The sequence below is a fragment of the Bidens hawaiensis genome, unplaced genomic scaffold, assembly GCF_021521415.1.
Source record: "Bidens hawaiensis isolate Kalapana, Puna unplaced genomic scaffold, B.hawaiensis_p1.1 tig00008946_1, whole genome shotgun sequence".
Classification (NCBI taxonomy): Eukaryota; Viridiplantae; Streptophyta; class Magnoliopsida; order Asterales; family Asteraceae; genus Bidens; species Bidens hawaiensis.
The window spans coordinates 321995-466173 of NW_027491650.1; the positions used below are offsets into that span (position 1 = coordinate 321995).

At 38.3% G+C, this 144179-nt stretch overlaps 7 protein-coding genes across 7 annotated transcripts in view; 3 read left to right on the forward strand and 4 right to left on the reverse strand.

Moving 5' to 3' along the window:
- LOC143530463 (F-box only protein 6-like) overlaps positions 1 to 4495 on the reverse strand; it is a 4824-nt gene extending 329 nt beyond the window's left edge. Inside the window, exons 1-2 of the mRNA XM_077025994.1 lie at positions 4386 to 4495; positions 1 to 918 (exon numbers count right to left, since the gene is read on the reverse strand). The exon at positions 1 to 918 is cut by the window's left edge and continues 329 nt beyond it. Coding sequence (XP_076882109.1) covers positions 1 to 918; positions 4386 to 4495 — 1028 coding nt within the window. The remainder of the gene's footprint in view (positions 919 to 4385) is intronic.
- A 14252-nt stretch (positions 4496 to 18747) lies between these two features.
- LOC143530445 (4-coumarate--CoA ligase-like 1) lies at positions 18748 to 24338 on the forward strand. Its single transcript, XM_077025982.1, has 6 exons — positions 18748 to 19173; positions 20359 to 20934; positions 21843 to 22026; positions 22829 to 22974; positions 23091 to 23158; positions 24083 to 24338. Exons 1-6 carry the CDS (start codon positions 18748 to 18750, stop codon positions 24336 to 24338), a joined length of 1656 nt encoding a protein of 551 aa, XP_076882097.1.
- Positions 24339 to 50266: 25928 nt separating this feature from the next.
- Positions 50267 to 52748, forward strand: LOC143530446 (squamosa promoter-binding-like protein 12). The gene is made up of 3 exons (XM_077025983.1): positions 50267 to 50832; positions 51440 to 51708; positions 52460 to 52748. The coding sequence occupies exons 1-3, from the start codon at positions 50267 to 50269 to the stop codon at positions 52699 to 52701; spliced, it is 1077 nt and encodes a 358-aa protein (XP_076882098.1). The 3' UTR covers positions 52702 to 52748.
- Positions 52749 to 58874: 6126 nt separating this feature from the next.
- On the reverse strand, positions 58875 to 60914 carry LOC143530464 (non-specific lipid transfer protein GPI-anchored 1-like). Its single transcript, XM_077025995.1, has 2 exons — positions 60578 to 60914; positions 58875 to 59098 (listed from the first exon to the last, which is right to left on the reverse strand). Exons 1-2 carry the CDS (start codon positions 60912 to 60914, stop codon positions 58875 to 58877), a joined length of 561 nt encoding a protein of 186 aa, XP_076882110.1.
- Positions 60915 to 67180: 6266 nt separating this feature from the next.
- LOC143530465 (arabinogalactan O-methyltransferase 1-like) lies at positions 67181 to 69384 on the reverse strand. Its single transcript, XM_077025996.1, has 2 exons — positions 68855 to 69384; positions 67181 to 67553 (listed from the first exon to the last, which is right to left on the reverse strand). Exons 1-2 carry the CDS (start codon positions 69382 to 69384, stop codon positions 67232 to 67234), a joined length of 852 nt encoding a protein of 283 aa, XP_076882111.1. The 3' UTR covers positions 67181 to 67231.
- A 6001-nt stretch (positions 69385 to 75385) lies between these two features.
- LOC143530447 (uncharacterized) lies at positions 75386 to 76969 on the reverse strand. Its single transcript, XM_077025984.1, has 5 exons — positions 76741 to 76969; positions 76579 to 76649; positions 75721 to 75834; positions 75540 to 75623; positions 75386 to 75400 (listed from the first exon to the last, which is right to left on the reverse strand). Exons 1-5 carry the CDS (start codon positions 76967 to 76969, stop codon positions 75386 to 75388), a joined length of 513 nt encoding a protein of 170 aa, XP_076882099.1.
- Positions 76970 to 78561: 1592 nt separating this feature from the next.
- On the forward strand, positions 78562 to 81859 carry LOC143530466 (DNA N(6)-methyladenine demethylase ALKBH1A-like). The gene is made up of 7 exons (XM_077025997.1): positions 78562 to 78656; positions 78753 to 78913; positions 79730 to 80061; positions 80631 to 80769; positions 80856 to 80922; positions 81028 to 81149; positions 81676 to 81859. The coding sequence occupies exons 1-7, from the start codon at positions 78562 to 78564 to the stop codon at positions 81813 to 81815; spliced, it is 1056 nt and encodes a 351-aa protein (XP_076882112.1). The 3' UTR covers positions 81816 to 81859.
- Positions 81860 to 144179: the final 62320 nt, after the last annotated feature.

Sequence of the window (144179 nt, forward strand, 5' to 3'; positions counted from 1 at the left end):
ACCAACATTATCCTGCCGCCACACTCTGCCAGCGCGTGATCGCTGAGGTGGACAGGGGCTGGAACCGTAAACTGCTTCCAAGTTCCCGTTTCCATATTATACGACACGATACCATCCGGATCGGACCGCAAAAAATACATACACCCGTCTACGGTCACAGGCTGTGACTTAAAGTTTAACGATAGTGGTAGTTTGATACATGCTGGCATGCCACCAGGGCATGTCCACTTGTCGGTTCTAGAATCGTAAACCTCGTACTCACCGTCAGACCGGACCCACATGATCTGGTACCCCATTTTACCAGATTTGTGATTTACTGTCATCCCGACAACCACCCTTGACCAAACTTTGACCGATCGAGCCTGTAACTCACGGAAAGATTGGGTTAACGGGTTACAGACATAGAAGCTTCTATTACAGATTTCTAGAAAACATATCAACCCGCCAGCAGAAGCCACGGGTAATATTATCATTTTTGTGGGGACCGCGGGTGCTGTCGGGTGGTGCCATTTTCGTGAAACCGGGTCGTACATGGCACCCGTGTTGACGTTTTCATGGGTTCGCGTGTAGAACCATGGCTGAGTTCGAACCACTTGGCCACATTCAATTGAAAAGCTGTTGGAGGTTAGCAATGAGTTCCATTTCTGGCAAACCGACCTGAACCGGAAAAATGTAGCAACTGGAAGTCGAGCGATTACAGCTTCATGTAAATCTTCTGGGAATCTTTTCCAGATTTCTGATTCCATGGTTTCGGTTGGGTTAGAGGTTCCGGGTAGTTTCTCTCGGGTTCGGTCCTTTCGAGTGCGTTTTGAGGGTGGGCCTTTCCCCGGCTCTAGCATTTTAAACTTCCCGGCCTGCATTACGAGATTATAATATTCATCTTCTGATGGATTATCTTCAATGTTTAAAAGACACCATCTGCAAATAAATAAATAAATAAACAAATAAAATTATACTACGAATAATTTTAAAGTCATGTAACCTGTTAAAACAAATTAAATGGTATTTCATAAGATCTACTTGATAAATAGATAGTTTGGTAATTTGTCATATATAAGCTGTGGAAAGGAACAGGGAAGACCCTAAATCTCACAAGACCATATATTATAATAACGAAAAAAAGTTAAAAGAATCAAATAATCACTTATTTCACATGATCACAGCATTGTCCCTGTTATGAATACTACAAAATCAGTATACACATATAAGTTCAAGATAGTCCTGACTCCTGAGTGTGCCATTCCTGCCCAGAAGTGACGTTCGTTTGGCACTCGGAAGTCGGAACAAAATGCAGGATTACTGAAGGAATGCCATTACATAAATTCAGTCAAAATGTGTGTTTTAGTTTTTATTCCTTGGGGGGGGGGGGGGTGGAGATATTTTTATTGATCGCCAAGACTTTGATTTAAATCCATCAAAAGTCTAAAATCATCTAACCAATACAAATCTTGACTAACCAATCGAGTTAAAAGTTTCTTTTCTCAAACAGGCATAAACTCAAAGGTATGTACCGATTATTGAAGTCTGATTCATCATCAGTCCCAAACTGGTTTTGATTCAAAGGTTTGTATTGTTTTCTTCTCATTTTTTCACACTCAGTTTCTGTTATTCGAATATGCACGATTCACGTAAACAAGTATGTACTTATCTATGCATTTTAAGTGTGAATAAAATGCTTGAATAAAATTGTTTTTGAATTGAACGCCATATGTGTAGTACATTTGTTTAAAACGCATTTTTCTTTGTGATTTCATCCCACCCTCTACAAGTTAGATACCATATCATAAGTACTTTGGAATAAGATCATAATAGTTTGATTGAAATTCTTTCAACCATAAGTATGAGTGTCTCATGAAACCTGCTCTAAAAAAATTAGCTTTCTGTTAGCAATTTAAACCATCTTTTACTGAAAAAGGTAAAAGTCAGGACTGTTTGGTTCAATCAGAACTGAATCGGTCAGATCTGCCCGAATCAGACATCCTCCTCTTTCCCACTCAGCATCAATCACATGCTGACCGATTCAGACCCAATTTTCCCCATTCATATGTTTTTCGTTTTGGACCCAAGCAGCATGAACTCTGACCGAATCAGATGTTCACCTCTTAATGGTTCCATTCAAATGTAAACAAACAGCCCCAACAAGAGACAGAAGCTACTATTAATATAATTTAAAGAATCTTTGTGGCTTTGCAGGGACACACCTATTTTAATGCTTTAATTTAGGTTTTCTTTGCCTTATTCAAGTGTTTAAATTTTCCATCAAATTTTCATCAACCTTTATAGATTTATCTTTGTGACTTGTGAAGTGTAAACACAATCTGCAGACAATCAAATCTTTGCTTTTGCCTAAGCACAAAGCCACAAAGATGTCTGTACTGTCAGCTGTCACTGCAGAAATGAAGCAGATAGTGGCATCTGAGGTAGCAACAAAAACCACTACTGCAGTCTCAAAGGATGTGTTCAAACTTCATAAGATCCTTAATGAAGAGATGAAATTTTGCTGGTTTGAGTGATCATGAATGTATGAAAGACTAAAGTTTGCTTAAATATTCACGCATTTGAGAATTTGATGATGGTATACTTATGATTGAAGAGAAAAAGTTGGAAAGAATGAAAGATCTACTTGAAAATAAGGAGTGTAGATTTTTATGATGCGCGATTGTAAAAAGTTTGTTTATTCTGTAATGATTATTCAAGTTCATGCTCAATAACACTATTATTCCTGAAGTTTTATTTTGTTCAATGATGTACTAGTACCGTGTTTTCGGAATTGTGTCGGTTATGTACACATAAATATGTTTTTAGTTTTATGTTCATTTGTCTAGTCACAAATGTTGCATTGCACAAGAACCTATTACATAGATCTCTTAGCGTATATGTATTTTAATCATTTATTCTCATTTATAAAGCTTGAACTGTTTATTCCATTAACGCAGATAAACCAGCATTCTAACGAGAAATGGATCAATCCATTACCACTCTGATCTCATTCCTTCCACTTTCCATTCCATTCCATCATACCAAACAGACAACAATCGGAACAAATTACTTCAAAATTCTCAGTTTACTAGAAGCACCTAAAATGCTAAGCCTGATTACTATGAATTCGCTAGTTTGAACAACTAATTCAGATAATATCATGTTTCAATTGAAGTGATCGAATCTGAATTGAAGGCAACAATTAGAGAAGTATACGAACAAGTTCCACACTCAAATTCAACCTAAAAAACACAGCAGAGAACAATCTATACAATACATGATGTATAACACTAGATCTGAAGAGCTATAAACCGATTAAACCTAAAAACACAACAGATACCAATCAATTACACCTCAAATCATACGCATATGTGAAGTATAACAATTAATAAACAAATTCAACCTAAAAAGACAACAGATAACAATCAATATATGTAAAGTATAGCAATCAACAAATTTAACCTAAAAACAAAACAGAAAACAATCAATTACGCCTCAAATTATACGGGTATATGAAGTATAACAATCAGTAAACAAATTCAACCTAAAAACAATCAATTACACCTCAACTTATACGCATATATGAAGTATAACAATCAGTAAACAAATTCAACCTAAAAACAATCAGTTACACCTCAATTTATATGCATATGTGAAGTATAACAATCGGTAAACAAATTCAACCTAAAAACAATCAGTTACACCTCAAACTATACGCATCCGTGGACTAAATAACAATCAATCACACCTCAAATTACACGCATATGTGGGCTATAACAATCAATCACACCTCAAATTACACGCATATGTAAAACTACAACAATCAATCACACCTCACTTCTGCGCATATTTGAACTATAACAATCAATCGCACCTCAAATTACACATATGTGAGCTATAACAATCAATCACACCTCAAATTACACGCATATGTAAAACTATAACAGTCAATCACACCTCACTTCTACACATATGTGAACTACAATAATCAATCACACCTCAATTATACGCTTATGTGAACTATAACAATCAATTATACCTCAAATTACATGCATATGTGAACTATAGCAATCAGTAAACAAATTCATTCAACCTAAATACAGAACAAATAACAATCGGTTACACCTCAAATTATACGCATAAGTGAACTATAACATCCAATAAAGAAATTCAACCTAAAAACACAACAAATAACAATCAATTACACCTCAAATTATACACATAAGTAATCTATAACAATCAGTACACAAATTCAACCTACAAAACACAACAATTAACGCTCAAAGGCTCAATTACACCTCAAATTATACGCATATATCAAGTATAACAATCAATTCCACCTCAAATTACACGCATAAGTGAAGTGTAACACTCGATCTAAATAGCTAGGGCACAAAACGAACCACCTGTCACTGCGACGTAGCGGCGGCGGTTGAATCACCGGCGGCGGCGGAGGAAGATGAGTGCCGTAGAGGTCAATAAGCTCCTGAACTTGACCGATGAGTTGCCTCAACATATGGCCAGTTAGAGCCTTAACATTTACATATTATTATTATTAACAGCAACAGCAACTCCTTCTTCATCATCATAATTATCAATGATGATTCATCCATCCTCAATAATCACCATCTATTATGATACACCGGCTCCACATACACTTTCTCTCTCTCTAGAATACACACGCTTTCTTCTCTCTCTCTCTGTATCTGTATCTATATGTTGTGTGTGTGTGTGTGTGTGTGTGTGTGTGTGTGTTTGAGGGTTTTGTTTTCTGTTTTTGTTTGGAGTAAAAAAGGAAGAAGAGGGGAAAATGAAATTGGCTTAAATTTTATTATGGGTAGGGTGCAACGAGCTATTTGAAATTGGCTCGTTAAAAAACTCGATCGAGTCAAACTTAATCGAGTCTGAGCCTGAGCTCGAGTCTAAAAGTAAGATCTAAGCTTTACTTGTCGAGCTCTAGCCGGCTCGCGCGCCTAAACAAGCCTACTGTTGTAAAAGTAGGTTTACAAGGCCGAGTACTCTCCGAGTACTCGCTACAAGGTATGCCGCAGAGGGGAGTTTCTATCACTCCGCCTAGTTATTAAGAATTGATCAAAGGTGGTCAACCTCAATCAGAATCACTTATAGTCGATGAACTTGTGCTGATTTTGACTTAAATAATAAAACATAATTCGTATTTCTATTATATTAAATAACAAATATATTTTTTTTTTAATTAATGATTAGCAATTTTTAAAATAATTTATTATTTAAAAATGCATTTCTCTTATTTATATTAATATTCACATATTTTGTTATAAATATTAGCAAACTAATGATATTTGACATGAATATAATATTAAAAAATTAATTTTCATTATATTTACCATGTCCGAGTATTCTCCGAGTACTCCCCGAGTACACCCAACTCTCCTGTCGGCCGTCTAGGGTCCGCCTAGCAATTTTTGCAACCATGAGCCTACCTTTTATATAATTTTTTAAAATATATATTTAATATGAATTAATTAATATATATTGTTATGAAAAAATAACTAAATAATATATATATATATATATAATTATAATAGAAAAGCATATATAAAAATAATTACATAAAAAATAATTGATAAATAGTAAACGAGCCGAGCTCTCGCTCGAGCTCTGTTGTGAGTTAAACGAGTCAAGCTCGAGCCTAGTCGAGCTCGGGCTCGGCTCGGCTCGTTTACACCCCTAATTATGGGGGGTAGAAAGGATGAGATTTTACAGAGCACTACTATCGAATTCGGTATTAATTTGATACTAAGTTTTGAGTTTTTGGTATTGATATGGTAACTTTGCACGAAATATTGGTACCGTATCGGTACTGAACCGAACATTTTGACGTCGGTACCAAATTTTTTTAAATTCCAGGATCGGTCGGTACCATCCTGAGCTCATCACTAAACTAAACTGACTCGAAAATTGAACCGAAACCGAACCTGTTTGAAACCGATTATGTAGAAACCGATTTGAAACCGACTGAAACCGTAGGTTCGGAACGGGTTTTTAGATTTCTCCACCAAAACCGGTACCAAACTGGTTAACCAAACCAAAATCGATTGTAAATGGTCATGAAACTGGTTTCAACTCGAACCAAAACCAATCATAACTTATAATATTTTTTTATTTAATTCTGGCGACGTAAAAACAATAAGATAATAAGAAAAGATTTGCGGGGCTCGTCGCCCCAAAAGGAAGAAATTCGTCCTGCAACACGGGCGGAGAAATCACCAATTTTCTTTAGAACGACGACTTTCTTTTTTGTATTTAGGTCGCCGCACTCTCCAATTTGGAGAGTCTCGTTGCCCCACTCTAGCCAGACTATATTGTCTTAACCTAACCCGCACTAGCTTCGGAACTTGGTTTGGCATTTCCTGGGAAACCATACTGCCTTGTTAATATTAAGCTTGTTGATATAATAATATTTTCTATTATTGGATTTCAAGTTTGTGATATTTTAATTTCCACGTCAGCAAGCCCATAAAAGAGATCCTGATTCCTGTGTACGTAGCAGTATTGACCAATACGCTTCTTTTGGCCCCCTTCTGTTTCCCACAAACTTGATTCTACAAATATTAGTATTTACTTAGATCATGTTTGAGTTCGGTTCGTATCCAGCTATTTTTCTAAAGTTCGAGTTTGACTCGTTTATTATTTATTGATTAGTTTATATGCATTTGTAATTACTTTTATACAATTTTAAAATTCTTAAACAAGACTAAGCTCGGATATAACTCATTTGTAGTAACTTAAACGAGCCAAAGTTTGGCTCGAGCTCGGCCGTGCAGTGTGAAGTTAAGCATAGTAGTCTAAATAAAAAAGGTAAAATTTTAAAATATACAAGGTAGGCTAAGGCTTGACTAAAAGATTTCCACATACAAGGCTTGAGCTTAGACTCGATAACTAAACTAGCTTTATTTTATGCTCGGGCTCGGCTCATATTTTAAGTATTTTCACACTATACCTACTGTAAAATTATAAAACATTACTAAAAACTCTAAATTATTTAAATTTAACATAGACACAATGTATAATATTAATGAATCATTTAGATTTAACATTTTCAAGGAGAAAAGGTGATTTAAGGCATATTAGCTTTAATCATGTAATTGCTTGATCCAAAAAATAATGAGCAAGTGAGACCCACAAGGCCAAACCTATGACCAAATGTCAAGTGAAAGAGACCCACAACTTATTGAACACATCATGAATGATTGAATTCAACAAACAATTATCCAAAAGCATTCCACTTGTATACATATTTCATAACCTTGAATTGTAAATTTAATAGTAACATTTCTTGTTTGTCTTTTATTTATATTTTCTAGCCTAATCACATTTACAATTTGGCACTGTAATGCAACAATTCATGGAAAGTTAAAAAAAAATGAGATGAAGTATATAATGTATGTTCTTGAGGATGATGACGACAACAACGAATACGATGACAAGTATACGGTCAAAAATCTGTAATGTTGTGGGACATACTTTGAAGATCTTTCGTTGATGGGATTTTAGGGTTTAAATGTTTAAACCCTATTGCCCGAAATCCTTTTTTATCATACACGTTTGAACCCCCTAAAAATTCTCATCCATAACGTTTAAACGTCGATGGAAATTTGGGGTTTAATCATGTCCAATGAAAAGTGTGAAGAAAATGACAATATTGCCCTCACATACTGACAAGATGTTTAAACTTAACCAGAAAATGTTAACTATGCTAGAGCAAAAGGATTCGGTCAGTTTAGCAATCGAAACATAAGACATTTTATAATGTTAATATATGCTTACTTTAAAAAGGTATTCTAGCATTGCCACTCAAGCAAAGAATGGTTTGGTGAAGTTGGTAACATAGTGGAATGAAATTGTCAAATTTCTTCGTTAAATATATTTTATTATTTTCATGATGGAACACACCTACAATAGCTAATTATAACGAATTACAAATGTTGACATTAAAGATCAAACCGTAAAATACCAGCTAATAACATTATAAACTAAGCAATGTTTTCTTCAACTGGTCAAGAATTGGTTTATACCCGCATTCCGCTTCGTATGTCCTTATATTCAGGCTATGCATAGTGGAAGAGTGATGGACGCACAGAGGTGGCCACATCAGCCAGATGGGTGCCAAACCTTACATTGCCAAAGCTTTAACGAGCGTGAAGGGGAAGAAAAGACGTCATGTTAGGGGTGGGGGGTTTTAACAATCCCAAGTTAAAAGCCACTGTATCATTTTTAAACCAAGGGAGGTTAGTTAATCAATGTACAGGTAGTCAGCCACGTCACTGCCACATAGGCATGAGGCATTCACCAACCTTTCACTCAAAAACACGTAATGGTTTAACAAAAAACATTATTGTTAAATAACCATTTATATAAAAAAAAATGAATGGGTAGTTTGATTGGTTTGAGAAAGCCTTGGCCCCACCAATTTTGCCCCTCTGGGCTTTTGGGTTGGCACTCTAAAAGGCTGGTTTGGCCGTTATTTCTTGGTGATTCAGTGAACACATGGGCTTTGGCGTCCCATGTGTGGCGCCTGTAACACTAACCCTTCAAAAGTGAGCTATTTAAAATTACATTTGACACATGACACTCTAACATGTCCATTTAACATAGCACATAATTTCTCATGTCTACCATTCTTGTTAGATTATTCTAGGTCCATTTCTTATCGTATATTCATATATCATATAATTACAATAAAAATCATCGTATTTTTTCTCTTATGTTTAATTAAATAATATTTTTTATATCTTTATTATTATATATTTTTTCTCTCCCTCATTTTCAAAAAATATTCAAAAATTATACGGCATGAACAGTGAAACCATGAATTTAACTTTCGCATATAAGATTTTCTCTGTTCTCTACTCACAACCACTAATAACTATAAAATATAATTTGCAAATTTCTCTCGCATATATTAAAAAACATGTCGAGAATGATGTTAGTTGTTAGTAGTTACATTTTTAAGAATTATTTTATTACTACCCTAAATGATTAATAATTATTCAAAGGGTGTTGTGGGGCCTAGTTATGATACTAAAGAGGGGTTGGGTTTTGAGGTAACAATGATTAAGGGGTGGGTAAAATAGTAATCATGAGTCATGATGACCATCATTATGTTGAATGGAATTGAATGCACAACACAATCTCTCTTTCACGTGTGCAGTCAAACTCATTTTCCTTAGTTTCACATAATTCACACGTACTTTAAAGTTGTTTTTAAAACAATTAAAACCAAATTCTACTAAGCAAAGTTTTAAATTTAAACGAACCACGAAAATAATTAGATTTTGTGTTGACATATCAAGTTAGTTTAATAAGTCGGTTATAAACGGAATGATCTAAACAATAAAACGTGTTGTGTTATGTTACACATGTTTAACTCGTTTAATAAAATAGGTTGGCATGTCAACCAATTTAATTAAAGATCTCTTTTGGTCAACTCATTTAACACATTTACAACTTCATTATATTTATCTCTCACTCAAAACGCTTTCAATAATAACATATCTTTTCATTAAAAAAAGGTTGATTATAATAAAGTGGCAGGTAAACGGGCAACAAGTTGCGTCACAACCCCCTTTTGGATAGCTTTCAATTAGAGATGGCAAATAAATCGGTTAACTGACCCGAAAATTGAATCGAAACCAATTATATAGAAACTGGTTTGGAACCCATTGAAACTGTAGGTTCGGAACAGGTTTGTAATTTTCTCCACCAGAACCGATTCCAAGCCGGTTAACCGAACAGAAACCGGGCAAAACCGGTCAAAACCATATTCGAAACCTATCAAAATCCAACCGAAACCGACAGTAGCCTGGTCAATAAACCAGTTTTAACTCGAACCGAAATCGATCATAAACCGGTTTAGACTTTCTTAACCCAATCAAACCAGTTTCAACCCAAACCGATTTTAAGTATTAAACCTGTTTATACACCTCTACTAGTTTCAATTCATCATTTTGTCACTTCCATTAGTTAAGTGAACCAAACATGTCATGTCATGTCATGTCATGTCATGTCATGTTTGGATTACACATATTTAAGTTTGTCTAAGTTAGTGTTGATGTGACATAACCTATTTAATTTTTTATTTTTTTTTTGTTTGAAAATTGACTTTCATTAAAAACAAACACAACCAACGACTCTCCCCAAGACGGAGAAAGACGTCGAAATCCAAAAACCAAAAACAACAATCACTTTACATCAAATAAACACCATCTTTTCCAATCCACTACCCCTATCTTAGATCTATTTTTGTACCAAAGAAAACCCAAAGATTTTATATCCGCAACCATTTCTACCACCTTAGTGTTCTTGCCCGAAAAAATCTTTTCATTCCTAGCCCGCCAAATCCTCCAACAAGTAATGATGACAATGCCATGAATAATCAATCTCTTGTTCCCCGTCGCACCACAAACCTTATGCACTTCCACCAAATCATTGACATGGAAAACAAAAGATCTAGGGATGTTGCACCATGAACCAATCGCATTCCAAACGGCCATAGAAATGAAACACCCGGTTAACAAGTGCTCGAGCGATTCCTCATTACTCTCACATAAAGCGCAACTATGATCATCACAATGCAAATGACGTCTAGCTAAAGCCTCCTTGGTTGGAAGACTATCCAGAACGGCCCTCCACATAAAAATATTACATTTTTTTGGAACCCAATCGCTCCATTGAAAACCGAAACTCCCAGCATCCACAACGGACCGCACCATCCATCTTTTAATCGACGAAACCTCGAACTCTTTGCAGCTACCAACCGCCCAAGACCATGAATCTTCATGGTCAACCATCACCACCCCTTGAAGGAGATCTTCCAACTCTTGCTTCTCGATCACCTCCTGTTGGGAGCAAGGAGCTCTAAGCCAATCCCACACAATGCGACGAGAGGATCCAGTGACCACCAACCGATCTGCTAACAAGACATTTTTATGTTTTTCTACCGCATATAAGGACGGATACTTGTCCATAATCGGCGCCGAACCCAACCACAAATCCATCCAAAACCGAACTTGGCGACCATTCCCAACTGTGGCCCGGATCACTCTATTAAAACCCACACCATCAACCTTAAATTTGTTCCAAAACATAACACAATTCTTCCAAACCCCAGAAACCCCATTATTAACCGGAGCAAGCCCCCAACAGCGCGAGGACCCGTGAATAGACAACACTACTCTTCTCCACATCGCGTGATGATCATTAAGAAATCTCCCAAGCCATTTAGTAATCAGCGCTTGATTATTAACCTCTAAACGAGCGATACCTAAACCCCCTTCTTTTATAGGTTTGGTGACTACCTCCCAAGCCACCCATGATATCTTCCTCACTTCATCCGAACCACCCCATAAGAACCTTCTCATCAAAGCTTCTAAATCATTGGTAACCTTCTTGGGTGCCTTAAAAAGCGAAAAATAATAAGTGGGAAGACTATCCAGCACCGATTTAATAAGGGTTAACCGACCGGCAATAGATAACGAATTAACTTTCCATTTAGAAAGCCTCTTCTTGAACTTGGACACAACCGGTTCCCAATTAACCACCCTATTCATGTTAGCGCCAACCATAATCCCTAGATAAGAAAACGGGATTCTACCCGGCTTACAACCCATGAAACCAGCTTGGATATCGATCCCACCATCTTCTACACCTACTCCAAATAACACTGATTTATGGAGATTAATCTTTAGCCCCGAACACAAGTAAAAAATGCGAAGAATACGTTTCAAGTTATCAAAATTAAAAGAAGACCACTCTCCCATAATCATAGCATCATCCGCATAAAAAAGATGGGATAAAGTAGGACCTTCATTAGGAAGAGTAATACCATGAAACGCACCTATATCACAGGCTTGTTTCAACATACCTGAAAAAGCCTCCATCAGAATAATAAAAAGAAAATGCGATAGCGGGTCACCTTGACGAATGCCTTTATGACACCCAAATTCGAATGTAGGAGATCCATTAACAAGAACAGATGATCTGGTCGCCAACAAAATACCACTAATCCAATCGCACCAGACCGAAGGAAAACCCATCTGAGAAAGAACCGACAACAAGAACTCCCAATTCACATTATCATAGGCTTTCTCGAAGTCAATCTTGAACATAAAAATTCTTCTCTCCCTCTTCTTAGCCCAAGCAATAACCTCATTAGCCACCAAAGGGCCATCAAGAATATATCTCCTGGATAAGAAAGCCGACTGATGCTCTGAGACAATCTTATTCATAACCGTTTTGAGTCGATTCACTAACACCTTCGACATAGTCTTTAAAATACAACCAATGAGACTTATCGGTCTAAAATCCCCCAAAGATGACGGATTGTTTACCTTAGGAATTAAGGTGATAAAAGACGAACCAACCCCCGAGCAAAAACTTTTAACACTATGAAAATGATCAAGAATATTCTCAAAATCCTTACCGAACAACTCCCAAAAAAACCGAATGAACCTAAAATTAAAACCATCCGGCCCAGGAGCTTTGTCACCACCGCATTCAAAAACCGCCTTCTTGATCTCATGCACGGAAAAATCACTTATCAAAAAATCCGCCTCCACCGAAGACAAGACCGAAAACCCATACCCACTCAACCGAGGCCGATGTGTAATAGATTCTTTAAACTTCCCAGCAAAGAAACGCAAAACTTCCTTTTTAATGAGAACCGGGTTTGTTTCTCACGCCCCATTCACTTCCAAACCCGGAAAATAATTTGAAGCCTTACGTTTATTAATAAAACCGTGAAAAAATCGAGAATTTTCGTCTCCATGAATCGCCCAATTACAACCAGCCTTTTGCTTCAAATCCCGGTAATAATGATTATCCAACTCGCCTAGCCGTCTTTTAATTTCGCTTAAAGACCATGTCTCTTCTTCCAACAAATCCCGAACCTCCATGGTTTGGTCCAAATCACGCAACTCTTGCTCCAATAAAACCCTTTCCTCCTTTTCTTTGGCTTTACAATCGATCGCCCATCTAGAGATAGCATCACGCAAAGCTTTAAATTTATACAACAATCTCGCGTCCGGATAACCATGAAACGAGCCATCAACAAGCGTCTTCTTAACCAACGTCCCAAAATCCTCTCTACCAAGCCAAGAATTGAAAAACCTAAACGGTTTGGGACCATAGTTCTTGGAAGAACCAATTTTCAAAACCAACGGACTATGATCCGGCTTATTCCTTTCGAGAGCAATATACTCCGCACACGGCCATTCCATAAAGAAATCCCAATTAACGAAGATTCTGTCAATACGGCTTAATTTATTTCCTGCAACAAAAGTAAAACGCTTCCCTTTCAAGGAGTACTCGTGAAGATTCGAATCATCAATGAAATCATTAAACTCATTGGCCTCACCCACATTAAACAAAGAATTCCGCCTATCCTCGGCACACCGAACCGAGTTAAAATCTCCTGCCACAATCCACCTCCCATTACCCTCCCCGATCAAATCACGAATTTCCCCCCAAAGTGCTCGTTTAGTAACTAGATTTTGAGAAGAATAAACATTGAGAATATGAAACAAGCTACTCTTTCCTTTCACAGTGCCCGAAACTAAAAGCCAATTATTATTCTTGACCACCCTTTCCATACGAAAGACTTGGGAATCCCAGATCGATAATAACCCACCCGACCTTCCAGACGAAGGAACCCAATCAAATGAATACTCACCATAACCCCAAAACCGTCCCACATCCACAAAATCCAAGGAAACAAATTGCGACTCTTGTAAAACAATAAAACTAACCTCATGATGGACTCGAAGACCTCGAATCCAATCGGCTTTGCTAGAACTCCCTAACCCACGAATGTTCAGAGAAAAAACATTCATTGAACACCTTCTTGATAGCCTTTCGAAACAAGAACCTCTTTAACATTAGAAACAAAATCTTGCAAATTCTCAACACCTAACGCCTTACTCAACTCAATGGTCTTCTCCAACTCCACCTCAATCGGACCTTGGTGTTGCACCGGATCAATACCTCTACCAATCATCGAGGGCTCCGCAGTCTCTCCCTCGATGTCTCGAACCACCTCCGTATTAGTAGACATCCCTTTGTTAAGATCCGGTGTTAAGAACATTCCTTCAACACCTGTCTCGATACCCCTAGTAACATCCGAAGGCACGTGCATAATACCGATAAACCTATCAAGATCAAACATATCTTTATCCTCCCTTGGTCTCTTCTTAGGACGCTCCCTAGAACCACTACCCCCACTCCGATTAGAAAATAAAGACTTCCGTCTGAACTTCTTATGTCCCTTGCCTTTCAACACAGAAACATTTGTACTATCAACGTTACCATTGTCGACCACCTCCTCATTAGAATGATCATAAAAGTTCGAACACTCACCGACCATCACGTTAGAATTATCGTTCACACAACCATCCAAACCATTAACAACATGTTCCCTAACAGAAAACTCATTAGCTTGAGAACATTCGCCCTCTTCACGATGCACATTATGAAACTCATCCTGCACAATATTATCATCACACTTATCCTCCTCCGGTAAAACGGAACCAACATCCTCTTCATACTCTACTACACATTCCGGTATCCATTCCCCAACATCTTCATCCACCCACACTTTAAAAATTTTTCCCCTCCAATAAATGTCCACCCAATCCACAATCCGTTTGCACTCTTTACTCAACACACCGATGAGAGTATACGATAAGTTGTTCTCTTCACCTGATAATGAAGCCGATTGAACCACCTTGCCAAATCTGCTTCCAATCAAATCGCATACCTCGTCTAACACCAACTGAGCCGGAACCCCATGAACTTGGAGCTAGGCGATCCGACCCTCCTCCACACTAGATCTATCAGACCCAGGTTCTAAAAACTCAAACCAGTCTGACCATTTGCCTTTGTCATTCAGGAAGGCATCCCTATCCCCACTAACGTAGAATACCAACACCACTGAAAGCCCTCCCAGATACTTAATATCTAATGATCTCCAACCATGCTTCCGAACCAACTTTTTCAAAGAAGTTAACGTGTGAAGATTCACCACCCTCCCCGTAAGAGCACATCCCTTCCAATGAGAAAACCGTTCCACCGAATCATCCACCTTAATCTCATCTACTTTGTTCCGATTTAACAAAGAATCAACAAAAGAACGCCCATTACCAACTGATGCATAAGGAACCCCATTCCTATCGGATCCTTCGGAACTAGGGTTTGCTTGACCACTAAGTTTTGCATGGCTATTAACAGGAACCGAAGCCGTCTTCCTCCTATTACCAGAATCGGGTCTATCTAGATTCTCACCATCCACAAACCGAGCAATCGCAATAAACAACTTATACGAACCGATCCATACATCTGATAACTCATCTCCCAACCGTTTGACATCTTTCACCTCGGAAAACGATACGAAAGCAAACCTCTTGCCCCATTTATCCAGCTTCCTAGCTATATAGGAACCTTTGTAACGACCAAAGCTACCCATAACATCTTTTAATTCTTGCGAAGAACACTTTGGGGGAAGATTTGAGACAAAAAACTTCGAAAAAACCTTGTTATTACCTTGAGCCTGATGATCATTCCGTTTCCCTTTCCGATTACGTGGTTGTTCCCATTCTTCTAAATCCATGCCGCCGTGGATCGCCCGAGATTTTCGGAGATTAATATTTCGATCAGATCGTTTGACAAGCTGCTTAGTCTGTGCTACATCTTCCGAGCGCCTGAAAAATAAGAAATCATGAGACTTGCAGCCGGAGATGGAGGGTCAGGGCCGGAGGTGCTGGGTGGCTGCCGGAGGTGGAGGTGGACGGGCGGCGGTCGGAGGTGGCGGTGGGTGGGGGGAGGGGGTGACGGGAAGGGTGGGTTGAAGAGAGGGGTCTAGGGTTTTAGTACTCTGGTCTAGGTGACGGAGGTGACGGGTGACGGGTGACGAAGGTGCTGGGTGACGGAGGTGCTGGTAGAGTTGACGGGTGACGGAGGTGCTGGGTGGCGGGTGACGGAGATGCTGGATGGCTGGTCTAGGTGGAGGTGGACGGGCGGCGGTCGGAGGAGGCGGTGGGGGGGGGGAAGGGGGTGACGGGATTTAGGGTTTTTTTTCACATACCATAACCTATTTAATGATGGAAAACAACTACAATTACCCATTGACACAACCTAAATATAGAAACATAGCATTAACTTATGTGTGCTATTTATTAAACTCTATAAAACTTTTCTTTTCTAACTAATTTCCATTTTTATAAATCATAAAAGTAGTATTTACATCGAGATAAAAGGCAAACAGGTAAAATTTGTGCCGCTAGCCTTTTTTTAATAGCAAACCTAAGTCAACTAGGTTTATAACATTATTATTCATGACCCGTTAGGCACAATCAAGTAACTCCGCTAGTAACATGCTAACCGATTCCTAACTGGTTTCAAACTGGAAACTTAACCAGTTAGCAACCGGTCCACCACTAACCAATTTATACCCGGTTCTACCCGCTGGCTAGAAACCGGATTATATTATTTATCTTCGAAACTGGTTATTTGTTTTTTTTCAAACCGGTTTTTTTCCAGTTAACCGGTTCGGTTATACCCGAAACTGGTTATACTGGGTAGGGGTTTCTTGTCTCAAAACCGGTTAGTACCCAACCCGATTAACCGGCCTAACCAGTCATTTGAGTTTTGAAAATAACCGGTTAACCAGTTCATGCACCACTTAGTTGCATATGCTGTTTGTCTATATGCGTATTGTCGTCTTTAATCGCTTTGTGTGAAACAACTTTTAATACAAACTGACCCATCATAAATCATTTTGAAAGCTCATGAACCAAAATTCAACAATGTTTAAATTGATAGCATATTAAAACTATATTTGTCAATTAATTTACCGTACTTTTTTCCAGAATAACACTGTTTGTCATATAGTCTTTTAATGTGATTTCTATTGAAAAATGCAAAAAAGTGAATTACTTTTGAATCTTTCTCTCAACTTGGCATTTCCATCTTGAACATGCATTATTGCTACCCACTTGAGCTTCATCATTCCTTCCCTCATTCTCATAGAATTTGCCTTCCTACTCATTTTAAGACAAAATTCTTTTTATTTGATTATTAATTATTAAATATATTATATAGATAGCGGTATGAAACGTGTCGGGTTGACTCATTGAAATTATACGTGAAGGAACTGACCTACGAGTTATAGCAAACTCTCATGGATTAGCTTGATAAGAGAAAACATAACATAAATGACTCAAACTTAGAGTGGAATTGCAAGGCTCGTAACTCAGGCTATGAGTGAAATTTCGAGACCCAACTGTCAGACACAAAATCCATCACTTCAAACTCTTCATTTTTAAAAATTTACAGCATATTACACGTTTGTCTAAAAACTGCTAGCTTGTTTACAAAATATATTATTTACAACATTTAAACTTGTTTCTCATTGAAAATTTTAGAATGAAAAAGAAAAAAATAATGCTCGTAAATCGCTCGACACTCGATCGAAAAATGCTCGATTCGATTTTGGCTCATTTCGATTTTCGCTCATTTCGAATTTCAGCCGTTCGGTTCGGTTGTAAACGAGCCAAGCAACGAGCAAACCTTCACTATGTTTGACTCGGCTCGTGAACAGCCCTAACTGTTAAAGTGTCATATATGGTTAAAGTTGGTTGGTCACTATGCTTGCTTACAAGTTACAACCCAAAATGATCTGATTATTAACTTGGTTAGATGGATTGGCCCATTTTTTGTGCGAACTCATTCAAACATAACTAATTATTAACCGGTTTCATGGGCCAGCCCATTTATGTGAGAACTCATTTGAACTCTAGTACTCAACTCAAAACCCAATTACTTCATTTATACATATGTTTGCCCATCTTATAATAAATAAAAAGAGTTGTTAAAAAAGATGATAAATAAAAATTGATATCAACTTTTTAATAACAAGATGGAACTGTCTGTAAACGTTTTCTGACTTTAAATTTATCCTGACCAATAAATGAAAGTTTAATATTAAAATTCAACGACCTTTTATAAAAATATAAATTTTATTTAAGTTGGAGACTGAATTTTGTTTTAATTTTGTTAAAATCTTTATTTTCCTAACTATCCTAAAGTATTAATTTATTTTTACACTGAGTTTCTTAAATATTTATTTTATAATTCTTATCTTGCATGCAATATAATGATATATGCATTTAGCCTACACTATATGAACATGGGCCAGTTGGCTCATCCATCTAAATGATTTATTATAGTAAATCATTTAGCTTTTCTAACATGTAAATATAATGAAACAAAGTTTAAATATTACATAATTAAAAATAAAGAATATAACAAACTATAAAGTTTATAAACATATCTTTTTTTACTTAAAAGTTTCCAAATTATGCTATTTATACAAGGTTATATAATTTGTAAAAATTCATAAAGAAGTAAACATAAGTTAAAATTTTATTAAAAACATGAAATAAAAAATAATATATTAAAAAAAGTAATAAAATGCTCAAATGCTCTAAGCCTTTATTATTTATAACATTTTAAACATTCTACAAATATATTCAAAACTTAAGTTAAGATGCAGATGATAATAAAACATTTTGTGTGACTCAACAATCTCCAACCTATGAAATTGATCATGACAATCCTACCTTATTCCTAACCTCATCCTAAAACATTATTATTGTACATTCAAAACTTGCCAAACCCTTATACAAATATGCCCATATTCTTCCATGTTTCTTTCACACTATTATTAACATAAAAATGGAAAACACCACAAAAGATTTGACAAAGGATGATGAGGAAATCGTTTTCCGAAGCCGTTATCCGGCCGTTCCCATTCCCGACAACCTCACATTGCCAGAGTTTGTGCTTAAGGACGTGGAACTGTATGCCAACCACGTGGCATTTGTGGACGCGGTCACCAAAAGGTCGTGCACTCATGGTGAAGTCGCTAGGGACGTTAAAAGATTTTCTAAGGCATTGAGGTCACTTGGACTGAGAACCGGTCACGTTGTGGTTGTCATACTTCCTAATGTTATTGAGTACGGAATTGTGGCTTTAGGCATTATGGCAGCCGGTGGGGTCTTTTCAGGCGCGAATCCATCCAGCCATTCGTCAGAGATCAAAAAACAAGTTGATTTAGCTGAAGCCAGACTTATTGTAACCGATGAACACACTTACGATAAGGTAATTTTAATTAGATGCCCATCGGTTCGGTTTACAGATTTTTCAGTCGAAACTAAAAACCAAATTGGACCGAATTTAGTTAATTCAAAAGGGAACCAAAAGCCAAATAACTTTTTTCTTATACTCTTTAAAAAATACTTTAATTTATTTTTTCACCTTTGTTATTGGATTGTGTTGTAATAAATAAGAGAGTTAAAACTTAAAATTGACTAAATTACAAAACTTAAATAATCATTATATATTATTTGGTTTATTTTTTTAATTAGGTATATTGGTTTGTAATGCTCATGACTATTGTCTTTTGGTCACTACTGGTTCCAACTAAACTCTTTAAAAAATACTTTAATTTATTTTTTCACCACTATTTGTTATTGGATTGTGTTGTAATAAATAAGAGAGTTAAAACTTAAAATTGACTAAATTACAAAACTTAAATAATCATTATATATTATTTGGTTTATTTTTTTAATTAGGTATATTTGTTTGTAATGCTCATAACTATTGCCTTTTGCTCACTACTGGTTCCAACTAATGAATTGGCTAGTAATGGTCCCAACCTTTAAAGTATTTGTTCCTAAACGGTCCGCAACTAACAGAATCCAAACGTCGTTAGTTTCAGGTTGCCGGAAAAACGGTTTTGGCCGGAAAACTTAATTTTTTCCCGAAAACTCAACATTTTCGTCCCAAACATCTTGGTAACTTCGTATCGGACCTTTAGGAACCTTTTTCTAGTTGCCCAAATTATTGAGGTCGCCGAAAACCCTAGAACCATCGTCGGAATCGGTTGATGGTGCTCAAGTGGTGGTAGTTGGTTAGCGGTGAGTCAATTGGCGGTGGCTGCGGTGTTCAGGTGGTGTTTTCCGGCAACAATTTTGAATTTTCCGGCCAAAAAACGTTTTCCCGACGACCTGAAACTAACGGCGTCAGGATTCTGCTAGTTGCGAACCATTCGGAACAAATATTTTAAAAGTTGGGACCATGAGTAGCCAATTCATTAGTTGGGACCAGCATTGACCAAAAGACAATAGTTGGGATCTTTAGAAACCATTATACCTATTAATTAGTTTGAACCAAATTCAAATTTTATGAAATTGAAAATCAAATTAATATTTCGGTCTCGATTATGTTGGTTTTTCATTTTTAATCAGTTTCAAACAGAATAATAAACACTCCTTAACATAACAGGTAAAAGAGCTAGAACTCCCAGTGATCCTCGTCGGTGAAGAATGCGTCGAGGGTACCATCTTCTGGAACGAACTACTCGACGCGGCCGAGCGCGCTAGCGACGCCGGGATCGAACCCGCCATAAGCCAAAATGACCTTTGTGCCCTCCCATTCTCATCAGGCACAACAGGACTATCCAAAGGTGTCATGTTAACTCATAGGAACATAGTTGCCAACTTATGCTCAACACTCTTTAGTGTCAACCCTGAGTTTATAGGCAAAGTCACCATTTTGGGGCTAATACCTTACTTTCACATCTACGGGCTCGCGGGCATTTTATGCGCAACGTTGCGAAACAAAGGAAAAGTTGTCGTGATCGGGCGGTATGATTTATCGACCGTTTTGAAAGCGTTGATTGAACATGAAGTGCATTTCGCGCCCATTGTGCCACCAATATTGCTTGGGTTGGTTAAGCATCCTATCGAGGAGGATCTCGCTAAGTTGCAACTTAGATCGGTCATGACTGCGGCTGCGCCACTTGCACCAGAGATTTACGATGAGTTTCGAAGGAAGTTTCCGCAGATTGAAATTCAAGAGGTGAGATTAATATCGGTAAATGAGCATAATGTCTATTTGGCCAGTTAATGTCAACAAAATGTCCATTTAACCAACCAACTTTCATAATGTCTAATTGTCCATCCTAAAAAAACGAGCCTAGCTTTTGATCGAGCCTGAGCTTAAACCTGTTTATTTTTAAGTTTTACCTCTTTTATATTTCTATGTATTAATTTCACGAGCCTGAGACGAGCTTTGTGTTGTTTAAGGTACTATGCAAGCTCAGCTCGAGCGTAGGCTCCTTTAAGGTTTTTACTAAAAAAAATAATTAAGAACGTATATAAATTAATTATAAAATAATTAACGAGCCGAGTCCAAGCTTAAAAAAAATCACGAGCCAAGCTCAAGCTTTGGAAAATAGGTCAAAGCAAGTTGAGCTCGAGCTCCCGTAAGTCAAAAGGAGCCGAGATCAAGGCTAACCGACTCGGGGCTCGGCTCGTTTGCACCCCTACCTAAAAATCGTCGACCTTGTCACTTTTTAATCATTACCTGACTAGATTTTTAACTAACCAGATTCTGAGACTTGTCCAAAAAATCTACGTCGGAAGCCAAATTAAATCTCATAGGACGCGTAAATAACCCCGTTGGCTCCGATGATTTAAAAAAAACTAGCGACCCAACGGTTTATAACACGTGCCAAAATCTGGTTGGTTAAAAACCCCTTCAAGTAAAGATTTAAAAATGATCGGGTCAACAAATTTTAGGTTGGATGTTATAAGAATTAGTTGGTCAAATGGACATTTTGTCGACATTTACAGATTAAATATACATTTGTTCATTATCCCAATTAACAACTGTGATAGGAATGTATAGTTTTAAAATGATTAGATTATTGATATTATAAGATCTGATATTGTGAATTAAGTAATTGCTTGAATTAATATTTGTAGGCTTATGGGATGACTGAACATAGTTGTATAACCCTAACACATGGTCATCATATTGCTAAAAAAAGATCAGTTGGTTGCATATTACCCAACTTGGAAGTGAAGTTTATTGATCCTGATACTGGTTGTTCTTTGCCTGCCAGTACACATGGGGAAGTATGTGTTAGGAGTCAATGTGTGATGAAAGGTATAAGTAAATGATTATTGTGTTTCAGGGGGTTTATCAGTTCGGTTTTCGGTTATGATTTTAGGGTTTGGGTTTTATTCGGTAGTAAAAACCGAACCAAATTGACCTAAATATTAATTTGATTCGGTTCGGTTCCAATTTACAATAAGTAAATTTTCTTTTATTTTTATATTTGCTTTAGAGTTTTTAAAATATTTAAGTTGTTTTACAATGGACGAGTTTCATTATAGAACTCTTAAATTATTTAAGAACTTTAACAACTATTAACAACCAATTTTTTTTGTATATTAATATTATTTTAGTGCGGTCTTATCACTTTTTATATTTATATCTACGATTACAGTTATGCAAATTAGTTTTTGCATGTATACACACACACAATGTTTACAATTATGTAAAATTTCTTATCACACAAATTTACACGTATGTATACTTGTGTGTGTGTGTATATATATATATAAAATAAAAAAATTGTATAAAAAATATGATAAAACTACTCTCAAATAATGTTAATATATATTAAAAAAATTAAAAATATTTGGTTGTCAAAAGTTCCTAAAAGTTATTAACTTTTTTGAAATTCTTAAAAACCAACCCGCTTTTCTATTATTTGTTATTGAATGGGGTTATTGATAAAATTTAAATCCTATTATTTGTTATTGAGTTTATTTGTGTTATTCAGTCTGGTTTCATTTTTAGTTTAATCAATTTTAATCCGAATAATGAACGTCCTTAATTGTACCGGATTTAGTGAAGATATATTGTTTTTTGATTCATTTTTTTATTGTGGCGATTGGACAAGGCTACTACAAGAATGAAGTTGAAACGGCTCAGACAATTGACGAACATGGTTGGCTTCACACCGGCGACATTGGGTACATTGATGATGAAGGTGACGTGTTCATTGTCGACCGTTTGAAAGAGCTGATTAAGTACAAAGGATTTCAAGTACGATTTTTTATACAACTTAGATATTATTCAAATTAAATTATGTCACAAACTGGTTTTATTATTATTATTATTATTATTATTATTATTATTATTATTATTATTATATGGTAAAGGTGGCACCAGCTGAATTGGAAGGAATACTTCTAGGACATCCTTCAGTAGAAGATGCTGCAGTTGTGGGGTAACTAACTCATATTTTGTTGGACATAAGTGTCAAAACAATTTGATCACAATTAGTTTTGACTCGAGCCCATGAACCATGTTGTCATGTTACCAACAGAGGTGTTTAAAGTCGGATATCTGAACTTTTGGATATCCGGTCCTTCGGATAGTAAGTTTCACTATCCGAATCCAAAATTCTGGATATCTGATCAGATAGTGAAACGGATATCCGAAAATCTGGAAAAATTAATTAATATAAAAACTTTAAAGGACTACTTTTAAAAATATTCCAGATATCTGAAAAATTATCCAAAATATCCAACAAAAAACTATCCGAAGTATCCAAAAATTATCCGAAGTATCCAAAATATCCGAAAAATTCGAAAATTATCCAACAAATTATCCGAAATATCCAAAACTATACGAAATTTATAAATAATATTTCTTATTTAATAATTAAAAAAAATATTTTTGATATCCAAAAATTTTCAAAATCACTATCTGAATCCGAAAATTTAGATATCTGCATTTTCAGATAATTCGTATTTTCGGATATTTCAGACACGGATTTGAATTTTCTTTTACACCTCTAGTTACCAAGCCCGGCCCAACCGGTCAATAAATCTAATAATAAAAGTTCTAGTACCAAACTAATGAAAAACCCAACCTTATATGTGTCCGGCTTTAACCAAAATAATGATAAAGTATAAAATGTGGATATCTGAGATTTAGATAATTTGAATTTTCGGATATTTTAAATACGGATTCGTATTTTTCTTTGTTTTTTTTACATCCCTAGTACCAAACCAAACCCAATTAGCCAAATTTTAATAATGAAATTTCAAGTAACAAACTAAAGAAAAAACTTAACCTTATATATGTCAGACTTTAACCAAAAAAATGATAAACTATTATTAAATTTAGAAACTATTAATTTATGTAGGTTGCCTGATAAAGAGGCAGGTGAAATACCAGGGGCAAATGTGGTAATGAGCAAAGATGCACAAGAGAGTGAAGAAGACATGATGAAGTATGTAGCTGATAATGTCGCACATTACAAGAAGGTGAGAGTGCTTCATTTTGTAGATGAAATACCTAAATCACCCTCAGGCAAGATTATGAGAAGACTCATTAAGCAAAAGATGTTGGAGAAGATTGAGAAATGGAATGATAGGAAGAATAGGAGAATCATAATATAATTTAATGTTACTTGTTATGTCTTTTTTAACTTGTTGGCACAAAACAAATAATAACTTCTTTATATTTCATCCTTTAATTATTATTATTATTAAGTAATTTTTGGTGGATTACGACAATGAAGGGTTTGAGTTAGGCCTTATGCAAGGTTGTCATTCGAATCCCGAATCCCGAGCCCACCTGAATTTTCGTCCCACCGTGTGCTACGTCAGATAGTTATGCTTTTGTGGTGGCACAACGACTGTCAAATAGCAGCCGACGGTATGGTTTCTCGGGTGGAACGTCCAAGTCAAACTTTGAAGCAAGCGCGGGCCCGGTTAAAACAACATAGTCTAGCCAGAGTGAGGCAGCGGGACTCTCTGAATTAAGGAGTGTGATAGACTAAACACAAAAAAGTCGTCGTTTAAAAAAAACAGATGAATTACCCAAACTACCCTCCGACACGATCATGAGAACTAAACTAAGCATAAAAGTATCTAATTAATCATTTTAATTTACCTAACTGAAAGTGACAACAGAAGTACCTTTTCATACCAACTAAATTATGTAACAATTTCTTAGGCTGCTTGTTGTAGGGTTGCAAAGCATACGTCAAAGCTAACGTTAAACCACAACATACAAGTTGACGGGTGAGTTAGTTATAGTTTATTGTCTACGTGGCAGTTGTTGGATCCTATTCCGGCTGAACCGGGAAGGCTCCTAACGTATCACAAGAATGGGATCAAGTGATTAAAAGTGAAAGTGAGAGTGTATATTATTGATGATCTTTCTTCTATTTGTGTATGTATTATACAAACAATCCTTGTTCTTATTTATAGGCGAGTTAGATATACACAAAATCCTAAGGTTTATAGCTTCCGGCTTGGTCCCTTAGTCCGATCTTCTTTCCTTCGGGCATTGTCTTCTTTGGCGATCTTTACCTCTTGGTCGCTGTCTCATATCCCGGGTCACACGCTCCTCGGGCCACCCACCGGATGGGTCATGTTGCACGAGTTTCCCTCGCAATCTCTTTCCCTCCACTTTGCCTTCTAGAACCCTTTATATCTTTGGGCTCTCCTGAATTGGGCCTTTCTCAGGTTGTTAGGCTTGGTGCATGCCCATGAGCCCGTCTCATGGGTAGGCTCTTCAAGTCCCCCCAGTTTATTGTTCTCGTTATTCATGACAAGGATAATAGACTCATCGTGTATTCTCGTTCTTAGTTAAGCTTGTGTTCTTGTTATTCATCCGTGGACTCTTGTTCTTCCTTTGGCCTGCTTGGTTAGGCCTCTTCTTCCCTTGGGCCCATTGCTTGATCTGGCCCATCTTCTCTTTCTTTTGAATTTTGACGGTTTATCTTCCCTAGGCCATAATTAACCACCCCCATGTCATTTCACCATTATTGACCCTCTCTCTTCTTCCCTTTCCCTCCCAAAGTTCCGGCGATTTCCTTCTTCACTCAGGTTTGTTCTTCTCCTTCCTTTGTTAATTATGAATCGTGATGGCCGATCAACTATTACGTCAGCCATGTCCTGTCAGAATGGCTACCCTGTGTTCGACTTACCAAATCCCCTTGTCGCTATCTCCAACTCTTCCTGGACCGGATGATACAGCCTGCAGTCGTCCTGGGTTTATCGCTCTTTATGCTAAAAACCTCGAGTTTGCCAATATCCGTTACCCTTTGACTGAATTCTAGTTAGCCTTGCTGAAACACCACCGATTATGTTTTTCCCAAGTCCATCCCTTAGGGTTTCTTCGTGTCACTCACTTTGAGGTTGCTTGCCGGGCCTTTGGTGGGGATCCTTCCGTTACTTTGTTCCGTCGGTTTTATCGCTTGAAAGTCGACGGCGATTGGTTTACTTTCGAACGACGGGCAAGTGGTAAGCATCCCCCTTGCACCTCCTACATTCCTTCAGGGTTTTACCCTCGGGAATGGAAAAACGATTTTTTCTTTGTATCTTCTTCTTTCGCCCCCGGCCTTACTTGCCGTCGTCATGTTGGTTCCCACATTGATGATCCCGCTCCCGGTTTTCCTACCGTTCATGATTCACTTTATAAATTGTTGATTAAAAACCCAACTGAAGCTGCCACCTACTCGGAGCCCCTGTTATACATGTATGAACTGAGCAACATTTGGTGGACCCGTTGACACGTCCTGCTATGTTTGACGGGGACCGAGGTTGGTGACCCCTGACTTCTGCCAATTGTATTAAATACTTTGCTCCACTCATGATTTTTCTTTTGTTGTTTTTTGGCAGAGATGGACTTGATAGAGATTCTTCAAAAACGTCATGTGAAAGGCGCGGAGTTTGTTACCTTACCGGTATCTGCACGTGTCCCCTCCCCGGCTACTCGTACCGGCGATGCCTCTTCTGACTCCGATGTTCCTGGCTTCTCATCTGTGGCCGCTTCGGACTCCTTGAAACGCAAGAACGTGGTTTCTGAACTTTTTGACTCATCCCTGAAGAGTCGCCTTCGTAACTCCAAACGCTCTTATTTGGGTTCCACTGGACAGGGCTCTTCTACTGCCCCTGAAATCGTAGATGTTGACGACGATTTTTCCTTCCAAGTGTCTGATGCGGTTCCCGACCCCGTTGTTACTCCTGCTGTTGGTGATGAAAATCCTAGTGCTGCTGACGTTGACCCCAAAGGTAAAGCTCCCCTCGCTCTCGAGGGTTCTTCGAACCCTGCCTCTGGTAATCTTCCCTCTCTTGACCTTTTTGTACCCAAATGGTCTTTGACTGTGGAGTCCTCTGTTAATACTCCCCAACTTGCACATGAGTTCATGACATGTGCTGTTCCCCCCCGTGGACTATGCTCATGTGCAAACTATGGCACCCGATGTCCTGGTTGGAGAGTTTGGTACATACATGTATCATACCTTGGTGTTGGGTTCCTCCCTTCGCCAAGGGTTTGTTGATGTCAATGTTGCTCATGAAAATTGTCGGGAGGAAATTGCTGGTTTGAAGAAGTCTGTTGATGGCTACACTCGACGGGTTGGGGAGATGTGCAAAATAATTAATATTGCTGAGGAGCTGAGTTTGGAGGTCCCTGGTTTAAACTCTGCATTGGAGTCTTCAGAGAAGCGGGTGGCTGACCTTACTGCTGACCTTCAGCTTGCCCAAGAGAAGGTTGCTGACCTTGATGTTGTTCGATCTTCCCTCCTTGAAGCTCAAGCTAAAATTTCTCAGGTTTGTACCTCATTTTATCATTCTTCTTATTTTCTCTATTTTTCTTATTTATATTCTGTGCCTTTGTTGAAACTTGAGGAGAGCCCTGCTCTTGTAAGGATTCATGAGTTGGAGAATCTGCTTGAACGTGAACGTGCTGATCATAAATTGGCTTTGGAACATCTTGAGGCTGCCAACCATCAAAAGGAGTAGAAGGTCGAGGGTTTGTCAAAAGAGATTGAATGGCTGAGGGATGAGTGCTCTCGGTTGCAAGGGGTTGTTTTAAAGCATGAAGAGGATCGGAACTGGTTGGTTTATACGGGTTTCCGGCAGGTGTATGATCGAGCTTTGGGTTGTAGGGAAACGTTGGAGGTTCGGGATAATTTAAGTCGGGCTGTGTTTGCCTCTGGCTTTCAACATGGACTTCGGGCGGGTTATGAGCACTCTTCCCATGGCATTCCCATTCAAGAAGCTCCCTTTTTCTCTCCCACTGCAAAAGCAGATGCTCAAGAGGCATTTGTTGCCTTAACTTCCCACGTTCCTCCCATCATTGCACAGGTTGCCTCAGACCCTGGGATCTCTGTTGAGGACATACGAGCCCTAGCCTCCATTGTTGATCCCCCATCTCCTTTACTGTAATTTGTGGTTTGCTTTAAACGTTTAATGTTGGTTTGTGTGTTTTTGAACAATGGTTTTATTTGCCTGCCCCTACGTGGGCGAATTTTATGTGCCTTAGTGCTTGAACTAGTGTTTGAATCATGTATGACAATGATTAGCGTATGTCTTAACGTATTTAGCTTTTGTGTTTGTCGGTTAACCAGTTAGCCTATCGGCGAGGCTTTCCCTCTACAGGGACATATCGTGGGTATTAACGAGACGAACTCGTGTTTTATACTTGTTGGTTTCAGAATGAGACGGACTCATTGTTTTCACACGAAAACTTTGACAAAATGCTTTCTTGCATTAGGATCATGTGTACATGGTGGTTACAAAAAAAATACAGTTTAGACTTTCTTGTTATCCTCTCGGGGAGGTTGCTTATTTTCTGATCCTTAAACCTTTCTGCTAATGCCCTTAGGCGTAGTACTTTCGGAGTTGCATGGAATTCCATGTCCGGGGAACCTCCTTTCCCCCCAAGTCAGCCAATCTGTAGGCTCCTTTGTCTCCAGCCCATATAACTTGGTAGGGCCCTTCCCATTTAGGGCCCAATTTTCCTTGGTCTTCTTATCTACTCGCCTCATTTCCCTTAACACCAAATCTCCTATTTTAAACTTGACCTCCCTCACCCTTGCGTTGTAGTATTTTTCTATCTTTTTCTTATACTCCACTTCCTTTCTAGCTGCCTCCTCCCTTCTCTCCTCTGCGAGGTTCAAATTCAACCGCAGATCCTCCCCTCCTACATTCTCTTGCTGCAAAGTTTGCCGGGTCGGTACCCCAATCTCAGCAGGTATCATAGCCTCCGTCCCATATGTTAGATTGAAAGGGGTTTCCCCGTTGCTTGTCTTAGGCATTGTTCTATGTGCCCATAGAACGTGAGGTAGTTCATCCACCCATGAACCCTTCTCTCCCAACCTTGCTTTGATTCCCTCTACCACACTTCGGTTTGCTCTTTCTACTTGGCCATTGGCTTGTGGATGGGCTACAGACGTAAATGTTTGCTTGATCTTCAATTGTAGGCACCACTCCCGAAAGGGGTTGCTAGCGAACTGTTTCCCGTTGTCGCTGATGATGGCATACGGTAGCACAAACCGACAAATGATATTTTCCCATACGAACCTTTTAACCTGCTCACCCGTGATGGTTCGGAGTGGTTTGGCTTCCACCCACTTTGTGAAATAGTCGATTGCCACTACCAAGAATTTTTCCCTCCCCGTTCCTTCCGGAAAAGGCCCCACTATATCAATTCCCCACTTTTGGAAGGGCCAAGCGGAGCTTACCGGTATCATCATTGACTTCGGATTTCGTCCCACTAGGGCGTGTATCTGACAACTGTCGCACTTTTGTATTTCTTTAACGGCACAGAGGAACATCGCTGGCCAGTTGTACCCGGCTCTCATTGCTCACGCCACGACCATCTTAGCCCCCATATGCATTCCACAAATTCCCTCATGTATTTCTCCGACCACATATTCTGCTTCCTCCTCATTAATGCATTTTAGGGAAGGTCCTAGATAGGATTTTCTGTACAAACTCCCTTCAATTATCTCATATTGTAACGCTCTTACCCTCAGCTTTCGCTCTTCGTCCTTATCCTCCGGGACTGTCCCTTCCTGGAGGTATCTGATGAGGGGAGTCATCCAATTTTCCCCTTCAGTTTCTACATTGGCTACTACGGACTCCGTCACCGACGGTTGTTGGAGAGTTTCCACCTTGACTTCCTTTGCTAAATGGTTGAAAGCCACTGCGGCTAGCTTGCTCAAAGCATCTGCCTTCTTGTTCGACCCCGGGGAATGTGTATCACTTCTGCTTCTTCAAAATCTTTCATTAATTCTTGGGTTACCCTCAAGTACTCCTTCATTTTCGGGTCTTTGGCGTCGTATGTTCCTCCTACCTGGTTGGCTACCAGTATGGAGTCTACGTGAGCTTGTACCTTCCTTATTCTCAATCCTCTGGCTATTCTGTGGCCGGCCAAAAATGCTTCGTACTATGCCTCATTGTTTGTGCTTTGAAAGCTTAAACGTATTGCGTAAGTAAGCTCTATTCCCTCGGGGCTTACCAAGATTAGCCCCACCCCGCTTCCTTCTTCATTTGAGGCCCTGTCGGTATACAATTTCCACCAAGGTTCATTACTTTTCCCCCCTTTCTCCTCAGGTCCCCCTTCCTCAGGTTCTCCATTTTCATCACCTCCTCCCTCTTCGACTTCGGCCAAAAAATCGGCCATGACTTGCCCTCTGATTGCTGTCCGGGGGCGGTACTCGAGTGTATAATCCCCCAACTCTACTGCCCATTTTGTTAGCCGGCCCGAAACCTCAGGCTTTGATAATACTTGTTGCAGGGGCTGATTCGTGAGCACTTGTACAACGTGTGCCTGAAAGTACCTTCGTAGTTTTCTTGCGGTACAGATCAAGGCCAATACCAGTTTTTCTATGGGTGAATACCTCTCCTCTGGACCCTTCAACGTTCGACTGATGAAGTAAATAGGGACCTGTGCTTCTCCTCTTTCGACCATTAGTACTGAGCTGAGGGTCTTCGACGTCTGGGAGAGGTATAGTATAAGCGTCTCTCCGGGTCGGGGCGTTGCCATCGTAGGGAGGTCGCATAAGTGTTTCTTCAGCTCTTGAAAGGCTTCCTCTGCCTCCTTGTCCCAGCAAAATTTACTTTATTCGTACTTCTTCTTAAAACAGCCATGAAGGATAGGGTCCTTTCTGCTATTTTCGAAAGGAACCTATTTAAAGCCACTAGCATCCCATTAAGCTTCTACAGCTCTTTGAGGCTCCGCGGGGACCTCATTTGTATCAGTGCTTCAACCTTTTCGGGGTTAGCTTGAATTCCTTCCTTCGTGACCAACACTCCCAAAAACTTCCCCTCCTCAACCCCAAAAGAGCACTTACCCGGATTCAACTTCATGTTAGCCCTTCTCAGGGTTTGAAACGTTTCTCTTATATCCCTTAACATCCCTTCTTCATGCTTACTTTTCATGACCAAATCATCTACATAGATTTCTACATTTCTGCCCCTCTGTTCCTCAAAGAGCTGGTCCATAAAACGCTGATATGTGGCCCCTGCGTTTTTTAGACCGAATGTTATCTTTGTGTAACAGAAGGTCCCTTCATCCGTATAAAAAGATGTTTTCTCCTCATCCTTAGAATCCATTTGCACTTGATGGTACCCTTTGTAGGCATCCAGAAAACACCTCAGGGGGTATTCAGCCAACGACTCTATCTTCTTTTCGACCTCAGGGAGTGGGTATGCATCTTTCGGGCAAGCTTTGTTCAGGTCTTTGAAGTCAATACACATTCTCCAGCTATTGTCGGATTTGGCTATCATAACGGGGTTTTATACCCACCGGGGATACTTTACCTTTTTGATGATTCCGGCTTGCCACAACTTTCGGGTTTCCCTCAGTACAACCTGGCTTTTCTCTGGACCGAGGCTCCTCTTCTTTTGCTTGACGGGTTCCATCCAATGGAACTACTGGAGGCTGTGTTGAACTTGGTCCCGGGGAATCCCGGTCATGTCTTCGTGCTTCCAGGCAAATACGTCCACGTTCCTTAACAGTAACTCCTTCAACCCAGCTCTCCCATTGTCTGTTAGGGAGGTCCCTATCTTAACTGTTTGGTCCGGGAACTCCCCGTTCAGAACCCATTCCTCCGTCCCCCTCTGCTTCTTTTTCACTTTGCCCTCCGGCTCCACGTTGGCCAGTATTTCAGCAGACGACCTTATGGTTGCTATTCCCTCAGGGGTCGGGAATTTAATGCATCCGTGCGTCGTGGATGCAATAGCCCTGAGGGCTCGTATGCCAGGGCGTCCTAGTATAACATTATACTTCGAAGGGGCCCTTACTACCGAAAACCGGAGTTGCACGGTCCGAACCTTCTGACCCTCCATTAAGCTGAAAGGCAGGGTTATCGAGCCCAAGGGCTTGACAACCTCTCTCGAGAAACCAACCAAGGGACATACATCTTCTTCCAGGCGCTCCCGCACCTCCTTTTGGAGCCTGGCAAAACAGTGCTCGTACATTACCTCCACCCCACTTTCTCCATCCACGTGGACTCGGGCGACTCGATGCCCAGCTATACTAGCTGATATGTTCAAAGGCATTTCTCTTGCATCTTCGTTTGTGAGCCCTGAGAACGATAAAGGAACGTTCATCCATACAGGATTTTTGGGGAATTCTCCATCCTTCCCCCTCTTGGCTCGCCTTTCTCCGCATTCTTCCTTCTCCCCCCTCCGCCGAATCATGTCAACGAAGTGTTTGTCCTCGTCTTCCTCTTTGACTTTCGAGGTCCCCTCCTTGGTTGGAGGTGGTAAATGTCCAGCCTTGAGGGCAGCCTCCCATAATCTTTTTAACTGAACGCAACTCTCAGTAGAATGTCCGGAACTCTTGTGGTAATTGCAGTACCCCAGGGGGTTGGGCCTGTGGGGCTGCTTCAGTGGAGCGGAAGATTTGGGGGAGTATTTGGGTCGATCAGCCATCATCACATCTCTATGCCCCATCCCCGTTCTTTCTCCCAGAAGAGGTCTCGGACGGAAAACCTCTGACCGGGCAGGGGCGACTAATCGTGGGGGATAGTAGGATGTGCCGACATGGTGTGGAGACTTGTAAGGAGAGAATCTAGCACCTTCCCCTGATGTCTTCCCCCGTCCTGTCGAGCTCCCTATATACCTTCCGGTCGTAGTTCCTCCCTTCTTTCCTTCCCATTCTCTCAGTTTTGACCCCATGTCTTTTCCTCTGACAAAAGCCCGAACCCGGTCCATTAGCTGGTCGAATGTGGAGGGGAAATCTTCTCCCAGTTTTTCTGTGAGTTGGGAGAACCTGACCCCATTAATGAAACCACAAATCTTCATCACCTCCGGTACCCCCTTTATGTTCATACTTTCAGATATGTATCTTTCCATGAACTGTTCGACTTTTTCCTCGTCTCTCTGTCGTATGTGCAGGATTTCGTTGGGGTTTTTCATGACCTTCCTTTGCTGGCTGAAATTCCTTAGGAATTTCTCTCTTAACTCCTCATAGCTATCGATACTTCCCGGCTCTATACTGTCAAACCATACTCGAGCTCCCCCCGTCAATGTCTGGGGGAACATGAGACACCACACTGACATGGACCACCCACTTACCAAACCAGCCCCTCGATAGGCGTGTAGATGGTCTTTCGGGTCTGGCGTGCCGTCATACCTATCCACCGTGGAGGGGTACTTCAGTTTCGGGGACAGTGGTGCCTCAGCTATTCGTTTAGTGAATTTGGAAACATCGGACGTATCCCAGGGCTGGTATGGGCCTTCAAGGGGGTCCCCTGATATCTTCTCCTTCCCCTGGCTGTGGAAAGGAGTGTTACCAAAGAATCTATCAAAGCTTCAGGACTCCCGGTCGGGATGCCGGTGCCTCCTGGTGCTTTTGAACCACCCCCAGGTGTTTCGAAAGAGAGGCGAGTCCGGAGTGTTTCCAGTTTCTCTTTCCTCTCCCCCTCGTCTAAGAAAGTCCTTAAGGCATCCCTGTGGGCACATATGAATTCTGGGGTGACCTTCCACCCTTCCTTCTCGCCTTCATCGTCTCGAGCTTCCTCATCTTCTCCTTCCCGCCCCATGAGGTCTTCTACGAGGACAGGTACTCCATCTTCTGGTCGAACATCGGATTCTTGTTGGACTTCACTTGCTTCTTCGAGGACAGCATGACCTTTCCCTGAATCGGGAGGGAAAGGCGGTGGCATGCTTTTTGAGGTTTGATCGGCCATTCTCTGATGTTATAGTAAGACCCGTGATCAAGAGGTTCCACGGATGGCGCCAATGTTGGATCCTATTCCGGCTGAACCGGGGAAGGCTCCTAACGTATCACGAGAATAGGATCAAGTGATTAAAAGTGAAAGTGAGAGTGTATATTATTGATGATCTTTCTTCTATTTGTGTATGTATTATACAAACAATCCTTGTTCTTATTTATAGGCGAGTTAGATATACACAAAATCCTAAGGTTCATAACTTTCGGCTTGGTCCCTTAGTCTGATCTTCTTTCCTTCGAGCATTGTCTTTTTTGGCGATCTTTACCTCTTGGTCGCTGTCTCATATCCCGGGTCACACGCTCCTCGGGCCACCCACCGGATGGGTCATGTTGCACGAGTTTCCCTCGGAATCTCTTTCCCTCCACTTTGCCCTCTAGAACCCTTTATATCTTTGGGCTCTCCTGAATTGGGCCTTGCTCAGGTTGTTGGGCTTGGTGCATGCCCATGAACCCGTCTCATGGGTAGGCTCTTCAGCAGTGATTTGACACTTTAACTTTAACTAACTCAACCATAACAAATGGCCTTTGCAAAAATGCATTAGACTTCAATAACCTTTTAATGAAAGCATAAACGGATCAAATGAATCTTAAACAGTTATTGTATAACCATAAGCTAATATTTTTAGCATTTCCTTTTTAATTTCATATTCATGTGAATTATTGATGGGAGATAACTTCAGTCTTAACATAACTTAAAACAAAATCAGTTTACTAAATAGATTACACGTTAAACTAAGGGCGAAGGGTGTGTGGCGTCATCGACAAACCCAATCAGGCCACTGGGAAATAAGCGTACAATATCAGCAAAATCGTTACATATGTAAAGGCTATGTTGATGATTTTTTGTTGACCTCAATGCCATATACAGGGCCGGCCCATGGGTGTGGTTGGGTGATCGACGACCACAACACTCTACTAGGCACAATTTTTTTTAAAAAAATTATATGTATTTTTATTAAAAACAATATGTATATTAATATTTAAACACAATTACATAACCACTAGCTTGGTCTATTGGCAAATGGGTATTATTCATAATCAAGAGGTTGTGGGTTCTATCCTCAATTGAGACATGTTTAATCATTTTTTTATACAAAAGATTTTTACACAACCCAAAGTATAACCAAGTAAGCTCATATAAAAATTAGACGGCTTAAACCAACAAAATAGTCCTTTTACTTAAGGCCCAAAAAATTTTTCGTCTTTAGCCTAAAATTTTTTTGGCTTTCTCAGAGCCGGCCCTGGCCATATAGATGTTTTACCAACATGAACCGTTACTAAACTTATTTCATTCACTTTTGTAAAAGTTAATACAAATTTATATCATCTTATAAGATATAAAATATATACTCACCTTAGGCTATGGGGTATACTCTAATCATTCTTAACTCTACAAAAGCATCACATCACTCATTTTTCTTTCTTTCACTTCATCTCACCCAAAGAAAATGGTTTAATCCATAATTAATAGCATATCAATTAGTAATTAATACATATTCTTCCTTTTAACATGTTAAAAACATAATCTATTGACCTTTTTAACAAACTTAACACTAGTGAGGAGTGGTTTAATACATAATTAAAATGCCATGTCATCTTAACCTATGTTAGGGTTTAGTGTATACCCCATAGCCTTAGCATTTTATTTTATTTTTTTTGCTTTGCCACTTTATTAAGTTTTGATTATATATAGTGATTGGTAAATATAAAGGAAAAAAATGTCGATTTAGAAAATGGTATATTCGAGGTCCACAAACCGGTTTCAAACCCTAAACCGGTTCAGTTTGGTCAACAAAAGTTAAAACTGGTTTATGATCGGTTTCGGTTCGGGTTGAAATCGGTTTATTGACTGGTTTACGATCGATTCCGGTTCGGGTTACAATTGGGTTTTGTCTGGTTTTTGATGCGTTCGGTTTGGTTAATCGGTTTGAAACTGATTTCAGTAGTGAAAAGTACAAACCGGTTCAAATGTAGGGTTTCAATCGGTTCCAAACTAGTTACATAATCAGCTTCAACCCTGTTCGATTTCTGTTGAATTTTCAATTTGGTTCAATTTAACAGCTTGTATGCCCACATATATGGTATATCATATACATGTATACGACAAAAACATGGATATACACATGAATACGCCAAAAGATTACAAGACATATATACCATTAATGTCATTTAATATTTATATAAAGATTCCCCTAACAAACATTAGCTTTTTGTACTTCGTTTTTCCTACAATGTTTACCAAAAGGGAAAATCCCCAAAACAAGCACTTGTGAAACCAAAGTTTTAGTTTTAGGCATTATTTGTAAAAAATTTTAAAAATAGGTATTATAAACTAGTCGTGACGAGTAGTTTGTAGAACTAATTAAAAGTTGACACGTGTCCTTAAACTAACCGTAACGAGCAGTTTGTAGAAACCAATTAGAACTTTTCACGTGTAGAAACCAATTTGAATAAAAAATTCCAAAAATAAAACTTGCCACGTATCCCTTACCAAAAACATATAACTAATTCACTCTACGTTCACTTCATAAAACTAAACTTTTTATTCAAATTTCAACACTTAAAAAGGCATACTAAACTTTTTATTCAAATTTCAACACTTAAAAAAGCTAATGCCGAAAATCTTAAATTGATATAGTAATTGTCGAGTCGTCAATAAAGTTAACTTTTCTTTTCTTTTTCTTTCCATTTTTTTCCAAAAATATATATATATATAGTTTTTTCCAACTTACTCATTATTTCTTTTTATTTTTCTTCCATCAATTTTTTTTTTCATTTAGTGAAATTTAAGAACAAAATTTTCTCTTATCTCATTTCTCGCCATTCTTTTAAAAAAACAGCTCAAACACAATAACTTTTTACTTTCCTCCATTCCATTTCTTTTCCATCAATAAATTAATTTAAAAACACAGTGTTAGTGTGAAAGCTGAGACAAATAACACCTATAATCTTATATAGGATTATTACCGACAAATCACAAAACTTTATTAAAATCTGAAGAAACACTAACCGGACCCCGGGCAGATTACGGGTAACCTGGGGGTTAGATAGATGTTTCCCACGAGGGGTTAGACCCAGAGAAGATGGTTCTTCTGATAACCTGCAAAACAGACACCGTGAGCTTGTCAGTGAGAAGGGGGGGGCTCCTCCTTGTGACCACCCTCCGGCGTGAGAATCAGACTAGATTGCTCTTTAAATATAAATGTATATTAAGAGATTGCTAGAGCAGATATCAGGTATAATATGATGAGATATGATAAGATGAGATGGTCATACCATTTGTGGTATTTATAGCCGAAGGTAGGTTTCCAAGAAGGTGTGGCCGGCTGCAACAGTATTCCTGTTCCACCAACAGTGGCCTACGCACGTGCTCTGCTGGTAGTTGGTGGGTAGGAAGCGGCTAATAGTGACCAGGCCTGCTGTGTACTATTCCTTTTCCACCAACTGCCGGCTATGCACGTGGTATGGCAGTAGTTGGTGAGTAGGCAGCGGCTAACAGTGACATACAGTACAGGAGCATGCTACTCGCCATACTGTTGTCAATAAGCTGTCGTATCTTTAGTCAGATCTTTTTCCCATACCTCGTCAGGTACAGTACAGAAGATCTTCCCGTATCGTACGGACTGGCTTATTTGGGCGGGAGTATTCCCCCTCCCGCCCTTGTGCGGGATTGTTCCCGGCTTCGCTCATTCCTTCAGGTGACACTGAATGAGAGCTAAGTACCTTGTGCGTGTAGCCTTGCTACGCGGGTGGCCTTCCCTGATGGCATGTATCCGAGGCTGCGGGGACAGGCGGAGTCCTTCACCATTGGGAGGCATTTCCTGCGGGAACAGCTTGCGTACTGTGCGTAAGGACGTCACGTCTCTGAGCATGGTTGGTCCTGCGGATCCAGTTGGTTTCTGCGCAGACGTCCCTCTTCCAGGTGAGTCTTGCGGGTCCAACTGGGCTCTGCTGGGACCTACCTCTTCAAGTCCCCCCAATCCAATGTTCTTCTCATGAGTGTTTAATAAAGTGAGGTGAACTTTTGGACTTAAGCAAAGGGTTTTGAAAAGGGGTTTTTTAAGGTTTTCCATGGGGATTCTCCCCGCGGAAGTCCTTGTCACTTGCAGAAATTCCCGAGTTTCCTGCTTGATCTTTGGGTATGATGCGGGTAGGTCTGTAACCTCCTCGCAAGTCAGGAGCGTTGAGTCCCACTTGTGTGGATTCTCCATGAGGTTTTGGTAGTTTTGAACATAGTGATCAATTATGTTAAAATCACCAATTCCATCCTGGAGCTTCAAACAACGTAGTTCTCGACGTTCCCGCTATGCGGGGATGTTATTTCCGTTTCCGCAAGCATTGCCCAGAAGATCCTTCTTGGTTTCAATTCCCAGCGGAGCGCTAGGTATGTGAAGGGTTTTGCCTTAACACTGTACCCGCGCTCGTCTTACGGTTACTTTACTTCCAAGGTATTCCTGGCGACAATTCCCTGCGGGTGCTAGGTATGTGAAGGGTTTTGCCTTTACACTGTACCCGCACCCGTCTTATAGTTACTTGGTTGCCGAGGTATACTTGGCTTCAATTCCCTGCGGGTGCTAGGTATGTGAAGGGTTTTGCCTTAACACTGTACCCGCATCCGTCTTACGGTTACTTGTTTGCCAAGGTTTACTTGGCTTCAATTCCCTGCGGGTGCTAGGTATGTGAAGGGTTTTGCCTTAACACTGTACCCGCATCCGTCTTACGGTTACTTGTTTACCAAGGTTTACTTGGCTTCAATTCCCTGCGGGTGCTAGGTATGTGAAGGGTTTTGCCTTAACACTGTACCCGCATCCGTCTTACGGTTACTTGTTTGCCAAGGTTTACTTGGCTTCAATTCCCTGCGGGTGCTAGGTATGTGAAGGGTTTTGCCTTAACACTGTACCCGCATCCGTCTTACGGTTACTTGTTTGCCAAGGTTTACTTGGCTTCAATTCCCTGCGGGTGCTAGGTATGTGAAGGGTTTTGCCTTAACACTGTACCCGCATCCGTCTTACGGTTACTTGTTTGCCAAGGTAAAGGGTATTTTCCCGCTTACTTTTGAATCTTTTTGAATTTTGAATTTTGAAATTCGAAGAGTTGGTGGAAAGATAAGAACAGTCCAAACCTCTGAAACGTCGTGCGACGGTTTCTTCTGACTGTGTCAGGACGTGCAGGAAGTTATGGTGACGTGACAGTACATGGTCATTCCAGACGCTTTCTCAGGCGCGTGGGCGCGATATTTCGGGCGCGTGGCCTCGAAATTAATGGTATGCGTCCTGTCAACAGCTGTTGCCAGCTTGCTTTTTGCCACGTGTCATAGTTTCATTGCACCTTCGTTTTCTCTCTCTTCCGCATTAATTTCATCGCATTAATTGCGATTAGTATATAAAGGGGGAGAGGGTTCTTTGTAATCCACACTTTCACTCTTCTCTTCATTTTCTTAGCGATTTCCGGCGAATACTCACCTTTTCAGGCAAGCATTCTCCCGAAATCGTTTTCTTCTTCATTTACAAGATGTCTCGTGATCTCGAATCTACAGCCGATGACAAGAGTACTGCTGGCGAGTGCCAGTGTGCTCTACCTGGCGATCTGTATCGGTACGTCGTCAGGAAGTTCATGCTCGAGTCTCTCGAGCCTGAGTTTCCTGAACCCCACCAGACGGTGTACGATGCCCCCAGAGGCAAGATCGGGGTTTATGCTGCATTCTTTGTCTATGGGAATCTTAGGTTCCCATTGACAAAGTTTGTTTACCGTGTCCTTGAGAGGCACGGCGTTCATTTGACCGAGTTGCACCCCATGGCGATCGCCAAGATTCGCCACTTCGAGTGGGTGTGCCGGATTTTGGGCATTGTGCCCTATGTTGACCGCCTGATGACCTTCTATACTTGGAGGTGCATCCAGGGGTGGTACACGTTGATAACCCGGGTTAAGGGTTTGAAGATTTGCGCGACCGAGCGCAGTCTTCGCGCGTGGAAGCGGGAGTTCTTCTTCATATCCGCTCGCGCCATCCCCCTTGCCATGAAGTTTAAGAACGGGCAAGCTCTTCCCAGCCTTCACGCCTCCAACTACGAGGAGGCGGAATGGTTTTCGAGGATTTCCCGGGTCCAATCTCCGGTTTACCGGTTTGCGGAGTCCGGGATGGTGATGTTGGGGATGAGCCGGGTGTGGAAGGCGGCGGATGCGCAAAAGGTTCCGATCGTCCTCGAATACGGTTCGAACTCTGTTCCTTACGGTATGCTTTGTTTCCTTTTGTTGATTTTGAATTTCTTCTAACTTCTTTCCTGTTCATTTCAGAGGGGAACGACTTGCAGTCGATCCTGAACCCGCGGGAGGCTGACGGTCCCGCTCGGATGGGTACTCGCGCTCTGGACGAGAACGAGTTGCCCATCCTGGAACAAACGGCGGATCGGTTCGTGGAGGTCTATCCGCAAGGCCATGAGATCCTGAGCGCCAGGCGGCCAGGTAAGGCGCTCTTCAACCCTCGACCCCTCAATGTTGAAACCTCTGCTGGAATTCCTCTAATCGTATGTTCTGATGAGGAATCCGCAGATGGTCCTCCGTTGGTGCGGAAGAAGAAGGCTGCCGGCGGGAAGGGAAAGGAGAAGGTGGCCTCCACTGCCGATCCGGTGCCTCGGTCTGACTCGGAGACCGAGAGCGAAGAGGTGGCGGGGAATCCCGGTGGTGATAAGATCACCATTCCGGAGGCTGTGACAACTGTCACCGAAGAGCCCAGGATGACGACGGTGACAGGCGTGAAGAGGCCGGCTCCATCGGGTTCATCCCCGCCCGTCCGTACTTTCAGGCTCAAGAAAACCCGTAAGTACAACTTCCTTTAGCTTTTATCTTCATAGTTTAATATCGTTAACACTTATCTTCTTTACGCAGGCGTGGATGTTGACGCATTCCAGGGTGGAGCGCAGAGGAGTACCTCCCCGCCAATGACGGTAGGCCCGGTCAGCCTACCTGAGGCGACGACCCAAGCGCCTGCGCCTGCTTCCGCTGGTTCAGTTGCTCACTCCTTTGAGCCGACTGTTCCAGCTGAGATGACGTCACCGCCGGCTGTGAGTGCTATTTTTACAGCATCTTTCACCGAGCCGGCGGTTACTATTGCTGCGGATTCCGCGGCGGCGACCGCGGCGGCTGCTACCATGCCCCCGCCATCGGCAACGACGGCCGATCCATCAGGTACGCATGGGGCTTCTCGCCAATCTCTGCCACCTTCCCATCTGCCTGACCTCTTGGATGGATTTCCGTTGGGTTCAGGTGATGGGTTCGGCGGCTATCGGCCTGTTATTGACCCTACAGGTGCGTAGGGTTCTTTTGGCCTATTTTATATATATTTTTTCTTTATCATCTTTTCCTAACTGCTTTGTGTTTTTTGCAGTGTCGGATTCCAATGAAGTGTATGTTCCACGATGGAACATTCGCCGAGGAACAACCCTTCGCACCCCTGTGGAGTGCGTGGAATGGGCTCGTCACGCTGCTCCCAGTGGTGCGTTGGGGGAAGCCATGGCTAGCTACCAGGAGGGTAGGCTAACCAATGAGCTTCGGGTTCTCCTGGCCCGGATGCAGCCACGCATCGAGCTGCTTTGTCGTGAAAACGACAAGTTAAAAGCAGCTCGCCTTAAAGAAGTGGCTCTGACGCGGGCTGTCCGAGAGGAGAACCAAAGGCTTTCCGCATTGGCTGCGGAAAAGGAGAAGGCCTTCAAGGCCCTCGAGGTTGAAGTTCAAGCTCGACTCGAGGCCCGTTCCAAGGCTGCCCAAGCTGTTAATGAACAGCTTCGGCTGGCTAAGGAGACTGCGAGGAACGCAACCGAGAGGGCCACCAAGGCTGAAGCTGTTGCTGAGCCTCTACGCGTGGAGAATGAAGAGCTTAAAGCCAAATTAGAGGCTCTCCAGCAGGCTCATGATGCCTTGGCGATGGAAGACGCCAAAAAGCTCCAGGAGATCTTGGACCAGAGGGGGGTGCTTGACCATACTGAGCGGAAGCTAAAGGGCGTCGAAGAGGCTGCGGCTAAAGAAGTGTTGCTTGCCAACCTCAACAAGAGTGAAGCCGAACGCGCCCGTAACGAAACTCAAGCTGCCCTCCAAGAAGCTCTGGTTGCCAAGGAATGGCTTCTTCGAGAAGCGTTGTCTCAGGTATGTTTTCATGTCTTTACGCTTTTCTTTGTAAATAGAAAAGGTTTTGACACTTGTATATTTTCTTTTGTAGGTTGTGCATCGGGTCTTCTCAGAGACATCTTACGACGATGCTATGAGCGCTGCCCTCAACGCTTCTCACGAGGATGGGGAAAATGTCGGCTTCCTACTTGGTCTAGGGTTCGTTGAGAAAGGCATCCCGCCTTCCAACTTCCCTTTGTACAATGTTGATACTGAAGCTGTTTACGACCAAGCAGTGAATCAGTACGCCGCCTTCCCGCATCCGGTGGTGGAGAAGGTGAATGAAGTTGCTGCTGCTGATGATGGGCTAGCTATCCTTAAGGCTTTTCTTGAACTGCCACGCTCTACTGACGGTGCTGGTCCAAGTGGAAGTGGCCCTGAAGCCTGATCCTGAAGATCCCTTCCCACTGCTAGGATAGATTTAGCTTGTATAGATTTATTTTCTTGTAGGTGGGTAGTTACCCGGCCATTCTTGTAATGTATATTTATGAAATATAAATCTTTGTGCGGGTAAGACCGTTTCTTTTATTGGATTCCTTGCTTTATAAACGTTATATATGATTTGCATACTTTAGTTTAAATTAGCAATTTTCCAAGTGTAGAATAAGTTAACCTTTGAACGTGGTAGATAATAGGTGTGAAGTTTTGCTTCCTCTTTCGTGATTGTGCGGGTAGGACCGTCACTTGCACTTAGTAGGATGGCTAAACTTTACCGATATCTGACCTGCGTGTAGGTTTTCCTCATCCTTTTTTGAGGATAAGTTAACCTTTGAACGTGGTAGATAATAGGTGTGAAGTTTTGCTTCCTCTTTCGTGATTGTGCGGGTAGGACCGTCACTTGCACTTAGTAGGATGGCTAAACTTTACCCATATCTGACCTGCGTGTAGGTTTTCCTCATCCTTTTGTTAGAAATTCTGTTTTGAACCGTTCGACGCGCGGTTGTCAATAGGTTAGTGTTCAGTTCCCTTTCATGATTCATGCGGATAGACCGGCACTTTCATTTAATGGGATAACTGAACTTTTCCCCTTCAACTGACCTGCGTGAAGGTTTGTCGTTTTTTTGGGTTTATGCGGGTTTTGCCGCCTTCCCCATGCAACGACTTTCCACGTAATTATGCGGTGAAAACCGGCATATTAGTGTTGAATAAATTAACCGTTTGACGCGCGGTTGTTGATAGGTTAGTGTTCAGTTTCCTCTCATGATTCATGCGGATAGACCGGCACTTTCATTTAATAGGATGACTGAACTTTTCCCCTTCAACTGACCTGCGTGAAGGTTTGTCGTTTTTTGGGTTTATGCGGGTTTTGCCGCCTTCCCCATGCAACGACTTTCCACGTAATTATGCGGTGAAAACCGGCATATTAGTGTTGAATAAATTAACCGTTCGACGCGCGGTTGTTGATAGGTTAGTGTTCAGTTTCCTCTCATGATTCATGCGGATAGACCGGCACTTTCATTTAATGGGATGACTGACCTTTTCCCCTTCAACTGACCTGCGTGAAGGTTTGTCGTTTTTTGGGTTTATGCGGGTTTTGCCGCCTTCCCCATGCAACGACTTTCCACGTAATTATGCGGTGAAAACCGGCATATCCGTGTTGATAGTTCATAAAGTATAAATGTAAAATCATCAGCATCGATGTTTTAAGGAGAATCATTTCCATTAGAAGTGGCTCTTGGCCTTTTCTTTACAAATTTGGAATTGATTTACATGCAAACTGTGTAAATGAGCTCCCTTCCATGTTGTTGGGATGGGAGTGCCATCGAGCCGATACGCACCTGGTTCGGGATCTCGTTCTTTACGCAGCATGTAGTCTCCATATCGAAGCTGGAATTTTATTCGTGTTTTCCCCAGCTGGGGTTCTACACGCATCAGCCTGCTCAGCGTTCATTGCGCCACGAGGTGCGCGAGCGTCCCATCTCTGACAAATGCTTCGACCATGTCCTTTACGTCTATGCATTCTTCGGTGTTGTGGCCTTTTGTCCTGTGAAAGTCACAGTATTTACTCCGATCAGCATTGTGACGATGTCGGATTATTTAGGGCTTTGGCCATGGGAGCTCCTCGGTGGCGAATATCTCGGTGACGCTTTTGGTGAGCGGCGTCCATCTGGAGTTCTGGGTCGATCGTACGTTATCCCTTCCGCCTAACTGATGTTGCAAGCCGGATGAGGTGTCAAAGTTTACCCTTGACTGCCAAATGCCTAGCTTTCGCTTTTTGTTTAATCGGGCGGTAAGGACGTTATCTTCCCTTGTCTTCTGGGTGTAGAGGTTTGTGCTCTGTGGGAGATCTCTACCCAGTTGCTTCTCAATTTCCGCAAAGCGTTTTGCTGCTGTCATGATGGCATCCCATGTGGATGGCATGCCATCTTTACCCGTTAAAGTACGGATGAGCTCTGGGTCGTTTGCGGCCTGGATGAAAGCAGCGCGAACAAGATCTACGAAGGGGGGGGGTTCCTCCTTGTGACCACCCTCCGGCGTGAGAATCAGACTAGATTGCTCTTTAAATATAAATGTATATTAAGAGATTGCTAGAGCAGATATCAGGTATAATATGATGAGATATGATAAGATGAGATGGTCATACCATTTATGGTATTTATAGACGAAGGTAGGTTTCCAAGGAGGTGTGGCCGGCTGCAACAGTATTCCTGTTCCACCAACAGTGGCCTACGCACGTGCTCTGCTGGTAGTTGGTGGGTAGGCAGCGGCTAATAGTGACCAGGCCTGCTGTGTACTATTCCTTTTCCACCAACTGCCGGCTATGCACGTGGTATGGCAGTAGTTGGTGAGTAGGCAGCGGCTAATAGTGACATACAGTACAGGAGCATGCTGCTCGCCATACTGTTGTCAATAAGCTGTCGTATCTTTAGTCATATCTTTTTCCCATACCTCGTCAGGTACAGTACAGAAGATCTTCCCGTATCGTACGGACTGGCTTATTTGGGCGGGAGTATTCCCCCTCCCGCCCTTGTGCGGGATTGTTCCCGGCTTCGCTCATTCCTTCAGGTGACACTGAATGAGAGCTAAGTACCTTGTGCGTGTAGCCTTGCTGCGCGGGTGGCCTTCCCTGATGGCTTGTATCCGAGGCTGCGGGGACAGGCGGAGTCCACCATTGGGAGGCATTTCCTGCGGGAACAGCTTGCGTACTGCGCGTAAGGACGTCACGTCTCTGAGCATGGTTGGTCCTGCGGATCCAGTTGGTTTCTGCGCAGACGTCCCTCTTCCAGGTGAGTCTTGCGGGTCCAACTGGGCTCTACTGGAACCTACCTCTTCAAAATCTAATTTGTCTTTCTAAAATTACGCGGTAAAAACATTAATAAACATTTTAGGGACCACACTACAAATTCCAAGTCAGCTTTAACCTTTTCCCTGTCCACACAGATTTACACAGTAAAATAATAATAATAATAATAATAATAATAATAATAATAAAAAGCTACACCATTGTTACTTTCTCTGTGTAGCTTTCTTCATTTGGTAAAGTATAAACCATCACATTTGCCTTCATTTTCATCGAATGTTGCAGACAACTGTTTATACTTAATAATCTGTAAGCTCTCATTTCCATTTATAACTCAATAAATCAATATATTATAAGTTTTTTTTAATGCTGATTTGAAGCTGATTATATTAATATATATTCATGATTACAATTATTATTATTAATGCTTTAGCCGTTGTTTCCTCTTTTGGAAACCCTAATTTTGGAAATATATAGTCTGTGTTTTGATGGTATTTAAATATTATTACTTTTACAGTAATTACAGATATTGCTCACTGTTTATTATTATTATTATTATTATTATTATTATTATTATTATTATTATTATTTCGTGGAATACATTAATTGATTAACGATATTTTAATTATTAATTACTGTCACATAGTTCAGTAATTAGCAACTGTTTATTATAATAATTATTATTATTATTATTATTATTATTATTATTATTATTATTATTATTATTATGTGGAATTACAGATATTACTCACTGTTTATTATTATTATTATTATTAATTTATTATTTTGGAGTATATTAATGGATTAACGATATTTTAATTATTTTTTACTGTTACAATAGTTAGAGTAATTTTTTTAAAACGACGACTTTCTTTTATTTAGACTACCGCACTCTCCAAATTTGGAGAGCCCCAATGCCCTACTCTGGACAGACCTTGTTGTTTTAACCGAGCCCATGCTGGCTTTAGAATTTGCTTGGGCGTTCCCCGTGAAACCATACCGCCGACTGCCACTTGACAGTCGTTGTGCCACCACGATAGCAAATATTTATTATTATTATTAATGGATTAATGATGTTTTGATTATTTATTACGTTTACAATAATTAGTGACTATTTATAATTATAATAAAAGTAATAATAATTATTATTACTACTACCATGTGGAGGAGTATCATAGGAAGTGAAAATTTAAGCCGAAGACAACAACGTCTTAAGTTGGAACCCGATCCCAAGGATTTTACCGCGGTGGGTATTCTAGCGGTGGGTTTGTGTTATATTTATTGGTCATCTTTTAATTATTTATTATGTTTTCAGTAATTAGTGAGTTTTATTATTATTAATATGAATATTAATATTTGGAATATAATAACTGAGTAACTATATGATTACCCTTTTTCATTGTTATATCGCTTTTGTATGAAAACGACGTCACTTCATAACGATAAATACACGTCTATTCAAAACTATGTCGTTTTGTTGCAACTTCAAGTTGTTTGTTTGTTTCTATATATACTTGGGGACCATTATTATTATTATTATTAGAGAAAATTATTGTTTGCGTCCCTGTGGTTTTAGGACGGAGACACATTAAGTCCTCGAAAATTTTTTTGAACTGGTTGAGTCCTCGTGGTTTCAGAAACGAACAATTTGAGTCCCTGTGGTTTTAGAAACGAACACTTTGAGTCCCTGTGGTTTCAGAAACAAACAATTTGAGTCCCTGTGGTTTCAGTAAAATGAAAGTTTTACCCTGAAAGTTAAGTAATGGCAGGGACTCAATTGGTTCGTTTCTGATACCACGGAGACTCAACCAGTTCAAAAATATTTTCAAGGACTCATTGTGCCCTCGCCTTAAAACCATAGGGACTCAAACAATAATTTTCTCTTATTATTATTATTATTATTATTATTATTATTATCTCAACAAGGATAACTATGTTGCTAAATATAGTTAGTAATTAATGAAAATTTAAGAATTACAAAATTATATTTTGAGATATGATATGATGAAATTACCAATAATATGTGTTGTAGAACTCGTTAGTCGGGCGATGGGTACCGACTGGTGATTTGATTAATCAGACTGGATTTCTTATGCAATTTTTAAAAATTATAAACACACATACAAAAAAAATGTTCAAATTTTGTATGTATAATTTTTCGTATATTTTTAAGATTTTGACCCGATTTGAGCGATTAGGGCGGATTTGAACTCGCTTTGACTGACTCGGTTTGTTGGTCGATTAGGTGAAATCGAAACGGTACCATACCCAGGGGCGAATCAAACTGAGGGCTAGAAGCACCGATTAATTATTTTTTACTGTTACAATAGTTAGAGTAATTTTTTTAAAACGACGACTTTCTTTTATTTAGACTACCGCACTCTCCAAATTTGGAGAGCCCCAATGCCCTACTCTGGACAGACCTTGTTGTTTTAACCGAGCCCACGCTGGCTTTAGAATTTGGCTTGGGCGTTCCCCGTGAAACCATACCGCCGACTGCCACTTGACAGTCGTTGTGCCACCACGATAGCAAATATTTATTATTATTATTAATGGATTAATGATGTTTTGATTATTTATTACGTTTACAATAATTAGTGACTATTTATAATTATAATAAAAGTAATAATAATTATTATTACTACTACCATGTGGAGGAGTATCATAGGAAGTGAAAATTTAAGCCGAAGACAACAACGTCTTAAGTTGGAACCCGATCCCAAGGATTTTACCGCGGTGGGTATTCTAGCGGTGGGTTTGTGTTATATTTATTGGTCATCTTTTAATTATTTATTATGTTTTCAGTAATTAGTGAGTTTTATTATTATTAATATGAATATTAATATTTGGAATATAATAACTGAGTAACTATATGATTACCCTTTTTCATTGTTATATCGCTTTTGTATGAAAACGACGTCACTTCATAACGATAAATACACGTCTATTCAAAACTATGTCGTTTTGTTGCAACTTCAAGTTGTTTGTTTGTTTCTATATATACTTGGGGACCATTATTATTATTATTATTATTATTAAAGAAAATTACTGTTTGCGTCCCTGTGGTTTTAGGACGGAGACACAAAAAGTCCTCGAAAATTTTTTTGAACCGGTTGAGTCCTCGTGGTTTCAGAAACGAACAATTTGAGTCCCTGTGGTTTCAGAAACAAACAATTTGAGTCCATGTGGTTTCAGAAACAAACAATTTGAGTCCCTGTGGTTTCAGTAAAATGAAAGTTTTACCCTGAAAGTTAAGTAATGGCAGGGACTCAGTTGGTTCGTTTCTGATACCACGGAGACTCAACCAGTTCAAAAATCTTTTCAAGGACTCATTGTGCCCCCGCCTTAAAACCATAGGGACTCAAACAATAATTTTATCTTATTATTATTATTATTATTATTATTATTATCTCAACAAGGATAACTATGTTGCTAAATATAGTTAGTAATTAATGAAAATTTAAGAATTACAAAATTATATTTTGAGATATGATATGATGAAATTACCAATAATATGTGTTGTAGAACTCGTTAGTCGGGCGATGGGTACCGACTGGTGATTTGATTAATCAGACTGGAATTCTTATGCAATTTTTAAAAATTATAAACACACATACAAAAAAAATGTTCAAATTTTGTATGTATAATTTTTCGTATATTTTTAAGATTTTGACCCGTTTTGAGCGATTAGGGCGGATTTGAACTCGCTTTGACTGACTCGGTTTGTTGGTCGATTAGGTGAAATCGAATCGGTACCATACCCAGGGGCGAATCAAATTGAGGGCTAGAAGCACCGACTCCCCCCCCCCCCCCCCCCCGCGGTTTTATTGAGCAGTAGTGTAAATTAGCTAGTTTTTCGACCGAAAATTTGTATACGTAGTGTAAAATTACCTGTTTTTGACTTAAAATTTGAACCCCCCCCCCCCTCCAACACACACACACACATTTTCGTCCAAGCTTCGCCCACTGATCATACTGATTAGCAATGAATCGGTGACTAATCGCGATTTTTCCTATACTGCATATAAGTAAGTACTTTTAAGGCTTAAGTAATAAAGCAATAATAAAATGAAAATAGATATTTAAAAACTTATAATTCATAAATATCCAATTTTTTTTTATACAACATTTGATCTTCTATTGTAAATTTATACATTACGAAAGAGTGAAATGTGAAATACGAGAAGCAAGAAAAAGTAGGTTGGACTAACTTATCTATTAGCGATTAACCATCGACTAATATGCTTTTTAATAAATCAAAATTTATTCATTTATGCTACATTCTTGGTTAATGAAAATTATGAAACATACTATAGTTATTAACTTACTATAGCAATAAACTTATATTCATTTAATGAATAATGAACAATGTACTGCATTTTGGTGCAATTTGTCATTACCGATAAGTTTCAAAGAGTCCTAAATATGCATAGTTCAATTTGTAATTAGTAGCTTGTTGGTATGATGTGAACCATTATTTGTTTGCTACTGTTTAGTCCTATTCACTCTGTACTTTGCATATGCTGTCCATTTGGAAGAATGGGTAAGAGTCCTTTAAAAAAAAAAAAAACACTTTTTCATGTCTTCCAATTATTGGTGTGAAGGGAATAAAACAAAACAGTTGAAAAAAGTGGTACTTGAGTCACCATATTATTATTATTATTATTATTATGAAGCTATATACTTTGTAAAGGTGTCATTTTGATACAGGAAACAATAAAGTTTACTTGCAGGTGTTTTTGGAATATTTTCCATATTTTACATATTATTGGTATGCATTTCATTGTTTATACTTGTCAGTTATTTAGTTCCATTTGCTGCAGTGTTTCTTGTTTAATAGTATATCAATCATTTTATGTTCAGTTAGTTAATTAACTGTTTTTTTTTTTTGTTTTTTTTTTGTGGTTGTTATAACTGAAAACAGTCTGAGCAAAAAGTCCTTACTAAATGGAGTGGAATACAAAGTTTGACTGGGAAAATCTTGACATTGACCTATTGGAAGTTATGCACGGTGGTGGTGGTGACGGTTCGGTGTTGGATGTGGCGAACAATTCGTCAACGAAAAGCTCGGTTTCGGCTTCACCTGAATCATCACTGAAAGATGGTATAAAAAAATCCACTTCTCCATTAGCTAATGGATTCGGGCTCTTTTCGGATTTTTGTAACGAAAAGAAAGACGGGATTTCACAACTAGACGGTTTGGTGTGCTCTGGTGAACCGTTTATCGGGTTGAACATCAGTAAAAGGACATATTTTGAAGACAGTTATGCGAAAAACCACAAAGTGTCTTCGGTTTTGGGTGTTCCTGAACCGTCCGTTGAATCGAAGAAAGTCAAACTGTCATCCGGTCAAAGTAGTATGCCGGTTTCCAGGTGTCAAGTTGAAGGATGCAACCTTGATCTTTCGTCTGCGAAAGACTATCACCGGAAACATAAAGTTTGTGAAACTCATTCCAAATCGCCTAAAGTTATCGTTGCGGGCTTTGAAAGGCGGTTTTGCCAGAAATGCAGCAGGTTAGTTTATGAAGTTGAATTAATATTGTATCTGCATTATGTTAAAAAAAAATATGTTAAAGCTAGCAACTTTTATGAGTCAAAACGAGTAATCTTTTGACGGTGGAAACGGGTCAGGAGTCAGGACTAGCAACTTCTTTTTATGGGTCGAAACGGGTAATTTTTTTTGTGGTTTGAAACGGGTCAGGTTGGGTTTATGGATCACGGGTACAATTTTTTCCTAAAATAACAAAATTTAAAGAACTAATTGTACAATATAGTCTTTTAAAGATAATTGTGTAATTAGTCATTTAGCTATCAAATATTTAGGAGTAAAAGATGACTTAATTGTCAAAAGGGTAAAATTGTCAAACAGACTAAAATTAATATATGTGAAAGATGTAAACTAATAAACCCTACTAATAACTAGTAATAGTTATTATTAAAAAGTTATTCTTATTGGCAAAAAAGTGTTCTGATCACTGATCAACCCGACCCGTTTCGACCCATTTGACATGAATCTTTTTTAGCATACCCTTTTTAGAATATTATTAAAACAACCTGAATCGACTCGTTTATAAGTAAACGGGCCCAAATTACTGCCAATCATTTCTTGAAACTGTTGCAGGTTTCAGAGCATGTCAGAGTTTGATGATGAGAAAAGAAGCTGCAGAAAAAGACTTTCTGACCATAATGCCCGTCGCAGGAAACCGCAATGCGAGCCAGCCCGTTTGAACTCAACAGGCCCGTATTCGTCATTTCACACCGCTACTGGATCCATTAATGCGATGACTCACTCTCGAGGCGTTCAGCTGTCGAACGCTCTCAACACCTCTACCCTTGCTTGCAGTAGATTAGTGCCATCCAAAGGTACCCGAGCCGAGATTTTTGATCAAGGTCAGTTAATTTAGTTACCTTTATTTGGCAAAATGATTAAGTCACAATATTTACTTATCTAAATATACAAAAAACAAATTTTTACACTTTCTTTAGGCATGCTTATGCAAAAATATGCTTAATGACATTTTTTTAATGAATTTTATTTACAAGTTTGGCAAAATGATTTGTTTAAAAATAATTATTTTTAAAAAATAATTAATAAATTTAATCCGGATTTCATGTGGGATATACATATATATACTAAAACGACAAACGAGATGTCGTGTTATCGATTTTTAAGAAACTCTGCTAAACATTTTGTGCTACTAGTTAAACAGGCATTAACTGGTACAACTGGTAATAAAATGTCATTTCAATGCTAAAATCGGTAAAAGAAAAAAAATGCGCGTTGGTTTCTATTTTGTGCATTTTTAAGTTAGTTGCATAAACTGGAAAACATGTAAAGTTTATTTCTATATTCATGTAGTTGCATAATCAGGGGTGTCAATCGTTTGGGTTGACAGCTTGAGATGTGCAACCCAAACCTGACTCATAATATTATTCGTTTCAGGTTCGGGCCGTGTCAACAGTTGGCGCCCCTATACACAGTTGTATATTATTATATTAATATATTATCCTTGTGACTAGTTAAACACTAATTATATTTTAAATTTTTAAATAAATTAAACACTATTTTTGTAACATTTAGCAACAACTAATGCCATGTCATCATACACAAATTTCACAACTTTTTTTTTTTTAAATTTAGATGCAGCCGACATTCGACGTGCTCTCTCTCTTCTGTCAAACAGCACCTGGAGTCTATGCGAGCTCGGCCATATACACTCAACCGGTCCCACCATGGCTCAACACAGGCTGCAGACCGTTCACCACACTTCACACCTCAATGCTCAAGATTACTTGCAGCCTAACCAACAGGCGACCGACCCCCTCATTCAGCTTTTCAAATCACCATACGAAAACGCGTTTCAGTTCCACCACATTGGGTGAGGTTTTTTTAAGCCCTCACTTGCAGTTTCTATATTATTAATGTTTTAGACTTTTATATGTTTATGTTTTAAGTTTACGTTGCAGTATTAACGACTTTCGGTTAATGTTTTAAGACTGTTTTGGTTGTGACATTTAACTGTTTAATTATTATACAACATGTCTGAATCTGTGAGAATATAAGTACTGAGAACCTGAACCGAACAGTACCGGTTCGGTACGAGTATTTTAAAGTTCTGTCTCAAATCATTCCATAACTCTGGACTGATGTTTTATACCTTATTTTTCACTTAAAACAATGTCATTTAATTAAAAACCAGTTTTCTTTTTCTTTTTTTTTTTTGGATTAAAACACTAACGATTAAACCGAACCGGTTTGATTTTATAGTTTGGTCCGGGTTTTACGCAATCTAGTGGTTAGGAATGTTACATAAACATTTGAAACTGACTAGACTGTCCAAATGCAAGTCAGCTGGTTTTCGTGTTTTGACGCTTTTAATGGTTCGGTCCTGTTTGAAACTTTGATCCGGCTCTTAACCATTATTATTTATACATTCCGCTTTTCATTTTTTGATCTCGAATACTTAGTTATGTGTATATGTATTATACCGGCGAAGCATCTTTTTTCTTTTAAAAATTCATTAAAAAATGGCTGGTTTAAAAAAAATGAAAAATATATTCAAACCGTTAAACTGTCGAGTCAATAAAACCCGTCGTTGGGCTGACTCGTCTAACCTGACCGGTTTGGTTTGTTGTTTGTTGAAACCATAGTTAGACAGTTAGTGTTTCGACCTAGAATTTTCGTCAAAACTCACGGACCTAGAAGCGTACACATCCAATATTGTTGATTATAAATTTATAATAGGAGTTAGTAAACATCCAATAATGGGCTTTAAAGGTAAGATGGTTTAAAATGTTAACGGACTTTAAAATTCTTCACACACACGCACAATATTTTAAGAATTAAATTTACATTAAATTAAGGGAGGTAAAATAATTTCTGATGCTGGAACGGAAGCATTCAAATGGCTCATGATACTTTAGTTAATCAAATACCGATAAATTGAACCATAGGCTCAAAGAACAATGTTCTTTTAATTAAACTTAATCAAAAACCTCCTAAACAATAAACCCTAGCATCCAATTTATACTAAAGACTATCTTACTAAACAAGAAAGATAAATATTAGGAAACTTGAATTTTAAACAAATTATAAAAGATATTAAAAATCTGATATTTAAATGAGATATCCCGTATCAATTTCCTTAAGGTTTTACTGTTGTCTAATCAGAAGAAACATTAAAGAAATCGAGAACCAGTGCCAGCCGTGTTTGTCTGGCTTTACCGTTTCAATTTAGACCGAACCACGTTAAATCCTCATATTTGTTTATTGCTTCCGTATAGCACATGGTCTTAAAATACAAAATCCCCAAACTATACCCCACAAATGCAACATCAAGACTTGTCATTGTGACATTTAGTATAGATATTTAAGGTTTGAGTTATGGACCACATTATTTGTTGTATTAGGTTTGGTGTTGCAACCAAGCATAGAGTCATGATGATATTGTTAATAAATTTCTTCATTAAAATATTTTTGTCTCTGACTTTAGGGAAATGCAATAATTTTATAAGAATTTTGAATAAATACCTACAACCTTTTTGAAATATTATTTATGTTTTGTTCAATTTGGTCCTCCATCTTCTTCTGTTTTGTTTCGTGTGTTTCAAGAGTGTCATTATGTGTGAGTGTGTGACTAGTCGATTTACTTTTTGTGTAGTTGAATACTCTTGGGTTCAGGGTCTGTGTCATTTGTTTTACGGTGCCATGTTTTCTCTTTGTAGTATTCTGGTTAGTTTCTTACTAGTAGCCTAGTAGGTGATTCATTTTAATAAAAATTTGATCGTTAAAATATCATATTCTAATAACTACAATTAGAATCGGTGCAAATCACTGATAGATTCTGATTGGTCCACGTCACCAATCGACGGTTATTTTATTTAACGCCATCTTCAACTGCCTTTTCATATTTGACGATGGCATAAAAATAACTCATCCTCCCGTCTTCATTCAACTGTCAAACAACGGTTACGGTTACGATATATATATATCGTGATTGATTTTGATTGCGTGTGTATGTGTTGAACAACGATTTTTCTCACAGGTGGGGAAAAAACTTTTGATGGTTATATTAACTTAAGTTGATACTCGAATTTTGTACAGAATTACAAATAGTGAAACCTAAATAAGTTGATCTCATTAATCTGATGAACATTGGCATTTCAATCAAAGATGATATTACCAATTGGAACATACGCCAGTGGCACTCGGCCGGACAACGGATGGTTGCCATGTAGTCGTCGGGTGATGAACCAGCACCCAAACATTGTCGTGAACATGTTTGAATGTTTTTTCTTTGCCGGACAACGGATGATCTCCATGTAATGTATGGGATTGCGGGAGCGCTGGTCGGCGTCAGGTGATGAACTGACGCCCAAATGTTGTCGTGATTAAGAACTAAGAAGGATGATATTATGATGATTCAAACATGAAAGCATTGACTAAAAAATTAAAGAAAGAAACAAACAGATGGTAGAGAATCATATTGACATATATATATGTAAAGGGTATATAAGTGAGAAGTTATTCATTTTATTAAATTAGTTACATAAATTTTAATCATCTTTTTAAATATTCTCTTTATTATCTCCTTAAAAGATTTATTTTCCGTTCATAGCATGGGGATTTTGTAGTAATTATATTTATATTTCTGCATAAATAAATATTAGTCATAGCATAGTTATATTTTTGTTTTTGGTTATATGTATTCTCTTATATTCTTATGTGTGAGAAAAAAAACTAAACGGTTTAAACCGATGGCTCAAATTAAGGATATAATGTTATTTTGTTTACCATATAAAGTTGAGCCACATAACAGGTGCGTCTTGAAAACCACCACCAAATGCCAACCAATGAACCATTAAAAAACAACATATGTTTGTTTGTTTTTTTCGAAACTATAAACTGCTAATCAACCAATTACTTTCTTGAAACCGATTAGTTTCTTGAATTTTCTCATAATTATATTCAAATGTAACTAATGTGTGTAATATATAATATTCCTACCTACAATATACTACTTGATTTTAAAGAAGTACCTAGATATCACCAAATAAAATATCAGCAACAAAAATTCAAATAACACCGCTGCAACGCGCAGATAACCTTACTAGTATTATCCATATTCAAATCAAATACTTAATATCTTTAATAATCAAAATATCAAATTTTCCTGTTTAACATATTTTATTAAAATCAAATTATTATACGATTATTTTACCTTTTTTAATTATAAAAACTATAAAATTCATAGTTACTCGTTTTCTTAACTACGTTTTCTAATGATTGTTTTGTTTTTCTATTATTAACTTTTATTTTATCTTTTTACCATTTTTATTTTTCCAATTTATCGGTTTAATCCTTCTACTAAAGAAATTTGATACTTTTATAATTTTAAGCATTTTTTTTATTGTGACTTCTAACAATAATGAACTTTGATGAAGAACTTGAGTGGACCACACACTACATAATATCTAGTAGCAATATATGTAGATTTAGTTAGATTATTTTTGAACTTATTTTTTATTTAGGCCACCGTATTATTTAAATTTGGAGAGTGTTCTTGTCACATTCTGGTCAAATTATGTCGTCTTAACTGGATTCATGCTGGTTTCAGAATTTGATTTGGGCGTTCCCCTAGTAACTATACCGTCGGCTGCCACTTGACAGTCGTTAAGCCGCTACAAGAACTAAACTTTCTGGCGTAATACACAATGGGACGAAAACCCGGTGAACTCGTGATTCAAACTAACAATCTTTCACAAGGCCTAGCTCAAACTCATACCATTAGACCACAAGTGATGGATTAAAAGATTCAGTTACATGAAGAACAGTTCTAAATTTCAAATAAAAAATAGATTATTAATGTAATAAAAGATCAAGGCGTTATCTTTTATTTTGGTAGTTTATTATATTTTTTTATTATTATTTTTTGTTTATCTTTCTTAGAAGATCAAGGCTTTATCACTTCTATGTTTGGTATACTTATAAGTTATGCTTAAAGGTTGTTTACAAATTTTGAGTTTTGATTATTGTAAAGAACACATTTAAAGATTTATTTGAACCATTTGGCCCTTAACCTTAGTCACTCATTGAGTAACCTTTGAGCCATTTGACTTGTGTGTCCAAACCCACATAAAAAAGACTTATTTCAACCATAATCCATTTCACTCGCAGATCTTTAAAAAAGACTCATGAATATAACACGATAGAAACACAATAGCATTGCGTATCAAGGATCCATGAGAGTTGGGTCAGTAAGGGTGGCAACCTAAACCCGAGCTCCATACTTTGTGTCAAATATTTGGTTATTTTGTAATAAAAAAACATTAAGATAGTTCCTGCCATATTTACATATTTCGGTTTATTATAAAGTTTGGTTTTATAAGAAAACAACCCGTTACCCACGAATGGACTATCTGTGTAATATTTTCCCGTATTTAAGAATCAAATCTAAAATATGAACGTACTATAAAAAGTATTAGTGTAACATTTTCATTTTCTTTAAAGTAACTAAAATGATAGAGGATATCTCTGTAACTAAAATTACGCATGTTCGATTTTCACATGGGCGAGTTCGAGGGACATCTGGGTGAAGGTGCGAATCAGGGTTTTAATCTCGAGTTCGAACCCGACAGGGGGCAAGGGTTAACGGATTTCATCCGGTTCCTGCGCATCAAGGAGTACGGTCTCACGGCGGTCAAGGAGTCGACCTTGGATATAGTCCCGAAATGGTATGTCTGCACATGAGAATCCCTGACATTAAAGAAAAAAAGTTAAGCCCAATCAATGGGTTTAGGCCCAACATACGTGGGAGCACTATGTTTGGCCCAGATATATTCTATATTAGGGTCTAGTTAGGTTTTTAAAATACATTTAACATTAAAAAAATGAAATCATAAGTTGAACCTTTTAAATTTTTATAGTGATTTATAGGGGTGTAACCACATAAATGAGCCCAATCGAGCCACTAGACTCGAGTTCAGCTTATTATGATTTACAAGAGCTCGATTTTGGCTCATGAGTTGTTTTTAAGCTCGGGCTTAGCTCGTTTATTATTTATTGATTAATTTATATATACACAACACTCGTTAAGGCTCAACGAGCCTAAACGAACTTCCCATACAAGGCCTGAGCTTGGGCTCGATTACTAAACGAGCTCTATTTGAGGCTCAAGCTCAGGCTTAGCTCGTTTCAAGTTTCTTATTGACCCAAGCTCAAGTAACTCATGAGCGGCTCGGCTCGACCCGTTAAATCTGAACAGTCAAGGTAATTGATTTTGCTACAGGCAAATGAATTGGATATACAAAGAGATGTTTAAATACTTTTTTTTTTCTTTTTTTTTTTGCCTAAAAAACTTAAAAGGACTATTTCAAGCAATTATCAAACTATATTATCCTTAGATTGATTTGTAAGTTATTTACTAATTAATTTCTTGGTGGGTAAACTACAAATTTTTTCACTAACTGTTTTCACTAAATACTAGTTCACTTGTTTCATTAAACTCAAGTAACATTCTAAACGAGGTTAGACCTGTCTCAACTCGACTTATTTAAACTCGTGACATTTTAGAGCATGTTTGGGATTTAGTTTGAAAAATGCTTGTTGGCTTATTGGTGTTTTCAAAAAGCCAATAAGTTAAACAAATGTTAGGCAATCACAAAAATCTTTTTTATTTTAGCTTTTTGAAAGGGTTAAAAAGCAGTTTTCTAAAAGCACCAAATCCTGCTTTTTTAAAATGGGTTTTTGAAAAAGCCGATAAACCAATAAGCATTTTTCAAACTCAATCCCAAACATGCTCTTAGAAAATTACAAACTTAACGACATTCTTGAAATGACATTGATGCTATCATCACATAAAAGAAAGTTGAAAAGTAATGGAATAAAGTGTAATTACTAACCAACAATATAACATAGCAAAACAAATACTACATGATGCTCTTATAAATAAAGCATAGATAAACATTAAACAAGTGTAGTAAAGTCATAACAATCTAGCACACAAAAACACAAATCTAGAGATAATAACACAATCTTTTAGACATCTAAATGATACCTAGACATAGAACACACATGTTGAAGACAATCCTAACAACATTGTCAAAGGAACCCAAATAGATCGTAGAATACTCGGTGCGTTGTACTTGAGAGCATGTGATCCCAACAGAGAAGTAGTTGTAGCTGATGATGGTGATGTTCCTCCAGTTGTTGGAGGAACGATCGTACCATTTTTGGTGAATATGGCAGCATCAGATGAATTCGATGGTAACTTCAACAATTCTGATATGTATTCACGTCAAGACATTATTAATATAAAAGAATAAAGTAAATTGCAATAAGGTAAAGAGTAGAGACATGATGTCAAGTTATTGTTAACGGTCAACAAACAGTCCCTTAACGTATTTAAAAGACTTACAATATAAATGATGATAAAGAACATAGATAAGATTCGACCACATGGGTCGTTTGTAACAAGACATTAGATTAGGATAAAAAGGTTATCTATGTGAATATGATCCCAACAAATGTCACAATTTTGTTATGAACCACAACAACTACACTATTATTGACAAAATAGGTTTTTTTGTTTTTTTTTTTCGTTTTTTTTCAAAATTACGAAGGTGAACTTTAGAGGTTAAAATAATCAAAACACAATTTAATAATTTAATACAATTGACCGTAAAGTTCTCTTATCATTCACGACCAATACATTTAAAATGCGTGATGGTACGTACCATCTTACATTTTAAACAACTCACTATCTCTCGTATAAGTATACGATTTAACTAAAATTTCCCAAGGCATCACAAAAATTGTGTATGCATCTATATAAAATGTTACATATTGCTTTTATTTATCCATTTAAAATTTATGTAGTTTCACTCCACCTTATATGAACAGATTTTATCTCGACCTTTTGTAGGTGGGTCATGCTATCGCTACACCGTCTCATTTGATTTTACACCATCAAATAACCGTCCACAAAACACTTAGACGGTTGTTTTAATTTTTTTAAAGTTATACTTTAAAAACCACTGGTCATAACAGTCATTTGAATAATATCCTGACGGTCGTTTTGAACATAAACGGTCAAACTGTAAACTATTTTTTATCTATAAAAAATGTTGCATATTGCTTTTATTTATCCATGTAAAATTTGATGTAGTTTCACTCCACCAATCCACCTTATATGAACAAATATTATCTTGATAGCTACACCGTTCAATTTGATTTCACATCACCAAACAACCATCTATAAAGCACTCAAACGGTCCTTTTAATAAGGAAAAAAATAGTCAAACTTTGAAAACTATTAGTCGGAACTGTCGTTTGAACAATATTCAGACTACCATTTTGACCACAAATGGTCTAACTTTAAGTTTATGTTTTTGTCAAACGGTAGTCCTACCACTACCTATACAACCGTTTGAAACAATGTGTGGTTAGAGTTCATACAATGTGTTCATTTATTTTTAACCCTTAACTCTAGCTAAATTAATTAATGTTCAAAACAGTCGTCCAATACCTAGATAACCGTTTAAAACTGTGTGAGATTAGAGGCTAGATGGTATGTATATAGTTGGCCTCTAAGTCGATACGTGTTTATTTATTTCAACTCTACTCATACTATACTAATTATTAACCTAACAAAAGCATGATTAATTACTTTGCACAACACTTACAAAAAAACAAGAGTAACATAATAATAATAATAATAATAATAATAATAATAATAATAATAATAATAATAATACTTACTTGGACAATCACTTATGTTAGCATTAGCAATCTGGCAAGCTGAAGACAACTGAAGCAACCTACTCTCTTGAACATTAATCTTCTTCAACATCGGATTCTTCCCGTTATGAATCTGTTGTATCAAGAAACACAAACATGCCGGATTACTGTCTTTCATCTCCTTAACCGAATCACAACACTTCTTATGTGGTGTCTCGTCTTTACCCGTTGCAAAATCCACACATGTCATCATCACCGTTAGTTTCGATGCGCATTGTTGCATTAGCGACGGTTCTACCGACTTAACACCACCGTATGCCACCATCCACTCCACCAAAATAAACCACTTGTTGTACATTTTATTAACTAGTGATTTTTTATTTTTTATTTTTTTGTGTGTAACAAATTTTAGGGTTTGTTGGTATTTTATGTGTACATAAAGAAGTGGTTGATGAGAGGTTGTTGCATGAAGTAATGGTAGAGCCAGTAGGTTGGTGTCCACTATTTATTTGTATTCACTATATAGTATATATGTTGTTAATGACTTTGATGAGTTGTCACTTAATTAGACTTTTCTATGTAAGTTAGTATATAGTGTTTGAGGAGCTAGGGTTGAGTTGCAGAAATCGGTTTAAAAACTTAAATCTGGTTTGGGTTGAAATCGGTTGGTTTGGTCAATAAAAGTCAAAATCAATTTAAGATCAGCTTCGGTTAGGGTTGAAACTGGTTTCTTAATCAGGTTAATATCAATTTTGTTCTGGTTTTCACCGGCTTTTGCCCAATTTTGGCCGGTTTCGGTTCGGTTAGCCGGTTTTGATAGAGAAAATTCCAAACCGGTTTCTATATAATCGGTTTCAAACCTGTTCGGTTTCGGTTCGATTTTCGGGTTTATTCAATTAAGCGGTTTATTTGCCCACCTCTAAGCTAGGGCACATTTTCCGGTCTTTTTTCTCACCTTTAATGCAACAACTCACTTTAATTATTCAAGCATTGTTAAGTCATGATGTTCGAGACACCGCAAGGTCTAGAGTTCGTGTATCTAGAAATCGTTAAGTTGCACATGATTGTTTCGTACAAGATTACTTAGTTGAGGATCCAACATATGGTGATGTGATTTTTGTTAGACGGTTTAGATGTGAAGAGACCTATTGGTTTGAATGATTGGTGATATACATGGAGTAAAATTTTGAATTTTGTTTAACCGATTAAGATGCTGTATTGATTAAGAGTTTTACGTTATTACAGAGGTGCACATTAACTATACATCAACTAGCTACGGAATTCTCCTGACAGTTTGATGAGTATTTGAATATGTCTGAAAGAAACCCTTCTGAAAATCTTCAATACTTATTTAAAATGCAATACATGATCTCGTATTTAATAGCATGTCATGTTAAATATAAAGTCATCTAGTGGTAATGCGGTATGGTGTTTGACCCACTATAAAAGTGGTGTGGCTTTAAATACTTACATATATTTAGTGATAGTTAGATGTAAAAAGTTGTTTTCTAAAAAAAGTAATCTGTATGAATATACAGAAATAGATTAAATTTTCTCCTCTTATTTATTGCTAACTGTATCTTTTTTCTATCACACATATACACATATATATGCCAAAAAACCTAACAAGTGATAATTTGTAACTCATACAAGAAATAATTATTTAATTTAAAACAGCTTGCTAGCTTAGTTATATTTCAATCATCAACATTGTTATTTATCTTTTATGAAATGGTATGGTATATACTTCTATCAATTGAAATATTCTTCAAAGTTTATGTAAAATAAAAATGTTATGTTGTCTAAATAGAGGAAGAAAATTGTATTGTTAAAATATAAAATAGTTTATATGTTATTCAACATCGCTTATTTCTCTTGTAACTTGTTCAACCTTGATGAACAAATACTATATTTTTTCCATCTCATTGTTACAAGGACCGAATTATTCATTCATTGGTCGAGTTATCTATCATCTACCTATGTGTATGTGTCCCCGGTCGATCATTTTTCCATTATAAATTTTATATTTTTCGATACATGTATAATTTTAATTTACTAAAACTAGGAATGCCTTCGTTATTTAATAATATTTTCATAATTAGTATAATTTCAAAAAATAATAATTATGTGTATAAATTAATTTTTATAAATTAATACTTTACAATAATATTAAATATAAACAACTCTTTCTTTAATAGTTTTAATTGTCTGTATACTTTTCATGTGATGAGCGTTCAAATCTCGTTGAGTAGTCGTTGATATCCAAAGTATTATCTAATTTAAGCCGTTTATATTATTATTATTATTATTGAACAACTATTTCTTTTTCATATATCAACCCATGTCATAAGTGAGACTAGAACCTACAACTATTTTGTTGTAAGTTACACACCTTTGCTAACCGAAGCCGTTTAAAAATATATATATTTGATAGCCTGGGAATCTGGGATCCATTTTATGGGCTGGGCCTTATCTTTCCGACCAGTGTTAATTTAGCTTAGCCTAAGCTGATTAGTAAAGCCTAAAAGGTTCTATGATGGGCTCTTATTGGTTATGAATGATTTGACTGTTCACTGTTGGGTCAACTTTGGGCCTAGACTAGTAAAAAAACTTTAAAAAATATATATGATCAATAAAATTTGGGCCTACACAGGTTTGGACCTAGAGGTGCACAAGCCAGGAATTTTTAGGAACCGGAATTGAGTAAGAACCAGTTTTAGCCTTCTAGGTATAGTCAACAAAAATAAAAACCGGTTTAGGTAGGAACCAGTTCTGGATAGTAGAGTATTTGACCGGATTTTTAGGGTTGTTTCCCGGTTTCTGGTAGGGTCGGGTCAGGTCGGGTTTTTTGACCGGGTAAAGGTTGAACCGATTCTGGCGGGTCCGGGTCGGATCCAGTTCTGAGTACATATCTAGGGAGAAACCCAATACGAAGTCGTACTCGTGGGTCGGGTACGGGTAGGAACCGGTTCCGGGTCAGATACACCGTGTTGAGTTCGGAACTGGGCATTTTGTGCACCTTTACTTGGACCAACTCCTATTTTCTAGGTGTACAAAAAAACCGGTTTGGGACCGGTTTTAGGCAAACCGAACCGAACCGGTTTGGGTTTAAAACCGGTTTCACCCAAACCGGTTCCCAACTCGACCCAAACCGCCAGTTTCAGGACCGGTTTCTCTTAAGATCTACCAAACCGGTTTTAAAACCGAACCGGTTTGAGAAAAACCGGTTTAAAACCGGCTAAAACCGGTTAAACCGGTTTATAAACCGAACCGAACCGACGTGACCAGGTCGGCCTATCTTGTGTCTAAACCGGTTTATAAACCGAACCGGTTTGAGTCAAACCGGTTTTGACCAGCCATTGACCAAACCGGTTCGGTTTGAGTTTAAAACCGGTTTTGTACACCTCTACCCTTTTCCCACTTAATTTTTATTGATGGTTTATGTATTTGTTCTTTTAAGGACAAAAAAAAAACATTATTGCATATTTATTTAACTGGAAAAACTAACAATCATCTACACTAGAGACCACCAGTGTCATCCGCTTCAACTACCGGGAGCAAACTTGTAAAAATTTTAGGGCAAACGTGCAATATTCGTAAACCATAAGGAATACGCAATTAATTAACTTTAAATTTACATTATTGTCCACAATATAATCATTACCCTCAACCATTATAGGAAAAATACTTTTCACGGACTCTGATATCGTCGTTACCCTAGAAGTTCTTTGGTTTCCTCATCAACTACGTTTGGATATAGTATTACTAGCTTTTAAACTCGTGTATAACATGAGATTTTTCAAATGATAAAAATAAACAAGGTCCGTTATTTGAAATGAAGGAACAAAGTTAAAGGTAATAAAGAAATGAAACATATAATATAAACAATAAGAAGTATATAATCTTAATTTTATAAATTTGAGAAAATCTCTTTATATAGAACATTTGTTGTTTCTATCACAAGTATATCCATCGTCATCCAATATTAACAATTTTAGACCACGTCTATTAATTACCCTTAATATATAACATATAGTGTTCATGGAAAAAAACTTGATATCGAAAAAATAAACCAATCCTAGAAAAAGATTGTTCATTAGCTATTTTCTATTTGTTTAATTTGCATATTTCTATTTGTTTGATCTTCAATAAATATTTTACTTTTAATTTTCATACTATTTTATAACATAATTATCAAAATGATTTTGAAACATGACCCATGAATAAATATTATTATTATTATTATTATTATTATTATTATTATGAACTAATGAAAGTTAAAACCATAATGAATGCTTTGTATTGCTAGTGAATGATTTTAATATGCAATTACATTGCCATAAATCAATATCTCTTATTGATGATTGTTATTAGGTGTGGACCAAGTATGGTGGTTGTACTCACGCCGCTTTATATTGGGGGTGTTTATCTGTTCGGTTCATTTAATTATCTTTTTGTTTAAAGATTTTTCGATTGAAACAGAAAACCATACCGAACTGAATTCACATAGTTCAAAATTTTTCAGTGTAATTTTTTTCTCTCTCTTTTACTATCATTTGTTATTGAATTTGGTTAAGTTAATCAATACTACAATAAAATTGTAATTGAAATGAATAAATTGCAATATTTCGATAACCATTATTTTTTTTAAGTTTATTAGTGTTTACGGCGTTGGTCTTATGTGAGAGTTTCCCCAGATCAAAAGACGAGTGTATCTTGTTGTGGTGATTTTATCAGTAGCTTATTTAGAAGATTCGTCACCCGTTTAAAAAAATAATAATAATAATAAAAGAAACACAATGGAAGATTCAGGGCAGCAACCTGTTCCTTTCACTCCCCATGTCACGCCCATCAACTATAAATTGATTATTGTATTTAAATAAATGCTTATTTAAGAATAAATAAAGTCAAGTGTGCCATCTTATTGGCTCCTCTTCTTAAAATCAAAAGACACTAGTGTTTGTGTGTGATTTTTATATAAAAGAACAACTTTAAATAAATCATAAATTTGGATTATTATACATTTAGTTATTTATATTCCTTACCCCATGTACACTTAAAGTGAAGAAAATTATAGAATATTATCTATATCCTTAGGAATTTGATTTTAGTATCAACTAGTATTCTCTATACTTTTAGAGTAATTCCTAGATTTGTTTTTTTTTCTTTCTCATGTTATATAGTAAAAATCTCTAAACTTATATTCTATGCAATTTTTTTAATAAAAACTTCTAAACTTATGCTTTCTATATAATATAAGTATGAGATGAAGAAGCATCTAAAACCCAACTTTATTGAAATTTCTATGAAAAAAAAAAGTTAATACTAAACATTTATATTTAGATGGTGACTACTCCATCAATCTATATATTTTTTTGAATGTATAAAATCAAGAAAAATAAATAAATTAAGTTTTTATGAGTAATATATATATATAGAGAGAGAGAGAGAGAGAGTCATGGAGAAATAGAATAGGATGTTTGAAGTTTTTAAAGAATAAACAAATTTTAGAAAGAAAATAAAATGTTTTTTAGAACTCATATGGATGGAGATAGAGTCTTGACATCTCTTCCATTTATGGGGGTGTTTGTACAAGCTTTTATTTTTTAGTTTATGTTTATATTTTAAATGAATTTATAGCTTATTTTTTATTATTTAATAAGTTTTTTTTATTATTTAACAACTTATTATTTAACAAGTTGATAAGCTCTTTTTAAGTATTTGTGTTAGCTTTTTTTATTTAGCGTATGTTACTAAAAGGACCAAAATGAACATGGTTACATATTATCACATAACTTATATTTTATATGCATCTACTTTATTTTTATAAGTTATACAATCAATTTTGGATAAATTTATATCGAGAATGACGTAAAACTTCTACAAAAATACATTAATATTCAATAAACATTCATTGAAAATTCGGGCCTACGCAATGCTTTCATTGAAAATCCCAACTGACTCATAAACAAAAATATTGCGTGTTTGTTTCAACCCGTAATGCGTTGAAAGATCCGAACATAACATTTTTAATACCGGTACGTGAAGCCTAAAAACTTCATAACAACGTCTCGGGTGACCATTAAGTATTTCTTGAATAAAGACATTGACACTTTAAATATGCATTAAACCACTCTCCACTAGTGTTAAGTTTGTTAAAACGACCCATGAATTATGCTTTTCACAGGTTAAAATGAACAACATGCATTAATTACTAACTGATTTGTTAAAAATTAATAGGAGTGAGATGAAGTTAAATGGATTAAACCATTTCATTTGAGAGTAAATTGGTAAGTTACACCCTTACACAAATAATCTTATTTAAATAAGCTAAAAAAACCATATTTCAAATAAGCTTTTTCAAATTAGCTTATATAAGCTTATAAGCATAAGCTTAAAAAGCTAAAACCAAACACCAAACTTAGCTTATTTTGTAGAAAAAAAAAAAGCTATAAGCATGGTTAAGTAAGCTAGGCCAAACACCCCCTGTGACCGATATGGGATTCGTGTGTTACCGTTAAGATTTTTTTAACTGTGACTATAAGAACTCATTTCATGAAATTTAAAAGTAAATTTTATTTTCTAAAATAAGTAACATAGTAAATGGTATAATGATGTGGAAAAAATACATTAAAAATGATAAATAAAATACGAAAAAAAAGAAAAAAAAAACACTTAGCAGAACCAAGCGCCGTTGTTGCCGCTGGTCATATTGCTAGCCGGTGGTATCTCAAAATGCCATAACCGTCCAACTGAATGCTTCAAATATTTTTGACACAAAAACTCATTTGCATAAGCTCTCTCAACCTTCCTATTAACATCGTGCAAAAATACATGGGTCACGCCGGATTTCTTTCTATTCCTAGCCATCACCATGGCGGAATAGATCGCCGCCATTCTCCCAGGCGCCTCGGCAAAGTAACCCCTCGGCGCGTCTACCATTATCATGTCCCATTCCGTCTCGTACACTTCATCGGGTAAACTCGTGAGTGCTAATCTTAAAGATCGAAAAAAATTCGTATAAGTTTCTCAGGCACGCCATTCATGCATCACTAACATATCCTAGGAGCCCGTATAACCTTATACAGACAGTATGATATGTGGTAAAGGGTATACAAGGCCGCATGAAAATAGAAAATGTATAATGTGGCCTTGTTTTAAGATGTTTATAGAAGTTAATACGGGTCGTATAATTTCACAGAAACAATGTTTTATAGAAGGTACAATGTTTTATACGAGCGTTTATAATGGTATGCAAAAATAATACAGCCCATTAAGTTTACTGAAACTATTTGACATATAATTAGCATTTTACACGGGCCGTATGATATGTGAAAAAAGCTATATTGGCTCAAATGAAATCAAATAAATGTTTTATACCGGGCACTTTTAACTTTTAACATGTGGTCCCTAAATTCTACAACTCATATAACTTTACTAAAACTTATGATATGTGAATAAAAGTCTTTATGGGGCTTGTATTTTATATAAACATACATTCTACGTGCCCGTCTTAAAAAAAATATGTGCAAAAATTTATGCGTTTATATAAATTTACTAAAACTGACTGTATACGTTATTGCATTAATATTAAACCTGGTAGTGTGACACTGTGACAAATAAAGGTGCATAAACCAGTTTAAAACTTAAAACCGGTTCAGTTTGGTCAACAAAAGTCAAAACCGGTTTTGATCATTTTCGGTTCGGGTTTTGAACAGTTTCAGTTCGGGTTTTGAACAGCTTCGGTTCGGTTAACCGGTTTGGAACCGATTTTGGTGGAGAAAATTACAAACCGGTTCCAAACCTCCAGTTTCAATCATTTCCAAACCGGTTTCTACGTAATCGGTTTCAAACCGGTTCGGTTTCGGTTCGGTTTTCATAATCGGAAATCAGCAAACCGGAAAACCAAACTTGTTTGAAACCGATTATGTAGAAAACCGGTTTGGAACCAGTTTGTAATTTTATCCACCAAAACCGGTCTCAAACCGGTTAACCGAACCAAAACCGGCCAAAACTGGGCAAAAAACCGATCAAAACCCGAACCAAAACCGATCGTAACATTGTAAGAAACTGATTTCAATCTGAATCGAAACTGATCATAAACCGGTTTTGACTTTTGTTTACCAAACCGAACCGGTTTCAACCCAAACCAGTTTTAAGTTTTAAACCTGATTATGCACCTCTAGTGGCAATTACCAATTTACCATAATAAATTAATAACATACCCATTTGCATTTACACACAATATCATCTAAATATACAGACATTAATATCAAGTAACAGATAATATCTACTCACCTGCACTTGTCATTCCCCTTAATATACCCCTTCGCGGGCCCACACTCCGGTTCGGACTTATACGCCTTCATAAGCTCATCCGCCTCAGACAACTTCGTCCGATACTTAACCACCTCCGCACGAAGCTCAGGCGCGTCCTTCAACACCGTCTGGACCCACGTCGGATCTTCTTCCAGGAACAAAGTTTTCCCATAACTATTAAACGCCGCCCACATCAGCGAATCATGCCCGAGCCCGAACACGAGAAAATTGCACGGGCCGATGGCTTTTAGCACGTCGAATGAGACCGTGATCTCGGAGAATGACTGCTGTGGGACAATGCGGGACGTGGCGTAGTGCAGGATGGATTTGAGTTGGATCGGGTCGGGTATGGGGTGGAATGTGGAGTCGGGTTGGGTGCAGAAGAAGCGGGAGGTGTCGGAGTGTGTGACGGTGAGGAAGAGAAGGCCGCCTGCGAGTAAGGCTATGAAGGAGAGTGCGAGGAAGAGTCTTCGTTCTGGGAGGATGATATTATTATTATTAGCTTTCATGGCTTTGTTCGTGATTGAAGAAGCACAGAATCGAACTGGATAGTCTGAATCTACGTTTCCCCAAGTGTAAGTCTACTGATTGCTTGGGAGTAAAAGTGCATAACTAAGATTTATTTTGGGGTTTATTTGTCCGTGTTGTTATTGTTCCGGTTGGTGGGATTAAAAGTGCAGATCTAAGATTTGGGGTTTATGTTTATGATGGTGGTGGTGTGGGTAGTGGATGTTATATATAGAGGATGGGGAGGCTATTATTATTTGTTTTGTTGCCTTTGTTCGTGTTGTTATTGTTCCGGTTGGTGGGAGTGGAAGTGTAGATCTAAGATTTGGGGTTTATGTTTATGATGGTGGTGGTGTGGGTAGTGGATATTATATATAGAGGATGGGGAGGCTATTATTATTTGTTTTGTTGCCTTTGTTCGTGTTGTTATTGTTCCGGTTGGTGGGAGTGGAAGTGTAGATCTAAGATTTGGGGTTTATGTTTATGATGGTGGTGGTGTGGGTAGTGGATATTATATATAGAGGATGGGGAGGCTATTATTATTTGTTTTGTTGCCTTTGTTCGTGTTGTTATTGTTCCGGTTGGTGGGAGTGGAAGTGTAGATCTAAGATTTGGGGTTTATGTTTATGATGGTGGTGGTGTGGGTAGTGGATATTATATATAGTGGATGGGGAGGCTATTATTATTTGTTTTGTTGCCTTTGTTCGTGTTGTTATTGTTCCGGTTGGTGGGAGTGGAAGTGTAGATCTAAGATTTGGGGTTTATGTTTATGATGGTGGTGGTGTGGGTAGTGGATATTATATATAGTGGATGGGGAGGCTATTATTATTTGTTTTGTTGCCTTTGTTCGTGTTGTTATTGTTCCGGTTGGTGGGAGTGGAAGTGTAGATCTAAGATTTATATTGGGGTTTATGTTTATGATGGTGGTGTGGATACTGGATGCTAGATATAGCCTTTGTTCGTGTATGTTATCGTTCCGGTTGGTGGGAGTAAAAGTGCAGATCCAAGATTTATATTGGGGTTTATGATGGTGTGGGAACTGGATACTAGATATAGAGGATGGGGAGGCTAATATTATTATTATTATTATTATTATTATTAGTTTTGTTGCCTTTGTTCATGTATGTTATTGTTCCAATTGGTGGGAGTGGAGATATAAGATTTAAATTGGGGTTTATGATGGTGGTGAGGATAAGCGGATAGCTAGACATAGACGACGTCAATGAAAGGTAACGGTGTCAATATCATTGGTCAACGACACATTGCCACTTGGATATGACTTACTGCACCCATTTCTGGATATTATTTTTGGAGAAAATTGCACCAATGGTGTATCGGTTTGACCGTAACGCTGTTTGTTATGTAAGCGGTTTTAAAGCCCTTCATAGTGCCATATTACCGACACAGCATCATTACGCAGGCTTGTGCTTTTTTTTATAACGATCTTTTGTGTTTAATGTCTCTTTATCATGCTATATATATTGATATACATATGCATGTGTTTGTGATAGAGAGAGAAAAAAAAACGCATGGCCAACCACTTTCCCCAAGTGCATCGGTCGTCATGAGCCCCCCCCCCCCAATAGCGTCCTTCCAATAGCGTTCCCCTGTAGTGTTCTCCTCCCAAAACCATTTGATACATCGTTTCGAGATAAGTTTTACATCAGTTGACTCGTGTCCTTCTCCCGGTCAAAACCCTACAACATCAGTTTGAAACTCGGAAAATAACGTAACGCCTTTAAGTGTTTTTTAACGAATGATCATTGAAACAAAAATAATTGAAAGGTTGGACTGTTGGTAGTGATTTATAAAAATAGAATTATTATCGATCAATACACGAAATATTAATTTTCATTTTTAAATTATAAGTACCATTATTAAACAGTAATAAAGCAATAGAAAACTAATGTGGTAAACTGTCGAATCCATGACGGACACGAATAAGACACTTATTATTAATAATTATTATAGTTTTGTGACTTTGTCAAAAGAATTATTAACACTTTTGGTTATGGGCCTTCGTGACTGACTACGTGCTACCACGTAGCTCTTTTCGGATTTAATATTTGTGACATAATTATTAAAATTCGTTTATTCCTTAGAAAGAGGTAATTTAATAGTATCAAAATTGCATGACACACTATTCAATATTAATTTCCTTTTGTTTATGTTTTAAACTTTATTATTATAGTATCATGATCTATAAACTTGACTTATAAACTTTAGTATATTAGAAAATGAATCAAGGAGAATATTAACCTCAAGAAAGAACAAAACATGGGGAGGTGAGGGTGGGAAGTTGAGACGAAGTGGGACGTAAAACAAATGTAATGAAATTTAAAATTAGCATATATTATATACTAGCTTTTATAGATCCGTATTATGAGGGTTGTTTTACATTATTTGTTTATAATATGAATATATATTTTTGTATTTTAATTTTATTTATTGTAAAAGAATTAATAATATTATTAAGTTTTGATTATGAAAGGGTTTCACACAAAAAAAAGTGAGATGTTTATAACTTGGTATAAAAGTTATTTGGGTTTAGTGAAACCCATGGCCCGCTTATATTTTTCACTATAAAATTGATTCTTAATTATAAATAATATATTTAAAAAAATTCGGATATTAATTTTTAATATATTCCTATTTTATAGGATTTTTATATTAAATATTTTATGAGATTATTTCTTAATTTAATGAGATGCACCTAATAATAATAAGAGATGTTAGATCATTCTCGTCCCACCCCCTATCACTAAACCAAAAATTACATTAAAACCCATTACATTTTCTCTCTCTATTTTAATTAAATAATATTTTTTATACCTTTTATCATTACATTTTCTCTTTCCTTCACTCACAACTACTTTCAAAATATATTAAAAAATTATAGGGGGTAAACAGTAGCTTTTCAAATATACAGAAAAATCACTACTTTTTCTAAAATATAAAAGCTCTTCACTCACAACACCATAAATCACTCTCTAAATTATAAAAACATCTCTCACATTAAATGATGGGTTGGATAAGAATGCTCTTAGGTGTCATTTGACAAATTAATCCAGGCAAGGAAAAATTCTTAAAATGTCTCTTTTAAGCAGAGAGGTCCTTTAAATGTTCGTACTTATTTTTAAATTCCAGAAATGTCTCTTCTAAATACGTCGCATACGCCGCCTTGGTTTTATGACGACGTCTAGCCAGTAAAAAATTGTCACATGGTCATAACCTGCCTTCTCGGCAGAATTTGAAACAAACTCGTCGACAAAGTCAACTTTTGGGATACCTTAGAAGTCGTTGTATGCGACTATTTTTGGAATGTCATCTCCGGCATCGACGGGTTTCACAATCCCGTCGACAACCTTGTTTTCTTCAAACTTGCCGACGAGCCGACGAAGACGTATTTGTATTCAAATTTGCCAATAAAGACGGTTTTTATTTTAGTTATCTTATATAAATTTTTATGTGAATTTTTTTCAATCACTTGATCTAAGTTGTACTGTAGTTAAACTTTCAAGTCCCATATTTTGGTGCATGTGAACATGTGTTTTTAACCAAATACTTTTGTGACGTGGGTCCCAGTATATTAGAGAGAGTGAAGAACTTGCAATGAAAACAATAAGGGTATGTGCTATGGTGGAGGGCATCGAAGCCTCGCCACCGTGCCACGTCATCGCCACATGGGCATCGGGGGCATCGAAGCCTCAAGGTATAACGCCCCTCTATGGCGAGGGGGCATCGAAGCCCTTTAGCATAATCCCTCCATGAAAACCTACCCTTGCCGGAAGCTTTGCCGCGTTTCCATTCGTCTTCGTACATACAGCCGTCGGACCATAGGTACTTGCCGGATCCGTGAGGTACGTTACTGTAGAAGCTGCCGATGTAGAGGTACTTGCCGGATCCGTGAGGTACGTTACCATAGGTACTTTTGTGACGTGGTCTTATTACAGACATACTGAATTTGATTTTAAATGAACTGCAATAGAACTCAACAATTATCAGGCTGGTGAGCTTTATATTTTACTAAAGTCTCCAATAAATGATAATGACTCGATTTATTTTACCTGCATAACTTCTCTTGTGTAATGTTTTTTGCTTTTGTTGAACTGAAAATGTTTGCTTTTTATTTTTTTTAGGTATGTATGGTTAGACCATCTATGATCTAATGTTGTCTCGGGTATGTTTTGTATGACTAAATGTTATAAATATATGTGAATTGTTAATGTTTGTTGCTTATTTAGAGTATCTACAAGTTATTACTTATTCATTTTATCTGGTTTGGTCGTTCGCAAAATGTTTTGTCAAGACTATAAGTAAATGTAGTTGGTTACATGTTTATTTGATTTTTAAATTTCATGAAATATAATTATTGATATGAAATAATGGTTTCAACCCGTGTGTCACACGTACATATAACCCAGTAATCCTAATAAATCGAGCAACAAATATTAGTTACTAAGTTTTGTAATTTAGCCAACTCAATTACAATTTTACTATAGTATTGTTTAACTCAACTCAGTCCGATAACAAACAATAATAAAAGAAGTCAGAGAAAGAACTTATTAATTCGGATCAGTTTAAACTACCTGAATTAAGTTCATTTTTTTTTGTCCGAAAGAATCTTCAAATAAAATAAAGATAATCGAATAAACCAAATCGATAAACATCCCTCTATGCACTTAGAAGAGTATAAACAGTTAAACACCATGTTGGGTTCACTACCATATTTTTTGGGAACGACCAACTAAGTAACGCCTGGTACTCCGTACGCGGCCCCAATGGCTAAAGGTAGCCCGAGCCGGCCACTAGTCCGGACGGACGGAGCCCCTAGCGGTCCACTAAATGAGAGATTCCCCGGATTAAACCCGACCCCCACGCCCGCCAAACGGCACGAAACGAGGAGCCGGTAAAACCGGGTGAGATCAAAAATCGAACCCTGGCCTCATGTCTCCCATATAAATTGGTGATAACATTCATAATTAAAAGATATTGATTTATGGCAATGTAATTGCATATTAAAAATCATTTCCTTGCAATAAAAATAATTTTATGATGCATCATGGTTTTGACTATAATTTAGAAAAAAAATGCTGAAAGGTTCATTTTCCATCACAAGCATAATAATTAGCAGACCCAGTCATCCATAGACCATAGACTTTTATTATTTATATCTATTTTACTTTTATAACTAATATTATAATTTTCTCAATATTATGAAAATTTAAGAATCTTCCCAGCAGTTTCATTGGTCAACAACTGTTGACACTTATTGTCATATTATAATCCAGTTTCTATACAACTCTAAACATAAAAATGTTTACAAACATAAAAAATAACTGATATATATACACACACACATGGTTTCAAATATAAATGTGTTACAGAAAGAATTTCATCCTATCATCACTCCTCATAGCATTATATACAGCTTGAACCTGTCAAAAAATTAGTGAGTTGAGAAGCATGTAAAAACGGGTTCGGATCAAAATTATCTTTTTTATACCAGATGGTTTGGGTTGACCCAAAATATTTTCTACTTAACCTTTTAAAATTGTAATTTTTTTTAGTGTTTAATATGAATACAAGAAATATATTATTAGCAGTGTAATTTATGACAAAAATCTAACTCGAAATTCATATGTTTAGGTTTAGTCTAATTGGGTTCACGTCAAATTTGGGTATAACCAACACCGTGAACAAGTTTAGCTAAACGGGTCCTCTCTGGGTCTACCTAGCGGTTGACCCGTTTCCCATTTGTTTACTCTTTATTAAAATGTGTTTTTACAATAACTTACTATTTAGATATTTTTTATGCCAAAATTTAAAAGTTTAAAAATAAGTTCGCATAGTTTAAACATAATTGCTTAGAAAAAAATAATAATATGTAAGCTTAGAATTTGAAACCATTAATATGCAATACAAATAGATAATTTCTTTTGGTTTATATTTGTGTCAACTTATGAATACACGTGTCGTGTTTGGGTTCATATGTGTGACACGCTATTTGGATTCGTGCTGTGTCAGGTTCAATTATGATCTTAGTTTACAAACTATACAATTTAGTAGGATGTATGCCTTAAAATTACCGCTTCTAGTCTACGCAATTTATGCGTGTTTTTTACTCGAAAGTAATCAAACAAATAAGAAAAAAAACCTGTTCCCTAGAAATGACTCGAACGGGTCCAATATTCACCGAGACATATTTCCCACTCGAAGACACTCTCTGCTGCACGTAGCCCTGCGGTCAATCATACATTCATGCGTTCATAACCAACCGAGTTATGCAAAATATACGCGGGCTGCACGTACACTGAAATAACTTGGAATGCTCGTACCTGTGGGACCGGATGTTGAATAACCGACTCGACAGCAACTACCATAGACCGAACAAAATCATCGCCTCCGGACCCTATTGCTGTAAACCTTCTAACACTTGGGTAAGTGTTTATCTGTTAAGTTCATAAAATCAGTTATGAAGAAATATGCAAGCTACATTCAACATTGACATAATAATAATAATAATAATAATAATAATAATTATTAGGGGTGTAAACGAATTGTACCAAACCGAACAAGGTCCCATTTATGTTCGTCGTTAAGCTTTTATCAGATAAACGAACGGTTCACGAACAGCTAACCGAATGCAATGAATACGTTCATGTTCGTTCATTAAAGAAATGAACTTGTTTGTGATGGTTCACGAACGCAAATGAACAAACACAAATGAACACAAACAATGCTTTATTGGATTTGTCTAACCGTTAACCTTTAGTGGTCAGTGTCAGCGCTACAGTCCGTCTACCACGTTTGTGTTGCTGTTTTGTTTAACGTTCATATTCATATGTTAACTTTACATATAAATTAATCAAATAATAGTCATATGTGATTTCGTTTTATAGTTAATAAATTTGCTTAAATATATATGATAACACTAGAAAAGTCACTAAAAGTTATTAAAAACCTTTAATGAATAAACATAAACAAACAAAAAAACATAAGCGAACATAAACGCACGTAAACGAACACATTATCTTACGTTAATGCGTTCACGAACACAACTGAACGAACATAACCTAAGTTTGTGCTCGTTCATTTAGTTAATCAGACAAAATTCCTTGTCAATGTCCGTTCATTTATTAAACAAATGAATATAAACAAACTTTTCGCCAAACAGTTCTAGTGACTATCAATACCTGTTCATTAAGAGTGAGCCACTCACCGGTTGAACCATCAATCGCTGTACTTCCAAACTTATTATTTGTGTCTGAAACAAAATGTTTACATAAAATTAAGGCACAACAAAAACAAGCTTTTTATTAATATAAAAAAACATTAAAATATAAAACTATGGTTACATGTCAATATGTCATGACCTGATATAGTCTGCATATTCTCTACATTTTTATCACAAACACGATTATTCGAAAGATCAATTCGTCTTCCCAAACAGAAATATTTGATGTTGTTGATGATTCTATGCCTACATCTCGAATTTGGAACCGGTGTCTTAACATAAGTGCGATTAAGCGAGATTCGACATGCCTTGTTGAGAATTAGAGATTCGATTACCGCCTTACGCGCCATTTTTCAACGGATTTTTTTTAGAAAAGTTATGAAATTTTGATCAAAGGTTTTTTTTTTCTTATAACGGTTTTATGAACATTTTCACGCCAAAGAATGAATGAGAGACTTTGTAGGAGGTTTAATTTTTGAAGAGAATAGTTAAAATGTTTATTTTTTTAATCAAATAAGGTCAAAAGATTGTCTGTTTGATTAAAAAATTCTTAAAATGTCTATCATAAAACCGTAGGACCCCCATGTTTGTGTTATTATACGCCTTTCTTTTTTACAAATTATGACACTTTATGCGTCACATAAATCGTTGATCGGGCGTTATTTGTTGCAAGATGACGTTATTATCTTGTGAAGTCCGACAATATTTACTGTGAAGCGACATCATTATCTGTGGGATCCAGCATTAATATCTGTGAGATTTGACGGTATTATCTTTAAGATTCGACAATATTATTTGTGACTCTGTGAGCTCCGACGATTTTATCTGTGAGACCCAACCGTTTATTAGTGAGATCCCACGGTATTTAGTGAGACACGACGATAGTTAATGAGATCCACAAAAATAATTGTTTTAAAAACTACCGCCCGCCATGCTTAAGCCGTTGGTTCTGATGATTTAAAGATGAACATTTTAAAAACTTTATAGTTTAATAAACCATCTTTTTTTTTAAATGACTAAATGTTTACACTCTATAGGTTTGAACCCATGATCTTTTACTTCACACCGTAACCATCTTATTGAAAAATGATTCATTTTTTCATTAAAACAACGGTAATTATTCACGAATCTCCATTATCTTTTGACTTTAAGACTAAACGCTATGGGGTGCGGAGGGAGGGGGGGGGGAAGGGGCGCGGTGGGCTTCAAACACTACCGAGGGGCGCCGTTAGGCAGGGAGCGGAGGGGAGAGCGGTGGAGGGGACGATGGGCGCGGTGGGCTCTCTCGCTCTCTCTCCTCTCTCACATACACACACACACATATATATATTGGGGGGGGGGGGGGGCGCCCAAGGGGCATTAACCATATCGGGGCGGGCTTCGATGCCCCGTTTTCTACGAGGCGATGACGTGGCACGGTGGAAGGGCTTCGATGTCCCCCACCATAGCGGATAGCCTAAGTGGTAAAATGTATGTTGTCAATGACACGGTGTTTTATGCGACACATGCTCGATTCCTACCCCACCACTTAGTTTCGCGCGACATCCGGTGATGGGAGACTACGCGATTTGTCGGCGATCACTAGTTTGATCCTTGAACTGACCGTGTTTTATCCCACCGTCGTTCCTTTAGACAAATGTTCGCGGGCGTCGACCTCAAGCGAGGGCTTTCCATGATTCAAAAACGAGTGTATCCCAACGTGATGAATTTCACCAGCAACTCATATTAAGGATTTGTTGTCCGTTAAAAAAAATCGTAAAACCTAAAAATGTACATTTCGAAGATTTTCTCTTTATTTTTCTTATGAAAAGACGTTATTACCCTTCTAGTTTCATGGGTACATCAAACAATCCCAAATTCCCAATCCAAGTTTTCCAAATCATAAACCCTAATTCCTAAATCCCCAAATTATTATTATTATTATTAACTCTAACCACTCCAAATGTACGGATCCGACTCCATACCCGACGATCCAGACCGAACCGCCTTCCGTAAAACCGAGAAGTACAAATTATATTACGATTCCACTTCAAAAAGTTAAGCAATTATTTCAAATTATTATTATTATTATTATTATTATTATTATTATTATTATTGTGTAACGATGTTTTAATTGATTAAATGTTAATTAAATGTTAGGAAGAAGAAGCTACCGAGACCGGTAGATCTATTGGAGGTTATCGATTTCAAATCGGTTTCCGAAACGTTTGCGAGAACCGGTGAACTTCGTTGTGGAGTTACGAAGGTTGAGAATCGGTTCGATAAGCCGGTTTTCGGCTTGGATGAGTGTCCTGGTGTGTTGAGATGATTTTATATTTCAGTTATGTTTGTGAACGTCTGTTTATGTTTATGTTAGCTCGGTTATGCGTAATCGAGCCTAAAAGTAAGTTTGTTTAATAAACGAGGCCAAGCTGAAGCTTCATTTATTGAGCTCGAGCCGGCTCGCGAGCCTAAATAAGTCAGTCATTTATATAGTTTTTTAAAATATATGTTTAATAATTATTAATTATTAATACATCTAATGTGATGAAAAAATAAATAAAAATAAGTAAATAATATATATTATTTTGTGCATAGAATTATAAAAGAAAAAAATATATAAAAATGATTGTAATTATATAGAAAATGATTGATGTATAGTAAACGATGAGCGCGAGCTTGAAAATCTACTCACATAGGCCAATAAAGAATTAAAAATATAATGTGTGTATGAAAAATAATACTATTCTTCAAAAAAAAAAAAAAATTAAACGAAAGCTATTATGTGACATTTATTATCATCTAATTAGTACCAAAAGTTCTAAAATAGTCAAGATTACTGGGCAAACGAGCCGAGCCAAGCTTCCTCACCAGTCCCGATACTCATGGAACTCGTCAGAAGATGTATTTAATTGGCGCGGCGTGAAGTGCGATCGTACACACACGTCCATAATACAGCTCCTTGTTCATTCGGTTAAGTTTAAATGAATGGACATGGGCATGCTTCTTTCGTGTTCATGCGGTTTGTTTACAGGCCTAGATGAAATTGTTGTATGCAGTAAACCGACTGGTGACACGTTTGTTATGTGGAGTATTTGTGCTTATTACGTGGTCTCGAATCTCGATTGCAGGTTTTTATTTCATCCCTGCAGCATTGAGAATTGAAGAAGAATGCAGATGGATCAAAGAGAGCTTAGTGAGTTTCCCGCAACCTCCAAACCGAACAAATCACAATGCTGTTTATGGAGGCATACATAATCTCTTCAATGCTGCAAAAAATAAACAAGTGTTGGTTAAAGAAGATTCAGTTGCTGATGATGCCACCTTTCATAATCATAAGTGGGCTAGTTCCGAAGAACTTGATTCATCGGTTAATGGAGATAATTGTAAACCGGTACCAGCAGCTGTCTTGCTAAGGAAATTAAGATGGAGCACTCTCGGTCTGCAGTTTGACTGGTCAAAGGTGGACTTTTGTGTAATATTGCTTCATAACTGTTAAATGGGTCATGTTCGCGGGTTGGGGATTCAACACGGCCCGAACCCAAAAATCATGTTAGAGACGTGAACCCGTACATGACACACATATTCTCAGGATAACCCGAACACGACTCGTTTTACCCGAAATCATTTTATTTTATTTTTCGTTTTCACATCTCAATATTTTAAATTTACATTTTTAATACAAAAAATTACAAATTTATGTAAAAAAAATTACATTCCAATTATAAAATCTTTTGTGAATTTTCTTTTTACTTTTAAATTTTGGCATTAAATACCCAGCCAATTTAATTTTAAACTTAAAACACATTTTAAAAATATAAAAAATAAAAAGGGTTATATGGGTCAACCCACGATCCCTCCGGTTTGCCTGTGGGTTCAACCCAAAACTGACCCGAACCCGTTTATACCAAACCCAAACCCTTGAAATTTTTGTTAGGTTCTTGTTGTGTAAGAAATTCACACCCCGAGTTTATATTTGCTCGTTCTTTGTTTGATTAACTGAAGTTTGCTGTCATTTATATTATTTTATAGAGGAGCTATAATGTTTCTCTCCCACACAACAAGATTCCGGATGCACTTTGTCAACTGGCTAAGAAAATGGCTGCACCTGCAATGGCAGTCGGAGAAGAATTTCAACCAGAAGCTGCAATTGTTAATTACTTCGGGTCAGGTACTATTATTCAGTATCACATAATAACTTTCGGAATGCGTATTCAAACACCTTATAAATACTATATTAATCTTCTAATATCACAGGTGATATGCTCGGTGGTCACCTTGATGACATGGAGGCAGATTGGAGTAAACCTATTGTAAGCATGAGGTCAGTCTCGATGTACATTGTTATTGAATCAAATAATCATTAATGTTGTCGTATAATATATGTTGGATACCGACATTTACACTTGTTTTTTTTGTTTCATTTTAGTTTGGGATGCAAAGCTATTTTTCTTCTTGGAGGGAAATCCAGAAACGATGAACCATTAGCAATGTTCCTCCGCAGTGGCGATATTGTATTAATGTCTGGGGAAGCAAGGGAGCGTTTTCATGGTCGGTACATAATTTTATTTATTACTACTATTATTATTATTATTATTATTTTTTTTTTTTTTTTAATTTTTTTTCCAACATTCTCAGTTCTTGGATTAATTTCATATATACCCTTACAAACTTGAAAATTTTCGTATGTACCCAATCAAAACTAAAAATATCATATATACCCAACTTTAATTCTTTTTCCTTAATGCCCATTCTACCCCTTTACAGTATATATGCTTGAACCCTATATATATTGGAAAAACTATTGTTTATGGGTGGCAAAAATAAATTAAGTTATAGATGAGCATGTATGAAATTTTAAATTTTAGAAAAATAATGGTGAAATGGTCATTTTTATTAAATTGGTTTTATTGAATTCGGTATATTTGATATTTTAATTACTTTATAAGGGCATATATGATGATCTTATTTTTGCATAGGTATATATGATCTGTTTCAAGTTTGTAGATGCATATATGAAATTGCCTCTGAATTGTATTTTGGTTATTATTTTGTTTTGTTTTGTTTTGTTTTGCAGGCGTGCCTAGGATTTTCACGGATACAGAACACGCAGAGATCGGGTATTTAGAAAAGCAGTTGTCAGATGAAGATGATATTTGTTACTTGGAATATATTAAAACTTCAAGAATAAACATCAATATCAGGCAAGTTTTTTGAAATATTATCTTTAGTTGAATCGATTAAAAGTAGTTCAGAGACGTTGCCATTCGTTACCGTTTACGATATACCACCCACATTATTATTTTTGACTCTTTAAATTTAATCATTTTAGTTTTATGTCGTGTTCTTTCGTTTTCGTTCGTAGGGATGAAGTTTGAAAAAATGGTTAATAAAATCTTGTATGATATTTCGTTCGATTTAAATGATATTTTATTTAATTTTAGATGTTTGAATGAAAATTTAATGTATGGGTGAAAAAACTTATTAACGGAACCGAAATCCAAGTAACTTACCCAACCTAATAAATGACGGCTCTTTTCGTTTTTGAGCAACCGAAAATAATGGTTTAGTTTCGGTTGTACCCTTTTCCACAACCGGAACCGATCAAGTTTCTGGTTTTGTGAACAGTTACCCCACCATGAAGGTTGCGAAAACACACGTTCGCGATGATTCAGATTTGCAAATCGAACCACTTTCTAGCGATGGCTTTCATTTGTGGTCGATGTGGGAGAGGGAGAGGGAGAGGGAGAGATTGGTTCTTTTCGACACTACGAAAGGCATTTAAAAAATCTTCGCAACTGAAAAGCATCTTTCAAACATTGAATTTGAACGGGACATAGGCCCGGGATTTTGTTTATGCGTCGATTGTCCCAACAATATCGAACCCGACTTGGTCGCTTACTCGGTCTTCTTCGTTTAACGTCTTAGGTTTTCTTTACTCGTTGATCAAATGTGAATTGTCAATTCACCTTCCAAAAAAAATGTGAAGCTTGTTTGTTGGGTTGGAAATAAATCAATAATCTTAAAAGCTTATAAAGAAATAGAAAGGGTACAAAAAATAATTTAACCAAATTTTTACACAACAGAGGCCCATTAAAGCTAAGTGAGGCCCAATCCTCTCCCCTGAATTGGGCTTCAACCCACTCGTATTTCCCACCATTATAGATGAGCTCGGGACGGCACACTACCGGCACCGATCTCGAAAAACCTGATCCCAAAAGTTGAATATAGGGGTACAAATGAGCCGAGCTACTCGAGATCGACTCGTTGAAAAGCTCGATCCAGTCGAGCTTAATCGTCCGAGCTCGAGCTCGAGCCTAAAAGTAAACTCGTTTAATAAACGAGCCCGAGCCTGAGCTTCACTTATCGAGCTCAAGCCGGCTCGCGAGCCTAAACGAAACTGTCATTTATATAATTTTTTAAAATATATATTTAATAATTATTAATTAATATATATAATGTTATGAAAAAATAAATAAAAATAACTAAATAATGTATACTATTTTATACATAAAATTATAATAGAAAAAAAATATAAAAATAATTATAATTATATAAAAAATAGTTGATATATAGTAAACAAGCTGGACTCGAGCTTGAAAATCTACTTACGATCCGAGCTCGAGCTTTGGAAATAGAGCTCGAAACAAGCCGAGCTTGAGCTATGTGTAAATTAAACGAGCCGAGCTCGAGCCTAGGCGAGCTCGGGCTCGGCTCGGCTCGTTTGCACCCTACTTGAATATATTCTGTACCGGTACCGAAAATCCAAAACTTGGTGCCGATTCGATACCGACTGTACCAAATCAATATCGAAAACGCTCATCCCTACTTAACATATATTATAAGAACATGTTGAGGTGTCAAAAGCACCCAAATAAAAGGAGGAAAATAAAAATAAAAAAAACTTGTAATGGCAACCAAAAGGGTTTGGCCTTTGTTACACTTAGCTAGGTAAATTACCATTCAAGTTATAATTTCATATATCCTCTTTAAAACTTGGTATAACAATACTGTATAACACAAAATCATAAAAGCAAAGGTCTTTACAAAACTTTGGCATTTCGATCACTCTCTTAAAATTTGCAATAATGTATGAAAGTTTATAAAGTTTAAGGAGAAGATGCCAAATTGAATAAACATGGCATTAAAGTTATTTTGAAGAGGATTACTTGATAGTTGATAGTATGCTTTACTCCCATGTATGAAATGGTCCCTTTATTTAGCACGAGTATTCGTCGATACTCAATAGCCTTTTTGTTTAGCGGCCTTAGGTGTTATTCCCACCAAAGTGGTACGGGTTTAACTCCTACAAAGGGAACATCTAATGGATTTTAGGAATAGATTTTTGGGTTTGTGCGTGTTGTTAAAAAAAAGTCAACATGAGTATCTAACTTTGTCGTTTTTTTTTTCTTTTTTTGACGTCTTAATTTATCACCAATATGTTACCTAAAGAAAATTAACAAAAATTGCCAACCTTGGTTAAGAAACTTTAGCTGAGTGACTATGAGTCTATGACTAATGATTTTATCAAATTATTTGAACAAGAGCACTCTATGCATTGGATATTTGTATGCTTTCTTACAACACAAGATTTGAGCTAAAAATAGAAGATGATGAGTGGAATCATTGAGGTATTGAAATGAGTAGTAATGACTACTATATCAACTTTTGATTATGTTTTCTTGACAATTATAAGGTTGGAAATAATAAAAAGGTTAGGGCACCAATAGGTTGCATAGATCTTGTCTCCCCTTTTTGGATATAGGCAACACAATAATTGTATATTGCAATAAATACATGTTTTCACACTTTAGTATATCTTTGTTTTTTACATACAAACAACATAATGTGTTACAAATCAGACTGTAAATAGTTTGTTTGATCTTGAATTAGCAAGTTAAGTAGTTTATAATCGACATGTTAAACGAGTCCTAACAGAATTTCAAGGTTTTTCATGAACTTGTTGAATTGGTGCTAGTTTATTTGTTTAGTTTTAATTATTTATCATGTGTTTCTAGTTATTATACTATATAATTTGTAATCCATCATGAATAGTTTTGGATTGTGATTAATGGAGGTGAACGGCTGACCAACCAGTGAATGTCTCATGGTTTGTAATCGATGGAGGTGAGCGGTTGACTAAACAGTGGATATCACATGGCATCCACTAACTTTACGTTTGTTTTTCCCGTTAGTGATTTGATACATAAACACATTCAATCGAATTTATGTTGATGCCCCTGAACTTTAATAAAGTTACTATATAGCTCATAAACTTTATTTTTCTTGATTTTTTCATTAGTTTTTATGGGGTTTCTTTCTTTATTTTATTTTTTCTCTTGTTGCTCTTGTAGATAATACCGGCATGATTTGCTTATTTTTATCTACGTTTTCAACCACGACAATGTGTGGAGTAAAAAGATCTGGTTTATATAAATAGGAGGTGACAAAAACCTAATATTTTTAGGAAATAATTAATGTTTGAGTTTGTTTAGGTTCGGTTGATTAATATTTTTACTTCTTTTTACATCTTACATGTTTTTTTGTACTTCTTCATATTTTTACAAATCTATGATATCATGCAGGTTGTGAAACTAATTCGACCGGTCTGACTAGTTAATCCGTAGGCTGTTTGGTTCTTCATCAAGTGACCAACTTTACAACATTGCTCTAAGCCAATTCACTTAAGTAAATTCTATATAAAACATAATGGATGTAAACTGTAAAGTTTATATACACACATAAAACTAATCATTTTTAAGTTTGAAATCAAAACACAAAAAGAAATTATTTAAAGTAGAAGAGAGAGCAGGTAAAGGAGTGCCATGATTTGGTAACGTGTTGTTAAGGTTAGATGCCGACCAAACATGAATATGTTGGTTTTATCGTATGTTTAATTTCTATAGATAATAACATAAATCATTAACAATGATTAATGTAGACCTTGCTTAAACTACCTAATGTGTTATCTTGTAGCAAATAACAAGCCAGACATGTCACTCTTTTGGGCGGCCGTAATTCTACTATTTAATTGCTATTTATATTCTATAGTTTATAGCCTATAATCATTTATAGCCTTCAAAAGACCATTGTTACACTTGATTTAACTATTATAAAGTTTTAGTTTATTATGACATAGTTGGTTGTGTAATAAGATGTTGAAACTTGAATACATTTGTCCAAATTTAGGGTGTGCTTGGGATTGCTTATTTAAGTGAAAAAAGACTTTTTGTTAAAATGACTTATTAACTTATGAATTTTTTAAAAGTAGTTTTAAAAAAAAAATGTTTGGATTAGCTTATATGTTGGAGAAAACTAAAATAACTAAAAATGACACTCTTTTTTAAAAGAAGTGTAATAGGTTTTGAGGATTATAGGGATATAATAGGTAAATTAAACCCATTAAGTTAATAAGTTATAGATTCCTAACTTTTCAAAACCCTTTTATTTTGCTTTCACCATAAGTTAAAATCCATAAGGCATTATGGTTTGCCAAACACCTTATACACCTTATTAACTTTTAAAAATTTTTTTTTTCAAGAATTATAATCCTTTCTGATAAAACCAACCAAAAGTTTATAAGTGATGAGTTGATGAAAATAAGAAATCCCAAACACGCCCTTAGTAACGTTACAAATACTTAATTTTTGTTAAATATAACCTTGAATTTACGCATGGACTCTTGATACCACGTGAAAACACGAAAATATATAGCTAAATGAGTTGTGTTAAAGTTAATATGTCGGATATAGGGTTTGATCGATAAAATTTTATATTTTTCTTATATGTTTTATGTAATAGTTTTTTAAGGGTTTGTTATTTTATTCCCAAATGTAAAATACAAAAGAGAATTGAGAATTTAGTTTTTTATTTATTGTTTAAATATATATGTTTTATTTGGATTTATATTTTCCTTTATTGGAAATTTGTTATTTAGAAAATTAAATAGTAAAAAATAAAATTATATAAATTCGGCTTCAGCTTCAACTTCATATGTCTGGCACGATTTCAAGGTCATATCAAAGTTGTAGGTTTCGTGTTGGGTTCACGAATACAACCTAGTTAACACTTAACACCCATAGGTATACCGTATACGATTAAGAAGTAACTTTTTGTTGTTTGTAAGAAATACATTTATTCTTTTAAAATATTTTAGATGGTATGTACCTATAGTACTTAGCAAAAGTGCCAAAAACCCATAGTACTTGGTACATTATTTGTCATTTTTTCAATTGTGAAGTAGGACGTTTACGTATATTCCTGCACTATAATATAAAAATTAGATATCATTTGTCTTTTCAAAATTATATTCATCTCACCTATTAGAAACAAGATAAGATTGAGGTCCTCAACAATCAAAATGTAATTTTATTTAAGTCAATGAACAAGCCCACGTCATGTTATTCTTGCATTTTATAAGAGACTCAACCATCAAGCCATTGACCTTCATGTTTTGAGTACTTACAAGTTACAACAATAGCCCCTTACCTTAGTTTAGTTTCATCTTCACTCTATAGCTCTGTCTAGGAGTGAGCAAGAAATAGTTCGGAACTGTTAGAACCGAGGAACCGGAACTGAAACGGTGCCATAGAACCGCCAATGTGTGTTACCTTACGATTCTCGGTTCTCATTATTTGTCTTAAACGGTTCCCGGTTCGGTTCTGGGTAAAACCGACAGTTCTAGATGTGGAACCGAAGAACCGAAATATTAAAAAACCTTTTTTAAATAATTTACCAATCCCCATTTTTTATAGGATAACTTATTAGCCGGCGCCCATTTAATCATTCTTTAATTCATATCTTCTTTTTTGCGTTCAATACCTAGCAGACAACATCAATTTTGATTCAAGCTCTCAAGGTAATATTATATAAAATGATATGCTCTTCCTTTAGTCTATCCCACTAATGATTTAGGTAACTTCAACGATTAGGTTTTAATAAAATATATAATGAATGTTCAAGTTGTAATCTACATTAATTTTACCGTGAAGAAGACATACAATTATATAAACATGTTTTGCAATTTGAAAAGTTTGCACAGCCCATTTGATAAACAAACGATCAAACCGGTTCTGGCGCATAACCAATTAGCGAGAACCGATTTTACCAGTTCTGGAACCGAACCGGTTTGCTATAATAGCTTCCGGTTCCGCTTATGTTTTTCAACCCTTTTCAGTTCCGGTTCCGATTCAGTTCTCATAGTTCTGAACCGTTGCAGAAACCTAGTTCTGTCCATGTTGCATTGTGGTAACAATTTAAGCCAATGAACAAGCCTATGTCATGTTATTCTTGCATTTTAAAAGAAAGTCAACCATTTAACTACTGACCTTCATGTTTGAGTACTTACAACAATAGCCCCTTACCTTACTTTAGGTTTCATCTTCACTCTATAGCTTTGTCCATGTTGCATTTTGGTAACAATTTAAGCCAATGAACAAGCCTATGTCATGTTATTATTGCATTTAATAAGAAAGTCAACCATTAAACTATTGACCTTCATGCTTTGTGTACTTACAATCATACCCTTTACCTTACTTTTAGTTTCATATTCACCCTTTATAGTTCAAGTTGGCTAAATGGAATGACACCTTAAGAAGTTAACAAATGTCATTCACACAATCACATAAAACAAATGTATCTATTCATGTATAAAGCTAGGGCTAATGGTTTGAAGAAAAAAAAGGCAGACTTTAGACCATACAAGGTCTTCATTTTTTATCTAGGACAAGCTCGAGATCGTTTTATCTCCGAGTTTCCTAAGAATCTATTGCAGGTTCCAAAAAACGTAAACTCCAATAGTCCATCTTGCTTTCTCTCATTCTCTTTCACATATCTGATTTAATCGTTCTATAGTATATGTATTTGAGTATTTCTTGATACAGGTTAGACTATTCTTCACATTTTCTATTGACATGCGTATAAATTGGATTTTCCCATTCTTTTTGTTTGCATTTCCGATGCTTGTACGCCTTCATCATCTCTAAAAGTATCATATAGTACGACTGTGAGCATATACATATGTGCTTGTTACAACTGTGTCGCGGCTTCTTGACTTCTGGTGTCACACCCCGACCAAAGGCGGCGGAACATGCCGAGGTGTAACGATTGTCCATAAGCACATGACACTAATTAAAGTGACAGTATTTAATAAACTCATTTCATTTCACAACATCGAAAATGTCACATAACAATTATCCATAAAATAACCATAAACAAGATATCACAAAATATGGCAAATTGATATTGTTCATTTTTACTAATATCCTAAGGTCTTTGATGTCGTTTTCTTCACAATCATAAATCAACCAAGATGCAAACCTGCAACATTTCATAAAATAAGTTTGTCAACACACAGGTCGGTGAGTAATTCATAAGTTTAATCATATTAGTATATAATAAAGATAGCCACAAAACTTGCATACGAAACGATAAATAAAAGTGGTAATTTGGATAAATAGATATCGCTAAACACATTAGCGACACCTAGCTATAAGGGGATGCCAAATAGTCTAAGATTTTATAGTTATCGTTAATTGCATTACGTTAATGACACCTTGCTATAAGGGGATGCCAAATAGTCTAGGATTTTATAGTTCCACCAACCAAAAGCGATAAACACATAGGCATATAAGCATAGAACACCAAATCGAGCAATTATTTAGGTAAAGTATACAGCTACGTTTGTGGTTTAAGATTCAAATATAAAGCATTTTGTTGAATAAGTATGAAATGTCACCCCCAAAATAAAAGATGGAAAATGGGGTATGAAGTACTCACCTTCAAGTAGTAAACTTGAAAGATGATAATTTGGAGATTTGTCGTAACGACGAGTTTAACGCACAATGCCTAAAAAGAAAAGAAGTCTTGAATTTAGAAAGGTTGTCTTGAAGGTCTTTAAACAAAATAAATGTTGAGAAATGTAAATAATTAAAGTTCAAGGTTTAAAATGTGACTATTTAAGAATTTATAATAATAACCCTTTAAAAATGTAAGTTTGCTCGAAACCGGGTTAAAGTATCTAACCTTAATATTTACTCAACCTATGTTAAGTAATAAGGTGGGTAAAATGCAAGAATGCAAATCCCTTTGGAATAAAGATACTAAAACGGGTTTTTTTTATCGAGTGTTCGGGTTGTCGGTTCGGGTCTTGATAATTGGTCAAACCCAAAGTCAACTTTCCAAAATATTGAATGTTATGAGATAACTCAATAAAATTTAATAAGACTTAACCAAGTATGTAGTTCCATTGTTTTAGAACTAACAACGCACGTTAAGCGAGTGTTCGGTTTTGTCGGTCCAAACTTTGTCATGAGATCAAGTTGGATCCAACATTTCCAAGTACTTAAGAAAATATTTAAAAATCAATTTGTAACTATTTTTAAAGAAATATACAAGTCTTGATGGCTAAAAAAAACACACTTGTGTGTCTTAAGCGAGCAAGAATCGGTTTGGTTCGGTTTCCATCTTACTACAAGTTCATAGATGGTTTCCACATGTCCAAACACTAAATAACTTGTATAATAATGTACAAATAAAAAAATACCAAAAGTTAACAATAAAGTCTTTAAACAAAAGTTCGGTTTTCGGTTCGGATCGTATTTCGGGTTAAGACCGAGGTAAGATTCTACAAACCCATAACCATAGAATTTGTAAAAATGATTTTAGAAACTTAGATCTAACACTAAGTATGGTTAAACAAACAAAACTAGTAACAAAGTTCGGTTTACGGTTTAGAGCTATTTACGATTAAACCGAAGCATAGACTCTTAAAAACCCATAACCATGGAACTTGTAAACATGACCAACAAACTAAAATAAGCAAGATTAATATGTATGAACAAGTTATATAGATGTATATATATCAAGGACACGAAGTCCTCCATGAAGCCTTGCCTTATGGGGTTCGAAACCTCACCGACCGGAATCGGAGAAGTAACTACCAAAGGTAAACAAGGGGTGTATATTATATATATGTTGCACAACCATAAACAAGTATTAATAAGATGAAATACCAATTAAGATGAAATACCAAAATCCTTCAAGAACACTTAAGAAGATAACCTTGAATCTTTGATGTTTGAGAGAGTTTTTTTTTTTTGGAGTTGTAGCAAGGGAAAATGAAGAGGAAAGGTGGTGTATATATAGGGTAATGTTGGTGGTCAAATATGGGTGTGAGACACAAGAGTTTTCATGCAAAATGGATCAAGACAAAAACACAAAACAACAAAAAAATAAATAAATAAATAAATAAATAATAAATAAATAAAAATAAAAATAGGATGTTTTCAAGACCCAACAAGTGTGAAAAAATATTGTAACATAAATCCATCATTTTGATTATAACATAAGCTTCGGTTTACAAATCGGGTCGGTTTACATAATAAACGAATACAAACAAGACCCGAAATTGACGAATGTCACATGATGCTTTTGTAGAGTTAAGAATGATTAGAGTATACCCCATGGCCTAAGGTGAGTATATATTTTATATCTTATAAGATGATATAAATTTGTATTAACTTTTACAAAAGTGAATGAAATAAGTTCAGTAACGGTTCATGTTGGTAAAACATCTATATGGCCAGGACCGGCTCTGAGAAAGCCAAAAAAATTTTAGGCTAAAGACGAAATTTTTTTTGGGCCTTAAGTAAAAGGACTATTTTGTTGGGTTTAAGCCGTCTAATTTTTATATGAGCTTACTTGGTTATACTTTGGGTTGTGTAAAAATCTTTTGTATAAAAAAATGATTAAACATGTCTCAATTGAGGGTAGAACCCACAACCTCTTGATTATGAATAATACCCATTTGCCACTAGACCAAGCTAGTGGTTATGTAATTGTGTTTAAACATTAATATACATATTGTTTTTAATAAAAATACATATAATTTTTTTTTAAAAAAAAATTGTGCCTAGTAGAGTGATGTGGCCGTCGACCACCCAACCACACCCATGGGCCGGCCCTGTATATGGCATTGAGGTCAACAAAAAATCATCAACATAGCCTTTACATATGTAACGATTTTGATGATATTGTACGCTTATTTCCCAGTGGCCTGATTGGGTTTGTTGATGACGCAACACACCCTTCGCCCTTAGTTTAACGTGTAATCTATTTAGTAAACTGATTTTGTTTTAAGTTATGTTAAGACTGAAGTTATCTCCCATCAATAATTCACATGAATATGAAATTAAAAAGGAAATGCTAAAAATATTAGCTTATGGGTTATACAATAACTGTTTATGATTCATTTGATCCGTTTATGCTTTCATTAAAAGGTTATTGAAGTCTAATGCATTTTTGCAAAGACCATTTGTTATGGTTGGGTTAGTTAAAGTTAAAGTGTCAAATCACTGCTGAAGAGCCTACCTATGAGACGGGTTCATGGGCATGCACCAAGCCCAACAACCTGAGCAAGGCCCAATTCAGAAGAGCCCAAAGATATAAAGGGTTCTAGAGGGCAAAGTGGAGGGAAAGAGATTCCGAGGGAAACTCGTGCAACATGACCCATCCGGTGGGTGGCCCGAGGAGCGTGTGACCCGGGATATGAGACAGCGACCAAGAGGTAAAGATCGCCAAAGAAGACAATGCTCGAAGGAAAGAAGATCGGACTAAGGGACCAAGCCGAAAGTTATGAACCTTAGGATTTTGTGTATATCTAACTCGCCTATAAATAAGAACAAGGATTGTTTGTATAATACATACACAAATAGAAGAAAGATCATCAATAATATACACTCTCACTTTCACTTTTAATCACTTGATCCTATTCTCGTGATACGTTAGGAGCCTTCCCCGGTTCAGCCGGAATAGGATCCAACATTGGCGCCATCCGTAGAACCTCTTGATCACGGGTCTTACTATAACATCAGAGAATGGCCGATCAAACCTCAAAAAGCATGCCACCGCCTTTCCCTCCCGATTCAGGGAAAGGTCATGCTGTCCTCGAAGAAGCAAGTGAAGTCCAACAAGAATCCGATGTTCGACCAGAAGATGGAGTACCTGTCCTCGTAGAAGACCTCATGGGGCGGGAAGGAGAAGATGAGGAAGCTCGAGACGATGAAGGCGAGAAGGAAGGGTGGAAGGTCACCCCATAATTCATATGTGCCCACAGGGATGCCTTAAGGACTTTCTTAGACGAGGGGGAGAGGAAAGAGAAACTGGAGACACTCCGGACTCGCCTCTCTTTCGAAACACCTGGGGGTGGTTCAAAAGCACCAGGAGGCGCCGGCATCCCGACCGGGAGTCCTGAAGCTTTGATAGATTCTTTGGTAACACTCCTTTCCACAGCCAGGGGAAGGAGAAGATATCAGGGGACCCCCTTGAAGGCCCATACCAGCCCCGGGATACGTCCGATGTTTCCAAATTCACTAAACGAATAGCTGAGGCACCACTGTCCCCGAAACTGAAGTACCCCTCCACGGTGGATAGGTATGACGGCACACCAGACCCGAAAGACCATCTACACGCCTATCGAGGGGCTGGTTTGGTAAGTGGGTGGTCCATGTCAGTGTGGTGTCTCATGTTCCCCCAGACATTGACGGGGGGAGCTCGAGTATGGTTTGACAGTATAGAGCCGGGAAGTATCGATAACTATGAGGAGTTAAGAGAGAAATTCCTACGGAATTTCAGCCAGCAAAGGAAGGCCATGAAAAACCCCAACGAAATCCTGCACATACGACAGAGAGACGAGGAAAAAGTCGAACAGTTCATGGAAAGATACATATCTGAAAGTATGAACATAAAGGGGGTACCGGAGGTGATGAAGATTTGTGGTTTCATTAATGGGGTCAGGTTCTCCCAACTCACAGAAAAACTGGGAGAAGATTTCCCCTCCACCTTCGACCAGCTAATGGACCGGGTTCGGGCTTTTGTCAGAGGAAAAGACATGGGGTCAAAACTGAGAGAATTGGAAGGAAAGAAGGGAGGAACTACGACCGGAAGGTATATAGGGAGCTCGACAGGACGGGGGAAGAAATCAGGGGAAGGGGCTAGATTCTCTCCTTACAAGTCCCCACACCCTCTCGGCACATCCTACTATCCCCCACGATTAGTCGCCCCTGCCCGGTCAGAGGTTTTCCGTCCAAGACCTCTTCTGGGAGAAAGACCGGGGATGGGGCATAGAGATGTGATGATGGCTGATCGACCCAAATACTCCCCCAGATCTTCCGCTCCACTGAAGCAGCCCTACAGGCCCAACCCCCTGGGGTACTGCAATTACCACAAGAGTTCCGGACATTCTACTGAGAGTTGCGTTCAGTTAAAAAAATTATGGGAGGCTGCCCTCAAGGCTGGACGTTTACCACCTCCAACCAAGGAGGGGACCTCGAAAGTCAAAGAGGAAGACGAAGACAAACACTTCGTTGACATGATTCGGCGGAGGGGGGAGAAGGAAGAATGCGGAGAAAGGCAAGCCAAGAGGGGGAAGGATGGAGAATTCCCCAAAAATCCTGTATGGATGAACGTTCCTTTATCGTTCTCAGGGCTCACAAACGAAGATGCAAGAGAAATGCCTTTGAACATATCAGCTAGTATAGCTGGGCATCGAGTCGCCCGAGTCCACGTGGATGGAGAAAGTGGGGTGGAGGTAATGTACGAGCATTGTTTTGCCAGGCTCCAAAAGGAGGTGCGGGAGCGCCTGGAAGAAGATGTATGTCCCTTGGTTGGTTTCTCGAGAGAGGTTGTCAAGCCCTTGGGCTCGATAACCCTGCCTTTCAGCTTAAAGGAGGGTCAGAAGGTTCGGACCGTGCAACTCCGGTTTTCGGTAGTAAGGGCCCCTTCGAAGTATAATGTTATACTAGGACGCCCTGGCATACGAGCCCTCAGGGCTATTGCATCCACGACGCACGGATGCATTAAATTCCCGACCCCTGAGGGAATAGCAACCATAAGGTCGTCTGCTAAAATACTGGCCAACGTGGAGCCGGAGGGCAAAGTGAAAAAGAAGCAGAGGGGGACGGAGGAATGGGTTCTGAACGGGGAGTTCCCGGACCAAACAGTTAGGATAGGGACCTCCCTAACAGACAATGGGAGAGCTGGGTTGAAGGAGTTACTGTTAAGGAACGTGGACGTATTTGCCTGGAAGCACGAAGACATGACCGGGATTCCCTGGGACCAAGTTCAACACAGCCTCCAGTAGTTCCATTGGATGGAACCCGTCAAGCAAAAGAAGAGGAGCATCGGTCCAGAGAAAAGCCAGGTTGTACTGAAGGAAACCCGAAAGTTGTGGCAAGCCGGAATAATCAAAAAGGTAAAGTATCCCCGGTGGGTATAAAACCCCGTTATGATAGCCAAATCCGACAATAGCTGGAGAATGTGTATTGACTTCAAAGACCTGAACAAGGCTTGCCCGAAAGATGCATACCCACTCCCTGAGGTCGAAAAGAAGATAGAGTCGTTGGCTGAATACCCCCTGAGGTGTTTTCTGGATGCCTACAAGGGGTACCATCAAGTGCAAATGGATCCTAAGGATGAGGAGAAAACAACTTTTTATACGGATGAGGGGACCTTCTGTTACACAAAGATAACATTCGGTCTAAAAAACGCAGGGGCCACATATCAGCGTTTTATGGACCAGCTCTTTGAGGAACAGAGGGGCAGAAATGTAGAAATCTATATAGATGATTTGGTCATGAAAAGTAAGCATGAAGAAGGGATGTTAAGGGATATAAGAGAAACGTTTCAAACCCTGAGAAGGGCTAACATGAAGTTGAATCCGGGTAAGTACTCTTTTGGGGTTGAGGATGGGAAGTTTTTGGGAGTGTTGGTCACGAAGGAAGGAATTCAAGCTAACCCCGAAAAGGTTGAGGCACTGATACAAATGAGGTCCCCGCAGAGCCTCAAAGAGCTGTAGAAGCTTAATGGGATTCTAGTGGCTTTAAATAGGTTCCTTTCGAAAATAGCAGAAAGGACCCTACCCTTCATGGCTTTTTAAGAAGAAGTACGAAGAAAAGTAAATTTTGCTGGGACAAGGAGGTAGAGGAAGCCTTTCAAGAGCTGAAGAAACACTTATGCGACCTCCCTACGATGGCAACGCCCCGACCCGGAGAGACGCTTATACTATACCTCTCCCAGACATCGAAGACCCTCAGCTCAGTACTAATGGTCGAAAGAGGAGAAGCACAGGTCCCTATTTACTTCATCAGTCGAACGTTGAAGGGTACAGAGGAGAGGTATTCACCCATAGAAAAACTGGTATTTGCCTTGATCTGTACTGCAAGAAAACTACGAAGGTACTTTCAAGCACACGTTGTACAAGTGCACACGAATCAGCCCCTGCAACAAGTATTATCAAAGCCTGAGGTTTCGGGCCGGCTAACAAAATGGGCAGTAGAGTTGGGGGATTATACACTCGAGTACCGCCCCCGGACAGCAATCAAAGGGCAAGTCATGGCCGATTTTTTGGCCGAAGTCGAAGAGGGAGGAGGTGATGAAAATGGAGAACCTGAGGAAGGGGGACTTGAGGAGAAAGGGGGGAAAAGTAATGAACCTTGGTGGAAATTGTATACCGACAGGGCCTCAAATGAAGAAGGAAGCGGGGTGGGGCTAATCTTTGTAACACCCCGACCAAAGGCGGATTATACATCGGGGCGCCACATATTGTTTCATTACTCGTGACACTATTGGGTGTCAATATTTAATAAATACATTCATTCGCGCACGCGCAAAGTAGACACAAGATAACATAAATCATCATAAATCAATATATTATAAATCATAATATTCGAACAGCAATAACTTGTCTTGATACATTTTAATCTAGGTCCAAAAGTAAAAACGTCCTACGTGTCCACAAGCTTCAGAACAGCTACAGCAAACCTGAACATGTGTTAAAATAAACGTCAAACACTTGCGTGTTGGTGAGAAATCAAGTTTAATACAATACATAGATAACAATAAATCTGCGCGCAACATGTGTATGTCTGGTTTTCAACAGGGGTGTAATCTGATCGGGACCAACTCTAAGATTCATAGACTGCCAGTGCTCACAATTGAGCTCACAAACAAGACAAACTGTGCATGTGTAAACAAAAGAGAAAATCATAAACGATAGTTCTCCCGTGTTCATCTAATGGTACCATGAGAACTGCGGAATAGACCGACAAGACGGTTAATGATCCACACATACAAATAAACAGCCAAGTCTACGTCCTCAACACATGGGATACTGCGCGACTAAAGTTCATAAACAAGTTTAAGACTCTAAGTTTGTATGAACACATGAACATCCCAAAACATTAAAAGCAAAAAGGGATTAGGTACGAGATTACTCACTTGATAAACGATGCGGTGTAAGATAAAGCAAGAACCAACTTTAAACAAGCACAAGTTAACCTATAAATAAGATTATTGTTTTAATGAATTGATTTAAGTCTTGATTATAAGTTAGCATAATTAATAAGTAAATTATTATATATAATATATATATTACCGGAAAGCAGGGCAGAATAGAAAGGAAGACGGAGGCAGAGAGGAAGGCGGCAGAGAGAGCAAGGAGGAGGTTAAATTAAGTGTTTGTGTGTGATGTGTTAGGAAAAATAATATTATTATTTATAGAGAAACCCTAGGGAACACAATCCCTAGAAAAAGGGGAAAAGATCTCAAAAAGTAAAAGATTCCAAAAGCAAAAGATATCAAAAGATATGGCAGCTGCAGGGGGCAAGATAAAGCTGACAGGGAACAGTAAAAAAGGCATGGGCGGTTCAGATAAAGGTACTGGTCAAGCATGGAAAAAGCAGATCTCAAAAGATAATGTCAGTCACTTTTTCTGTCAACCAATGGGGTTGGTGCGCATGCTGCGCCGAAAGTAACTTTTCAGACATAAAGCAGATTAGGTCAACAGCTCAAAAGATAAGACAACACAAAAGCAAACGGCTAGATTCAACAGAAGAAAACTCAAAGGGTTTAGCGCGAGAAGGCTGACACAGAAGGTCAAGAGAGCGCGAGCGCGAAGGCAGACAGAACTAACCTTAACGCGTCGCGGAAAGAACTACATTTCTAAGCGCGCCGCGGGAAGAATCACATTTCTTAGCGCGCCGCGGGAGGAACTAAAATTCCTAGCGCGCCGCGGGAAGAACTATAATTCTTCGCGCGTCGAGGGATGAACTACGATTCTTAGCGCGCTGCGAGAAGAACTACAAATCCTTAGCGCGTCGCGGGAAGAACTACCGTTCTTAGCGCGCTGCGAGAAGAATTACAATTCTTAGCGCGCTGCGAGAAGAGTTCGTCTCGCGTATCGCTGAAACAGGTGGTCTTCACGCAGGATTCCTTGTAAGGGGTCTGGCGCGTGGAGCTGCGCAGACAACCTTAGGCGGGAAGGAACAAAGGACAAGCAAAGAGTTAGAAGAAAAAGAGGGAAACAAGGCTTAAGGGCGGGACGGCGACAAGAGGGAAAAGAAGGCGGAAAGAGAGAAGGAGAGGGACGGGACGGCGGAAAGAAAGAGAGAGAAAGAGGCGGGAAGGAAAAGTATATTATTATTATTAAAAGTAAAATATAAGTATAAATAAATATTAAATCATAAAAGAAAGAGATCGGGTCAGAGAAACGGGTACCTGGGTCGGGTCGGATCGGGGCAGATGTCACAATCTTGGTAAGCCCCGAGGGAATAGAGCTTACTTACGCAATACGTTTAAGCTTTCAAAGCACAAACAATGAGGCAGATTACGAAGCACTTTTGGCCGGCCTCAGAATAGCCAGAGGATTGAGAATAAGGAAGGTACAAGCTCACGTAGACTTCATACTGGTAGCCAACCAAGTAGGAGGAACATACGACGCCAAAGACCCGAAAATGAAGGAGTACTTGAGGGTAACCCAAGAATTAATGAAAGATTTTGAAGAAGCAGAAGTGATACACATTCCCCGGGGTCGAACAAGAAGGCAGATGCTTTGAGCAAGCTAGCCGCAGTGGCTTTCAACCATTTAGCAAAGGAAGTCAAGGTGGAAACTCTCCAACAACCGTCGGTGACGAAGTCCGACAAGACGGTTAATGATCCACACATACAAATAAACAGCCAAGTCTACGTCCTCAACACATGGGATACTGCGCGACTGAAGTTCATAAACAAGTTTAAGACTCTAAGTTTGTATGAACACATGAACATCCCAAAACATTAAAAGCAAAAAGGGATTAGGTACGAGATTACTCACTTGATAAACGATGCGGTGTAAGATAAAGCAAGAACCAACTTTAAACAAGCACAAGTTAACCTATAAATAAGATTATTGTTTTAATGAATTGATTTAAGTCTTGATTATAAGTTAGCATAATTAATAAGTAAATTATTATATATAATATATATATTACCGGAAAGCAGGGCAGAATAGAAAGGAAGACGGAGGCAGAGAGGAAGGCGGCAGAGAGAGCAAGGAGGAGGTTAAATTAAGTGTTTGTGTGTGATGTGTTAGGAAAAATAATATTATTATTTATAGAGAAACCCTAGGGAACACAATCCCTAGAAAAAGGGGAAAAGATCTCAAAAAGTAAAAGATTACAAAAGCAAAAGATATCAAAAGATATGGCAGCTGCAGGGGGCAAGATAAAGCTGACAGGGAACAGTAAAAAAGGCATGGGCGGTTAGATAAAGGTACTGGTCAAGCATGGAAAAAGCAGATCTCAAAAGATAATGTCAGTCACTTTTTCTGTCAACCAATGGGGTTGGTGCGCATGCTGCGCCGAAAGTAACTTTTCAGACATAAAGCAGATTAGGTCAACAGCTCAAAAGATAAGACAACACAAAAGCAAACGGCTAGATTCAACAGAAGAAAACTCAAAGGGTTTAGCGCGAGAAGGCTGACACAGAAGGTCAAGAGAGCGCGAGCGCGAAGGCAGACAGAACTAACCTTAACGCGTCGCGGAAAGAACTACATTTCTAAGCGCGCCGCGGGAAGAATCACATTTCTTAGCGCGCCGCGGGAGGAACTAAAATTCCTAGCGCGCCGCGGGAAGAACTATAATTCTTCGCGCGTCGAGGGATGAACTACGATTCTTAGCGCGCTGCGAGAAGAACTACAAATCCTTAGCGCGTCGCGGGAAGAACTACCGTTCTTAGCGCGCTGCGAGAAGAATTACAATTCTTAGCGCGCTGCGAGAAGAGTTCGTCTCGCGTATCGCTGAAACAGGTGGTCTTCACGCAGGATTCCTTGTAAGGGGTCTGGCGCGTGGAGCTGCGCAGACAACCTTAGGCGGGAAGGAACAAAGGACAAGCAAAGAGTTAGAAGAAAAAGAGGGAAACAAGGCTTAAGGGCGGGACGGCGACAAGAGGGAAAAGAAGGCGGAAAGAGAGAAGGAGAGGGACGGGACGGCGGAAAGAAAGAGAGAGAAAGAGGCGGGAAGGAAAAGTATATTATTATTATTAAAAGTAAAATATAAGTATAAATAAATATTAAATCATAAAAGAAAGAGATCGGGTCAGAGAAACGGGTACCTGGGTCGGGTCGGATCGGGGCAGATGTCACAGTCTCCCCTACTTTAAGAAATTTCGTCCCGAAATTTATCTCGAAGTAGGTTGCGCAGAGAACAGGTGCGGGTACTTGATCTTCATTTGATCTTCCCTTTCCCATGTAAACTCGGCTCCGCGCTTGGACTCCCAGCGAACTTTAACAATAGGGATACGACTGCGCTTGGTTTGCTTTACCTCGCGATCCATAATCTCAACAGGCTTCTCAACGAAATGCATAGTTTCATCAACTTGAACTTCATCAAGTGGAATGTGAAGGTTCTCGTCAGCTAAACACTTCTTGAGATTGGATACATGGAACGTTGGATGCACATTACTGAGCGCGGGCGGCAGGTCAAGTCTGTAGGCAACTTTTCCTACACGCGCGAGAATCTTAAATGGTCCAACATATCGAGGAGCAAGCTTACCTTTCTTCCCAAAGCGGACAACACCCTTCCAGGGCGACACTTTGAGGAGAACAAGATCATCAACTTGAAATTCGAGAGGCTTTCGCCTGCGATCTGCGTAACTCTTCTGTCGGCTTCTGGCAGTCAGCAGATGATCACGGATCTTGGCGATTTTATCGGTTGTCTCTTGAACAAGTTCGGCACCTGTGATTTGAGTTTCACCCACTTCGCTCCAACAAATCGGGGAGCGGCACTTACGACCGTAAAGTGCTTCAAATGGGGCCATACCGATACTGGAATGATAGTTGTTATTATAAGAGAACTCGATCAAAGGCAGGTGCGAATCCCAATTACCTCCAAAATCAAGAACACTAGATCGGAGCATATCCTCTAGAGTTTGAATAGTTCGCTCAGACTGACCGTCAGTCTGAGGATGATATGCCGTACTCATGTCCAAGCGAGTTCCTAGCGCAGATTGGAGAGATTTCCAAAAGCGAGATATAAAACGGCCATCGCGATCGGATATGATGCTCAAATGAGTACCATGGCGGCAGACAATTTCCTTGACATAAAGCTGCGCGAGTTGCTCAACACGGTAGTTTTCACGAATGGGCAGAAAGTGAGCAGACTTAGTCAAACGATCCACTATTACCCAAATGCTATCATGTTTGCTTGCTGTCAAAGGTAACTTGGTAATAAAGTCCATCGCTACACATTCCCATTTCCACGTAGGAATTTCTGGTTGTTCGAGCAAACCAGATGGGCGTTGGTGTTCAGCTTTTACTTTAGAACAAGTCAGGCATCTAGCTACGAACACAGCAATATCCTTTTTCATACCGGGCCACCAATAAGTAATGCGCAAATCCTTGTACATCTTATCAGCGCCAGGATGAACGGAATATCGAGATTTGTGTGCTTCACTCAGGATATCAGCGCGAAGATTCTCATCAAAGGGAATCCAGATGCGATTAAGATAGCAGAGAATTCCACTCAGATTAGGGACAAAGAGTGCTTCCGCGCCACACGCTAACTCGGCGCGAAGGTTACCATTACTGATGGATACGCGCTGCGCGTCACGAATACGCGATTCAAGGTTGCTTTGAATCGGCGCGAAGTGAAGCTGGGTGCGCGGCAAGATACAGTTAAGCTGGCAGGGTTTTCGGCTGAGCGCATCGGCTACCACATTAGCCTTACCAGGATGATACCGGATCTCACAATCGTAATCGCTGATGAGTTCGTTCCATCGGCGTTGCCTCATGTTAAGTTCCTTCTGATCAAAGATATGCTGAAGGCTTTTATGGTCAGTGTAGAGGATACACTTAGTACCATAAAGGTAGTGTCTCCAGATCTTCAAGGCAAAAACAACTGCGCCTAGTTCGAGGTCGTGAGTTGTATAATTCTTTTCATGAACCTTGAGTTGCCTTGATGCGTAAGCGATAACCTTGCCTCGTTGCATAAGAACACAACCGAGACCTTGGTTGGATGCATCGCAATACACGACAAAATCTTCATTACCCTCAGGTAGCGCAAGAACAGGAGCTTCACACAACAATTGCTTGAGCGATAGAAAGGCTTCTTCTTGCTTCGAGCCCCAAATATACGGTTTACCTTTGTGCGTTAGAGCTGTTAAAGGCAAAGCGATCTTTGAGAAGTTCGAAATAAATCGCGGGTAGTAACCAGCTAAGCCCAGAAAGGAACGGATCTCAGAAGGAGAGGATGGCGTAATCCAGTTCTTGATTGCTTCAATTTTGGATGGGTCGACATGAATACCCATCTTGTTAACAACATGGCCAAGAAACTGTACTTCATCCGACCAAAATTCACACTTGGAGAGCTTAGCATAAAGCTGCTCGGTTCGAAGCTTTTGCAACACCAACCGAAGATGTTGCTCATGCTCGGCCTTGGTCTTAGAATACACCAGAACATCATCGATAAACACAATCACGAATTTATCCAAGAAAGGCCTACACACCCGATTCATTAGATCCATGAAAACGACGGGTGCGTTGATTAAACCGAAGGACATGACCAAGAATTCAAAATGGCCATAACGAGTTCGAAAAGCAGTCTTCGGAACATCTTCATCGCGGATGCGCAACTGGTGATAGCCAGAGCGGAGATCAATCTTGGAAAAACAAGAGGCACCTTGGAGTTGATCAAAGAGGTCGTCAATGCGCGGTAAGGGATACCGGTTTTTAATAGTGAGTTTGTTCAACTCGCGGTAATCAATACACATGCGAAACGATCCATCTTTCTTTTTAACGAACAACACCGGAGCACCCCAGGGCGAAGAGCTAGGGCGGATGAATCCTTTAGCAGTCAACTCTTGAAGTTGGCTTGCCAATTCTTGCATCTCAGCGGGCGCAAGACGGTAAGGAGATTTAGCTACGGGGGAAGCACCAGGGACAAGATCAATACGGAACTCGACTTCACGAGCGGGAGGGATACCAGGAAGATCATCAGGAAAAACTTCAGGGAAATCACGCACAACAGGGATATCGCGAAGCTTCTTCTTTTCTTCAGCAGGTTTGACCACATGGGCTAAGAATGCAATACACCTTTTCCGCATGAGCCTTCGGGCTTCGGCGCAAGACATAAGTTTAAGACCGCGGGAGGGTTTCTCGCCGTAGATATGAAGATCACCATTTTCTCGAGGTATGCGAATCATCTTCTTGGCGCAAATAACTTCGGCGCGATTATGCGTAAGCCAGTCCATACCAATGATAACATCAAAGCTTCCAAGAGGCATAGGGATGAGGTCAATCAGAAAATCGTTTTCGTTAAGGTTAAGCGTGCAATCTTTAATCACTGAGTTTATTAAAATAGTTTCACCATTAGCCAATTCAACTGAAAAATCTTCTTTTAAGTTATCGCGCGGTCGCGCAAGCTTCTGCTCGAGGGCGCGAGAGATAAAACTTCGATCGGCGCCAGTATCAAAAAGTACAGAAGCATAAAATCCGTTAAGCAAAAATGTACCATTAACTACGTCATTATTCGCTTGCGCTTGGTGCGCGGTTATATTAAAAGCTCGTCCACGCGTCACTTGGTTTGAAATCTGGTTCACCGGATTCGCTTGTGTGATTTGCACTTGTAGTCTCGGGCACGCGTTCCGGAAATGACTGGGATCACCGCAGTTAAAGCACGATCTGGGTCGTGGGTTTTGGTAGGTTGGTTGTGGGTTCTGCGGGTAGACTGGTGGTGTTGGCGCAATTGGATTGGCGGGAAGGACTCTACAGTTTTCTGCAAGGTGACCAGCGCGGCCACATCGGGTACAAAGTCGACATGGGACTTGAGGTGGGTGGTGGAGTCTACAGGTTGGGCAAAAGGGGTGGTTTCCTGTGTAAGGTTTCTTAGTTGGCGGGGCCGGGAGTGCTGGATTGGTTAGGGTATAGTTGTGGGCTACAGGAGGTGTTGGGTAAGCTGACAGAGGGTTAGGCGCGTAAACTGGGGGTTGGTAGATGGGTTGCTGGACAATGGGCGGGTTGGTAAGCGCATAGGCCTTGCGCCTGCGCTTGAGGTTGTTACGGTTTGAGGGTTCAGGTTTGGTTTCTGTTGGTTCAGGGGCAGTCTTGGTGAGTTTGGTCTTTTCTGTTCCCCGCAGGAACAGGGTTCCTGCTCTGACATGGTTGTCGCTGAGTACAGCGGCCAACTCGATGGCGTCAGAGAGGGTTACTGGGTTTCTGGCCCATACAGAATCTTGAATTTCCATGGGGAGACCCCCAAGGAATTTCTCTATGGCTCGGCGGGAAGGGGTAACAAGGTGAGGGACAAGCAGGCTTAGTTCATGGAAGCGCGTCGCGTACTCGCGCGCTTCACCACTGTACTGCTTAAGATTCCAAAATTCCTCCTCCAGGCGCTTAACTTCGTTGGGAGGGCAGAATTCTCGCGTAAGAATTTCCTTGAATTCCTCCCATGCCATGCTAGAAGCAGCCTCTGCGCCACGCGCATGAGCTACTCCATTCCACCATGTAAGCGCTCTGGATTCCAGGACACTGGAAGCATATAGGGTTCGTCTGTCTGAGGGGCATTGGGTGTGGAGGAAAGTGTTTTCTATCTTCTCAAGCCACTGGAGCATCACGGTGGCTCCTTCAAGACCTGTGAACTTTGGAGGGTTACCCGCGTTAAAGGACTTAATGTTGTAACCAGAGGTGTTGGTATTGTTTTGGCTCAAAGCTTGGGCTATTGCGGCGGCCATTTCCTGGGAACGTTGCTGTCTACGCATGCGCGAGGCTTCTCTTCTCTGAAATCGGCGAGATAGCGGAGGCATTCTATAAAAGTTTTAATTTTAGTTAATATCTTGGTTTTATCGCAAAGTATAACTTTATAAAGCTTGGTTTCGCAGAGTTAGATACTATCAAAAGTTAAAGTAGATTAAATGACTTTAAATGCAGACTTAATAAAGGTAACAAATTCGAATCAAGAATCGACAATTCATGTATCACCATGACTTTCCGAATTCCCAATTTAAAATATACGAGCAAACGAGTATTGGAGATTGACGATTCATGTATCACCATGACTTTTCAATCTTCAATATAAAACATACAAGAAAATGAGTATTGGAGGTTGACAATTCATGTATCACCATGACTTTTCAAGTCTCCAACCTCAGAACATAATCGTAAATGGAAATTGAAGATCAACTATTCATGTATCACCATGACTTTTCGGATTTTCAAATCCAACAAACGAACATGTAAGTAAAATCAATAAAAATCGAAATTCAACAAAAATCGAAATATCGCGAAATAAAACATAAAATCATATACTGCGCAAGCGCGAGCATATTTATAAACAACGAGTAATTAACAATAAGCGCGCAAACATGAGATTTCTCTCATGCGCGAGAAGGGACTCTTAGGTATTCTAGGCCGTTACGTCTAACCACCTATCCTAAAGTCAACGAGCTCTGATACCAATCTGTAACACCCCGACCAAAGGCGGATTATACATCGGGGCGCCACATATTGTTTCATTACTCGTGACACTATTGGGTGTCAATATTTAATAAATACATTCATTCGCGCACGCGCAAAGTAGACACAAGATAACATAAATCATCATAAATCAATATATTATAAATCATAATATTCGAACAGCAATAACTTGTCTTGATACATTTTAATCTAGGTCCAAAAGTAAAAACGTCCTACGTGTCCACAAGCTTCAGAACAGCTACAGCAAACCTGAACATGTGTTAAAATAAACGTCAAACACTTGCGTGTTGGTGAGAAATCAAGTTTAATACAATACATAGATAACAATAAATCTGCGCGCAACATGTGTATGTCTGGTTTTCAACAGGGGTGTAATCTGATCGGGACCAACTCTAAGATTCATAGACTGCCAGTGCTCACAATTGAGCTCACAAACAAGACAAACTGTGCATGTGTAAACAAAAGAGAAAATCATAAACGATAGTTCTCCCGTGTTCATCTAATGGTACCATGAGAACTGCGGAATAGACCGACAAGACGGTTAATGATCCACACATACAAATAAACAGCCAAGTCTACGTCCTCAACACATGGGATACTGCGCGACTAAAGTTCATAAACAAGTTTAAGACTCTAAGTTTGTATGAACACATGAACATCCCAAAACATTAAAAGCAAAAAGGGATTAGGTACGAGATTACTCACTTGATAAACGATGCGGTGTAAGATAAAGCAAGAACCAACTTTAAACAAGCACAAGTTAACCTATAAATAAGATTATTGTTTTAATGAATTGATTTAAGTCTTGATTATAAGTTAGCATAATTAATAAGTAAATTATTATATATAATATATATATTACCGGAAAGCAGGGCAGAATAGAAAGGAAGACGGAGGCAGAGAGGAAGGCGGCAGAGAGAGCAAGGAGGAGGTTAAATTAAGTGTTTGTGTGTGATGTGTTAGGAAAAATAATATTATTATTTATAGAGAAACCCTAGGGAACACAATCCCTAGAAAAAGGGGAAAAGATCTCAAAAAGTAAAAGATTCCAAAAGCAAAAGATATCAAAAGATATGGCAGCTGCAGGGGGCAAGATAAAGCTGACAGGGAACAGTAAAAAAGGCATGGGCGGTTCAGATAAAGGTACTGGTCAAGCATGGAAAAAGCAGATCTCAAAAGATAATGTCAGTCACTTTTTCTGTCAACCAATGGGGTTGGTGCGCATGCTGCGCCGAAAGTAACTTTTCAGACATAAAGCAGATTAGGTCAACAGCTCAAAAGATAAGACAACACAAAAGCAAACGGCTAGATTCAACAGAAGAAAACTCAAAGGGTTTAGCGCGAGAAGGCTGACACAGAAGGTCAAGAGAGCGCGAGCGCGAAGGCAGACAGAACTAACCTTAACGCGTCGCGGAAAGAACTACATTTCTAAGCGCGCCGCGGGAAGAATCACATTTCTTAGCGCGCCGCGGGAGGAACTAAAATTCCTAGCGCGCCGCGGGAAGAACTATAATTCTTCGCGCGTCGAGGGATGAACTACGATTCTTAGCGCGCTGCGAGAAGAACTACAAATCCTTAGCGCGTCGCGGGAAGAACTACCGTTCTTAGCGCGCTGCGAGAAGAATTACAATTCTTAGCGCGCTGCGAGAAGAGTTCGTCTCGCGTATCGCTGAAACAGGTGGTCTTCACGCAGGATTCCTTGTAAGGGTTCTGGCGCGTGGAGCTGCGCAGACAACCTTAGGCGGGAAGGAACAAAGGACAAGCAAAGAGTTAGAAGAAAAAGAGGGAAACAAGGCTTAAGGGCGGGACGGCGACAAGAGGGAAAAGAAGGCGGAAAGAGAGAAGGAGAGGGACGGGACGGCGGAAAGAAAGAGAGAGAAAGAGGCGGGAAGGAAAAGTATATTATTATTATTAAAAGTAAAATATAAGTATAAATAAATATTAAATCATAAAAGAAAGAGATCGGGTCAGAGAAACGGGTACCTGGGTCGGGTCGGATCGGGGCAGATGTCACAATCTTGGTAAGCCCCGAGGGAATAGAGCTTACTTACGCAATACGTTTAAGCTTTCAAAGCACAAACAATGAGGCAGATTACGAAGCACTTTTGGCCGGCCTCAGAATAGCCAGAGGATTGAGAATAAGGAAGGTACAAGCTCACGTAGACTTCATACTGGTAGCCAACCAAGTAGGAGGAACATACGACGCCAAAGACCCGAAAATGAAGGAGTACTTGAGGGTAACCCAAGAATTAATGAAAGATTTTGAAGAAGCAGAAGTGATACACATTCCCCGGGGTCGAACAAGAAGGCAGATGCTTTGAGCAAGCTAGCCGCAGTGGCTTTCAACCATTTAGCAAAGGAAGTCAAGGTGGAAACTCTCCAACAACCGTCGGTGACGAAGTCCGTAGTAGCCAATGTAGAAACTGAAGGGGAAAATTGGATGACTCCCATCATCAGATACCTCCAGGAAGGGACAGTCCCGGAGGATAAGGACGAAGAGCGAAAGCTGAGGGTAAGAGCGTTACAATATGAGATAATTGAATGGAGTTTGTACAGAAAATCCTATCTAGGACCTTCCCTAAAATGCATTAATGAGGAGGAAGCAGAATACGGGTCGGAGAAATACATGAGGGAATTTGTGGAATGCATATGGGGGCTAAGATGGTCGTGGCGTGAGCAATGAGAGCCGGGTACAACTGGCCAGCGATGTTCCTCTGTGCCGTTAAAGAAATACAAAAGTGTGACAGTTGTCAGATACACGCCCTAGTGGGACGAAAGCCGAAGTCAATGATGATACCGGTAAGCTCCGCTTGGCCCTTCCAAAAGTGGGGAATTGATATAGTGGGGCCTTTTCCGGAAGGAACGGGGAGGGAAAAATTCTTGGTAGTGGCAATCGACTATTTCACAAAGTGGGTGGAAGCCAAACCACTCCGAACCATCACGGGTGAGCAGGTTAAAAGGTTCGTATGGGAAAATATCATTTGTCGGTTTGTGCTACCGTATGCCATCATCAGCGACAACGGGAAACAGTTCGCTAGCAACCCCTTTCGTGAGTGGTGCCTACAATTGAAGATCAAGCAAACATTTACGTCTGTAGCCCATCCACAAGCCAATGGCCAAGTAGAAAGAGCAAACCGAAGTGTGGTAGAGGGAATCAAAGCAAGGTTGGGAGAGAAGGGTTCATGGGTGGATGAACTACCTCACGTACTATGGGCACATAGAACAATGCCTAAGACAAGCAACGGGGAAACCCCTTTCAATCTAACATATGGGACGGAGGCTATGATACCTGCTGAGATTGGGGTACCGACCCGGCAAACTTTGCAGCAAGAGAATGTAGAAGGGGAGGATCTGCGGTTGAATTTGAACCTCGCAGAGGAGAGAAGGGAGGAGGCAGCTAGAAAGGAAGTGGAGTATAAGAAAAAGATAGAAAAATACTACAACGCAAGGGTGAGGGAGGTCAAGTTTAAAATAGGAGATTTGGTGTTAAGGGAAATGAGGCGAGTAGATAAGAAGACCTCACTAATCCTGTTAAGTTTGATCGTAAAAGCCATCAGTGTTCCCCTCACGTGAGGGGCAGTTTTGTCATTTTTCTTCCCAAATAAACCTAAGCCCTAATTCGCAAGCTTCCTCACGTGAGGGGCTGGGGTGTGTTTGAGAGGGGGGGGGAGGGGAGGACAAAACTGTCCCTCACGTGAGGGGCACGCTGATGGATTTAACGACCAGACTTAACGGAGTTAGTGGGGCCGGGTTTAATTGCAAGTTAATTGAAACCACAGGGACGAAAATCACATATTTGAAATTATTTGACTAAACAACAGATTTAGACAAACCACAGGCACGAAAATCACAGTTCACTCTTTTAAATTTGCAATCTTTTAGAAGTTAAAGTCTCAGGGTTTTCTAGCGTTTAAAAGGAGCGACATGTAACTACACGCATAAAGGATGTTTCGTTTTAGTTGAAAATGAATATGTTATTTCTCGGTTACCTTTATGTAGTACATTAACTACTCTTTCATCGTCAATCATATAGACAACGACAAGCATATGCATTTTATACTCACATATGCAACAATGTTATATCTATACGTTACTATATGTCATACTTTTTGAAGTTGTCATCATGTAAATACTTTTTAAAAAAATATCAGTTTAATAATGTGAGAGGACCTTAAATAACCAAATCTAATGAGAGTTTAGTCACGAAAGTAAAAGATGTTTAATGAACATTGTGTGCTTTATATGATTGACAATGAAAGCGTAGTTACTATCAGTGTTGCAAAAATCGCTAATCAGTAGTTGGGCGATTGGGTCGAGATTAATCGGATTGGATTTTAATGTATAATTTATATATGCATGCACACATTTTTATATGTAATTTTCAGTTTTATACATACACAAACATATTTTGGCCGGAAATTGACTGGAATCTCGCTGGCAACTTGGCTCTTGCTGGAATCTCGCCGAAAACCGCCGATTCTGGCCGGGTTTGACCGGTGACCGATTAATTAGCCGACTAGCCCAAAACTAATTCGTGAAGCGGGGACTAGCGATTAATCGGGGATTAATCGGTGCCTAGTCGGGATTTTTGCAACATTGTGTGCTACACAAAGGTTACAATTGTTTTTTTTAGATAATTTGTAAATTAAATTAGTATGAACATCATTAATAGCGAATAAGATTTAGTTCAGCTGGCATTGAAAGGTAAAGGAGAATTCGGGCTAGAGACTGAAAAGTCTCGAGTTTGAATCTGATCCCCAACTGGGCTTTACCGTAATGGACCTTCATGCGACAGATTTTTCACGAAACAAGAGATGGTAGGGTTGGGTTACCCAGCGTTGTCTGTGATTGCAGCAGGCCTATAGAGTCGTCTTTTGTCATCGAGTTATCCTAAGTAGCCGACCAGACTTTATTCGTTGGTTGTTAAAAAAAAAACATCATTAGTATTTAACGATTCATTGATAGCTATTGGCTTTTTTCAATGACGTAACACATTAATTAATCTTTTATATTTATTAAATTAAGATAGGTAGAAAATATGTTACTTGAGCTACAATTATTTGAAGTTTTTTTACTTTTATTAATTTTATTTTGTTTTTCAGTTACTAATATAGATAAGAGAAGATACAAATAATATTAGTCGAAAACAACTGAGTGAGGTTCATTCTTATTGTACCTTTCGATATATTTTTGGGTAAACGTAAATCATTATGCATGGTATGCAGGTTGCAATGTTTTCTCTATCCTATGGATGAAAACGATTCAAATCTTGTAAAATGCAGATATATGATAGAAATATTCAGAAGCATTTTACATTGTTGTTAAAAAAATAAAATAAAAAGTTGTATTGGTTGTTTTTTTAGATAGCTCTTAAAATGTCTCATGTATATTAAGTTAGCTCAGTTGGCCCGGCAATTGATGGGAGACCCGGAAGTCTCGGGTTCGATCATTGATGCCGACCGGATTTTTCCCAGAGTAAAAAAACCTGTCGTGCCTTCGGGTGGGGTGTGCAAACTGGGTTTTACCACGTGGATGCCAGCGTGGATCCCGATAAGGTCAACATAGTCTGGCCCGAGTGGGGTGGTGGGGCCGTAATGTGGTCGTAATATCACTTAACTGAGAAAGTCACCGTTCGAAAAAAAAAACCTAAAAATATCTAAAACTAATTTTATGAAATACATTTTTTATTTTATAAACGTCCCAAAAAAATGTAAAAAAATATACAAATAAGAAAAACTAATTAAAAGTAATAAAATAATAAATGTGAAATGTGTTTGAACAATGTCCCAAGCCTTCACTTGTCCCTAATTCCTCTTCATGATTCTTATTTTTTTGTTATTATGTATATTAATTATTTTACATGCTTTTTATTTTTTTTATTTTACTTTTCACGATTAAGTTAGTCGAATCACCTCAAATTCAATAGGGTTTTTAACATTTTGTATCAGATTCTAGTTTCAAAGTTTTTAGATTGGAATAACCTGATCCAAATAACTTAAAAGCCAACTCGACAATTCGAATCACCTCGAATTCAAATAGGGTTTTTTAACTTTTTGCATTTGATTATAGTTTTAACGTTTTCAAATTGGAATAACCTCATCCACATAATTTAAAAGCCAACTTGACAAAAACTTCAAATATGCCCGTTTTAAGATAAAATAACTATACGGTTTTACAACTTAAATACATAAGGAAGTTAACACTTTGATGATATTAAATCTACCTTTTTTTAATGAATTATTATTATCAATATTATTATTATTATTATTATTATTATTATTATTATTATTATTTACTTTTTAAATAAAAACGAAGAGAAAGAGACAACAGTAAGGCACCGCCACTACTTAATTTTGACCCCAAAGACTTGCTCATTGAAAGGCAAAAAAAAAACAATTATTTTGTTCAATAATTGTTTTCGATGTCTCAACTTAGGGTTAGTAACCGCCCTTCCAACCTTTTCACAAACCAAAGTCAAAAGGAAACTAAATAATATCAGTGTATCATATGTCCTTTGGATGTAAATCACTAGCCATCAATAAAGCGTCCTACGTTATATTGGATGGTGACATTGTTTAGAAATTGTTAATGAAAATCGGCAAATTGAAAATAAATAATCTCATCTTTTATGTATTGGCCGATAATAATCTCACTTTTAAAATCACTAACGGTCCAACCTTTTAACTATTTTTGTCTCAATGGTACTCCGTTAAAAAACACTTAACACCGTTACATTTGTTCCGAGTTTCAAACCGATATTTTAGGACTTTTTATCGGAAGAAGGATACGAGTCAACCGATGTAAACTTATCTCAAAACGATAATTCATTAGGATTGATTTTTGTTAACTGGAAATTCAAACACCTTAATTGAAACATTGTTTCGTCGTTTGGATCACCGTTTCGAGATAAGTCTTACATCACTTGACTCGTATCCTTCTTCCGATCAAAAGCCCTAAAACATCGGTTTGAAACTCAGAAAAAAACGTAATGGCGTTAAGTGTTTTTTTTAACGGATAACCATTGAGACAAAAATAGTTGAAAGGTTGGACTGTTGGTAGTGATTTTTAAAGGTGAGATTATTATCGACCAATACATAAAATGTGAGATTATTTATTTCCAATTTGCCATGAAAATTTAAGGATTAATATTGTAGGTACCATACTTATTTAAGACGGGTTGTGTGTTCAACGGCTTGCTAATGTTTATCTAACATATTTACCTAGTCAGTACGTAATGGCAACATGGTTTAGGACAAATTGATTGTTAGTGGTAAATTACTAACGAGTAGTAGTAACCTAGCTCAGTAATAACTAATTAGTGTAATTGTAAAGTTAATGTAGTTCTCTATGAACTATTCCTGTATATATATTAAATTTATTCAAGCATTTGTTATTAATAATGAAAAAAAGGTATAAGGTAGAGTATAACAAGGGAAAAAATAAATGTATTCATTTATTATTTGATTTATGTCTTTTTGAATTCAGAAAGGCCAACATAAAGTTTAGGTTGAATTTGGTAATTAAAGAAATATCAATTCAAGTCATGATAGATTTTCCTCTTTTAGATTATTTTATCTACTATGCATGTAATAATTTAGGGTTTCATTTAGAAGACTTAAGTGAGGTTGCAAAAATTTCAAGCCGGTCTTTAGCTCATTCAACTTGAGCTAGACTCGTTTAAGTTAAAAGAGCTCGAACTTAGCTTGTTACAAACTCTGACTCTTTAATAATTCCTGACCCAGCAATAGAAGTAAACTACCTGACAAGTCCTCGTGTATTAACATTTCCCCCTTTCTTCTCTAGGTTTCATAATATACTGATACGACCTTCGTTATAAAGAAATCATAACAATTTTGGTCTCTTTGGTAATTTGTTAGGACGGTCATTTATAGTTATTAGAAAAACTTGCCTACATGATTTACATGTGATGACATTTTATTAGATTAATTTTTGGTCACATTTTATACATAATATTTTTTATGTAGTTATATGCATGTGCGTATGTTATATAAGATTTAAATTATCTAATGTATATGCATATTAATATGTTTATCTATATTCGTGAGTCTACTCCAGTTCGACATGAAAAGTCCGGGCTTGAGTTCGCTTGCTAAATGAGTTCTAATTTAAATTTGAGCTTGTTTAAGCTCAAAACCATCATTTGTATATTTGTTGTGTCCTATACATATGCATTCATTTTTTTTATAATCTAAGTAAATGTGATTCAACATATATATGAAAGTGTAAGTGACAAAAATGAATAATATCTATGACAGAAATATTACTTAGTTTCTTTTCTTTTTTTATCAACTTATGAATTCTTTGGTCCACAAAGACCATATATTATGATATCAAGGAACAAAAGATATGGATGCCACCCACTTAAAATATCTGGATCTTATCTGGTGTCTGGCCTCCCACCTAGAGGTGCACAAACCGGTTTTTTTTTTAAAAACCGGTTCGGTTATTAACCGGACCGGTTTTTTTTTTAAAAACCGGTTTTTTTTGGCCCGGAAAAAAACCGGTTCGGTTAATAACCGGACCGGTTAATAACCGGTTTTTTTCTGTAAAATCCCTAACCGGTCTAACCGGTTAGGACCGGTTTAGAAACCGGTTAGAACCGGTTAATAAACCGGTTTTTTAATAACCGGTTTTTAGGTTAACCGGTTTTTTTTTTTTTTTAATAACCATTATTTTTTCACAGTATAAACAAACCGGTAACTACAAGGCAAACCGGTAACTACAAGGCAAAACGGACTGACCGAAGCCATTCTTTGCTTTCGTTGTTAGGGTTCTTTGCTTGGTAGATGAGTATGAGTGTGTGTTGGTGAATGTGTTTTCAACAAACCAAAGATTAAAAACACATAACTTTCATTTATAGTTTTTACATTAAAAATACAAACATTAAATCGTTATCGCATATTCGTAACTCAAAAATACAAACATTAAAGAATGCTTAGACACGATTACATGAACAACTTGCTGTTTCTTACTCATGATTTGCCTCCATGTTTGCTGTTTCTTTAACTAATTTTCTTCGCTACCCGATCCCGAGCTATTTCTTAGGTAATCGTCGTACGCGGCTTCTTCATCGGTCATTGGTTGAGTGTGTCCTTCATTGACCTCGTCTTCATACAAGCCCGCTTCATACAAAACCGGTTTTTAACCGGTTAACCGGTTATGGAGAAACCGGTTAACCGGTTTTTCCACAACGGTCAAAAACCGGTTTTTTTATAAACCGGTTAACCGGTTTTTCCAAAACCGGTTATTAAAAAAAACCGGTTTTTCCATTAACCGGTTCGTTAACCGGTTTTGGATCTAGAACTTGTAACCGAAAGACGAACCGGCGGTTTGTAAACCGGTCAAACCGGTTTTTAAAAAACCGGTTTTCGTAAAAACCGGTTTCCGGTTTAAACCGGTAAACCGGTTCCCCAACCGGTTTTTTTGACCATCTCTACTCCCACCCGCCCTTCAATAAAAATGGAATGATAATGTAAAAAAAAAAAGTAACGCTTCAAAACAATCCTTGATTCAGTGATGTACATAACATATCCACTCAGGACCCATATACACAAATAACACATAAATATAAATATACACATACATGATGTACATGTATATACATCAATACATGGATAACACATGCCCATATAAATAAAAGTTCTACTTGAATATATTAAAAGGAAAACAAGAAAGTTTTAGTGGTTTCCCTATCTCTTTCACATATTTTTATCTAAGAGACATGAAAAATAGAGAAAGCTACCATGTAAGTTTATTAGACACGTACCGACATCACATAAAATGTGGGAATCGTATTGTGTTAATATTGGTAAAACTGCACAACTTATATCGAACAATGCATTACACCTTTGTTTGTGTGTGGAAAGAGGTTCATTACATAAACTAAATATTACAAGAACAATATGAACAAGCCTAAATCTTCTTGTTTTTTATTAATTGTTCATATTATTAAAAACTTTTACTTCTTATGCACAAATATTATAAATAAGTTACTCATTAAACTAATTTGTTCATATGTTTTTTCTTCACTTTTAAATCTACGTTTATCTACACATGTGTAAGTTCTGTTAATAAATAACTTTTATCGATGTATTTTTTAAATGTTAAAAATGATGAATAAATATTGCCTTTTACCCATTATCTTGTATTTAAAGTTTTTTAAAGTTAAAAAATACGTGATTTAATTTGTTTATTCTGTTATTCAAAAATCGTGTCTTGCATAAAGTTCTCCCCTATGTGAGTATTACAGTGTATAAGCAACAATTAGCCTATTAAAAATAATAAAATGATCGATTATATGGTATAGTTTTATTTATTTAAATAATGTTGCATAAAAAAGGTTATTTGAGTCTTAAAAAAATTGAAGAAAACTAGTATGCATAAAGAAAAATTTGAAGAAAACTAGTATTCATTCAATCTTTACCTCTTTCAGTCGTTACTAATTACGAATATTATATCACACAATCACAGCATTGATTTTTTATTTTTATTGAAAAGCAACTTGAAATAACACATCTCCGGATTAGAAAAGCCTAACCCGAAGGACAAAAAGAATTACATATATAGCAATGGGTTTCTAAGTCATTCTATCCTGTTCAAATGAAACTTACAATTACGAGAAGAAATCCATAAAAAAAATGAAACAATAGAATCAAAAATATGGTCACTATAATCTTCATGAGAGCCACAAATATCCTTGTTTCGAGTTCTCCAAATGAACCACCAAGTAGTAAAGACAATCGCCTCGACTACATCTTTTTTTCTTTTTCAACCATCTAACGGAATCTAACCAATCAACCAAACTTTCTGGACCTTTATTGGAAGGAAATACCACATTCATCCACCTACCAACCACTTCCCAAATCCTCCCGGCTTGAGGACAACCTCCAAACACATAATCCAAAGCCTCCAAAACACAGCATTGATCTTAATTGCTAAATTAGTTTAGTTAAAAGGCCACACCAATTTTATCTTTTTTAACAGACATGAATACAAATTTTGTTCTTTAAGCATAGCAGATATATAGACCAGGTCCTTTAAAAAATTTACTTTCAGACGGTGTCCTTTATATGACAACATTCTTTGCTTTTCGTCATTTACACTAACGAACGTCATTTACACTAACGATGCCCTATTAATTTATTTATGATTGAAATTAAATAGATATATTATAGGGGTAAAAAGACTAAAATGCCCTCATGTGCACTGTATATGAGGTGATTTGACAGAAAAACTTAACGTTCATTAGTGTAAATGACGAAAAGCAAGAAAAGTTGTTATATAAAGGACATCGTATGAAAGTAAACTTTTTAAAGGATCTGATCTATAATCAGTTATGTTTAAATGATAAAATTTGTATTTCTGTTTTTTTTATGAAAACACTTTTTATGTTTGATGTTACTTTTATATATTTAGATCGAAAAAACTTAAATTTGTTTTAGAGCAAAGAATGAAATTAAGTGGGGTGAATGATATGCCTACCTTGAAGCTCACTTGTCATGCAAGTAAAGGTAATTATTAATTATAATATACACACATGACATGCCTCGTACGTTGGAGCAACATTACTCTTTGCTTGAACGGCCAAGCAGTCACAAACATATATACTATTTTAACCTATTTCATTATACATCTAGTTTAAGGCAATCATACTATATACTTGTGAAACCATGATGTGGACCTTAATGTATACATCGTATTTGAACATACATCATATACATGTGTACACACGTTTTTGTCTCAACTTTTTTCATCATATCAATCTACTTTGATTACATAGTACTTGTCAAATGTATATATATATATATATATATATATATATATATATATATATTACCTTTGACCTATTTCTACATTTTCCACTATTTCTTTTTCTTTGTGTGTAATGGTTCGCTTGCTTAAATGATTTAAACAAGATTGTGACAAAGATTCGTGTGTTATCTGTCGGAGAACGTAGGAGCTGTAGGTGATCTATCGGTGGAGTTTCGTAGGGAAAGCAGGCGTGGATAAATACTGCATTGACGGGCCAAGTAGTGATTTTACCGAAGGATCACAGAAGCCAGGAGATCACCGACACTTTATTCTGTTGGTGCGAGCTAGTTTTAGAGACATGTTGATAAAAGAAAACACATTTACCGGTTTTCATATATATGTAAATCGATGATTGTTCTTGAATTGATATCTGAATCTTAATCCATCTTAATCTCTCTGAAAATAGTATTTAGTTGGGCATTGTTAGATTATTAATGTTGTCAAGATAACTAATAGGTGGGGTGAATCTTGATATAAACATGATTAGAGATGTGTTAGAAAAAAAAAGGGAAATTGGTTTTAAGTAATTATAATTATGCCCTAATGTTGAATAACAATCTCAACTTCACTCTTGGCTAGTGGTGGTCCTAACTAAATGTGTATTTTTTATCAACGGTTCGTGACTAACAGAGTTAACTATTCGTTAGTCCGATGCATACGTAGCACGTCTGGTTGTCGATAACATCTATGTGGCAATAATCATATGTTTTTTTAAGAAAATTGGTTTTGAATAATCTCGACTACGCGCAATTGGCAAATAATAGTCCCAGTTAAAGGCGTGTTTTTTCAATTGTCCACTAGGCGTGCCACGTAAGCAACAGTCTAACAAAGTTAACCATCCGTTAGTCGTGAGTCGTTGGTAAAAAATACATCTTTAGTTGGAATCGCCTCCAGCCAAGTGTGAAATTGAGACTATTATTTGTCGGTAGGGTATATTTGAGTTTATTTAAAACTAATTTTCCTAAAAAACTTTTTAATGTATGATGTATATATAAAAGTTCTGGCCCAAGTTGGATAAAAAAGATATTTTTGTACGACTAACGAATCCTTTAAATGGGCTACTGGTTAAATTCACCACATCATGATGCTCACCTTTCAATCCGGGGAAAACTATCACCTAAGACCGATACCCGTGAACACTCGTCCGAAGACATAACAATGCAGCGATATAAAACTCGTTCAGTTCAAAGATCCAACTAATGCCACCTGCTTGCATAGTCTACCATCATCACCCTAATGCCAATACTAAAACTAAATGTTATGGAAATAAATCAAACATAGATTATATGAAACAATCGCTTGCTTATCATTCCACTACTAACTCATTAGCGTCAAGTTGTGTAAAATAAAGAGAGAGGAATATTAGCAAAAAAATATTAAAAAAATTAAGTAAAAAAAAAACAGGCGTGCGGTGGATGGCGTGTGAATGAGATAAGAAAAAAAAAGAAAAAATAAATAAATAAGTAAAGTAAAAGTTGCCTGCATCATCCATGGTGGCATGTTAAAGACCGGTCAACAACTTTTTTTTTTGGTCAACCCTTTTCAACTCTCCATATATACTCACGTGTTATCTTTTCTTCTTTTTATAGTTACTAATTTTTATACCAAAAAATAATAACATAAGCCCTTATTTATGTGTATATACATCTATCAATAATCATAGATTAATGGACAGTAAAATAATAATAATAATAAAAATAATAATAATAATAATAATAAGAATACGAATACGAATATATGACATGTCGAACAATTTCTAAACGTCCTTCCTTCTCTGTGATTATGTGAGATTATCTTTCATGCACCGTGCATATGTAAAACCGTAAATGTCTAATTGGTGTTTAATAAATTATGTATTTTTGAGCATGCTATAAATATATATAATATATAAAAGTTCATTTCATATATATATATAAATATAACAAATTCATTTCATATTCCATGTATGCTGAGATTGAGTCGCGATAACCGTTTGAAAAATTATATTGTTTAATATATAAATTGAGTCATGTAAATTTTAATATGTTTAAAAAGTGATTGAAAATTTGAAATATGATATTGACAACTCATTTGCATTCATGCATATGTGCACAGTATTATTATACCTTTTTTTATATAAAATAAACAAGAGAGGTGAGATAATATCAAAGAAAAAGTGATCACATTGTGTTAAAAAATTTACTAGGCCAAAAACATATACAAGAAGAACCCTTAAGGCTTTAACAGCTTACAGGTTCAAAATTCATCTTCACAAATAATTAACTAAATCTTCATGAATTACTTAAAGACAGATGTATATCATAAGAACATAAAAATATATGAACCACTACAGTCCATGAGTGCCAATAAGCAAGTGATGGAATGGTAAGGAAGAGATTTGGTGCTTCATGTGACTCAGGTTCGATTTCTACTTACAATATTTAGTTTCAGAGGCACCATGGTGATGATGAGAGACTAGGTGATTATAGGTGGCCGGCTTTCACTAGTTCGATCCTTGAACTGAACGGGTTTATCTCACCACACTGTTGTGCCTTCAAGCGAGTGTTCACGGGCGTTGGCCTTAGGCGAGGGTTTTTCCCGTATCGAAAGACGAGTGTATCCCAATACGGTGAATTTATAAGCCAATAACCCATTTGCAAGATTCATTGGTCGTTCAAAAAAAGAAAAAAACTACAGTCCATGAGTAGTCCTTCATCTTTCGTCAACTTTCATAACAAACCTTCAACTTTCCGGTTCTTAAACATTTGACCCTCAACAAATCAGCAAACATAAAACATATTTAGACATCAACCACAAAATGTTTGCTAGGAATCAATATCTTTAACACATAGAAATAGTTACTTCTCTTATTTGACTTATTATTTATGGTTATAATTTATAAACTAAGAAATGTAAAAAGTGAAAGGATATAACTTAAATGGATAAATATCATAAATTACCAGAAAATTATTAGTTTTATATAGGGCTGTAAACAATCCGAGTCATGGCGAGCTCGGGCAAGAGCTCGACTCGTTTACTTTATCAAGCTGTAAACTTTTTGAACAACCCTAGTTTTACGTTGTTAGGACGTAGGGCGGTAGTAGAAAATACTAAATAGGAGGTGACTTAGGGTTTACACTTTGCTAGGGTCTAGGTGAAGATATGCAGTAGAAACATAAATAAATAAATCAAGTAAATCACGTGCTCCGGCGTGTGCCCATATCCCACATTCCTAACCCTAAGGAACTCATGCAACACCCCTTAAGCAACATTCTCAGTTAAGTCTGTTCGTTAAACCCATCAGTGTGTTTTTCACGTGAGGGGCAGTGTCCTTTTTTCTCAAAATACACCCCAGCCCCTCACGTGAGGAGGCTTGCGAATTAGGACTGAGGTATATTTGGGGAGAAAAATGACAAAACTGCCCCTCACGTGAAGGACACGCTGATGGGTTTAACGGCCAGACTTAACCAATTAGTGAATTCGGGTTTAATTGCAAGTGAAATGAAACCACAGAGACGAAAATCGCAAATTTGAAACTATTTGACTAAAACAGCAGATTTGGACAAACCACAGAGACGAAAACCGCAGCTCACTCTTACAGTTTTAAATTCTAAAACCGACTTAATAAGGTTTTCTAACAATGGTATGGTGTTTCTGGTCGAGTCAGACATGGAACGTCAAAACTAGTATAAAAGGTTGAGATTCCATCTCTTATGATAGTTCCAAACGTTGTTTTTGTGATTTTATTTTTTTTAAATATCTTAAATGCATATTTTTACAAGTCCATTTGTAAAGCGAGTGAGTATTAAGATTAGTACATGCATGTTTAAAAAATGTCATTTTTGTAAAATTGGTTTACATCGATCCATTTTGTTGTCAATCCTGTTTTAAAATGTCAATTTCTCTTATATGTATTTAAATCTTACAAATGTTACATAGAGTGAGTAGATTAACAGCCATTACAATATACCTGGACGGCTGGACCTTTTGATATATATATTAACTGTTGAGTATACATTTTTAATTAACACTTCTAAGTATATGGAATGATTATTTAAACAACTTATATGGTGATCGTGTATGTTAAAAGAAGATAAATATATTGTATTTTAAAAGAAGATGACCCTTTTGGATGTGTGGATGAACTGATGAAGAACCGTAATTACATTTAGCGACATCGCAACTCCCCGAGTACATTTTTTGATTAATGCCCAACCCAGTAAAACTAACTTAATATAAATATCAGGGAGACCGAAAACTTATAAACCAAGTGAAAAAAAAATCTTAACCCAGTCAGTAAAAAAGAATATAATCAAACAGAAAACAACTTATCATACAAAGAAAACTAGGGTGATATGATGGAAGAAACTAATGATAAGCAATTATTGATGTAAATGTCTACAACTACATTACCAAAACACCAATCCTTCGAAGTCGTTCATTTCTTCCACAATGTATCATTCTTTGCAAACACCCTTAAGTGAAAGGTAATACAAGTCAAGGATGGACAAACCGATAGGCTAGTAGCTTCAAGGTGTCCTCACGGGGACTTATGAGCGGTAAGGAGTAGTCAGTACCACTAAAATAACGAAGATTCGAATCCTGCAGTATACAGATTTCCTGATTTTAATTAATTGGATATTTGGATATATTAGGTGTCATTGAAAAAGAATTAGATTTAAGCTAGCTACCACATGCATTACAATTGTTTGTCAACGATTTATTTGAATTACTAAAGAATACAAAAGTAATAACTTGATGCTTCATGAACATTCTTCTTGCAAATTTGACAAACTAATTCTTTGATTTTCTAGATAGTTTGAGAGCAGTCATAGGCGAAATCAGTGGTAGTGCATATGCTTTTTGTTGTGTAATGTATTATCCTTTCTGTTCTGTTTTAGTTTACTTATAAGAAATTAAAGTGTTATAGATTATTAAAGTGTTATAACATTAAAAGTTAAGGGTTTATGTGACATCTATATGCATCTCATAAATTTATCATTTTCATAGTATATAACTCCTAATGCAAATTTTCACATGCTCGTTTAATAAAAAAAATATATATGAAAACCACATAATGCACTATATAAGAGAAAAAAAAGGGATGATATTAATCGTTTTATAAAAAAAATATGAAAAACCACATAATGCACTGTATAAGAGAAAAAAGGATGATATTAATATGATCAGTTACATAATTGTATTTTGCATTACGTTTAAAACAATAGCTAAAACTTGAAGGCTTTGATGCATTCATCATATTTCTATATCTAATTTAAATTTGATTAATTACATTAAATGAACATGTATATACATTTTTCAGTGTCGTCTTCAAGAATCGTGAGAAATTTTAGGCCGAAGACAAAAAAATATAGGCCTTAAATTAGTTGAATATGTGAGTTTAAACAATAAGAAAACACACACACACACACATATATATATATATGCTAAGTATAAAATAAAAACTCACTTGAGTTGTGAAAACTCTAGAAACTCATTCTCAACCACATGTTTTTAATTAATGTTTAAATCTTGTGGTCTGCAATTAAAGTGAATAAAAAATATAAATATAAATATAATTTTTTCTCTCTCTTGAAAACATATATAAAAATTAGTAAAAAATGTTAAAAAATAACAAAACATTTTTTTTGATGTTTCGATGTTTTGTATTAAATGTTACAACATATATTACATGTAACAAAAAAAAAAAGATGTTATATAGGGTTTTCGCGGGTTTTCACAACTCAAATGGGTTTTTATTTTAACCTTACCCTATATATATATATGTATATATGTATGTATATAAATATATATATAATTTATAAAAAAAATTAGGCATGTAGGGGTGTCGGTCCAGGGCCCTTGACCACCTGGCCCTGCCTCATAACTGGCCTTGACATTTTTACTCGGATGTTAATGTTAATGTGGTCAACACGAATTGCACGTATATGTCTCCCCCTTTCTAAAGTTGCATGTATGTTTTCCAATTCTTTGCAAGACGTAACGCAAATTCTTCTTGAATTGGATAGTCATTAGTTTTGGGGGATAAGTTCATTAAAAAAATTTAATGTTTCCATTTTTTTCATTAGTTGATTGGGGAGCTAACCATTAAAAAACAACCAAACGATTTACAATGAAGTGGCAGGTAAGCGGGTAACAAGCTGCGCCGCAACCCCATTTTTGAATAGCAAATCCAATTCTACTAAAAACAAAGTATTTTAAAAAAATATAAAAAAAATACTCTTATTATAAAAAAATAATAATAATAATACACCACCTCTACCAATTATACATGGACGTAACCCCAAAAACTAATGTTCATTCATTCAAAAGAGCGTTTGCGTTATGCCTTATAATCGGTTCGAAAGCATCCATGTAATTTTAATTTTAAAAAAATGTTTTGTTTAGTTGCATGTCAAACGACGACGAAGGTAAACATGACGAGCATTGGCCGAAATTTGTATACGTAATGTAAATTTACCCGTTTTTAGCCGAAAATTTAAGCCCCTCTCGTTTATGAAAGTTTTCGTACGATGAGTCCGGTCCCCGACGTATTCGTCCAAACTTCGTCACTGATAATGATTAATATTCCGGCATAGGTGGTTGCGCCACCGTTGACCGCCACTTAAGACATGACGTGTCATGGTCAAAGCCGGCTAACAAATCCTACGTCACCATTTGATTGACTTACATTACACCGTACGTACGCAAGCTTCCAATATTACTTTCCCTCCACTACACTACTATGTCTGACGTGGCAGCCCCATCAGGATGCCCATATATGACCATTATGCTGAGTCTGCAAAATATCATCCACGTGTCACGTCACAGGATCTACCCACCTGACTCCTAACATCCATATAAAATGTGGGACCCACACTTTCCAAAATTATTTCCATTATTTTTTGTAAATATGTAACTAGTATTTCTATTCACGAGCTGTGATCGACCGTGTTAAACGCACTACATGTTTGAAATCTCACCCGTGGAAGATAGGCAATAGGAAGTCAGGCAGAATTGGTTCGATTAGTTATGGTAAAGTTGGCACAAGTTGAAAGCCTAATTTTTTGTTTTTTTTATTTTGAAAAGCTATAAATTTTTGTGATCAAAGTTGAAAGTTAAAAGGTTTTAAAAGTTTATAATTATAAATTTTTTTTTATCAAAGCTAATAGGAAAAAGTTTTGTGCCAAAACTTTGGTAACCAAAGTTGTAATACTTATTGTAACACAAGTTAGAAAAACAAAAATTTTATTAACAAAGTTAACAGATAAAAAAATAAAAATGTTAAAATAGTTTAGCATGGATTTTTAATAGGTGTTTTTATCTAAAAAAAATTAATGATTTATATGGGTAACGTAGTTAAAATAAAAAAATATAATATGATGAAAATACCCTCACATGTTAGGCATGACCGCATGAGATGTCTTTGTTAAGTTATAACGCTCGTTATTATTAGTACATAAGTTTGTTACAAAAATTAAATTATAGTACCCAAATCTATTACTTGAAACCTTAGTACTAAAACATGTTACTTTTAAAACAAAAATTAACTCATTATTTTTTACTATGTTGAAAAAATGTTGATTTGATCAAGGCTTTGGTGTTTTATGCGTTCGAGTAGAAACGTTAAATATAAAACTAATTTGACCGAGTGGTTGAACACCCCAATTTTGTTATGTAATTTTATTTTGCTCTGTCTAATATATTTTTAGTCGCTGGTTTTTTAATATCTATTTACACTTTGGCTGGTAAAAAAAGGCCTAAACATTAAGCGTTATTTGCAAATGCTACAATTGAAGATGTAATAGATCGTTTTCAAAAAATAAAAGACATAGATACAATCTACACACCCACAAGCAATTTCATTATAGTCTACTCTATAAAATTGTTATTAATCAACATAGTGATAAGGGAGGGGGGAGGCAAAATTGCAAATAAAGCAACATACATTGGATTGAAAATTAATTTACCAAAGATTGAAGTTAAGGGGAGGTTAACTTGGTTGAGTCACACACTTTCACTTTGCCCACTTATGAAAGCTTTCATGACTGTGAGACAAAGCCACCACGTACACATGCATCCATGCATACATTTTTCTTCTTTTTTACTCCTCTACTCAAATTAAATAACAACTAATGTAGGGGTATGGTATTAAACCCGGTTTTACGACCCTAAATTTATTATATTTTGGCTTATTTTATTATATGGACTAATACAATGTTATTGGGCTGAGGGGGTTTTGTGGAGGTAACCCTAACTGGGCTAAGCCCATTAAGGTATCATGATGGTGGCCATGAGGCTCTCTATATAAGGAGGTCTCCACCTCCTTATTAGGGGTCATGCTCAATAAGAGCCACCATCACTTTTTTGTGTCTGTAAATAAGAGATCTTTGAGATTTTTTAGCAGTCACCTCCACACGCCCCGAAAAACCATTGCAGGTCTCAAGCAATTGGAGAAGAAGATCAAGACGTGGTTCGTTCATCTCGAAAATCCGTGGAAACATCGTCATGGATCAGGTCAGATTCATTTCGTGCTTCGACATTGGCGCCATCCGTGGGACGGCAACGAACTACCCTTCGATCTCTCTCTCGGTTGTCAGATCTCTCCCAGGAAAAACCCAGATCTGGAAGTTTACAGAAAAATGCTTCAAGGCTTGTTCTATTAAAGCTCAAAAAGATCCATAGATCTAAAGGAGGCTTCCAGATCTGTGCAAAAAGAAACTGCCTGATTCGAATGATCAAGTCTCCGGATCTGTGATGGTTTTAAATCCGCTCCGAGCTTCAGATCTATCTAGATCTGATTTACAGATCTAGATCTAGATTACAGACCTGGATTTTAGGTTTAAAATTGCAGATCTAACTCTTAAATTGCAGATCCAAAAATTATCAGACTTCCGCCGCCACGAACGCGCGCCCGCGGATTCTCACTCCGCAGCCGTGCATGTGCCGCCGCGGGAACCACCACGTGGGTTTCGCGCAAAAGACCTCCACCATGTGGGTTTTGCGCAGAAGACTGCCATCACGCATGCTCGCCAGCGGGTCGCCATTCCGCCAACATGCGTGAGCGCCCGTGGAAACCACCGCGGAAACCACCATGTGGGTTTTGCGCAAGAGACCTCCGCCATGCACGCGCACTCGCGAGTCACCACTCCATCGCCGTGCATGCGCGCGTCAGGCCTCGCGCCAAACTTAAAGGTTGGGAATCCTCATAATATCCCATATGGCTACGCGCCAAACTTAAAGGTTGGGAATCCTCATAATATCCCATATGGCTACGCGCCAAACTTAAAGGTTGGGAATCCTCATAATATCCCATATGGCTACGCGCCAAACTTAAAGGTTGGGAATCCTCATAATATCCCATATGGCTACACGCCATGCTTAAAGGTTGGGAATCCTCATAATATCCCATATGGCTACACGCCATGCTTAAAGGTTGGGAATCCTCATAATATCCCATATGGCTACACGCCATACTTAAAGGTTGGGAATCCTCATAATAACCCATCAGGCCAAGTGCCAAACATAAAGGTTAGGAATCCTCATAAACTCATACGGCTTCGCGCTGAATACAAGACCGAACGCGGCTCCGCTCCGTTCAACATGCACACCACCATGATGCTTGAGCGCAGTCGCATATCACATGCTCATGCACCACATATGCTCACGCATCACATATGCTTACGCATCACATGCTCACACATATCACAAAGTCTACGCGCACGCGCACACAACATCTGCGCATGGCGCATGACACAAAGTCTACGCGCACGCGCATGCAACATCTGCGCGTGGCGCGGGACATAAAGTCTACGCGCACGCGCATGCAACATCTGCGCGCGTCGCATAACACAAAGCCAGAGCCTATGCGCACGCGCATGCAACATCTGCGCGCGTCGCATGACACACAGTCTACGCGCACGCGCATGCTTCATTATTATTATAGCTCGTAAGTCGCCTCACGCGCAGGCTTCATTATTATTATAGCTCGTAAGTCGCCTCACGCGCAGGCTTCATTATTATTATAGCTCGTAAGTCGCCTCACGCGCAGGCTTTATTATTCTTATAGCTCGTAAGGCGCCTCACGCGCAGGCTTTATTATTCTTATAGCTCGTAAGCCGCAACTCGCGCAAGCTTCATTATTATTATAGCTCGTAAGTCGCCTCACGCGCAAGCTTCATTATTCTTATAGCTCGTAAGGCGCCTCACGCGCAAGCTTTATTATTCTTATAGCTCGTAAGCCGCAACTCGCGCAAGCTTCATTATTATTATAGCTCGTAAGTCGCCTCACGCGCAAGCTTCGTTATTATTATAGCTCGTAAGCCGCAACTCGCGCAAGCTTCGTTATTATTATAGCTCGTAAGCCGCAACTCGCGCAAGCTTCGTTATTATTATAGCTCGTAAGCCGCAACTCGCGCAAGCTTCGTTATTATTATAGCTCGTAAGCCGCAACTCGCGCAAGCTTCGTTATTATTATAGCTCGTAAGCCGCAACTCGCGCAAGCTTCATTATTATTATAACTCGTAAGTCGCCTCGCGCGCAGTTTTTACTATTCTTATAGATCCGTAAGTCGCCTCGCGCGCAAGCTTTATTATTCTTATAGCTCGTAAGCCGCAACTCACGCAAGCTCTCGCGCAAGCTTCATTATTATTATAGCTCGTAAGTCGCCTCACGCGCAGGCTTCATTATTATTATAGCTCGTAAGTCGCCTCACGCGCAGGCTTCATTATTATTATAGCTCGTAAGTCGCCTCACGCGCAGGCTTCATTATTATTATAGCTCGTAAGTCGCCTCACGCGCAGGCTTTATTATTCTTATAGCTCGTAAGTCGCCTCACGCGCAGGCTTTATTATTCTTATAGCTCGTAAGTCGCCTCACGTGCACGCTTTATCATTCTTATAGCTCGTAAGCCGCAACTCGCGCAAGCTTCGTTATTATTATAGCTCGTAAGTCGCCTCACGCGCAAGCTTTATTATTCTTATAGCTCGTAAGCCGCAACTCGCGCAAGCTTCATTATTATTATAGCTCGTAAGTCGCCTCACGCGCAAGCTTCATTATTATTATAGCTCGTAAGCCGCAACTCGCGCAAGCTTCGTTATTATTATAGCTCGTAAGCCGCAACTCGCGCAAGCTTCGTTATTATTATAGCTCGTAAGCCGCAACTCGCGCAAGCTTCGTTATTATTATAACTCGTAAGTCGCCTCGCGCGCAGTTTTTACTATTCTTATAGATCCGTAAGTCGCCTCGCGCGCAGGCTTTATTATTCTCATAACTCGTAAGCTGCCTCGCGCGCAAGTTATGTTACATTATTATCGAGATGCGCGCTCCATCTTTTATCAGGCCTCGCGCCACTATGATGCGTGCTATATCTTATTTATGCCAGGGCACCATCATTATCACAAGGACCGCAACATGTCACCATCATAAAGAAAACCTCCCAAAACTCAGACAATAAAGACAAGGCCGAAGAAAAGGGAAAAAACCGCCTCATGGCCTAACACACCTCATAAAGTCCAGCGCTCCACCTAGACGCTTGCGCGCCCAGGAGCAACGCTGGACTTGGGGGGCTTGTAGGGGTATGGTATTAAACCCGGTTTTACGATCCTAAATTTATTATGTTTTGGCTTATTTTATTATATGGTCTAATACAATGTTATTGGGCTGAGGGGGTTTTGTGGATGTAACCCTAACTGGGCTAGGCCCATTAGGGTATCATGATGGTGGCCATGAGGCTCTCTATATAAGGAGGTCTCCACCTCCTTATTAGGGGTCATGCTCAATAAGAGCCACCATCACTTTTTTGTGTCTGTAAACAAGAGATCTTTGAGATTTTTTAGCAGCCACCTCCACACGCCCCGAAAAACCATTGCAGGTCTCAAGCAATTGAAGAAGAAGATCAAGACGTGGTTCGTTCATCTCGAAAATCCGTGGAAACATCGTCATGGATCAGGTCAGATTCATTTCGTGCTTCGACAACTAACAAATGATCAATTTCCTATTTTTGTAGTATTCAGGAATATATTAAGTATTTTGTATAAGTAACTCTTATTTAATATTCATTGCTAGCAATAGTAGTATGTGTGTTATTTTACAAAAAATAAATTGAAAACATGTAAAAGTTTATTTGGACGGTTTTTAATCTGAATATGAAACCTAATGCCTCTTTCATCGTCGTATTTTTTATTGTCTAATGGTTCAAAGAGGTTGGGAGAACGTCGATGGCAAGTGTGATCAACGTATTTTATTCATATAATTGAAATTTACAACTAACTGGCATGAGAGTGACGTAATCATCACTTTGTAACGAATAATTTATAGTTAAAAACATGTAAAACTTTACTTTATAACTAACAAATGATTTGAAAGTATGTGAAAGTTAACTTGATCGATCGGTTTGTCCTATCTAAATATGAAAACCGATGCTTCTTTAATCATAGTTTAAATGTCTAATGGATCAAAGAGGTTAGGAGACCGTCAAATTGCCTATTTGATCAACGTACTTTGTCCGTATTATTGAAATTTACAACTGACTGGCAGAATAAAGAAGAGATTTTATGCTACTTCCGTTTTAACAACTTTAACCGCCGACTATTTTAGAGTAGAAACTAAAGAAACGACTGCATTAATTTAACACTTTTTATAAATAGAAAACTTATCAGACAACCGACTCTCAAAACTCTCGAAACTTCCTCTAGTTCTGTCATATCATAACATATATATCTATAGTTATAAAAACTTTAAACTAAATGAAAGTTGTTAGCATGAATAGTTTAAAGTAGATATTGGGAAATGCTAAAATGAAAGCTTGACTTAGTTTCTTTCCAAATAGAAAGACACCAAATTCTCCGGGATGAAAAGGAGTCAGCTGTCTGCGCGAGTCATCTTTCTTTATCTTGTGAAGACTACAAGTGTTTCAATGTTTGTAGCTTGCTTCTTCCATTCCCCCAAATCTTTGGTACTTCCCATGCATGGTGGCACACATTGAAGAATCTCTTGGTAGTTACGTAAGTAACTTCAAATCTATGCTACATCATATCAACACAATTCACAAAAATATTATTTCTTCATATAATATAAAAAAAAGTTTTATCTATTAATTACTTAAATAATATTTCAAGAATAGTATTTCAAGTGCATAGAAAAAGTCAATATCTTTGTTTAACTTTAACTGATAAAACGATCTAACACAAACAAGTAAGCAAATTGGGTTTTCTTGTCCGTGTTCGTAGTAAATAAAATGAGTGTGTTTATGATTGTTTATGTTCGTTCATAAAAATATAAACGAGCGGTTCACGAATACATAGAACTGAACATTGATGAACGAAAATAACTTAGCTAAAACCAATTAAAAGTACAAGTAAATAAAAATGGTTGAACCTAAAAGCTTATTCAAACTAGACTAAATTGCGATAGACCTAAAAAATTTTAATGAACGAAGTAACAAACGTAGACGAATGAGAAAACTTTCAACAATCAAGAACATACCATTTAAAAGACAAAGCGATTGGTTTCTTATGGGTGACTAGTAGACCAAAGACTAATATATAAATTGGTCCAATTGGTTTAACTTTCACATCTAAAATTCCCGTGTAATCTTGCAACCGTTTTAGGGATTTAGCTCTGGCTTTTGCTCTTTGTTTATATATTATATATTTACTGGAAAAAAAACGTAGACAAGCAAAATTAAACAAACGTAAAGTAGCGAAAATAAACAAATGCAAACGAACGAACATAAGCGAATTAACTTAATGGACGTTAACGTAAATGAATGAATCAAACATTTTTCGATTTGTTTACCCTTACGGTAAATTTTAGGGTTATTTGTCCCATAAATAAGAAAATAGGAAAATGCACCTCGAGAGATGATAAAGGATTTATCTTTACTATTGGCTAAAGGAAAGGATATTACACGATTTAAACAACACTCTTCTTCACCCTTGCTTCCATATCCGACTACTCTTTTTATAACAAAAGTTTTGTCTTTTTCATGCTGACATGGACACGTAAGATTGTGCCACGTGGCATTATCTTGTTATCCAGAAAACTTGTGTATCTTATACTTGAAGCAATCACTCGTTGATCACGACTTTTCAAGCAAATACTCATGAAAGAAACGTTCACTGTTTTATAAAACCGAAAAATCGAAATTCAAAAAACAAACTGAAACAAAAAATAATGGTTTGGTTTTATGATTTTGTAAAAACAAAAGTTACGTTTTGTTTTGGTTTTGTATGTAATGAAAACTGGAAAAGGTTCAAAAACTAAACCACACTGAATTTATAGATTTTCATGTGATTATCTTTACGTAAATTTGTAATAATTTTACTAAATATGCAACTCAAATATTTTAGCTCATATGTTTAGGAATTAGTTGGTTATTAATTGATATGTTGATTTAAGCTCAAATTCATTAGTTTGAGTGAAAAAAAATCGTCCAAAGCATTTCAAACTCAAATGGAAAATCCTAAAAACCCGAAACAATAGCAAAGGCAAACTGTAGAAAAGTCGGACTGAACAATTTTCAAAAATTCAAAAACCGATGTTTCAGTTTTTGGTTTTGGTTTATCCCAAACCGACACAAATTGAACTGTGCACACCCCTAATGAGGTTTTAATACATAGTAACTACATTTCTTCTAGAACACAAACCAAATACATAATCAGTTAAATCAAGCGTTGTAAAACTATCCCCATTTATCTAATAATCTAATGGTATGGTGTCCTCCATTTCAAGGTGAAGGTGTTGGGTTTAAATTCTCGCAAGTGCAGATTTTGGGGGATTTTATGTTGAAATAAATTTGCTCTTAAAAAAAAGAAAAAGATCTTCATATATTAAAATTGAAACATGCAAATTCATATAAAAGTATTAACATAATTTCATATATTGTTTTAAATTAGTTATATATATAGGTTTAGTGAGAAATGAATAATATGCTGTTAGATATCTAATAATGTAAACATAAAAATTTTGAGAATAGAACCATAGGCTATGTAAGCATAAAAGATCATCAAACTCTACTAAACATGTCGCACAAAATGCATACTAAACCCTAATAACACACATTTGATACAAGAAGTTGTGGATGGCATGATCGACGCGTATCATAAACCTAACAAAATGGATATTTTCTAATAATCGACGATCAAAAAGGGTAATACATGACTACCAGTTTCATTCTATGTTTATGCAATTTACATCATGAAATATGTAATTTATGAGTAGAAATTGGTATACAAAACTCAAATCAATTATCTTATGAAACAAAATCATAAATCATAATTTTATAATAAGCTCGTGGCTATTATTTTAATGATAATATAGATAAATCTATCATTTTAGTAGACATATATTTTGAATATATATCACTTTTAATAATATATTACCCACTCCAAAACATCCCCCCCATCAAATCATAAAACTCAATAGTAACAAGAGACATGATTTTGACATAAATTAGTAATTTACTCCTTAGTGATTTTGCCATTTGAGACTAAACTAATGAAGTTTGACTAAAAGCTATTATTGTTAATTATATTATTATTACTTGGCGGTCTAATTATTTGATGGTTAAAGTTTGCTTAAAAGGATGGGAGTTTAGCTTCATGTTAACATGTCATTCTCTTGAGTCAATAACGTACAAGTTCTTAACTTCTTTATTTTTTTTCTTTATCCTTTTTCTTTTTAAATGTTTATTCTTTCTGTTTTTATGTAAATTTTCTAACCTGTCCCCTAAGAATATATTTTAAACACATTTAACTAATATGTGTTCTTTTGTATAAATTTTAGTTAATATTAAGATGCCTTTTTTCTATTCCATCAAGCTTACCCTTGTATAGAATTAGTATAGATAAAAATCTTAATTAATATTAAGATGCCACTTTTTTCTATTCCATCAAACTTACCCTTGTATGGTATTATTTGCTATAGAAGTTTGATAAAATAAAAATAATATTTAATATTATTTGTTAAAAAAAATAATACCTATTTCAAGTCTCTAAACATAATTTACATTCATCTTAATCATTAACAGTTAAATAATATTGACATCAATCACCTTTAGCTCAACTAAGGCTGAGGGGTGTGGGGGGCGCAAGAGGGGGCGCGAGTGGGGGCTCCAGCCAATAACATTGTGACGTGTGGCAGAGAGAGAAACTTGATAAGATGGGTGTTGGAGCCCCCGCTCGCTCGCGCCCCTGGCCCTGGTGTGGAGGGGCGCGAGCAGGGGGCGCGAGCGGTTTTTTTTTTTTATTTTTTTATGAGCCCAACGGCTATATTTAACATTCCCACGCTATTCCCAGCCGCGAGGCCTCTTGCGCCTGCCTTGAAAGCCGTGCTCGCGCCCCTCTCGCGCCTCGGTGGTGTGGTGCTCGCGCCCCGGGGCGCGAGCGGATGGGCTCACGCGCCCCCTCTCGCGCTCCACACCTCTCAGCCTAATACTTAAAGGGAATCAAAGATTTGAAATGGAGGCCGCATGTCTGAGGTTAGAATTTGTTTCCAACCTGGTTTTACGATAGTGGATCTTCAGCAACGGGGTTTCCTCAGAACTAGAGATGGTGAGTTTGTGCTACTCAGGATATTTGTGATCGTGAGCGTATGAGGTCGTATTTTACCATTAGGTTACCCAGGCTAGCCAGGTTTTATTTATTGCTTGTTAAAGAATATTGTCAGTTTATATAAAGTTACATTATAAGGTTCTTACAGTAATAACTGTATCTATTTCGATTATACTTTTCAAACAACGCCACTTTAAGCCTTGTGACATTTACTCAACACGTGAAAAGCATATACCACCGTCTTAAAATTCCTCGTACAAAACCTGAAGAGGTAGGTCCCAGCAGAGCCCAGTTGGACCCGCAAGACTCACCTTGAAGAAGGACGTCTGCGCAGAAACCAACTGGATCCGCAGGACCAACCATGCTCAGAGACGTGACGTCCTTACGCGCAGTACGCAAGCTGTTCCCGCAGGAAATGCCTCCCGATGGTGAAGGACTCCGCCTGTTCCCGCAGCTTCGGATACAAGCCATCAGGGAAGGCCACCCGCGCAGCAAGGCTACACGCACAAGGCACTTAGCTTTCAATCACTCAGTGTCACCTGAAGGAATGAGCAAAGCCGGGAACAATCCCGCACAAGGGCGGGAGGGGGAATACTCCCGCCCAAATAAGCCAGTCCGTACGATACGGGAAGATCTTCTGTACTGTACCTGACGAGGTATGGGCAAAAGATCTGACTAAAGATACGACAGCTTATTGACAACAGTATGGCGAGCAGCATGCTCCTGTACTGTGTCACTATTAGCCGCTGCCTACTCACCAACTACTGCCATACCACGTGCATAGCCGGCAGTTGGTGGAAAAGGAATGGTACACAGCAGGCCTGGTCACTATCAACCGCTGCCTACCCACCAACTACCAGCAGGGCACGTGCGTAGGCCACTGTTGGTTGAACAGGAATACTATTCAGCCGGCCACACCTCCTTGGAAACCTACCTTCGGCTATAAATACCACAAATGGTATGACCATCTGATCTTATCTTGTATCATCATATTATACCTGATATCTGCTCTAGCAATCTCTTAATATACACTTATTTAAAGAGCAATCTAGTCTAATTCTCACGCCGGAGGGTGGTCACAAGGAGGAACCTCCCCTTCTCAGTGACAAGCTCACGGTGTCTATTTTGCAGGTTATCAGAAGAACCATCTTCTCTGGGTCTAACCCCTCGTGGGAAACATCTATCTAACCCCCAGGTTACCAGTAATCTGCCTGGGGTCCGGTTAGTGTTTCTTCATTGGCGCCATCCGTGCATAAAGCTAGAACATTTTTCTCCAGTTTTTTCAAACTTCTAAGATGGTTAAAGAAACTCCGGTAACCACAACCCCAGCTACTGGGGGGAATACCGGCTACACAGTCTTTACAAACACTACGCCGGTTACCCAAGCCGGGGCAAGGGAAGTAAATATTACGAACACTACCCCAGTCACCCAAGCTGGGGCAAGTGCAGTAAATAATCGCTCACCGTGACTCACCGATACCCAGTTTGAGAAACGAACAAGACTCCCCCGCCAAACTCTCGATGAAGTTAAGGCATGGGCGGAGGCACGACAAAAGGAATTCCAAGCTGAGTTGGACGAACGCTTGCGTTCCGTCCAACAGGCCGACGAATTCGAATACTTGGACGATGACTCGGAGGAATCCGACTCCGACGCGAACCCTCGCCATAGGGCAAAAGGGAAGCGTAGGGAAACGGACTCCCAACCGACAAGGCATTTTGGACAAGCCTTCAAACCAAAAAACACAGGTGGAAATCCACGTGACTTCTCCAAAACATTCAGACCAAACGTTGCAAATGCGGGAACGTCCAAATTTGCAAAGGACATTGCGGAAGCAATCGCCCCAAAAAGTGCCAAACAAATGTACAGCATAGGCACATATGATGGTATATCTGACCTAGATGATCATTTGAACAGATTCATAGCGAGGGCAACCGTCAGTAGTTGGACGGAACCTACGTGGTGTTACATGTTCCAAATGACGCTAGTGGGGGCTGCTAGAGCGTGGTTCGATCGTCTACCGGTCAACCACATCTACGACTGGGCAGACTTCCAACAGAAGTTTAGCCAACACTTCAGCCAGCAAAGAAAGTATACCGAGGAGCAATGGACAATCCTCAAATGCATTCGAGAGAAAGATGAATCTTTGCTAGACTTCATCACTCGCTTCAACTCGAAGAAGCTAAGTCTGAGTAACATTAGCGAATATCTTGTTCGCGCTGCTTTTATTCAGGGCGCGAACGACCCAGAGCTCATCCGCACCTTAACGGGTAAAGATGGCATGCCATCCACATGGGATGCCATCATGACAGCAGCTAAACGCTTTGCGGAAACGGAGAAGCAACTGGGTAGAGATCTCCCACAGAGCACAAACCTCTACACCCAGAAAACAAGGGAAGACAACGTCCTTACCGCCCGATTAAACAAAAAGCGAAAGCTAGGCATTTGGCAGTCAAGGGTAAACTTTGACACCTCATCCGGCTTGCAACATCGGTTAGGCGGAAGGGATAACGTACGGTCGAACCAGAACTCCAGATGGACGCCGCTCACCAAAAGCGTCATCGAGATATTCGCCACTGATGAGCTCCCATGGCCAAAGCCTCCAGTAATCCGACATCGTCACAATGCTGATCGGAACAAATACTGTGACTTTCACAGAACAAAAGGCCACAACACCGAAGAATGCATAGACGTAAAGGACATGGTCGAAGCATTTGTCAGAGATGGGACGCTCGCGCACCTAGTGGCGCAATGAACGCTGAGCAGGCTGATGCGTGTAGAACCCCAGCTGGGGAAAACACGAATAAAAATTCCAGCTTCAATATGGAGACTACATGCTGCGTAAAGAACGAGATCCCGAACCAGGTGCGTATCGGCTCGATGGCACTCCCATCCCAACAACATGGAAGGGAGCTCATTTACACAGTTTGCATGTAAATCAATTCCAAATTTGTAAAGAAAAGGCCAAGAGCCACTTCTAATGGAAATGATTCTTCTTAAAACATCGATGCTGATGATTTTACATTTATACTTTTATGAACTATCAACACGGATATGCCGGTTTTCACCGCATAATTACGTGGAAAGTCGTTGCATGGGGAAGGCGGCAAAACCCGCATAAACCCAAAAAACGGCAAACCTTCACGCAGGTCAGTTGACGGGGAAAAGTTCAGTCATCCCACTAAATGAAAGTGCCGGTCTATCCGCATGAATCATGAGAGGAAACTGAACACTAACCCATTAACAACCGCGCGTCGAGAGGTCAATTTATTCAAAACAAATATGCCGGTTTTCACCGCATACAAAAATGTGAAAGTCGTTGCGTGGGGAAGGCGGCAAAACCCGCATAAACCCAAAACACGATAAACCTTCACGCAGGTCAGTTGACGGGGAAAAGTTCAGTCATCCCACTAAATGAAAGTGCCGGTGTATCCGCATGAATCATGAGAGGAAACTGAACACTAACCTATCAACAACCAAGCGTCGAACGGTTAATTTATTAAACACTAATATGCCGGTTTTCACCGCATAATTACGTGAAAAGTCGTTGGCTGGGGAAGGCGGCAAAACCCGCATAAACCCAAAAAACGGCAAACCTTCACGCAGGTCAGTCGAATGGGAAAAGTTCAGTCATCCCATTAAATGAAAGTGCTGGTCTATCCGCATGAATCATGAGAGGAAACTAAACACTAACCTATTAACAACCGCGCGTCGAACGGTTATTCAAGAAAATTTCTAACAAAAGGATGAGGAAAACCTACACGCAGGTCAGATATAGGTAAAGTTTAGCCATCCTACTGAGTGTAAGTGACGGTCCTACCCGCACAATCACGAAAGAGGAAGCAAAACTTCACACCTATTATCTACCACGTTCAAAGGTTAACTTATCCTAAACACTTAGAAATTTCAAAAAAGATGAGGAAAACCTACACGCAGGTCAGATATAGGTAAAGTTTAGCCATCCTACTAAGTGCAAGTGACGGTCCTACCCGCACAATCACGAAAGAGGAAGCAAAACTTCAACCTATTATCTACCACGTTCAAAGGTTAACTTATTCTACACTTGGAAAATTGCTAATTTAAACTAGAGTATGCAAGTCATATAACGTTTATAAAGCAAGGAATCCAAAGAAAATAGCGGTCTTACCCGCAAAAAGATTTATATTTCACAATGAATCATTACAAGAATGGCCGGGTAACTACCCGCCTACAAGAAAATAAATCTATACAAGCTAAATCTATCCTAGCAGTGGGAAGGGATCTTCAGGATCAGGCTTCAGGGCCACTTCCACTTGGACCAGCACCATCAGTAGAGCGTGGCAGTTCAAGGAAAGCTTTAAGGATAGCTAGCCCATCATCAGTAGCAGCAACTTCGTTTACCTTCTCCACTACCGGATGCGGGAAGGCGGCGTATTGATTTACTGCTTGGTCGTATACAGCTTCAGTATCTACATCGAATAAAGGGAAGTTGGAAGGCGGGATGCCTTTCTCAACGAACCCTAGACCAAGCAGGAAGCCGGCCTTTTCCCCATCCTCGTGAGAAGCGTTGAGGGCTGCGCTCATAGCATCGTCATAAGACGTCTCGGTAAAGACTCGATGCACAACCTACAAAAGAAAATATACAAGTGTCAAAACCTTTTCTATTTACAAAGAAAAGCGTAAAGACATGAAAACATACCTGAGACAACGCTTCTCGAAGAAGCCATTCCTTGGCAACCAGAGCTTCTTGGAGGGCAGCTTGAGCTTCGTCACGGGCGCGTTCGGCTTCACTCTTGTTGAGGTTGGCAAGCAACACTTCTTTAGCCGCAGCCTCTTCGACGCCCTTTAGCTTCCGCTCAGTATGGTCAAGCACCCCCCTCTGGTCCAAGATCTCCTGGAGCTTTTTGGCGTCTTCCATCGCCAAGGCATCATGAGCCTGCTGGAGAGCCTCTAATTTGGCTTTAAGCTCTTCATTCTCCACGCGTAGAGGCTCAGCAACAGCTTCAGCCTTGGTGGCCCTCTCGGTTGCGTTCCTCGCAGTTTCCTTAGCCAGCCGAAGCTGTTCATTAACAGCTTGGGCAGCCTTGGAACGGGCCTCGAGTCGAGCCTGAACTTCAACCTCGAGGGCCTTGAAGGCCTTCTCCTTTTCCGCAGCCACTGCGGAAAGCCTTTGGTTCTCCTCCCGGACAGCCCGCGCCTGAGCCACTTCTTTAAGGCGAGCTGCTTTTAACTTGTCGTTTTCACGACAAAGCAGCTCGACGCGCGGCTGCATCCGGGCCAGGAGAACCCGAAACTCATTGGTTAGCCTACCCTCCTGGTAGCTAGCCATGGCTTCCCCCAACGCACCACTGGGAGCAGCGTGACGAGCCCATTCCACGCACTCCACAGGGGTGCGAAGGGTTGTTCCTCGGCGAATGTTCCATCGTGGAACATAAACTTCATTGGAATCCGACACTGCAAAAACCATAAAGCAGTTAGAAAAAGATGATAAAAAAAATATGAAAAGGGCCAAAAGAACCCTGCGCACCTGTAGGGTCAATAACAGGCCGATTGCCGCCGAACCCATCACCTGAACCCAAGGGAAATCCATCCAAGAGGTCAGGCAGATGGGAAGGTGGCAGAGATTGGCGAGAAGCCCCATGCGTACCTGATGGATCGGCCGTTGTTGCCGATGACGGGGGCATGGTAGCAGCCGCCGCGGTCGCCGCCGCGGAATCCGCAGCAATAGTAACCGCCGGCTCGGTGAAAGATGCTGTAAAAATCGCACTCACAGCCGGCGGTGACGTCATCTCAGCTGGAACAGTCGGCTCAAAGGAGTGAGTAACTGAACCAGCGGAAGCAGGCGCAGGCGCCTGGGTCGACGCCTCAGGTAGGCTGACCAAGCCTACCGTCATTGGCGGAGAGGTACTCCTCTGCGCTCCACCCTGGAATGCGTCAACATCCACGCCTGCGTAAAGAAGATAAGTGTTAAATGATATTAAGCTATGAAGTTAAAAGACAAGGAATTTGTACTTACGGGCTTTCTTGAGCCTAAAGGTACGGAGAGGCGGGGACGAACCCGATGGAGCCGGCCTCTTTGCGCCGGTTACCGTCGTCTTCTTGGGCTCTCCGGAGGTGACAGTCGCAGCCTCCGGAGCGGTGGTCTTATCACCACCGGGATTCCCCGCCACCTCTTCGCTCTCGGTCTCCGAATCAGACCGAGGCGCCGGATCGGCAGTGGAGGCCACCTTCTCCTTTCCCTTCCCGCCGGCAGCCTTCTTCTTCCGCACCAACGGAGGACCATCTGCGGATTCCTCATCAGAACATACGATTAGAGGAATTCCAGCAGAGGTTTCAACATTGAGGGGTCGAGGGTTGAATAGCGCCTTACATGGCCGCCTGGCGCTCAGGATCTCGTGGCCTAGCGGGTAGACCTCCACGAACCGACCCGCAGTTTGTTTTAGGATGGGCAACTCGTTCTCGTCTAGAGCACGAGTACCCATCCGAGCGGGACCGTCAGCCTCCCGCGGGTTCAGGAGCGACTGCAGGTCGTTCCCCTCTGAAATAAACAGAAAAAGTTAGAAAAAATTCAGAATCAACAAAAAGAAACAAAGCATACCGTAAGGAACAGAGTTCGAACCGTATTCGAGGACGATCGGAACCTTTTGCGCATCCGCCGCCTTCCACACCCGGCTCATCCCCAACATCACCATCCCGGACTCCGCAAACCGGTAAACCGGAGATTGGACCCGGGAAATCCTCGAAAACCATTCCGCCTCCTCGTAGTTGGAGGCGTGAAGGCTGGGAAGAGCTTGCCCGTTCTTAAACTTCATGGCAAGGGGGATGGCGCGAGCGGATATGATGAAGAACTCCCTCTTCCACGCGCGAAGACTGCGCTCGGTTGCGCAAATCCTCAAACCCTTAATCCGGGTTATCAACGTGTACCACCCCTGGATGCACCTCCAAGTGTAGAAGGTCATCAGGCGGTCAACATAGGGCTCAATGCCTAAAATCCGGCACACCCACTCGAAGTGCCGAATCTTGGCAATCGCCATCGGGTGCAACTCGGTCAAATGAACACCATGCCTCTCAAGGACACGGTAAACAAACTTTGTCAATGGGAACCTAAGATTCCCATAAACAAAGAATGCAGCATAAACCCCGATCTTACCTCTGGGGGCATCGTACACCGTCTGATGGGGTTCAGGAAACTCAGGCTCGAGAGACTCGAGCATGAACTTCCTGACGACGTACCGATACAGATCGCCAGGCAGAGCACACTGGCACTCGCCAGCAGTACTCTTGTCATCAGCTGTAGATTCGAGATCACGAGACATCTTGTAAAAGAAGAAGAAAACGATTTCGGGAAAATGCTTGCCTGAAAAGGTGAGTATTCGCCGGAAATCGCTTAGAAGATGAAGAGAAGAGTGAAAGTGTGGATTACAAAGAACCCTCTCCCACTTTATATACTAATCGCAATTAATGCGATGAAATTAATGCGGAAGAGAGAGAAAACGAAGGTGCAATGAAACTATGACACGTGGCAAAAAGCAAGCTGGCAACAGCTATTGACAGGACGCATACCATTAATTTCGCGGCCACGCGCCCGTAAAATCGCGCCCACGCGCCTGAAAAAGCGTCTGGAATGACCATGTACTATCACGTCACCATAACTTCCTGCACGTCCTGACACAGTCAGAAGAAACCCTCGCACGACGTTTCAGAGGTTTAGACTGTTCTTATCTTTTCACCAACTCTTCGAATTTCAAAATTCAAAATTCAAAAAGATTCAAAAGTAAGCGGGAAAATACCCCTTACCTTGGCAAACAAGTAACCGTAAGACGGATGCGGGTACAGTGTAAAGGAAAAACCCTTCACATACCTAGCACCCGCAGGGAGTTGAAGCCAAGAAAACCTTGGCAAACAAGTAACCGTAAGACGGATGCGGGTACAGTGTTAAGGCAAAACCCTTCACATACGTAGCACCCGCAGGGAATTGAAGCCAAGAATTGCTTGGCAACCAAGTAACCGTAAGACGGATGCGGGTACAGTGTTAAGGCAAAACCCTTCACATACCTAGCACCCGCAGGGAATTGACGCCAGGAATACCTTGGAAGTAAAGTAACCGTAAGACGAGCGCGGGTACAGTGTTAAGGCAAAACCCTTCACATACCTAGCGCTCCGCTGGGAATTGAAACCAAGAAGGATCTTCTGGGCAATGCTTGCGGAAACGGAAATAACATCCCCGCATAGCGGGAACGTCGAGAACTACGTTGTTTGAAGCTCCAGGATGGAATTGGTGGTTTTAACATAATTGATCACTATGTTCAAAACTACCAAAACCTCATGGAGAATCCACAAGTGGGACTCAACGCTCCTGACATGCGAGGAGGTTACAGACCTACCCGCATCATACCCAAAGATCAAGCAGGAAACTCGGGAATTTCTGCAAGTGACAAGGATTCCGCGGGAAGAATCCCCATGGAAAACCTTAAAAAACCCCTTTTCAAAACCCTTTGCTTAAGTCCAAAAGTTCACCTCACTTTATTAAACACTCATGAGAAGAACATTGGACTGGGGGGACTTGAAGAGGTAGGTCCCAGCAGAGCCCAGTTGGACCCGCAAGACTCACCTTGAAGAAGGACGTCTGCGCAGAAACCAACTGGATCCGCAGGACCAACCATGCTCAGAGACGTGACGTCCTTACGCGCAGTACGCAAGCTGTTCCCGCAGGAAATGCCTCCCGATGGTGAAGGACTCCGCCTGTTCCCGCAGCTTCGGATACAAGCCATCAGGGAAGGCCACCCGCGCAGCAAGGCTACACGCACAAGGCACTTAGCTCTCAATCACTCAGTGTCACCTGAAGGAATGAGCAAAGCCGGGAACAATCCCGCACAAGGGCGGGAGGGGGAATACTCCCGCCCAAATAAACCAGTCCGTACGATACGGGAAGATCTTCTGTACTGTACCTGACGAGGTATGGGCAAAAGATCTGACTAAAGATACGACAGCTTATTGACAACAGTATGGCGAGCAGCATGCTCCTGTACTGTGTCACTATTAGCCGCTGCCTACTCACCAACTACTGCCATACCACGTGCATAGCCGGCAGTTGGTGGAAAAGGAATGGTACACAGCAGGCCTGGTCACTATCAGCCGCTGCCTACCCACCAACTACCAGCAGGGCACGTGCGTAAGCCACTGTTGGTTGAACAGGAATACTATTCAGCCGGCCACACCTCCTTGGAAACCTACCTTCGGCTATAAATACCACAAATGGTATGACCATCTGATCTTATCTTGTATCATCATATTATACCTGATATCTGCTCTAGCAATCTCTTAATATACACTTATTTAAATAGCAATCTAGTCTGATTCTCACGCCGGAGGGTAGTCACAAGGAGGAACCCCCCCTTCTCAGTGACAAGCTCACGGTGTCTGTTTTGTAGGTTATCAGAAGAACCATCTTCTCTGGGTCTAACCCCTCGTGGGAAACATCTATCTAACCCCCAGGTTACCAGTAATCTGCTTGGGGTCCGGTTAGTGTTTCTTCAAAACCACTAATATTCGTTTTTATCATGCGTTGTGTCTGCCATGCTAGTTTTTTCGTGTAGACGGCGGAATTGCTTAAATTCCATAAATCCGTCTATAAAACATTTGACAATGTAAACCTAATTGATTGCCTGATGACCGTAAGATTCGATGATTAAAACATTAAAGTCAAAATATGGATGATTAATTTATATTTTAATTTTTCGTTTGATTTTAATCATTTAAGCATAGTCCGACATAAGGACCATATTAAAGTCGAAAAATGGTCGTAATCAGGAACATGTTAGGCATCCGAGACGGCGGCCGGCCGTGGCATTTGCATTACAGGAATATTGATTATTATTTGATTGCATTCACAAAATATAAAGAAATAGTAAATTTCATTTGAAGTCATTCAATTTAAGGAAGAGCAAATTCGTCGCCGGTATTGGTACCGAAATCGGTATCGTCGGTACTAAATCGGTACCAAAGTTTTGAGTTTCGGGATGTGTATGGTACTGATATTTTCCGAAAATTTACCTTCAATATTGAAACCATACAGGTATATTCGGTTCGGAAGTACAAAGAATTTGAGATTTTCGGGATCCAAATTTTTGGTACCGATACCGATCATCCCTAGTTCAATTCATTGTAATTTGGGATAGTTGTTTGTAAAGTTTAAAGTTTATGTGTGGTAATTATTTAAAACTTTTTTTATTTGTGGGACAAAAATATATTTTAAGCTTTTTGAAAAAGTAAATTAGTTAAACTAAAAAAGAGAGAAAATTAGACCATTTTGCGAATTTAGTCCTTAGATTTAAAAAAATGCAAATTTGGTTCAAATATTTGTGTAGGTTGCATGTTTAGTCACCATTGTTAATCCTGATTAGTTTTTAGCGGAACAGTGATGTAAAAATGTTTGAACTAAGTTTGTGATTTTTAAAATT

Coding starts and splice junctions, on each gene's coding strand:
- LOC143530445 (XM_077025982.1), top strand. CDS start 18,748: ATGGAAAACACCACAAAAGATTTGACAAAGGATGATGAGGAAATCGTT. Junction 19,174..20,358: donor ATGAACACACTTACGATAAG/GTAATTTTAATT, acceptor TTAACATAACAG/GTAAAAGAGCTAGAACTCCC. Junction 22,027..22,828: donor GAGTCAATGTGTGATGAAAG/GTATAAGTAAAT, acceptor CGATTGGACAAG/GCTACTACAAGAATGAAGTT.
- LOC143530446 (XM_077025983.1), top strand. CDS start 50,267: ATGGAGTGGAATACAAAGTTTGACTGGGAAAATCTTGACATTGACCTA. Junction 50,833..51,439: donor TTTTGCCAGAAATGCAGCAG/GTTAGTTTATGA, acceptor AAACTGTTGCAG/GTTTCAGAGCATGTCAGAGT. Junction 51,709..52,459: donor AGCCGAGATTTTTGATCAAG/GTCAGTTAATTT, acceptor TTTTAAATTTAG/ATGCAGCCGACATTCGACGT.
- LOC143530464 (XM_077025995.1), bottom strand. CDS start 60,914: ATGTACAACAAGTGGTTTATTTTGGTGGAGTGGATGGTGGCATACGGT. Junction 59,099..60,577: donor TAACATAAGTGATTGTCCAA/GTAAGTATTATT, acceptor AATACATATCAG/AATTGTTGAAGTTACCATCG.
- LOC143530465 (XM_077025996.1), bottom strand. CDS start 69,384: ATGAAAGCTAATAATAATAATATCATCCTCCCAGAACGAAGACTCTTC. Junction 67,554..68,854: donor AAGGGGAATGACAAGTGCAG/GTGAGTAGATAT, acceptor TCGATCTTTAAG/ATTAGCACTCACGAGTTTAC.
- LOC143530447 (XM_077025984.1), bottom strand. CDS start 76,969: ATGGCGCGTAAGGCGGTAATCGAATCTCTAATTCTCAACAAGGCATGT. Junction 75,835..76,578: donor GGCTCACTCTTAATGAACAG/GTATTGATAGTC, acceptor TGAACTTAACAG/ATAAACACTTACCCAAGTGT. Junction 75,624..75,720: donor TTCAACATCCGGTCCCACAG/GTACGAGCATTC, acceptor GATTGACCGCAG/GGCTACGTGCAGCAGAGAGT.
- LOC143530466 (XM_077025997.1), top strand. CDS start 78,562: ATGTACGGATCCGACTCCATACCCGACGATCCAGACCGAACCGCCTTC. Junction 78,657..78,752: donor TACGATTCCACTTCAAAAAG/TTAAGCAATTAT, acceptor ATGTTAATTAAA/TGTTAGGAAGAAGAAGCTAC. Junction 80,770..80,855: donor TGTTAATTACTTCGGGTCAG/GTACTATTATTC, acceptor CTAATATCACAG/GTGATATGCTCGGTGGTCAC.